We start from the raw sequence: 121,366 nt of genomic DNA, 5'->3' as shown, positions 1-121,366 counted from the left end.
ATCTAAGGCTCTTAAGAGTTTTGCTTTACAGCATCTAATTCTTCCTCTTGTGACTTTATCTGGTTCTTCTTAAGTGCTGGAGATGATCAAAGATAGAGTGCAAATTTCGCAAATTTCTGGTAACTACTAATAGAGCTAAAGTCCTCTGGTTAAAGTGGACCAAAGAATTTATTGCCATTCCAAATCCCCAAATCCAGTTCTTGTCCTTCAGACATATACTGAAAAAAAGCCAATGAGTTTGAAGACAACATCTATCAGAAGGTTGCAGATGATCCACTGTATTATGTACAATTTATGCATGCAGGTTCTCTTGAAGGGCATCTAGCAAAAACCCAAGTCTCTCCAGTCAGGCTTCTCCTTGTCACTGCTGCCTCAGCAAGTTTATGCATTGAAAAGGATAGATGTTTGTCGTGTGCTCACAAAAATGTTCACAGTGCCTGACATTAGTCTGGGGACAAGTGCAGCATTTACCAGTGTCTTAGTCTTAGTTCTTCAAAATAATGTCTTCAAGGATCAGTGCCGCAGATACCCTCTGATTTGGTTTTAATGATCAGACAGCACTGTTGGGTTAACTCAACCACTGTAACCTAGAAGGGACAAACAGGATATTAATTTGGCATTAAATAAATATGCACACAAATATTTGAACAAAAGCATACAGTGAATCTTAAATGTTCAATTTTATCACATTCCTTGATTTTTCCTCAGAACTCGAGTTACACCAGTTTCCCTGACTGCATAGGCTCTCAGGCGCAGACGTGTCCAAACTGAAAGCTGAATGAATGATCAGCCGATGTTTTCCACACAGTATCAGACTCTGACAACTAAAAATGAAATTAAGTCAGAAAACTAACTCAAAAAACACTCAGAAATAAAAATAAACAATTAAATACTAAACACAGAAAATGGTTTACTTTATGAATGTTACGCCATTAAGGATTACATTCTATATCATCTATATTTTTTCAGCCATCTGTTCTTTTATGGTTGATTATTGGAAGGCATTTAAAAGGTTTGTGCCAGGTCTGGATACAAACCAGAGCAACTCTGACATGTTTCTCACAAGACAATCACTCTATATAGATGACACAGTAACCAACCACCTCAGACTGGTCTGATAAAAATGGTCTAAATATCATTCAAAAGACCCTGAAAAAAACTGCAGAAATAAACACAAGTCACAGAGAAAATTCCAAACAAACTGCATCTTTATTACATTAGAATGGAACACAATACTTTAGTTGTCATTATGGAAAGATTTCAGAGATATGGGACACTTGATAACCGTGTCCCGTGGGCTTGGGTGTTGGTTAGTGGGGTGTTAGAGATATGGTATCTGGGGTTTGTCTCCAACTTTACACAGCCTCCTGTTACATATAGGCAAATTGTGTAATATATTCTGAGAGCCAAGATATCCTTATGGAATCATGGCAGGACAGCACTAAATCAGATTAGTACTTTAGTTCTTTCTGCCGTCTCTGAAGCCAGCTGTTTCCTCTTCTGTATATTACAGGCTGGAGGAATTCTCTGGATACCAGTTAGGAAGGAGAGAAATGATTGTCCATTTCACAGGCAAAGGAGTGGGGACAGGCAGAGGAATTTCACTCCTGCTCCCTTCTTCATCTCACTGGCTACATTTCCACAGACGTTGAAGGTTTGGAGCATGTTTTTTTATATATAATGATATGATTCTATCACTTCTGTTGCACTGGGCCTTTAAAGGTACAACACTGCATATTTAAATAAAAAATCTAAATTTATGTCAGTGACACAAGTTTAAAGACTAAATTATCTGAGTCTACAGTCCAGACTTTTAAATATTCGAGGCCCTGCATTTTCTTTTTGTGCTGACTGACAGACTGAGTATTAACTGTCAGCATCGTGTTAAGAACTACACATTGTATTTAAATGAGGTTTAACTGATTAGAATCTTTCAATTTTATTGGAGCTTTAGTCACAAAGGAAAAAGATGAGAGATAGTGAGAACTGGGATAGGAGTTCTTGAAAATGATTGAAATTGTTTTTGACACAGATTGACACTCTTTGGTTTTGTTCAGATAACAGTAACATCCTCTGCGTATCATGGTGCTTCTCCCATGTCTCTCAGAAGGGCAGATCTGGGACTGGGATTTGAAGGAGTGAAGTGACTGAGATCTGGGCCAGACCAGATCAGTTAGAGATAGCTTTGGTACTGAATTTCTGGACAGACCTGATCAGTTAGAGCTGGCTTTGGTACTGAAGTTCTGGCCAGACCTGATTATTAGAGATGGCTTTGGTACTGAATTTCTGTCCAGACCTGATTAGTTAGAGATGGCTTTGGTACTGAATTTCTGGACAGACCTGATTAGTTAGAGATGGCTTTGGTACTGATTTTCTGGACAGACCTGATTAGTTATAGATGGCTTTGGTACTGAATTTCTGGCTAGACCAGATCAGTTAGAGATGGCTTTGGTACTGAATTTCTGGACAGACCTCATCAGTTAGAGCTGGCTTTGGTGCTGAATTTCTGGCCAGACCTGATTAGTTAGAGATGGCTTTGGTACTGAATTTCTGGACAGACCTGATCAGTTAGAGCTGGCTTTGGTATTGAATTTCTGGACAGACCTGATTAGTTAGAGATGGCTTTGGTACTGAATTTCTGTCCAGACCTGATTAGTTAGAGATGGCTTTGGTACTGAATTTCTGGTCAGACCTGATTAGTTAGAGATGGCTTTGGTACTGAATTTCTGGCCAGACCTGATTAGTTAGAGCTCGCTTTGGTACTGAATTTCTGTCCAGACCTGATCAGTTAGAGCTGGCTTTGGTACTGAATTTCTGTTAGCTGTGAAAGTGATAGAATCACTTTCAGGGCTCAGTAGTGAGATGTGACAAAACAGAATGATGTGTTCACTCACTGTTTTTGATTTGTTTTATGAAACTATAGCTGTCACTGATCCAAAATCTGTGGAATTGCAGCTGCTTTGATCACTGGTTGACCAGCATGCATTGCCTTACTGTAGCCAGACAACTTCTTGCTTGTGGAGACACTACAAATAGATATTTGTGGAAAGCTCTGGAAGCCGGTGCATGGAGAACAGAAGTGCTCTGTGTATGTCTTGAAAAGAGAGATAAACAGGAGGTAATGATGTGCCCAAAAAAGGGACTTTTAAGAACTGAAATGAAGTGAAAGAAGACATCACACGTACACCTCCCTGCTACGCTGCAACTTGTTTGGGAATTCCTCACAGTCGAATTATTCAGAAGGCTTTGAGATAAGCATCAGCAGACGGACCACAGAGGGGGAAGGAATACAATGTGAGCTATCAGACAAGGAAAGAAGGAACTCCTCAGCAGGCCTGTCTTCATCCAGCTTTGCATTAAGAGTTGTTTAGATTTATAGGCTGTTTCTGGGTAGGGAGCTGGGTCTGTCTGAGCTAGAATCAGATGTTCAAGCTCCTGATCGTGGGAGTCCTGACTGCAACATTGAAAAACAACTGCATCACAACGGATCGAAGGGGAAAAAGGTGCAAAAAGTTAAAAAGTTAATTGATTTAACATTTCACTACTTGAAATAAAACAATGCAAAGTCTCTGCTACACCAGTATGCGAGAAGCAAACTACATTCAGTTATCAAAATGCAGAAAAGGACTAGTGCCTGAGAGAATAAATTTTGTAAGGATAGATTTTGAAGAACTCGCTCTTTCTCTCCCTGTCTCTGTCTCTTTCTGTATGTGTGTGTGTTTGTGTGTGTGTTTTGTGGCACAGCTGCTAGCTATCTCACTGAGGGAAGTGAATGTGTGATGATTACAGACAGACTCTTATCAGAGGCTGGGGGCATGTTCCTTTGTTCCCTGCCCAAGCCATCTCTGCCACCCACCGCTGTACTCTGTCTCTCTGGGCACTGTCAGATCGGCTCAGTCTCAACCTCACACAGCCTGGACAGCAGCCAAGGGTTAGCCTCCACTCGCCTGGAACTGCTGCAGCGTTTCGTATTTCAATAAAAAGATGAAAAACTTTCCTTTCATATCGTAAAACTGCACAAGGTAACAGCTGCAGGAACCTCAAGTGCAGCCAGAATGCTGCAGTGAACAAAACAGACAGAGATCCAAAAAACTGGTTATTGATATATTCCTTTTTTTTAACACTCTGAATATATGTAATTATGTAGGACAGAAAAGAGCCACGGTTTGCTTTTGCACCATATGATCCATAAAAAAAAACAAAAAAAAGAAGTAGAATTAAGAAATATGCCGGAAACATATGGTAGTGTATAGATCTGAAATCATACATTTTTACCACATGTCCTGACAGAATATGGAACATTAATAACATAGCAATAAATTTTTTACTACAAACAGACTTAAACTGTTGCAGTCCCTTAAAACTGTATTATCAGCAGAACATGCCCCTCACTGTGCATTAAAAGAGAGAAGAATGGCACAATGTCACGGTCTCAGTTCATCTCAATTCAATTAAATTTCAATTCAAATTTACTGTATTTGTATGGTGCTTTTTTAAAAAAAAATTGTCTAAAAGCAGCTTTATAGCGATCAGTGCCTATCTCACTGTCTCACAGTCTCAATTCATCTCACTGTCTCAGTTCATCTCAATGTCTAACAGTCTCAATTCATCTCAGTGTCTCACTGTCTCAGTTCATCTCAGTGTCTCACTGTCTCAGTTCATCTCAGTGTCTCACTGTCTCAGTTCATCTCAGTGTCTCACTGTCTCAGTTCAACTCAGTGTCTCACAGTCTCAATTCATCTCACTGTCTCACAGTCTCAATTCATCTCACTGTCTCACAGTCTCAGTTCATCTCAATGTCTCACAGTCTTAATTCATCTCACTGTCTCACAATCTCAATTCATCTCAGTGTCTCACTGTCTCGGTTCATCTCACTATCTCACTGTCTCAATTCATCTCAGTGTCTCACTGACTCACATCATCCCACTGTCTCACAGTCTCAATTCATCTCACTGTCTCACTGTCTCAGTTCATCTCAATGTCTCACAGTCTCAATTCATCTCAGTGTCTCACAGTCTCAATTCATCTCAGTGTCTCACTGTCTCAGTTCATCTCACTATCTCACTGTCTCAGTTCATCTCACTGTCTCACTGACTCACATCATCCCACTGTCTCACTGTCTCAGTTCATCTCACTGTCTCACTGTCTCAGTTCATCTGTGGGCAATGCTGTTGTCTTCATTCCTGAGGAGGAGAGTGAGGTTGATTCACAGTGCTCCGAGGGCCTGCAGCCCGGCAGTGCGCAGACAAACGCTTATCGCAGAGTTTATCCCAGAAGAGTTATGAGAGGACACAATATGAGCAATAAGTGCTTTTATTTTAACTTGTGAATGTTGTCCTCTTGGATATTTTCTGTTTAAGTATAAATTGTTACTGCTATGATTCTGAACTTGTGTAACTGTGTTTGAGCTTGTAAAATTCAAACATTTTCTGCTACAAACACTTAAGGAAAGCAAACAGTACCACACATGACCGTGGCAGCATAGCTGGTTGTGTAGTGTGGTCATTTCTGTTTTTGTATTCTGTTCCAGTTAAAAACATTTCCATAACATGAGGCTGGTGCCACCACGGCTCTGCAGATACTGCTCTTTGAGGTTCGTTAGAATTTAACCATTTGATTCGGGCATAACATTTTCATTTCATTCCATCTTACCACAACATTTCTTCCCAAAAGGTTTACTGATGGCAGCAGACAGGTTTGCCTACAGCTGCATAAAATTACAATTCAGAGATTTAATAGTAACATGGTTACATTCCTAATGATTTATGTACAGACTGTCATGGGGTGGAAAGGAGACTCAAGCCAGGTCACCATTTCAACCCCAGAAAGGCCACTTTATTCTACAAACACACATGCCAGAGGTGTGTGGGACAACATGACAGGTGCTATGTGCAGGGATGGCCTGGTGAGGAATCCCAGTCATGGGTTGGTCACCAGCTCCAGAAGAGGTGATGTAACCAACTTCAGATCACTCAGCCTGAGAGCCCTACCCTGGGATCCTCTTCAGCTGGCAAGTATATCTCCTCTGGTCCACTCAGCTGACATTGGTCACCTCCTGCAGGAGCTCAGGAACCAGGAGGAGATTTGCACCTTCAGCTGGCCTCTGCACTCTCCCTTTGGCTGGTCCATTCTCTGCCCCACAAGTCTGATTCATTCTCTGCTCCACTCATCTGGTTCACTCGTCTGGTTCACTCATCTGGTTCACTCGTCTGGTTCACTCATCTGGTTCACTCGTCTGGTTCACTCGTCTGGTTCACTCATCTGGTTCACTCGTCTGCTCCACTTGGCTGGTTCACTCGTCTGGTTCACTCATCTGCTCCACTTGGCTGGTTCACTTGGCTGGTTCACTCGCCTGGTACACTCGGCTGGTCCACTCGTCTGGTACACTCGGCTGGTCCACTCGTCTGGTCCACTTGGCTGGTCCGCTTGGCTGGTCCACTCGTCTGGTCCACTTGGCTGGTCCACTTGGCTGGTTCACTTGTCTGGTCCACTTGGCTGGTCCGCTTGGCTGGTCCACTCGTCTGGTCCACTTGGCTGGTCTGCTTGGCTGGTACACTCATCTGGTACACTCGGCTGGTCCACTCGTCTGGTCCACTTGGCTGGTTCACTTGTCTGGTCCACTCGTCTGGTCCACTTGGCTGGTACACTCGGCTGGTCCACTCGTCTGGTCCACTTGGCTGGTCCACTTGGCTGGTCCACTCGGCTGGTCCACTCGTCTGGTCCACTTGGCTGGTCCACTTGGCTGGTACACTCGGCTGGTGGCAGTTGCTTCCGGCGGTGGCTCACCAGGGTCTGTGAAGCAGGGAAGGGATGTTCCCCCAGAGCTTCCTACAGCACTCTCTCTCTCGCTTCCTTTCCCCCAGGCTCCTGCTCTTATCCTGCTGCTAATGGGTTTTCCATAAGCTGTAGGTGCGCTCGTCACCAAACGACCAGCTGTGCCTCCATATAGGTTTTCCACGTTAGGCTTTGTCCCTCATGTGTCCTTGGGGTTGTCAGCTCTGTACTGTGTTGATCGTCTGAAGGAACTGATATCACTGCATTAAGTTTACTGTTTTATCTGTGTATGTTGGCAGTTTGTAATGAAATACAGACACATTAAGTTAACTGTTTTGTCTGTGTATGTTGGCAGTTTGTAATGAAATACAGACACATTAAGTTTACTGTTTTGTCTGTGTATGTTGGCAGTTTGTAATGAAATACACATTAAGTTTACTGTTTTGTCTGTGTATGTTGGCAGTTTGTAATGAAATACAGACACATTAAGTTTACTGTTGTGTTTGTTGGCAGTTTGTAATGAAATACAGACACATTAAGTTTACTGTTTTGTCTGCATATAGACCTGTTTCATCCAAGCACTTTAACTGCATGTTACAAAATATGCAAAATGTGACATTTCTGGAAAGACATTGAAAAGACATTTAGAGAGTGTATCTGGTGGTGTTTTATCTAGGTGTGATGGGATTGGGCAGAAAAAGGAGGGAGAAAAATGCTGAGAGGTAGAGAAATGATACACTATGTTTGTGTATATGTGCGTGTGTGTGTGTGTGTGTGTGTGTGTGTGTGTGTGTGTGTGAGAGAGAGAGAGAGGGAAAGAGAGAGAGAGAGAGAAAGCCACAGACAGATGAGTGTAGAGTTAAACTGGATCCTGTAGGGGGCAGTGTGAATACACTCGATGAGATCTGTCTGGTTTTCCTCTGGAGCAGCAATACCCACAGGTCTGCTCTTAACTTTCCAGTCCTGGTCATCCACATACTCATGTTCCTGTCTTTATATCTGTGTGTGGGAAGATGGGCAACATGAGGTGCCATGCATACTCTGCAGCTCTGAGTTAAATCATTGTTTAAAATGAGAAAAGGAAGAAGAGTATTTGGGTGATCCTTCACTGTATCTGGTGAACACTCCTGTATCCTTGTAGTCCTTAATGCAAGGGCTTTTGAGGTGATGTTAGTGGGAGAATCCTCCTCTTCAGCAGAACAGGAAAGTGAGAACCAGTGAATTGAGATGCGATTTGTGCCACTGTGGACATGGGATTCTGTCCACACTAAACTTCAGTCTGAGAACAACACCACACTGAGTTGTTGTCCTGTCTCCTCTGATGACCCAGTGCACTGGCTTCACCTCTACATGTATGCACGGATGTGTGTGCGTGTGTGTGTGTGTACTTGTTTTTGCTAACTTTGGAGAGCATTTTACTGAAAGTATACTATTCTGTTGGGAATGCATTGTCAAACTGGGATGAACAAACAAACAAATAAAACCTTGAGTGATCGAGTGTGTGTGTGTGTGTGTGTGTTTGTGTGTGTGTGAGTGAGTGATTCAGTGAATGTGTGTGCACGTGGCTTTATGTGAGTGATTGAGTGAGTGTGGGTGTATACAAGTGAGTGTGTGAATATGTGTGTGCGTATGAGTGAGTGAGTGTATGTGTGCATGTGCGAGTATGTTCGTGTGTGTGGGTGTGAGTGAGTGAGCCTGTATACATGTGTGAGGTGATATGTGGGACCAATCTAATCAGAGACGAGAGACACGGCTGAATTTTATCCCTGACTGTGGTCTCTGTGTTTAGCCACTTCACTTTGATATTGCCCTTTTGCACCTTACCCTCACTGTTCCCCACAGGGCTAAGTTTAGGAGATCTGAAGTCCCCTCCTCCACTCTCTCTCTCTCTCTCCCTAACACTCATCTCCTCCTATCCCCTCCCTCTCTCCTTCTTCCTCACGCATTTACCCTCTCCCCCTCTCTCTCCCTCTACATGAGCTGTACTAGAGCACTCAACTAACAGTCACAGCTCAGAGTATATAAACGCAGCGTTCGCTAGATCAGTGAACTCACACAGAAATTAGAGAGAGACAGAGAGACAGAGAGAGGAAAGACAGTAAAAGAAAACACAGAGGGATTTTTTACCCTACAAGCTCAGATGTGGAGTTTGTCAAGCCGGAGTGTGGATGTGTCAGAGCTGTGCTGAGTGTTACAGAGGGAGACGTTTTAAAGGGAATACACTGATACATCCAGCTCCAGTGATGCCCTAAGGAACAGGACATCATTGATGTGGTTGTCTGCACAAAACTGAAAGGAACAGTTCTTTTTTGACCCAGCTGAAATTTTAAACAGTTTTATAATGTCAGGAAGAGGATTCATGACCCAGTTAAGGAGCCTTTGGCTGGTGTGGCTTTGGCAAGGTGAGTGAAAAGATTTCTGTTTCTGCCTTTCAGTCATCCCCTGAGTCAGCCTGGGGCAGCAGGCGTCAGGTTTGAGCAGGTCAGCAGAGTGTCAACAGAGAGAAATCACATGACACTCAAAGCCCTATCACTACCCGCTCAGAACAGGGCTTTTAACCACTACAAAGTGTGCTCACTCCGCATTTCAAATCGAAGTTGCATTTTCACACCGCATTTCAAACCGAAGTCGCATCTTCACTCTGCATTTCAAACCAAAATCGCATCTGTTGAACAGGAGGGTTTTTTTTCTTGATATTGAAGATTAATATTAAATCCATTGAACCACTAAATATACTTTTTTATTTTGTGTATACTTTCTATAACAAGCTTGCTTTGCCGTTAGATTCTTCATGGAAACTGTTGACACGAGTAATGCATAAATGTATCGTAATCTGTTACTTTGTACTAACCAGTTTGGCACCAGCTGTGTGAGATTTCCTCGTCACTCTGCAAAAGCACTAAACTGCATTTATGTAGAGCAGAATCCAAACCAACCCCAGAGGTCTTAGTTCTCATCCCAAACTGGTCTACGGAGGGTTAGATTTGACCCCAAACTGACCCCATCATTGTTAACCTTCATTCCAAATTGTAAGACTGTTTAAGAGAACTCACTGATCGGAGCATTTGGTTGGAAATGGTGTGGGACTAGATTTTGTTGGAATGGTGTGGGACTAGATTTTGTTGGAAATGGTGTGGGATTGCCAGAATGACTGGACGAATCATGCAGAGATATGAACCCTATCAGTAAAGTGAGAAATAAGGTGTTTTTGGATGTGACATGGGAATGAAGTGTGTATGTCCATTATCTTCTGTTTTATTCTAACAGTGAGTGTTTCCAGAGTCTCTATCCAGCCAAGCAGATGCCATCTTTGGACAGGTTCAGCTCTGACTGGAGCTCATTAGAGAGCTCAGACCTGTGAGAGACCTTGAGTTGGATGATGAAACATAATGACGACCAATGGCTTAGGGAAAAGAGTGGTTTAAAGGGAGGACCCTCTGTTTTACACTCTCTGTGTGACTTCGGCAGTGAGATAAAAACAACTTCTAATATTTGTTAGAATATAAAACTTAGTAAGCACGTGTCAGCGTCCCAAGACAACACGCATGGCAATCTTCAGTAAGAGCTATTCCAGTTCACCCAGAGATTCAACAGCTGCCTTTAAGAACATTTAGAGTTGTTTTCTTAGTGTGCCCATATATTTTAATTGCTCTGTTTTTCAGTGAAGGGGGAGCATAGTTTTCAGGCTTTTGAATTGGCCAGAGGGCTTTGAGATAACCATTGTTGAGTGCAGAGGCTTGGTGCTGGAACTAATGTCATTACAAAGACAATGACCCAAACAACTGAGTCACATCATTAGTGACCCCCCAGTGAAGGGAGACTGTTAGACTGTGTCCTGTGGAGAGAGTCTCCACAGGCCACAGAACAGCACTCTGTACCTCAGCATGGACTTCAGCACAAAAAGGACAGGATGGAGATCCAGCATGGATAGGAACTGCCCATGAATTAGTAGAAGTGTGTGTGTGTGTGTGTGCATGCGTGTGTGTGTATGTGTGTGTGCGTGCATTTCTGTATGTTTTTCTGTCTTAAAAAGGACTTACCTTATTGATATTTAAGACATATCACAAGAGTCTCATTCTTATAAACCTTGTATAAAATCAACAAATATCTAATCTGTACAAATTTGAACTGTTGTTTACCAGAAATCTCAATTATCCTTGATGCATAGATGTAATGCAATAAATCAGTCTGTTTGTCAGTCTCTCATTCTCCCTGCATTCGCCTGACTCTCCTCAAACACCCCCAAACTAACATTCATGAGACAGATTTTGGAGTCGGGAAAGGCTTGGGCCACGAGTCCAAAATGTTGTGCAGCCAAAACTATCAACACTCTGTGAACTTAGAGAAAAAGACAAATTTCGTTGAACTGACTATTAAAAAAGTCTTGGAAACAAGATTAGTAGTGACGAATGTGCAAAGGTTGCCAATAGTGTAGCCTTCTGAATGACCGCAGGAGACATCTCTTCACTGCTCTCCCAGTGCATACTGCATGTCACAGTTGAAACTCAAACCCTGAGGGGTCTGGTGTGGAGCTCCAGGTTTCTCTGAGCCTGCTAAAGCCACTCTTTCAGACTCATTCCAGCATCGTTCATTTTTTCTTTTGCCTGCTACTTCAAGCAGTGTCAGAAAGCGTGCCAGACCAGTACCGTGTGATCTCTGGCCGCCTGGCACTGGGATCTGAAAGGTAGCCTTGGAGTAGTTTAGTCGTGCTTGAGTGCCAATGGCTGTGATTCTGCGTCCTATGAAAAGCATGTTTGGTTTGGCAAACTTCTGTTTTTCGTGATGTGTGAGTATCTCCTGTGATCATTTGTTGAGCTTTATGTTGTTCTCAGCTTTGTCTCCCCCAAACACACGAGTGTGATGTGCCTGACTGAGGATCTCATACTATATAATACTTCTAATACTAGTGGTGTGCAGTTTGGGAACGAATTGCTCTTTTTGAACGACGGCCCAGCGAGAAATTAACAAATCACTAACTGAGACGACTCATTACTCCTGAGTCATACAAAAGATTAGTTCAACATGAACAAATCATTCACAAACGACACATCACTAGTTTGAACTTGGACAGCTCGAGTCGGAATGTACGAGTTCGAACTCAGACAGCTCAAGTTCGAAAACCTGAGTTTGAAAGATCGACGGTTCGATGGTTCATGCAGTAGACGAGTCTACCTGAAGACACTCAAAGACTTAACTCATGTTCTGGGTCATATTGTCGATTTAGTGGATACACCATTCCAGTATCCCATAAGGCCTAGCTAGCAGATCTTTAGACACAATGAAGTAGGAGGCCAAAAAACATGCAGGCTCGCTTTGGTGTGAGAAAATAGAAACTTTTGTGTAGCTAATAAATGTGACGTATTGGTTTATGTTACCTGATCAGAAATTTGATATTAGAAATGTTTTTTATATAAAAAGAGTTTTAAGGACATTCATGTAATTATGTTTTTCGAACTGTTCGAAAGAATCGGGTTACTAAAATGAATTGAACTGCCCACCACTGACTAATACCCACAAAGTCTGTCTCTCAAAGTGTTACAGGGCAGACTGTCTCAGATAATGGGTGCCAACTGAAGAAGGGTCTTTGAAATGGAGAGATGGATTTGGTGGGAAGACTTGACTCACAGGTTCGAAAGATTAGCTGAAATCCTGAGGAGGTGTCCAGCTTCATGAATAATGCTCTCAGTCACTGAATTTGCTTTTCTGCTGAGAGGAAGTAGCTTGCACGCTAAACCAGTCCATATACCTCTATGTATGTCTGTATCTGACCGTTTACCCCCGTGGTGGTCACCAAACGTACACACCATTCTACAGGACTGTTCATTTATGTATCACCTTCTCACTTTCCACCTGAGCCAGCTCCCCTCTGTCTTTGTCACTGAGGTGCACTGGACTATGACCTGGTCTGTACAGGGAGTAAGGTGTTACTCTGCCCTTTTGACTCTAAATGCTGTAAGGCTTGTCTGTCAGTGCCAGCCCTGAGAACACTCCTGGCTAAGTGACAGAGAGATTTATGTCTCAAAACTGCAAACTGGGCCTGAGCCTCAGTGTCTGGGCAGCCCAGGAATCCTTTTGACACTTTGGGTGAGGGTCTAAACCTCTGGAGCCAAACTGCATCCTTTTGCTGTCAGCACCATCCTTAAAGTATCAAGTAGGTCTTACTTTTACTGTTGTCATGGTCACCAGTCATTTTTGCACGTGGAGCTAAAGTAATGTTCATTAGAATGTCAGTGTTGCAGGTGTGTCAGTTCCTACATTCCATGAGAAACAGAAACAGTCCCATCAGTGCCCCCGTGTCAGATCTACATGGCCAGTAGATGTCTGGTTTAACCAGTTTGTCTCCTGCCTGGGCTGGACTGCTTGGGCAGGTTGGTTTTTTAAGACTGTGGGCCAGATTTGTTGACATGCAAGACCCTCCCATGAAGGGTGGACCAGATGGGATATGGGTATGTTACTGACTCCTTTTTTTATCAGCTTACATAACTCTGCAATGATGGCTTCCCACAAGTGTAATTGGACATCATTAGTGTAACTTTGAATAACAAAGAGAAGTACAGTTGAGTAATTAAATGTTATTAAATTTAAAAGTGACAGCTGTCTTATAATCCCAATGCATTATCACATGCGTACAGAAAGTGTGGTCATCCCATCACTCTCATCTAATACATGTGCTTTTCACATATGTGTTGCTTTGGGAAAATTATTACTGTTGAAGGAGAAATGTGCAACCATTAACTATGATGTCTAAAACAACTCTCAGTTTCCACAGTTTCCACTGAGTCTGTGTCAGTCTCTCAATCCAAACAGTTCATCATGGTTTCACGTTCACACTCACTTCATATACTGCCCCAGCTTTCTTTTAAACTTAAAACTATCGGAAAAAGAGAGATACCCGTCTGCAAGACCAGACCCTCCTGATTTCTGAAGTCAGTTCACTGGCCTCGCTACTAACCTGTGTATAAACTCCTGCAAAAAAATCTGTGAATTTGCATTTCAGTCTGCAGGAAGAGTCCAGCCTGCCTGTGAACAGGCCAGTGGACAGCAGAAATGAAACCACGGGCTGCAGTATGATGTGAAGGTCTACTTCTGATCTGAGGAGGAATAAAGGAGGGGTGGAGCTGGCTGTAAGCTTCTAGGGGTGGTTGGTCTTTAAAAATAGCATTTCAGGTTACTATGCCAATGCAGTTTGAAACAGCTAAGACACACGCATGCATGCACGCAGGCACGCACACACACACATGCACAAACACACACTCTATGTAGAGTTGCAGAAACCACCAGCTACATAAGGAAGCTCGGCTTTCTCTCCCTTCTGTCCAACTGCACTCCATCAGCCTGGACAAGAAAAGTAAAAAAAAAGACAGAGAGAGAGAGAGAGAGAGAGAGAGAGAGAGAGAGAAACGAAGGGAAGAATCTGAAATCCATCCAAAGTAAATGAGGCATAAACAGCTTTTTCATCGAGGGAGCAGTAATCAAGAGGGAGGTGGGAGGGGGGTAGGCTCAGCACAAAGGCAGTTTAACAGCATGAGGGGAGTGTCCACTGAGGTTTCAGTGATCTTTGTCCCACTGCACCGCAGCAGTGAGTGGAGACATGGCTCAAACCCCGTCCTGACTCTCAGCATGTCTGATATCAGACATGGCCTATACAAAACTGTGACATGGATCATTAATGATCATCTGGGTAACTTTTTGCTACTTTGGGGGCATTAAACCCATAATTTTCACAATAGTGTTGTCTTTGAGATCTCACAATTCGCTCTTTATAACGGGAAACTTTTGCAAACTCATGCTGGGACTAGAAACACCAAGGCCTTCCAGGCCTCATCATTCATGATTGGGAATCCAGTTGTTTTACACCATTTACCCAAAATCCCCAGCAGATAGACTGCGCAGCAGATAGACTGCGAATTTTGGTTGGTCAGAGATGTAACATGAGAGAACTGCCAAAAACTTTGATCACAAAAATAAACAAACAAACACGAGTCTGGCCGGACACGAGTCTTCACTAACACGCTGCCACCTATAAATCACTGCCTGCAGTGTGGGTGCAGATGGCCAGAGATGAAATATTGCAGGCAGTCAGATTACTTTGGCTCCTCAATAGAGAGTCACACTGCAAAGCCAAGAGAGACCACACATGTTCTTCTGAAGAGTATGGCACTCTTCTCCCTTGTCAAACACCTTGGAGTGCAGAACTTCAACACAGTTCCCCAATTCATCTCCAGAGCTTCCACAGGGCGGGTTTTCATACTCTTCTCAATCTACACTGTAAAATCAAATATCTGTTAAATCCTTGATGAAAAATGAATCTCTTCAATAAGAGAATCCTCTTAACGCCAGGGAACATTGAGAGGAAGATTGGGAAACATTGCTAACACTGCTCTGTTGATTGGTTTGTGATCATCTTATGATTCTTTGTCTTTCCTGTGGCCAGAATAGATCAAACTAGACCTCTGTTAAACTTTCGGAAAAAGGAAAACACAAACTAAATATCTGCCTTTTTTCTCTGCTGAGTTACACCTTTCATTGGTGATTTCAGTTAGTATTCTTATAGCTAGAGTTTCCTGCAGCATTGGAAGGAGTGACACATTTACACAGAGTTAAAATAATTTATTTATTCTGGCACAGATGAAACTGAAAATTGGCCTGCATGTTTCCCCAGCATGTACATACACACACACACACACACACAGGCACACACACAGATCCAGCAGGCTCTAACGCGTGTAGGAGCAGCTTCTATGCAGTTTAATTATCCTTACATGGAAGTCAGATCTGTTACAGACCATCCTCATTTCACAACCCTCAAACTGAAAATTTTCAGCTCTGAAATCTCCCTTTCTCACAAACTTTTTCCCCTTCCCATCCTCTCTCAGCAAATGAATATATTTTTTGCTTGTACTTATGTGACCAGGTGGCAGAAGAGCAGTCAAAGAGGTGCTGATTTCTCTGCACAACAATGATACAATGATAAAACAAACTAAGCCAGCAATGTGAAAATTGTGAAACTAAACCTTTAAAAAGTGGAGATTAAATATGTTTATTTCATCATGAACTGTGTTAATGAGGCTTGCCAAGTATCAAAACTTAAGTTTTAGCTCCAACACTTTTATGGAACAAACAACAGACATTGGCACATGAAAAACTCAACAAACAAGTGCCAGACAAAAATGCAAGGCAAGTGAAGGCAGGCTAGGGAGGCACCCCCACCCCTCCATTTTAATAGAACAATTGGAGATATTACATCATACCACTGCTTCAGCAAAAATCGTCAATCCTGATCGTCAGCACCCCCAACACACAAAAAAGTGATAATTCATAAAACATGCCAGAACAAGGGTCATGAAGGTAAGGGTCATTCACAAAACATGCTCCAACTTTACATAAACACACTAGATTCAGCTTAACAGCATCCTTAATGTAAAGAGGTGTTTATAATGAGGAGGGAAAAGCCTGTGAGGTAGCTGAGAGGCAGCAGAATCTGGAAACGCTCTGCATTTTGGCTAACTGGACTCTTCAAACTAAGGATCTTGACAGACCATCAGTCTCTACCATTAATCAGTGTTGGCTAAACCACTCTGAAGAAAGGTTTAAAATATTGTTTTTATTCTCCTGAAACAGAGCTGTGCTGAGGACTTGACTAGCTGCACTGCACTGATCCTACTGCTTATTGACAAGTAGTGATCTTATTGGATAAAACAGAACATAAAAAGAATTAAGGTGGCTTATCCTATCATAGCTGCAAAGTCGTGATACAAAAGTGAGACTGTCTGTGAAAGCTTGATTTCCCTTCTTTATAGATGCATTAGTTAGCTAGACTCAGCTGCATGCTAAAAAACTATTAAACTTCTGCAAACACCTGAAGGATTAGAATTTGAACTTCCTGCAAAACTGCAAATGGCTGCAAATGGAATTCAGTTAGGGCTGCATACCAGTCTCAAGGGATCCAAGTTTTTAAATTTATCCTCTAGGAGGTGTTGTGTTTCAAAATGGCGCATAAATGGTGCCACAGGGCAGAAACTAATGCATTTGTGCTTGAAAGTAGTGTGCACTACTGAAATTTGAAATTTGAAAGTTTCACACACTGCTCCATAGGTGGCGCTGATGTAGGTGGGGGCTTGTGTGTATTGTAAGAAGGGAGTGTCTAGGTGCCATATTAGTTGTAGATACATAACTGTGGGTGATGTGACTGATACATTAAAGTTTGAAATTTGTGGGGTATTGTCCATGCAAAGTGTCCATGCGGTGGGGACACATGTGCTTCATTGTAAATGGGTTAAACTGTAAGCCAATGACCTCATCAGCAGAGGTACTGTTTAGATTAAACAAATGGTTAAGGAAAAGCAGAAACCAGTCATGATAACACTGGCATCAGGTGGTGTCATCAAAAAAAAGCAAAGGTTTCTCTGTGGAGTAGTCTATGTCCAGATGCAAGGTGTCTCTGTGGAGTAGTCTATGTCCAGATGCAAACATATCGATCTAGATACAGTGGTAACCGAGGTATCAGAGTTTTCAGTTAGCGTGTTCACCGCTGATATTTGTTTATTTGTGGCAGCTGCACAAGATCACACATAGAGACATCCTTTTCAGTAAACATGTGAACGCATCTTAGCATTGTTTCAATCAAACAATCAGTTTAGGAGAGCATGTTTTGGTTTTAAAAGAAATAGAGGGAAGTGAACTCATCAAAGTACTGTGTAGTTTATTGGATTTGAGTTCAAGTACATCTGCGTTGTCAAACTTTTCCAGGATCTGAACTGATGGTGGCACTGAAGGGTTGCTGAACTGGGGCACTGTGTGAGACACTGAGACTAAATGAGTCAAACAGTTGTCATAAAAACTGGCCAAGTGGCTGCCACAGACTAATATAACAATAATGATAATAATAATAATAATAATAATAATAATAATAATAATAATAATAATAATAATAACAATAATAATAATAACGTAGAACAGTGATTTTCAAAAAATAGAGCGAAGTGAATTTATCACTGAATGCATTACTCTTCTCCTTTGAGTTGGCTGTTGTTCTTCTAGGTCTCAGAGTACCTACTGGTCCAAGCAGCACTGCTTTCAAAGACTGTTGTCCTGTGTGAAGTTATTAGTAGTAGTACTAGTAGTAGTAGTGGTAGTATTGTTATTGTTGTTGTACAGTCGATATCCCCTGAATCCATAATTATTACGTGAAAAATGTCATCATTTGGAGCCATTTTTATTTCCTTCTCTCCCTTAGGAAAACATTTAAAAAACTGTGTGCATATGCTTACTATGAGTTCCCCACCTCTTGGCCCATAAAACGGCAAATTAAAGTTGCAGCTGTTGGCTGATTCAAGCCAAAACTGACAGACTTCTCTTTCTGCTGTACGAGGCCAGATCTTGGTTCAGATCTATGTACGACTGCACTAGACCACATCACATCTCATCTCGAACCACTTCCACGTCAGACAGGATCCTGTTTTTCAGCTACAAAGGCGCATTACGTGAAAGTGCTCCTCTTAGGATTCTGGTGGGCTACAGAGGAGTTAAGTGTCTAAAGATGTTTTTAGTGAACAGTTTAAAGTAGAGCACACATCGTTTGACATGAAGACTGCCTCACCCACTGGAGAGCTGGTTACCTTGCTCTGACATCTGACAGGAACCAAAACGGTAAAAACATCTCTGAACTTTCTCTGAACCTCCGTCACTGATGGGCACCAGAGACATAGCGTGTTAGGAGATAAAGAAATGGTGTTCTATAGATCATCCAGGAATGTGAGATTACTCTCTCTGTTCAGTGTCAAACTGTGAAATCTCCTGTGAGATGTTGTGTTCTGTCCTGTGATTGTTTTTATTTTTTAATGTGCAGGGATTGCAGTAAAGTCTCAAAAGCAGCTTTGGTGATACTGGAGAGCTGAAGTCATGATGGACTTTGGTGTTACTGGAGAGCTGAAGTCATGATGGACTTTGGTGTTACTGGAGAGCTGAAGTCATAATGGAGTTTGGTATTACTGGAGAGCTGAAGTCATAATGGACTTTGGTGTTACTGGAGAGCTGAAGTCATAATGGACTTTGTGAAAAGGGTCCTGTTTGAATCAGGCTACTTGGTTCATTATGCTCTTTTTCATGGTGTCATGCTGTTTCATACTATCATGAGCTCGGGAGTTTGGCAGTGGAAAGACTGTTCTTTTCTTGCCCTGTTTTCAGCAATGAAAGACTGGTGCCAGAACTACTTGTCCCCATCATCTCTGTGTGCTCCTCCATCATCTCTATCTGTTTATAGGCTTTCAAACACTTCCCCATGTACCTGGATAAATATCCAGCCCCCAAATCCCAGTTTTGTATGTTGTGAAGCTTAAGTGCTACCAGAGGTGGCAACATTCTTCTTTGATCGATGACTTCACTCGGAACAGACCTCTCCATCAGTTTTCTCCATCAGTTTTTCTGTCAGTGTTCTCCGTCAGCACATCTGTCTGATTCCTCATTAGCCCCACACACTGATAAACTAAAGTACACTTTTGAGCATAGGACATGAACTTCCTGTTACTGTAGTCTCCATTGCACATAGTAGGACCCGTTTTCCCAGTTAACCTCCTCCAGTTCAACTCCACTGTTAGAGCCACAGAAGCTCCAGAGCTATTCTTCATGAATTACAGTGGAAATATAGTTACACTGAAATGTGTAATATGTTAAACTGCAGTTAGAATAAACCAGCTGGACAATTATTTAAATTATTTAAATTATTTAAACACTATTTAATTATTATTGTTATTGTTACTGTAGTTGTGATTAATTTTTCTACCAAAAGTCAAAGCTGAGATAAGAGGAGCTATAGCAGTACAGAGTTAGCTGTGACATCGTTGTTTGTTATTTGTTAGAATCCAGGTGATTTCTTGTTTTTCTTCTTGCACCAATGCTTAAATTAAGCAAATTAATATTAAATATTTATATATCAATTGTTATCCCATTGGAAACCCATGGAAACCCATCAGGTCAGTTAAACTGACCACCTTAAATGAAGCTATTACTCAAATCACTTGTTATATATGCTCACTCACTCTCTATAACTCCTAAATGTTTGACTTCATCACGTGTTGACTTTTTTTCCATCATGATTCAGTTGCTGGAGCCTATCCCAGTGTTCACAGGGCAAAAGGCAGGGAAACACCCTGGACAGGTCGCCAGTCCATCGCAGGGCAGACACACAGACAAACACACTAGGGGCAGTTTAGTGTCTCCGGTTCACCTAACCTGCTTTTCTTTGGACTGTGTGAGGAAACGGGGAGAACATGCAAACTCCACACAAACCCTGGCCGCCCGGCCAGGAATTGAACCCGAGACCTTCTTGCTGTGAGGCGACAGCGCTACCCACTGCCACCCCCTGTTATATATGCTAGAACTCCTAAATGTTTGACTTCATCATGGTTGACTTTTTTTCATCATGATTCAATTTAGAATAGAATAGAAAGTGAACCAAATTCAATTTAAACAACAGCTGTATTTTTGCTCCATAATCGAATGGTTTTTGACTGAGGAAACTTTAGTGTAACTAATGCTAACACATTTTATAATATACAAGTGTGTCTGAATCCATTTTTTTAATGAAATGGTTCAGCCAAGCCTTGACTGTGCAGAATTATAAACATTAAGGAGTTGTCTCCCTGCACCATGGTGCCCACATTAACGTGAATCTGATTTTTATCTGCTCTCCAGCTGTGTTTGTATCCGGAAGTAAGCTATGGGAGGTACCCACTGCACCCTTCACCCCGCCATCCAGTCAGAGTGCCAGGCTCATGTGGGAACCTCAGTGCCACTCTCAGCTGAGCTTCCTCCGGCACAGGGCCAGGGTCACAGCTGCCATCCCCCCAAACCTGGACGGCACCTGGGTCTCCACCAGGTATGTGATAGGTTTGGATCAAACATTCTCCACAAGTCCTTTTCCTTTAGCAAAAGTACCATCTACATTACACAAGCAAGAGTCCTCTCGTGTTAAGAGTATCGACACTATTTTATACAAATGTGAGAAATGACTTTTTTACAGATGAAGCTGTGTCATGGTTGCTTACACTAACATTTACATTTATTCATTTAGCAGATGCTTTTATCCAAGTGACTTCCAAGGCAGGCAGAATACAAACCAAGGCAGGCAGAATACAAACCAAGGCAGGCAGAATACAAACCAAGAAAATAACCATTAAGGAGCTGATTGTTGCCCTCACTGATTTCAGTGTCAGGTAGGATGCACATGTAAGAAAGTTAAAGGAAAACAAGAGAGTGGACAAGAAGTGGGTCAAAAAGCTCCTGTGGTCTAAAGTATCACAGTTGAGTGCTTGGTGGTACCAGCTGAAGAGAAGAAATCTATATCATAAAAATGTGACAGTGCACACAGCAACAGATTACAGACTGATCCTGGATCAGGCCAAGAGAAACAACATATCACAGATAAAATAGTCATTATAGTTTCTGTTCTGACAAACTGATCTAAGTATTTAGGCCAGTGAAAAGGCTATTCAACTTCGGGGCTTTCTTAAACTGGGGTCAGTGGTCTGCAAACCAAACTGGATAAGGTCACATGGAAAGGAAGCATTTTAGAGTATTGGGACATGGGCAGTTACTTGAATATTTCACTTATATTTGCTTAAAAGAGTGCCTATGATGTGTCACTCACAGTACCTCAGGCATCACCTCCTCACACACACACACACACACACACACACACAGATTGTTTTCATAAAAATGTTGAAGCGTTTGATTCAGCGCTCTTCCTTTGGCCCACAGATGTGAGGTTCGCCCTGGTCCTGAGTTCCTCATGCGTTCCTACACCTTCCTCTCCAGTCCCACACGCCTCTTCAAGGCTCTCCAGCACTACTACGCCGACAGTGGATGCCAGGTGCCCACGTACTCTCTGGTGATCCGGGGAAAGCTACGCCTTCGGCAGGCATCCTGGATTACGCGCGGGGCCACAGAGGCCGAGCATCACCTACACAAGGTGGGCATCGTGGTCCACAGCATGGGGGCAGCGCGTCATCTGTCGACTGACTTACCCTCGTCGTGCCTCGGCCTGCCTGTGCGTTACCTTGTTCCTCACCAGCTTTACGAGCTATTCAATGCAAAGACAGACAGAGACTGCCTGGCTGCACTGGGCTTCTCTATGATGGAGCTTGATCTCCTGAGGGTGGAGACGCAGCACCATCCTGATGGAGGGCAGGTCCAGGAACTTTTTCTGGGTGATGTTCACACAGACTGGAGCCAGAGGACCCATTACAGACCTACAGAATATCAGGAACCTCTGCAAAACTCTATGGTGAGAAAACAGTCTATGTTTTGTCCAGGGTGTAGACCACACACTCATGTATTTATCAAAAAATTATTATGTGTGAGCAGAGCTGTTAACATACATCCACACATACACATGTACAGTCTAACATATATATATATATATATATATATGTGTGTGTGTGTGTGTGTGTGTGTGTGTGTGTGTGTGTGTGTGTGTATGTATACATACATATACACAGAGAGAGAGAAAGTGAGTTCGTCAGTTTTGATACAGATGGGATCCAGAAAAGTCTCTTCACATGTGACATAGCACCACCACCATAAAAAAGATTCAAACACCAGGACGTAGACATTGAGATTGTCAGTGGTGGCTGTACCTTTGCTGTGGTTCACACACGGTGTCACTGCACTGGGCTGATGACACACAACGACTTATGGTTTGTTAGAGTGCCACATGAGTGCATTTGAAGATAGATCGCTGAGTTTGGCGTGCTGTCTGAAAGCCAGATTTTGCTCAGATTTTTTATAGAAGATTTTTTATATTCATCTTTCTTTTTTGGTAAACAATGGATTAGCAAAGTAAGAATTTCATTGTATAATTTCATACAGTGTAACTGCCTGTTTTGCTGTGTATATGACAATAAAACTCTTGAACCTTGAATCTTGAATCATATGAGTTAAGCGTTTTACTGAAATTGGTTGGGAAAGGCACCACATGTGACAATGATATAAACAAATGCTGTTTTAAGGAGTTTGATTGTTTAAAAAGCCTGTGTGTGATTTAGGACCTGGTGTGGAAAGTGTTGTGGAAGAGCATTTTGTAAAATAATAATATAATACAATAATATGATACAGTCCAGCCTGTGTCTGTGTTTGTGTGGTTCTGACACACTGAGGGCAGAGCTGTCACCAGTCATAAAAAGAGTTCAGTGAAAAAGATCTCTAGAGAGCATAGTAACTTGCATGGTTTAATGGGAACAATAGGCAGAAATATTTAAGTAATCCTACATGGATTATTAATTTGGATACAGTAGTAGTACACTGTCTGATAAGTGGATCAAAGAGCACAGATTTAGATACTAATGAAGTAATACACACTGTGCATATACACTGTGCAAGATTTCCCAGTACTGTTACCACATATACCCTAATCACTTACTCTCTCTCTTTTTCACTCTCTCTCTTTCTCTCTCTCTCTTTTTCTGTCTCTCAGTACCATATCCATCCCTGCCCTGTTTGTGCCCGAGTGTACCGTGCCACAGAGCTGCGTCCCCCCTCCCTGCCCCCCTCCCCTGTTCTGCCCCTGGTTCTGGATGGACGCTGGGTGAGCCAGCGGTGTGAGGCCAGACCCGCTGTTCTCTTCCTCACGCGGGAGTTTGTCTTCTCTGAGGAACAGCATGTGTGGGAGGGCATGTACCGGCACTACTCAGACCCTGTCTGTCTTCAGCCCACATTCACCATCCACGCCTCAGGTCACTATGTCCAGAGCGGGCCCTCGTCCAGGCTGCGTGGGGCCACAGAGCTTGTCTTTAAGGTGATGCGTGCCAGCGTGACCGTCCACAACAGGCCGACGGCCCGTCTGCTCAATTCCTCACGGGAACAGAGCTGTGGACAGAGTGGAGGTTGGGAGGTGGGTGTGGAGCAGGATGTGACGTGGACGGGTGGATGTAGCATGTTGGGGATCAGGCTGCCACACAAAGAGTATGAACTGTTTAAGATGGAGCAGGACCATAAGCAGCGCCCCCTGCTGTTCATCGGGGAGAGGCCCACAGACGGTTCTAGTCCAGACAGACCCCAGAAGAGACCCACGTCCTATCAGGCTCCTTTAGTGCAGTGCAGTTTGGAGACTCCACGACTGAGTCAACACAGCGCCCCCTCAGCCCACCCAGCCAGCGGCAGTGCAGGATCACTCCACCCAGTCTGCGCACTGCTACTGCTCTCTGTACTAAACATCATATGTTAGTAGAGCCTGGCCTAAAACAGATCATAGTACCATAACAGGACAGAGACTAGCAAACATTTATAGACACCAGTGCACATATCTGACCATAGAATGGAGAGAAATGTATATATTCCGGTGGGAGCAATGAAACATAGCGCTATATCTAATATCTATAGTTCTGGAAAAAAAAATAAAAAACGCAAAACATGAAATATTATATTTTTACAAGACAGTGGAGTTTTCATAAATATCTAAAACTTTTCCTTTGTGTATTTTATATTTCCTTGCATTTTGTGCCTCCTATGTGAACAGATGTTATATGGAACTCAGTTCAATGAGGGGATGTTTTGTTTTAGATTACAGATTGTGTTTTCTTTTTGTTTCAGATTACCGATTGCATTGTAGAGTTTTTTTCAAAAAATAAAAAAAGGTAAATGCTGTGTGTATAAAACCAGGATAATGAAGAATAGTGTGATACAATAGAGCACTGCCTGTAGACATTCCAGGAACTTTAACAAAACATCACTAAACACAAAATGAAAAACGGACACATCTGGAAAAAAGCTGACAGGGAAAGAAAGAGAGAGAGAGAAAGAGAGAGAGAGAGAGAGAGAGAGAGAGAGAGAGTGTACTGTGAAGAAAGAGAGAGTATATATAGACTAGCTCTCTAACAGAGCATAAAGGAATTGAGGAAAAAACACCTCAAATCCTGACCTCACATAACCTGACTGTCGATACAGACAGGCTGTACCCAACACCACTACAGAAACTGGGCCTTTCAGAAACTGGGCTTTTCAGAAATTGGGATTCCAAAGATGGCTCTGTATGTTTACAAGTTAGCCACTGATTAAAGCAGGACAGACAAATGCATCTCAAGTAACTGTAATAATTTGAACATGGACAGAGTGTATAAACATATTTATTTCTGCTATCCAAGAGCGTTTGATATGACAGAAAATGTCTTGTAATTCCAATTTTCTTACCTATATTTACCCTGTGTTAACAGCCAGGTTTTATGAGGAAACGCTGAAATAAATCATTCAAATCAACATGTTGACAAACAAACAAAAGAGTTGAAGAAATGCTGAAAATGTTTGATATCAAAAACAAGAAACAGACTGCTCACTAGAAATCTGTTTACAAGTATTATTCACATTGTCAGGGAGTTTTTAATAACAGTCTCTATCAGACACCCCTCTGCTGAACAGCTATGCAGAGCATCTGATCATAGCTGGAGATGATGTGTGTGTTACATGTCAGTTTTGTCTCTGTGTGATGTGAATATCTGAGTTATACACACATGCATAGTGAAACCCCACACACATTCTGCTCAGAGACTCCAAGAGTATATTTAATCATTATATTTTTGTCTGGCTTTTCTAAAAATGTATTTTTTTCCCACAGAGAAGAGTTAGGATAGTATGTTACCTGACTTTCACAAGAAAATGATTTAAAATCAAGTACAACAAAACTGTGTGTTCCTCTGCATTCAGCTCTTGACTGGATATAGAGTCATAGACTAGATATAGAGTCACCATGACCAAGGCAAGAACTCTAGAGCTGCAGTTTTTTTTTTTTCTTTTGCCTGGCACCATTTGAAGATAATTCTGTAACAAAACAAACATTCCATGGTCGTATTTATTAGTTATCACAGCAAGAGTTATGATTAGATTTCATTTGATTGATCTGTATTTGTTTTAAGGACTCTGTAGGAATCTGAAAGGCAAGGCTGTGGGGTTTTTTTCTGATGGTAGCTGGCAAAGGAGAAAGAGGAGAGAGTCAGAGTTAAAGAAACAAGTGTGTTACTTTCAAAAGCTGCCATACTCTTTCTCTTACCTCTTATTGAAGTGGAGATAGTCGCTGTCAAATTGAGTGAAGTAAGCTTGCAATATAACCAAAAATAAATAAATAAATAAATAAAATCACAGCATGTATTTAATCATGTGCATACTAACTGAGTTTGTCAATAAGCACAAAGCTCTTCCCCAGAAAATGGATATTTCTTCAATATGTCTACAAGAGCAAACAGATCCCAGTATGTTGAGGATGACGGCTTTGGACCAATAGGACTGATGCTTTTCGGTGTGTTTTTTCACTGTCTGTTTGTTCTTTCAGTGGATACAATACAGTTGTGAATTCTGTGCAGTTGAATCAGAATTGTGAATGTCTTTAATGGCCAGTTATAGAGCATATTAATGAATGCATTTAATAAAAACAGATATGATGTTTATTAGTTGCTTCAGTTTGCATCATAATACTCATTACCATTCCATAATAATCAATGACCACCACAACAATGACATATTGAGTCCTTAAAATGCAGTACAAACTCTTCACTTGACATTCTGTCTCAGTCATTTTTTTTGTTTAATTTAGTATATATTCTCCTGCCTCATCTTTACTTTTGATGCTCCATGTTGGTAAAGAAGAATACAAACAGCTCCTTCTCAGGGAGAAAAGAGTGTTGGAAATTAAATGAAAAGGTGTGGTAGTCCGAGGTCACAATAACGGGAGACAGTTGACAGGGTGAGAGAATCTCAATGATGATGTGCCTGTGAGCAGGAGGTGTAGACTCAGAGCTGTCCCAGTAACACCAGCGGAAAGAACAACTGTTACTGAGGCTTTTCAATGGTGCCTTTGATTCAATTCAACCACGCCTGACCTCAGCCCATAAAATGATAAATGAAAAAGACAGAAAGTAAGAAATAGAGAGATAGACGAGGGAAAATGAGGCTACATGGGACGACAGATTCTGGAAATTAAACAGTGCTTGGAATAAAAATGTGAGTTTTCCTTTCAGGCCTTACAGACACGCTTTCTTCTTCAGTTGTAATTCTCCCTAAAAGCCCAGAGAGGACAACGGAAAAATAGAATCAAACAATGTAGAAAAATTTTCCTTTCAAAAAAAATCCCCAAATATCTAAAGCCCAAATATCTTTGTGTGCTTGTCATGTGACCTCCCAGGTACCGAGGCAGATCAGGTTTGCAGTGTGTAAAAACACATGCTGAAGATAATCAAGGGTAAGGTTCTAAAGGAAAGAATTGGTTTAAAACATTAGACATTAAATAATTAACACATTTTTGGATTTATTTAATGGGCCACAATCGACTGCAAATATTGCTCTGAAGTTATGGCTTACATACACATTGTTACTATGTAAGGTCATATTCAGTGATCATGAAACATGAACCCATGTATGCATATGAAAACCGTTACAATGTGTTGATGTCCTTTGGGCTGAGAAGGTGGCAGACCTGCACATCGTTTAGGTCATACCAAAAGACCACATTGTCTGTTTCCATGTGATTACAGTGAAATGTAACGCAGGTGTAACTGCAAGATGTAACACAGAGATGCAGTTTAAAAGCCTTTAAAAAGCTTTGTCTAACATATGAATGCAAAGGAAAAGTAACTGCAAGGGCTCACTTGCCAAGGCAATCTGTGCTACATCTCAGTGGCCATTTCTGAAAGTTTTACGAATGATGCATGGTTTTCCCTCACTTCAGTCACTTTACAGAGTGATCTGGCATATTGTTAGAAGAGTTTACTTTAGTGTGCAATCCTTTTTCCGTTCTCTTCTTTTAAGATTTCCACTAGCTTCTCCCACTCACTCCCATTTAAGCTTAAAAAAAACTCCCATTACTTTTTTTTTTTTGCATTCAATACATGAGATTCAGCCTCCCAATAAAAAATAACCATCATTCCAGGCTCTGCTGCCCTGGAAAAGGCATAGCTATTGAAAATGATGTTATATAGCTCCCTAAAACATTAGAAAGAGAAGAAAAAAAGATGTTTTAACCACAAAACCACAGAATGAGTTCCTGACTAGAGCGTCAGAGTGGGGGTCTTTTATTGCCTTGCTTTAATGCCCAGCTGGAAAAGTGGGGAAAACTCCCTGAAAACTTCATGCTGAATGAGCTCACTCAGAGAATGCAGCTCAAAGAGGAGAGGGAGACAGCTCTCATTCATTAGAGGGTCTTTCTCACTCTCTGCAAAGACTGCATTAGAAGCTTTGGCCTAAAGAATCTCTAAAGGAGAGTCCAATTAGAAAATGAAGGACATTATGTCGTTTTTAGCTGGAAGCCAAGTTATTCCGGGAAAGACAGTGCAACTTTATTCTGGCAGATTGTTGTGGTCAAGATACAACAGCTTCTGAAGGTTTTCTGTCGCCAGGATTGGGTCACTTACTGTTGGCCAATTACGAGAACACATCTTTCACGTCAATATTTTCTTTCAAACTCTGATGCTACAACGCTGTTTACTTGGCAAGAAAAAAACCCCACACAAAATCACAGCAGATGAAAATGCAGTTGTACAGCAATGCAGGCTTATGCCGGCCAACATGTATCTCCCATAACACAGTTTCACAGAACCAAACATCCCTTTTCTCACATACACGTCAACAAGTCCCAGATGCAATATATGAACAGTGTCCAGCTAAAAAGGTTTATGGAATACTGGAACGGTGTCCAGCAGAGAAGGTCTACGGAATACTGAAACAGTGTCCAGCAGATCCTCTCCTCATCTGTTTGGCCAAACTGGAACAGAAACTCCATTGTGCTGTTCTGCAAGATCAGCATGGTGTCCTTCTACTTCTTTTTGACTCTTTGGATTCTCTGTGAAACAAAGGCCAGTCATGCCCATTCCCTGCTGTTCTGGTCCATCCTCTCTGCCTGGAACAGCCCCTCAGTTACTGCTTATAATCTCCTCCTCCTCTGACTGATGCTTTTGGACAGTGGATACCAGTCTGATAGTCTCTTCCCTGTGGCTGTTGCTTTTGGGCAGTGGATACTAGGATGCAACGACATAGTTCACGGTTTGATTTGATTCACAATGCTATGTTTCTGGTTCGATTCTTCCATGATATTTTTAAGAAAATCAATTGAACTGACATTGGAATGAAAACAACAGATTTATTTTTGATGCATTCATAATGCTGAACTGTTGTCCTTTTGTACCATCAAACCAAAAGTGATGACAGCTTAACCCAGCAGGAATTCTTTGAAAGTTACACAAACATAAATAGTCTTCAAACATAAAATAATATTAAATTGAATGGGTATTACATTAATACGAAATTATGAAAACTGCAACTCAACACACAACACTCAAATTTAGACAACTTTAATAAGCTAAATACTGTCACAAACCCACTCAATATTGGCATGCCCCGTTATTATAATGCAGTTCTGAACAGCCCTGGACGTCCACTCATCTGTTGTCATCGCCACACTCCGCACTTTTCAAAATTTCTGTCACTCTGGTTTTTGCTTCTTTGTACAAGGCTGGTATTACAGAATGACCGAGGTGTGAGCATGACGGGATGTTATATTTGGGGGTTCTAGTAGGGATATACAGAGTTATAAGGGACTGAAGGTATGATGGGGCAGAGCTTCTTGTGGCCTGGTGGGCCAGCACCAGTGTCTTGAACTGGATGCGGGCAGCGCCCGGAAGCCAGTGGAGCGCAGTAAACAGTGGAGTGACATGAGAGTGCTTCGGGAGGTTGAATACCGGGCGTGCAGCAGCGTTCTGCACGAGCTGGAGCGGCCTGATAGCGCAGGTCAGCAAGCCAGCCAGTAGAACGTTGCAGTAGTCCAGGCGGGAGATGGCAAGCGCTTGGACCAGGAGCTGGGTCGCCTGTTGTGTGAGGAATGGGCGGATTCTCCTGATATTGTATAGGGAGAATCTGCAGGATCGAGTGACTGCCGCGATGTGACCGGAGTAGGTCAGCTGGTTGTCAAGGGTTATGCCAAGGTTTTTGGCTGCTGTGGTGGGGAACACCACAGATCCCTCGATGGTGATTGCAGTGTTGATCGTCGGGGAAGAGAGTGGTAAGAGAGACCATGGGCGGAGATAACTTGGTCGAGTGATCTGGTGTAGAGAGAGAAGAGGAGTGGACCAAGTACAGAACCTTGTGGGATTCCTGTGTGGAAAGGGCGGGGGGAGGAGACCGATTCCCTCCAAGAGACCTGGTAGGAATGGTCAGACAGATAGGACTTGAACCATGCGAGTGCAGAACCTGCGAAGCCCAGCCCAGCAAGGGATGAGAGGAGAATCTGGTGGTTGACCGTGTCAAATGCTGCGGAGAGGTCTAGGAGTATGAGGACAGAGCTGAGAGACTTCGCTGGCCAAGTGGAGCTCCTCCGAGACAGCAAGTAGGGCCGTCTCGGTGGAGTGGCCGGCTTTGAATCCAGATTGATTCTGATCCAGGAGATTGTACTGCAGAAGATATGGAGAGAGTTGGTTATATACTGCACGTTCCAGGGTTTGGAGAGAAACGGTAGGAGAGAGACTGGACGGTAGCTACTGACATCAGTTGGGTCTAGAGTGGGCTTCTTGAGCAGCGGCTTGACCCGTGCCCTCTTCAGCGCAGAAGGAACCGTGCCACACTTCTGATTTAAAGGAGGATGGCGTATCCTCAATTTCATTCTCAGCTCCAGCCACACTCATTACTTTTTATGTTGACGCTCCTAGTCTGTTACTGAAACCTCTTCTTTTTGTCTATGACATACACGGAAAATGTGAGGCCTCGATAGGAATGTCGGAAGCATGACGTATGCACTGGTAACACAAATAATGATACACATGACTACCTTCATTTTATTTACTACCGCTGATGAATTTATACTATGCGTACAGTTACATTTTTGCACCGCAATGTATCCTGCTACGATGAATCGTTACACCCCAAGTGGATACCAGTCCGATAGGCCCTGTTTACACCTTGCATTAAGATCCGATTTTGGTGATCCGATCACAAGTGGACAGCTCTAAGTACGTCCGTTTACACCTGGCTTTAGAATCCGTGTTTCGAATGACCACTTGAGATCGGATCTCACTTCCCCGCGCTATATGCAAATAAACAGGTAAATCATTTCCAGCACGTTACTCCTTTCATTGAATTTCACTTTTGCTTTTTTTAATTAGATATAGTGCTTTTAACATGTGAGATGTCAGACAAATATAGTGATCACTGATCGCTGTTTTGGGACATTAATGCACGTTAAGCTGTTTCCTTATAATGGGAGTCAGTGGAGAGGAAAACGCTTAATGTGAGACGACCATACTCCTACGATTTCGCTTGTGATTTTTTGACAGGACAAGGCGTTTCTAACAAGGGATGTCCAAGAGAAATTTGGAGATCATTTATCGCAGTTTTGGATCATTAAGCCACGTTAAGCTTTTTCGCGTTAAACGTTGTTGTTTTTAATCGGCGGGAGGCATCAATGCACCTCCCGCGCCTAGTCTGTCGGAAATTAAAAGAGGAAGAAATCAAAACTATATCCATTTTGCCAGTTGTTGTTCTTGTTAGAGATAATCTCGTTCCTGCAGCTGATGCTTTTGGACACCAGTCTGCTGAGGCTGAGTGGTATGAAAGTGTGGTTTTGATTCTCCAGATGTTGTTAGGGATATTTAAAATTTCTCTGGCTTTATTGATTCTTGCTTCCACATCCTTCAACAGTCTCCCCCTCCAAATACCAACTGATCATCAGGATTGTGGTCTGGACAGAGTTTGATCTTGATGCATGATGTGTGTAACACAGCAGAGTCTGTGAAATCCAGGTCCTCTGGTAGCACTATGAGAGAGCACTATATGTCTGTTTGTTTCATGGTCCAAACAATGCAGAGTATGAGGAAGAACTGTCACAGCAAACAGTCTTATCACACACCCATTAGTCCCTGGTATTTCTCTGATGGACCTGTTGGCATTGCATTCCCTGCTAAATGTGTTGTTTACGATGTTGATGAACGTGAGTGGGATCCATAGGTCTTCAAGGCACATGGGCTGATTTTGGTAGTCAAATCTTTTTCCTATGCTATGAAACTGACAGAGACAGCTAGGTTCTACTCAAACTGATTGTTCAATGATTAGTCTCAGAGCAGCAATTAGGTTCTAAGATCAGGCTGAGTTTCTCTCAGCTGCTCATCCACATACTTCTCTATCCTTTCCAGGTGTGGAGAGCAGAATTATTCCATTATTTCACTCTTACACCATCAGTCAGAAAATTTTCGTCGTTCCCCCATATGTTGTGTAAAAGCTCAGAAATTAGGCTGGAACTGCTGAGGTCAGCTCCATGTGTCTCGGCTGCTCGCCTGTCCCGTCCTTCTGCCTCAGCGTCTCTCTGCTTCATCTCTGCAGTCGCTCCTTTAGAGGGGGATGGGTGCAGTTTACTTCAAGGGTGTTCTCTGCTGCCTGTGGGAGTGGAGGTGTATTTGGGATCTTCTTGAAGTGCTCTGTCCCTCTTTGAGTTTTGCTGTGAGTTTTCTGTCTGCTTTGATTGGGTCCTTTCATGTTGTTTAGCCTTTCTCCTGTTTTAATTTGTGCCAGCTCCCCAGTGTATTGTTTTTTTTTATATCTCTCTTTCTGCTTTTCCTTTCCTCTCTACATGGTTGTTGGCAATTGTTTTGGGATACTGTCTTTTCCATCTGTGTTTTGTATGTGTTCTATGCTTCTTTAAGGTAACTTTGGTTTTCCCCAGAAACCCTAGACATATTGAAGGAGAAAGTTACTTGTTGGTTTTCTTCAGGCCCATTATTTCATAGCATGTGTCTAACCATGTGAATGTTAGGTCATTTGTTTGTCCTCTGGATACGTCTTGGGGTTAATTATGTCTTGCTCTTGTGGAGTCCAGTACCTATTGTGATGTTTGCAGTCGTCTTAAAATATTCTATATTAATGATATTAAAATAATCATTCATGTCACCTAGACAGTGATTCCCCATTACCAGTACAGGGCCACTGCTGCCATTAACAGCTTTGGCATTCATGAGAACTGTGATCTTCTCGTTTTTCCTTTAACTGGGGCATCACAGCTCTCTCGTGTGTCACTAACTGGGGCAGAGCGTATGAAGCCAGCTCCCGTCTTCTCTCGTGTGTCACTGACTGGGGCAGAGCGTATGAAGCCAGCTCCAGTCTTCTCTCATGTCTACATGGTTCTCACATCCCACGCCCCTACACCAATGGATCTTCCCATCGACAAACCGTGTGGATGGGATTTAAGAGGCATCTCTGAGCGTTGTGTGAGAACAGATTCCATGGCTGTTATGATCAACCTGCTGCCCTGAGGCCAACAATCACAAGAGCCTCACACAAAACATACAATGGAAATTCCGTGTGTGATTACGAGAAATTACAATACATTCATTCAACTGGAAAACTTGATTTAACACTAAAAAATGGAGAGAGATTTACAACCTCTCAAGCCAAAATGTTTCTCATACTGAACAAAAAGTCAGATCAGACCAGATGTGTTTGCCTGGACCCAAACAAAATGTTCACGTCTGTATAATCTATCTCTGATTGGACTTCCAGACATATACATCTGCATTCTTTGTAAACTAGACACACTTGCATTCATTTGATTTGGAACAGGATGCAATGTTCAGCTCTATGCTCAGCTAAAAAAAACAAAACAAACAAAACATTGACTGAAGAGGAAATCAAACTAGTCTGCTTTTGTTGGTCTGTGTCATCACTGCTGTATCCAATGTCCTCCAATCACAATATTTGGACAACACCTGATTCTTCTTTGGCCTATAGATTCTAATGTTACACTGTCTGTCTTGTGGCTTCAAATCTCTTTTAAGTATTTACATTCACAACACGAAGACATAAGAAACAACAGTACAACAGGCACAGGATCTGGGGCTTTATTGACTTAAATTGAATAAGATGCTACATAGTCCAACAAGTTTGGATTTTCTTTTCTACATCATAATTAACTACTTGACTAGGAATATTTATATTTTTATCTCACTTTAGATAGACTAACTTATTTACATACAAAATTGCTGTCCAACGGCTTGTGACCTGGTCAGATCCAAGGGCAAGTGATGCTTTTGTGTTTTCCTTCTTTCTTTTTTTTAAAAATATGATCCAGTCAATTGGCTACTCTCCCCAAATCCCCTCCCTCTTCACAGCAGGCAACACCCCATCCCTGCACTGGTACAGTTACGGGAACTTCATGTACACAAGTCTGGCAAGTGTTTGCAATGGAAAGAGATAACATGAGAGAAAAGTTTGGGGTTTTTTTTTTTGAAGAAGAAGAAATGAGAAAAAGACAAACCCAAATCCACCAAAACACAAAATCATATCACTTCACTAGATGGTCCCTTGTAGAAAAGCAAAAAAAAAACAAAAACAAAAACAAAACAAACAAACAACGAACCCCAAGTTTAATATTTTGTTCATGTGTTCACGGTCCATGACTGTGAGCTACATGGTTACATGGGAGGGTGTTTAGGAAACAATTCATTAGGAAACATTCTTTAAATGTTCTGTAGTGCATTAAGTTATGACAGTGCAGTGCAAAAATGGCAATGATCATAAATTAATTAAAAACAAATAAACAAACAAACAATAAATATATACATATACACCCATGTATGTATGTGTGTGTGTGTATATATATATATATACACACACACACACACACACACACACACACACACACACACATATATATACATACATATATATATATATATATGAGAGCAGTGGTATAGGAGTGAAGGGGACAGTCTCTCTCCCTCTGTGTGTGGGTGTGAATAAGGAAGAGTGTGTGTACCACAAGTACCACAGGAGGCAGTTTACAGGCACACATTCACCATGTACAGCAGAAAAATATGACACTGCCATGCCTGAAAACAAAACCAAACCAAACCAAACCAAACCTAGAAACCATCATGGCTGACGCTGATCCTGCACACAGTGAACTCGAGAAAATGAACTGAAATTAAATCAATACATATTGGTTAATGACTCCACCACCCCGCTGGCAGAGTAGTTACATCTGAAAAGGAACAATTTACTAATGCAGATCATATGCTAATTGGTCTCTGTTAAATTACAAATTGAAGTTAAACATGAGACCATTGTAGCGCTCAGGAGCCTCAGCTATGATATCAGTTCCAACACCTATAATCCAAGAGACAAACAAAAGCATAAATCATACTAAAAACTCACGAAGTGCGTGAGGTCAAACAGAGCGACCCCATAGCTTAAGGGAGGAGAGATGGAAGAGCAGAGGAAAATGACTAAAGCTGTTTCATGAGACAGTTTTCTTTTTTTTTTTTCTTCCTCTCCATGAAGCCATGCATCAGTAAGTCTCTGAACTAGATGAATTGATGTTCTAAGATGTGAAAAACAGTTTCTCAGTGTAATGTGCATGTATGTATCTGTGTAGGATTTAAGAATCAACATACTTACTTCTGCAGCTGACTGTTGCAACTGCAGTGTCAAATTTTACAATTACTGAGTGTGTAGTTCACACAGGTAGTGAGTAGTTCACAGCTGGTTATTACACACACAATTATGGAGTGGAGTGGAGAGTTACATACCTATAAAGATACGACTGCACTGCTCTGGACCGAGCAGTTACTGTGTATGTACAGTTTTCTGGGACTCCATAAATTCAATGGGTAAGAGAAAGCAAACGCAGCTGAAAGTGATGTCAGACAATCCAGTCAGAACAAAGCTGTACCTGGGAAAAGTCAGCTGCAGCGACAATAGCCCTGTACGTCAGAAACTGCCCCTCTGTAGAAACCAGGGAATACTCCACCTGCCCTTAAGATCTCCCTCACACCGGCTATGACATGGAACAAGAGCCAGGACCAGAATGAAGCACATTACAAGGCAAGAACTGTGACTGTCTGTTTTTTTCCTCTCAGTATGTTTTGTCAACTCTCGCCATCTTTTCTCCCTTTGCTTTTGTACAATTTAATGATTCAATGAGCCGAGTTATGTAGCATTCCAATCTTGAAAAAAAATCCAAATAGATCACTTTTCTGTTTGTTCATTTGTTTGTTTGTTTGTTTGTTTGTGTATTTTATCCATACGTCATGCTGCAGCTGCTTTTCTGTTAACTTTACAAGACCAGTTTTCCAATTACCACACCTACAACAAAGAACAACACAATCAGAGCCACTGCCCGGGCGCTGAAGCCTTCCTCCTTCACCGTCACACCTGAGGAAGAGGATGAATGCTGCGACGACACTGCTGTGCTCTTCCTCATCCGAAGACCATCGTCTTCCTGTGACAGAGCGAGATGAAGAGATAGAGAGAGAGAGAGAGAGAGAGAGAGAGAGAGAGAGAGAATCAGCATATCATTAAAGCATTTCAGTGTGCACAGGTATCAACATATGTACAAATGCCTTCAGATGTGATGCTTCAAACGCAGTGTCACAAACATACACACACAGTACACATGCGCGCACACACCCTAATCTGTTTGTTTTCTTCCCGTAGTCGCTGTACTTCCATCTGCAGTCTTTTACACTCCTCCATAATCCTCTTCACCTCTCCATCATCCAGACTGGACACTACAGACTTCATGGACAATGTGGATGACTCCGACTTCAGCAGACTGGAGGAGACCATCTTGTTGCTGTCCATGTCGTGCTGCTGGAGGAAAAGGACTGGATTACAGCCTCAGACATCAGACAACTGCAATAAACTTATGATACAAACTTATAATACAAACAAGAACATGAGGGATCCCATCTCATCCTCAGGGTTTCCCTAGGAAGTCAGCACAGGGTAGACAGCTGGTGAGCTCTGACACACACAGACACAGACACATAGACACAGATACACAGACACACACACACACACACACACACACACACACACACACACACACACACAGAGACAGACACACAGGCAGACACACACAGACAGACACACACAGACTACAAACTCAATCATAACAGCAGAAAAGCCATATGAACCAGTGGAGTCCATCATCTCTGGATTTGTTTTTTTCCCCACGCCTTTGTTACATGGCCGAAATTACAGACAGACAGTGTGTGTGAGAGAGACAGAGACTGGAGTAAAATCACTCACCATTTTCTCATTCTCAATTGGCATCTCAAAGACACACCTCAGCTTTGAGTCCATCAGCTCCTCAGGCTTGGCCTCCTTCCACTATGTGAGAGGACGTGACCGAAAGAGGGAGGAAAACGGTGTGGACAGACAGATAAATGGGAAGGATAGAGGTTGACAGAGAGAAACGAGAGATAAGACTCAGCAGCTGTGTCTGTAGAGCAATTTTTCTCTCTCTCTATAGCTGTCATTTAAAAATTCAAGAAACAAAGCATTAATATGAAACACATGAGGTAAGACACAGTATTGGAAACCGATCTGTATTCTGTTTTCTCTCTGCCCCCTCATGTTTCTCAAGCCGTTTGTCATCATTGCCTAACAAAAATACATGCTCTTTCAGGCCATTCATATACCTGAAGACAGCGCCCCCACACCCCAACACACCCCCAACACACATCCACACCCACAAACCTCTCCTTGCACAGCATCATCCATGTGATCAGTGCTACGATCAACACAACCACATTTCACAGCAATAACAGAAATGTACACAATTACAGGTAGTTCTTAAAAGAGATGTCTTAAAGAGAAAGTCTGGATGAGACGGGATGAAACCTGGTGCACTGTAGGGTCTGTGTGAACAGTGACAGAGGACTCACCACGCTCTCCGTGTCAGTCATGTCAGGTGGAGCCACCAAGGACTGTACCATGAATTTGTGTTTGCTCTTCTCATTCGGGTCATAGTCAAAGGGCTGCAGCATCACTGTGAACGCAGAGAGACACTATCACAGAGAGTTATACACATTTTCACTTGAAAAACCTCACTCACAACCACTTAGACACTCACAGAGAAGGTCAATGGCAGGCAGCATTTGTCAGAGAGTCATATGAAAACATTAAGAAACAAACCAAACACATAAGCAGGACATCCCATTTTCTTTATCTAAACTTGTTGTGCTAATGAGCTGCAAGAAGATCTTTTTTACCATTCATCTAGATCATCACTGGGTAATATTCTGAAAATGTACCTGTGCTGACATTACAGATCTCTTATCAACCAGATTTTCCACATGTCACTATTTTCAGTGACAGTACTCTTACTGTGTTCATAAAACCCTCTAAAACAAAGGGATGCTTTTGAGTAACATAGACTAAATTTGTTGAGACAGAGTTGTGGAGACAGATCACACACAGCGGTGAGTATGGGTCTGTGTGAGACTTTCAGACTTCCATCCAGAGCCACAGACAGGCATGAAGACACACTGCTGACAGGCAGAACCACAGACAAACATGAAGACACACTGCTGACAGTCAGAGCCACAGACAGGCATGAAGACACACTGCTGACAGTCAGAACCACAGACAGGCATGAAGACACACTGCTGAAAGTTAGAGCCACAGACAGGCATGAGGAAACACTGCTGACAGTCAGAGCCACAGACAGGCATGAAGACAAACTGCTTACAGTCAGAACCACAGACAGGCATGAAGACACACTGCTGACAGTCAGAGCCACAGACAGGCATGAAGACACACTGCTGACAGTCAGAGCCACAGACAGGCATGAAGACACACTGCTGACAGTCAGACACACTGCTGACGACACACTCACAGAATACATAAGAGCGTCATTACACACTCTATTAACATTCATTCACTGCTCACATAAACAACAGCTGTCACTTCACTGAGAATGAGTAAAGAGTGACATGCATTTTACGCTACGTGGGCTATAAAATATTTCCCATATTTTAATTATGGGAATCCACAGCATTATTGAGAGAACAGCTCATAGTGCAAAACACAAAGCTGTTCCATATATAAGTATTAAAACACAACCTATTCTATTCACCAGTATAACTAGGAGAACAACTCATAGCATAATAAAAAGCTATTCCACACCTCAGTACTACCATAAGAACAGCTCATAGTGTAAAAACACAAAGCTATTCCATTTTGAAGCAGACAAATGCCAAAACATGTCTTGCTATTCAGCATATCTAAGCATTCTAGTTATGGAGCAAATGCACAACATAGTGAACAGCCTAAAGAACACACACTGTGTCTGCTATGAACAGTTAATGCACAGCACAGTGAACAGCCTAAAGAACACACACTGTGTCTGCTATGATCAGTTAATGCACAGCACAGTGAACAGCCTAAAGAACTCACATTGTGTCAGCTACCATCAGTTAATGCACAGCACAGTGAACAGCCTAAAGAACTCACACTGTGTCAGCTATGATCAGTTAATGCACAGCATAGTGAACAGCCTAAAGAACACAAACTGTGTCAGCTATCATCAGTTAACGCACAGCACAGTGAACAGCCTAAAGAACTCACACTGTGTCTGCTATGATCAGTTAATGCACAGCACAGTGAACAGCCTGAAGAACACACACTGTGTCAGCTACCATCAGTTAATGCACAGCACAGTGAACAGCCTAAAGAACACACACTGTGTCAGCCATGATCAGTTAATGCACAGCACAGTGAACAGCCTAAAGAACACACACTGTGTCAGCTACCATCAGTTAATGCACAGCACAGTGAACAGCCTAAAGAACTCACACTGTATCAGCCATGATCAGTTAATGCACAGCATAGTGAACAGCCTAAAGAACACACACTGTGTCAGCTATCATCAGTTAACGCACAGCACAGTGAACAGCCTAAAGAACTCACACTGTGTCTGCTATGATCAGTTAATGCACAGCACAGTGAACAGCCTAAAGAACACACACTGTGTCAGCTACCATCAGTTAATGCACAGCACAGTGAACAGCCTAAAGAACACACACTGTGTCAGCCATGATCAGTTAATGCACAGCACAGTGAACAGCCTAAAGAACACACACTGTGTCAGCCATGATCAGTTAATGCACAGCACAGTGAACAGCCTAAAGAACTCACACTGTATCAGCCATGATCAGGTAATGCACAGCATAGTGAACAGCCTAAAGAACACACACTGTGTCAGCTATCATCAGTTAACGCACAGCACAGTGAACAGCCTAAAGAACTCACACTGTGTCTGCTATGATCAGTTAATGCACAGCACAGTGAACAGCCTAAAGAACACACACTGTGTCAGCTACCATCAGTTAACGCACAGCACAGTGAACAGCCTAAAGAACACACACTGTGTCAGCCATGATCAGTTAATGCACAGCACAGTGAACAGCCTAAAGAACACACACTGTGTCAGCCATGATCAGTTAATGCACAGCACAGTGAACAGCCTAAAGAACACACACTGTGTCAGCTACCATCAGTTAATGCACAGCACAGTGAACAGCCTAAAGAACACACACTGTGTCAGCCATGATCAGTTAATGCACAGCACAGTGAACAGCCTAAAGAACACACACTGTGTCAGCTACCATCAGTTAATGCACAGCACAGTGAACAGCCTAAAGAACACACACTGTGTCAGCTATCATCAGTTAATGCACAACATAGTGAACAGCCTAAAGAACACACACTGTGTCAGCTATGATCAGTTAATGCGCAATATAGTGAATAGCGCAAAGAATACACAATGTGTAAGCTATGTTCAGTTAATGCTACGTGCATCCTTTCTGTCTCATGGAAAAACGAGACTGTACGTTAGAGCTTAACTGTATGAAGCTGCTCATTTGGACAGGTTGTGACTGGATTGGTGCAATGACTGAATCTGTTCTTCGACTGATCAGACCCACAATAACAACGAACAGACCGCTATGAGAGAGAGCTAAGACAGCAGCCTGATTTATTTCCCTAATTTCACTTCACCAAGACAGCTCAGCATTGACCCCCACAGACTCCCTTTGCCTCATATCTTCAAAACTTTGTTTTTCATGGTAACGCTACATTTGGCCTCTAACAGAAACCAGGTGTTAGTTAAGAGGCCATAGTCCTCAGCCCTTGATCATATCCTACCACTGCACTGTTATCTGATGTCATTCCAAAGACCAGAAATGTAATTTATGGCCGTTCCTATGATTTCCATAGATCACTTTCTTATGTCTGGCCTGAGAGAGCTCTGGCTGTGAATGGGATTGAGTGGTGGGTGGGTGAGTGAATGTTTTTTTTCTCTCTCCTCATTTCATTACTTTTTTTTTAAAGCACCTTCAGATTCTAAGCTTATTTTTCATCAGTGCTGAACGTGTGCGTGATTCTGGAGAGCCGCTGCAAAGTTTCATTAAAAACAAATCACCTCTTAATTTCTAAACCAGCAAGCTTTGCTCTTTCATGTGGGTCTCACACAACCTCAGTCGCACGAGGGCGAATGCCAACTCCTACGTGAAGAAAACCTCACTCACATTTTACTGTGTGTCATTACAGCAGTCAAGTGGACTTCAGTTGTCGCAAACGTGAAACAGACGCTTCAGACAGGCGGAGAACATCCAGAGCAGTTAGTCCCAGTTTTCCCATACTGCCATCTACTGGGGTGTCAGCCGTGGAGTTAATCTCACACAACTTTAGGTACTGGCACAGAATCCAACAAATTCTTTTAAGCTTACAGAAATCCAGGGCCAAGCAAAAAGTTTCCAACTTATTTTGATCTATGTAAAGAATAAGGGAATAAGGCCTTGAGCTGTGAAATACTCTTCCTTTTCCCTCAGATTCACAAATCTGTTTCACATGGTGTGAGAGGATCACTGTGGTTGTGGCTAAAAATCATTGGTTTTACCTTTTCCTCCATGTGGACTAAATACTGAAAGTGGAAAAAATCTGACAGCAGAAGGATGTTATTTTGTGTCATATCTAATTAGGTCCCAGAAGACAGCAGCAAGCACCAGACTGAAGTATGGCTCCAAACTCCACACAGTCCTCTACAACCACCGGCACCTCAGTAAACTCAACACTCGACTGAATCTGCCAGGAAACATGTCTGTCTATAATTATCAAATGCAGGGATTAGCCAAAGACAGGATGGCCAACATGTATGAGAGCCGCTGCTTCAAATATCGCTTTAGAGGGCTGGTGGAAAAAAAGATGTAGATTTAGAGAATTCAAGGTTCATGATCCCAATTTCAATCCCACATCACTATTAGGGTGCTGAAAATCCCTAGACATCACCTTGCCAAAGAGCACAATTAAAGTGAAAAGAAAAAAGATCAGAACGACTGTCTTCAGAAACAGAGACTTCAGAAGAGCCTGCACTCAATAGGCCTACCTAGTTAACCTAGCGCTAAAAACAGAGCCCAAAACTGGATGTGTCCCAGAGGCAGTCCCAGGGCAAGGACACAGTTTAGAGTTTTACAATGACTTTTTTTTTAAGAGTTGAAGAGAACGTGCAAACTGTGAAACTGTGCCTAATTTACTGACAGCTCCACTTTATTCATTATAACTTCATTTTTGCCTCTTCTCTTCCATCGACAACTTTGAAAATCTTTTATCTGATCTCCTTTATTTTTCCCTCCTCATCTATGTCTACCCTGAAAAAGTCATCAGATCTCCATATTTGCTATCTCTCTTACATCTACAACCTGAGAAATCTTTGGGTGTAAACAGAGAATGCATATACTGTTTTGTATTACATTGGCAGAGCTGTGGGGCTAAGTGATGTCTGTTTGCTCCTTCTCACTGTGTCTGACTTTAATAATGAGAGGGAAGACTTTTTCCTCAGGAACTGTTTGGACTGGCATCAATCACAAGAGATATCCAATAAGAAAAGACTATTGTATAACACAGGATTTATTAGAGAAGATGATTCACAATGCTGCCTTCTCTCTGACTGTAAAAACCTCTCTTACAACATCCTCCGAATGAGGGAACGCCCAGGCCTTGCCTCCAACGCCAGGGCTGTTTGTAATTAAGGCAAGACAAACACAACGACCCTGACTCTGTGTGTGAGTGTGTGTGTCCACTAACTCTCCACTGAATGACAGTAATCCAGGGTGGGGTTCCCATATACTCGTACAGGCCAAAGAAACTCCTCAATGGTTGGATATGTGTGTGTGTATGTGTGTGTGGCGTGTGTATTCACTGCTATGCTCTTGAGACTGTGAGAACAAAGAGAGTATGGTTTCTGCATGTCTTTGAAACACTTTTTAAAACTATTAGACTGCATTTTCGTAGCTGTGGTAATGTATGGTACATACATGGTACATACATACATAATCCACTGACTAAGTGTAATAACGCAGGTTACATTAATTTCAAGAGCAGAGACCAGCATCTACATTCTGAGCAACAGAAAGTCTCTTTTCATAGGTAAATGTAATTTAGAGACGACTATTAAACAGTAAATTTACTACATGTCACCGTTTGCAGTGATTATTTCTCTGGCATACAGAGCTCACACCACCTTCATAGCTTCAGTTGTTCTGCCTCATGTCCAGAGAGGGGATGGGACTGCTCTGAAAAATGTAAGTTTGGCATCTGTTGATTCTCTCAGCCTGTAAACTAATTCAGACAGAACTGAAACGAAAGCAAAAATGGAACATCTTGCCCACTGGCAAGATGTTCCAAGATCTTCTGATGTACTGCTTTAAAAAAAGGAATGAAATGCCGACACACTGGAGCTTGTCTCCAGAGTCTCATGCTCTGGGGCAAGGAGTCCCATTATGTTATTAGTTTTGTTTGCACGTGAATGACTCACTTTGCCTATTCTTACTCCCGCAGAGCAGGATAAAAATCAAACCTGCTTGTGCAACAGCTGATCAGGCAATAACGCTGGGTACCGTCAAAAACTGGTCTAATGAATTTGCCCACAGTACATTACCTGTACGCTGACCCTTTAACAGACCACTGCTCTGTGCTGTGTTTATTAATCAGACAGTAAAACTAAAAATGTACTGGCTGCACTGAAAGTTTAAAAGCGTAAAAAGAAAATTAAAAGAATAAGGCAAAAGGACTAGCTGTCATGGGAGCTTCTGTGATAACCAGAGTGGATTAGTGTTTGTGTCTGTTAGAATGAGACATTTCAAAAGCAAAATACAACACAAAGACAGTGATTTTAGAGGGTTATTATAATACATATTGAAGTTACTACATTATTCCTTAAAAATTATTTTAAAGACTGTATAATGTAATAAATGCAGATAATATCATACTTTATTACAATGTCTGGGAAATGTATTACAGTTGTATATGTATATCAGTTCAATACTTTTATGACATGTGTTACACCATTATTTGCAACAGTGTATGAGACATATGGAGCAGAGGGTGATTCTGTACATGCCCATTAATGGGTCTATCTGCTGTATCACTGTACACTATGACAAACTTCAGTTACACATATCACCAATACACATCCTTTCTGTCTAGGCTCCTCTACTGACACTGGTTTGATCAAATACGTTTATAATCATCTGATCTGAAAAAGGTTTGGGGGGGGGGGGGGTTGAATTTGAATTCAGACACACACCATCACTGACAACACTGTTACACACACAAACAGTCTCCATGACACTGACAGCAGAGTTTGGCAGGTATGAAGGACCATAAACATAAGTTCAGTGATATGAAACCTATGAAAAGTGCCCTGCCTCTAACATTACTTAACAGTGAGGCTGTTTTCATGCGGACACAAATCTAATGTGACGATAAATGGACAGCTTATTTTGAAGGAGCAGTTTGTCTGAGGAAACTGACAGTTCTGCTCCCTTTCTGTGGAGCAGAAAACCCAGTCTTTTGAGTGAGACCCAGCCACACCCAAAGCCATCATTTTTTTTCATATTTTTTTGCCATATTTACACAGTAGTTTTGTGACACTTGGGAACTGTGATTATAAACAAATTTTATTCTGGTTATGATTGTGGTCTAACTGGTGACCTGGATGACTGGTTAATCGTTAAACACTCACTCCCGTCCAAAGGCGGGAATCCATACCTGACACGTTGATGGAGGTGCCAGCATCGATGACTCCACTGTTTGGACGGACGCAGTAGCGGCGCGGTGCAGTTGTCTTTACTTTGAAGCAAACGTTCCTGTCTGTGGGGTTTGAAAGCTTTAGGGTGGTGGTGACTACATCTGTAAATGGACCTGTAAAGACAGAGCGCTGATTTAGGCCAAATCACTTCCAACGTGCAAATCATTCTGAATCATGTTATCTTTCTGGATGAGACTGTTACTATGGTAAGTGAAGAGCACTTCATGGTGTATATGGGGGTTTTTCTGTGGGCACTATCAGACTGCATTCTGCTGCTCTACCTCTGTGTTATCACATCTAATTCAATTTATCCACTGACTACAGAGCCCTTGGCTTACTGACCTGGCTTTGCTAATGCTAGACATTAGCCAGAATGTGCAGTCTAGTGGATATCCTGTACAGCAACTGAGAAACACCAGCCTAAAAGCCTGCATATAAAATCTAATTACAAGGCACAAAAGTCAGAGTTTGTATGAGAAGATGTGTGTAGAGGGCTTTTTAATGACATATCTGAAACCCTAAAGGACAGATATCAAACTGAAGACACTTAGTGGCATGTCTGAAGAAGTGGTTTGTGCTAAAGCTTTAGCTTCTCAGCTAAATGACTCCACAGACATAGTGCTTTCAGAGGCAAGATCCCAAGCTCAGGACTGAACAAACCAACTCAATGCTCCAGGAAGTATAAGTAGGGTTTGACTCGTCACATTAAGAAGACTAACCAGAATAGAGTGAAAAATCAAACATTAATCCTAGTGTGTAAATATTAGTTTACCATCACTCTGCATTCTGTTAATGCACTTCCCAGACTCAGTTTTACAAGAGCAGGCAAGAAATGCAGCGTATGAGGAAAACCACCTGCTAACAGACAACAAAAAAACCCATAATGTGTGGAGTCCGAGTGTTGACGTATTAAATCACATTTACAGCTTGTTACAGAATCAGTGTATGAAGAGCCATGAAAAATACTGCTCTAAGTCCCTATAAATCTGCACGCAGTCCATGCATGAATCCTCAAACGGGAGGCTTGGATAACACTGTTATAACCGCAGTGCTGTTCACAGACCTTCAGCAGTGTCTAGACATAGCAACCATTAATGTCTAAACAGAGACCAGGGGGTCATTTCCATAGGTCTGGGTCTGATTTATGCTTAACTGGTAAGAAAAACAGAGCTATTATACACCTGACTATTGACCAGGGATAAACTTAATTATTCTCTATGTTCATGAAAGGCGAATTAGCCATGCTAACTAGTGTGTGAAACAGAAACAGCCATCTAAATGGAGATAAGCTAATCAAAGAGACAGAAATAGGAAATCCGAAGGCAGTGTGACATCAGTGTGACAGACTGCAAGAGATACTGACACTGGAATCACAGAAAAACAGGGTGACAGCAACAACATCTGCTTCACAGACCGCTGTGGTTCCTCAGTCTGTCAGTCAGCACAACAGAGGTTTAGACATCAGTTAGACTGTTCCCAACACTCCAGTGATTTAATGCTTTTTTCACATACAGTAATCTTGAAGAGAATCAAACCCTGTGCTGTTTGAAGTGTGCCAAGAGATTAAAAAAAAAAACAGAACTTAGTTTCCACACTGTTCCTCCATTTGAAAATGGAGAATTTTGGTCCACTTTCACTGGTCTAATTCATCTAACATCCTGCACTGGAAGCTGAAGCATCAGGTGTAATTGAGTACCACTAAAGCCGTGAGGACCGAAGTGCTAATGTGTCAGCATTAGCACTTTGCCTTCAAACAGGCGTACACCTGGCTGACTCTATAAAACCAATTAAAACATTAAGTCATTTGGTTATATGAAATCCACTGCCCTCTTCACAGAGAACTCCCACAGTGAAACCTTAATATAAATGGTGAGCAGTACTAGGACAGAACCACAAGTTTCCCTAAGGGCTTTTCTTCCACTCAGATGTATGGAGCAGTCGCTGACCCAATCAGGGCAGAATTAATGAGAAAACATGTTTCTGACTGCAGCACATCTCCCACAACCAGTGCCATTAGCTCTATACTATCAAGAGTGCTACATTCAACAGCAAGGCCACTGAGAGAGCACAAGCATTTGTTTCAGTGCTTAGCTCTCTTTCATCTCACTAACTGTCTCCATTAGTTACACTGTGGTATCTCCACAGCACTGTGGAGATATGATGCACATCTCAGTTCCTTTTCAGTTATCTAACAAAGCACAGGAAACACAAGGGCTTCTGACTAGCAAGAGCATGTGGAGTCAAAGGGCTGGGTTCTATGAACAATGACCATGTACGTCACATATGGCTTAAATTTAGAAAAACATTCAGTTTGTCTTCCTGGACTTATTCAACTATACCACTTCCTAACCACTTTCATCTGAACCTTGGTACCATTAGGAGGAACTTTGGAGATGCTTCCGGTAACAAGTGCACTGGTTAAAGAAGGTCCTGGGAGACTTCTGTGAAGTCAAAACATTGGCGTTGAATTTACACGTGTGAAATGAGTATTTCACACGTGTAAATTTGTGAAAGACTTTCATTTACTAAAGACACAACACACTCCACACCAAAGCAAATGAGCTTCGTTAAATCTATGTGAGAGATACTTTCAACCCTGCACTGCTATGTTTACACAACTGTATTATTGGTAATGTCATAATAAAGCTTGACTGCTTTATCTGCAAGAGATGACAACATGAGTTAATATGATCTCCTCCAGCGTTTTCACCAGAAACCCTTTACGTCATTTCAGTTCACAGATCAAGGCTCTGGCTTTTATTTATTTTCGGCATTTAAGTATGTGGAACAGAGGAGCACACAGCTTTGCATATGGACTCTGGCCAATCAGGGGCAAAGCTGCTCTACACAGTTTTTCATATTTGAACAGCTTAGCTTCATTACTGCAGTTGCTTGGAATGCATCTGAATCACATCACTATGAAGCTGCCTCTAATTTCTCTGTAATCACACAGAATTGCTCCTGTAGTTGTCCTTGCAGAGTGAGAACAGTTGTGAAGTTGTAGAGCGTCTGACTAGCTGAAGAGGTAATATTTTCTAAACATGCTTATTGCGCAATGCAATGGTCATATGTACACAAGAAAACACAGCTTTTGTCTTCACAATGGGAAAAACAAAATGATATGATGAGTGAGCAGAGGAACTAGCCCTTCCCATTGATAGACATGTCTGGAAGCTATTTTGGACCTGTTTCTGAGGGAGGTGTGCCTCTGTAAAGGCGTATGAGTCGTAAAATATCCATGTGCAAAACGAGGGCAGCTCTCATATGGGAAAAACAGCTTTTACTTCTCTGCTCCGAGGGAGAGGAGTGTTTCTGAGCAGAAGGAAAGATAAAGAAGCATTGTGACTTAAATGCAGAAGACCTGCGAGCTCTTCAGAAGCATCCTCTTACTACACACTCCCAGATTCCATTTTATGGCCCATAAGGTCTCGGAGCCCCAGTTTTCCCTGTGTGTTAGCGCCAAGGCATTCACTTACATCCCGAGCTTCACCGGATCTCTCCGGAATAGAACACTCTTCAACTTCCTAAAAACCACTTGGGACACTTTCCAACTGACAAAACGGCACTGGCCAATACACTACATTCCCTTTCAAAACATAGGATGAGTCACCTGATCGTCACAACATCTCAGTAACCTCTTGCCCAATAATCAGATACACAGCTCAGGCACTCAAGCCACTCCCAGTCTACAGGTGGTCCTTTCCTGCCCTTAAACTCCTCTATGAAGTGAACACTGGGACTCAAGCTATTTCTACATAAGAGCTGTTCAACTTGTTCTTGAGTTTTTTTTTTATCTCTCACGGTTTGCATACAGAGGCCAAGCTGATGCATTCACCTTCACTGCTTCCAGGACAGTCCATGGACAAAGACTGCAAAATGACTCATGAAATATGACGATCAGTATAGCTCTTTGGTCTAACTTTGGCTGACTAAAAAACAGACAACATTGTTTCAATATTTTCCAACTTTGAAACCTAAACATTGTGTTGGCACAGTCACTCACAAACGTTTAGGTTTCAACGACAAACATCATGACCCTCTATGAACATTAGCCTTATTATTCTAGTATTTCTGACAGCACAGTGATACAGACTGAGGAAACACTTATAGTTATGTGGTTAGCTAACCTGGTCAGCTAACTATTTTCACACTCCTGTATACAGCAGCTGTTGTTTGCTAGCCATTTGTTTCTGTTTGACTGCAGTCTAATGCCCCCTAGAGGACGACGGCGCACACCCTTTAAAATCCAGAGAGACATATAACTTGCCGTTACATGTGTATATAATCAAATGTATTAATAAACATTTCAACATATTTGAACTGAAAAAGAACTGATCGACTAAAATTCAAATGAATGCCACTGCTGACAGGAGTATTACCTATGTTCAAATTATTGTCACTGATACAACTACATCTAGACACATCTAATAACACCATTCCCGTCCAGAATGAGCCAGACCATCTGTGTTATGGTACGTTTCCACCGCTTCGCTCTCATTCAGGTTGTATGGGGGTGAAATTTGTTCTGGTTAGGCGAAATAGGAGCGAATTTGCAGAGTCACACAAAACTGAGATGGCAAATTCTCAACTTGCAAATGAGATGCAAATGCAAATGAGAACCACGCAGTTCAGCATGTCATATATTTGGTACATGACGTTCTCTAGACAGGCGGGAGTAACAAAAAGTCTGACCAAGATGGTGGAGGCTAAAGGCTACATGTAGCGTGAAAACATGTATATGATTATAAGATGTATGGCAACCATTTGTGTCTAAATCAACATGGGTTGTTGTTTACATGTTACATGACTTTAGTCGGGGCCGGAGTGGTAGGAAAAACTCTTTCAACGGGTCTGGTCGGGGTAAATAGACCACTGTAGACCTCATTTGAGCACTTGAACTTTTGAGCTAAGTGACCAGCTTGCTGTTTTCGCAACCATGCCCCCAGAGCAAAATTTCACAGGGTGAAATTTACAAGGTGGTTCACTGTGTGGAAACTTAGCGTGAACCACATTGACAAACCACAGTCTGAGGAATCAAACTGAACAACTACAATACAGGAGCAATGAGCTGCATGGTTAGAATAGGCTTGCAATCCATCAGCAAGATTAATAATTAATGTTAAAGCTGACCTTCACTCGCACATTCCATTCATGCTGAAATTACCAGTAGCCCCAGGCTACTGAATTGTTGTTTCTGCTCTTCTTATAGATCTACGTTTCAGGTTCAAACCAGCCTTTGGCTGTAAAAGGTTTCTTGTCATGGAGAGCCACTAGCAGAGAAACCATAACCAAAAGGTTACAAAAAGGGCCTAGAATATAAGATCTCCTGAGTGAAAAGTCATTACACTGATAATTGTAAAACATATCCATAATTCTCTCATTATGCATTTCCAGAAATAGACAGTTGATAGGAGCTGTTTGATAAACTAGGGGCAAGTTGGTAATATACTCCAATTACCCATGGAATATATGTTTCCATATTACAGCTGCTATAAAAAGGTATCACATTCACATATCAGGTCAAGAGTAACATCACATCTCCTTCTATTTTTCAAAAAGTGATTGCAAAATGAAAATGGAATGACCAAAGGTACATGGACCAGAAACAAACCAAAATCGAAAACAAAAAACCCCACACATCTGTATGAGAGAGGCAGAGATTGAGTATGAGTAGAGTAGTGGGTGAGAGGAATGCAGAGCTCCATTAAAATGTAATAACAATACCTACCAAAATATGGCACTGATGACTAGTATAGGGTCAGGTATCAGTGTTTGTATCAGGTCTGACTGTCTGTTTGTTTTCACCTGAGGTAGACAGGTGAGACTGTAATCACCTGTAATCATTTTTGCCCTGAGTTCTCTGATTTGTTTTCTCTATAGCCTCTGATTTTATCATAGTAGTGGTTCATCCTGACTGTAAACAAGACAAACTTGGATGGGTTGGTGCAACATCTGGACCGTGTTGAACTGGACTCTAAAGTTCTCCAAACTATTGCATATTTACACAAAATTTCTGTCATCAACAACAAATTAACAAGACTCTGAGTATACATTACAGCACTTTAGAAAATATGCTTTTCTGACTCAGACTCTGACAGAAAAAAAAACTCACACCATCTTCTGGCAGGGAAAAGGCCCCAATTACACAGGGAGACACAACACAGAATTTGCTGTCAAATATTTACTATGGAGGATAGCAGAACAAAGATGCAGCAGAACAGAGGAGCTTCCAAAACCCTCCCCTTCACACATTTGAACACCTGTGTCATCTTCAGTAGCATGTGCTCCTACAATGGACATCTTTTCAAAACTGAAGGAAAACTTCAGTGAGAACCACCATACAACAATCAGAAACATCTCAAGTGATTCTTTTAGGGAGTGGGCACTAACAATGAATCCAACACCTCAGATTCTCTGAAGTCAGAATACCGCTCCAACCAATGAGATCGCAGCTTGCTGCTAGAGCTGAATTTGACAGAAAGAATATTCACAATGTTCCACTTGTCTTTGCAACATGATAATGTCATAACTCAGACATTTGGGTATCACTGATGATAATGAAGTTTCCAACATAGCAGGTCCTTAATGCTTAATTACGATGTGGCAACTCACGATTAAGAGATTTCCCCCATAGAATAGCTATGTGTTGTGTGTGTGCGTGTGTGGAATGAATACTGAAAAGGGTAAATCTAAGTTCTAACACGTCCCCCTGTTTATGTTAAATCTTTGCATATGTGTGAATCTCTTTTTTAAAAGAGAAAATGAAAAAGAATCACTGCAGAAAAAAGCGAAAGGATTGCTCATTAGTAAAATTCGGTGGACTGTGGCATTACCTTCTAAAGTCCGGAAAATGCAGGAATTTTAGAACGATCCCCTAATTCAAAGATTTAAAAAAAAAATCGTCCGTAAAAACGGTAATGGAGTTTTGCTTAGCAAATGACAACTTTTATATGGCCCAGAGGCAGGCGCCACGTTTAGTGATATGTAACCTGAAAATTGTTGGACATTTGAAAAAATGCGTGTCAAATGACAAGAATCATATGGGGAGGGGTTAATAATACTACTATTAGTAATAATAACAACGACAACAACAACAACAATAATAATAATAATTCCAAGATCTTCAAAATGGCTTTTAAACCTATCAAAATGAGTCGTTGTATGAACTGGCCAGGAACTTGCTGTTAGTAAGAAGCTTGCAGGGATACCATGACACTCGAGGCTGGCTTGCCAAAATGTGTTAAATTGTACTGCATTGAATTATTGAATTTACACAGTAAAATATCACGACGGTTACTGGTTCAACTGCAGCACCAAACATGTGATGCAAGGTGACAGAGACACCGGCCCACAGGATTAAAAGCAAACGCTAGCTAGACAGTTTCTAAGTCTAGAAACGGCTATTGCTAAGGTATCTGGTTAAGTAGTGACCGAGCGCTGGGGCAATTCAACTATGCTAGCTAGCGAGCCGCTTCCCACTCTTTCTTTAGCACTGAAGGGCATTCGATGTCATCTGAAGCTTGAAAGCTAAATAAGCTACCCTCGTTTCGTCCCCGTATTATTATGTCAACTGAGGCCTATCGTGAACTACATCCAACTGCTACCCCCTCCCCTTTCAAAACATATCCTCCCCTCCTTCTTCTCGTTCCTTGGTACATTAGGCTCCTGAATCATAAGAAGGCCCTCCCCTCTCGGTCTCTTACCTCGGAATCTCAGCTCGTGCTGTGGCTCAAGGAGCAGAACCTGTTCTTGCCTGGCCATGTCCCAAAGATTAGAAGGCCTTTATATTTATAACGAACGTTCTCCGTGCACGGGCGCTCTTAGAATAATGTGAGCAAGGCTTTAACAGTATCTGAAAATTATAACTGGTAGCTGTTATTCAGATCCCACGGTTACTGCAAATAGCTGGAGTGCTACTCGAGCTACTAGCGGCTGTAGTGATGCAGCAGGAAGGGGTTGAGAGAGAGGCTCGTCGTGACGTCACGACCCCTGCAGTAGCCACTCACCAAAGACTGATGATGCGAGGAGAAATACGGGGCGGGGGGTCTGCTCGCAGGACACCAGAGCCGCGGTCGCCAGACATGCCACCGGAATTACCTGTTATCAAGAATTTCTCTCTGACATGGTATGAAAGCATTATACATGCAAACATATACACACACGGCAACGGCATTCCTAGAAAGCTCAGTTGAATAAAAATTTTATTTTTTTATTAACAAACCCTTAAAAAGTCCATCCACTTTTTATTATATACAGTTTTATGGTGCTATTTTTTTTACAGGGTTGATGTGGTTATAGAAAGTTATAATTAGCATTGAACTTCTTTTGGTATTCCACCGAGTGATTTTCTGTGTTCAATGCTGTTTTGATGAAATCAGAATGACAGACTCAAACTCTGTACGACACGGAGATGTGTATCAGGGAAGTGAATAGGTCATGTTCAGTTGATTGTATACACACTATATCACCACAGTGGAACTATTTCTGTTACATTTTCTCAAGGGTGTGGTTTGCTAGTTAGAGAGATAACATGGCTGTTGTGTAATAATGCAGTTGGAGATAGGTCTACGTATAAATCCTGTAACCTTCTGTAATGATGAGAAATAGACAAATCAGGTTTAACTTATGAAGTTATCCACAGTCTAAATGACAATACATCAGTGTCTCTTCACATACAGCACTTAAGGTAATGGGCTATAACCTCAGCCAAATCTAGCCCGACTGCATTAAGAGGAAAACAAATACACAAATATCAACAGCACTGATCTTGGTTCGGTCTGCTCACTGATGAAGGTTTTTTTCCTTTTCTTTCAGCAGCACCAAGCAGGTGGTGTCAGCCTCTACTCTAATCTCAACAACAGTCCCATACTCAATCACAATTAATTTCTGACTTAACCTGCGTGATTATTTCATGAAATATAGAAAAATCCTGTCAATAAAATCCCTTTAACTGCAATACACTGACTGTGATACACACATTTCTGTTTTCATATGTGGCACACCAAAAATTAAGCCACTGTCTATTTTTCAGTTTTGAAACAAAAAAAAGGAAAAACAAATTATGCATACATGGACCAAAGAAGAATAATTATCGGCATTGAATACAACAATAGATGACCATTCATAAACAAGAAGTTTTTCAATAGCTATTTTTTTAATTATTGAACAGCTCAGTGTTTCCCTTTTGCACATTCAAAAATAAACTGTAAACAAGTGATTTTCAAGCATTTTGTTTACAATCACAAAAAAGAAATATCAAAGCTGAATATGGTCATAATGGTTGGATAGGTTAAATTATTACATTTTGTACATAATGCAATACAATGCAAATAACTGTAAAATATAGCGTTTCATCTACAGTACTAAATATGACTTCATTCACAGACTTAACCTGCAGTATCTATGTACGTGGAGAGAACACATCTGTGATGTGAATGTGGTCAGACTTTCTTAGGGCCAGCCTAAGAGAGCTTCTTTTCTTTCTTTTTTTTCCCCTCTCAACAAAATTCATGCAAGACTGGCAACCTTTAACGTAACATAAATCCAACAACATATTGTGATATTGTTGCTCTCACAATATAATCTGCTAAACAAACACATGTGATGACTGCTGTGTGACACAAACACCGATTCAGCACAGTAAAATGATGACGTGCGACACTCTTGTCTGAGTGCTAGAAAAAAACATGACCTGTTCTACCTGTTTTTAAGACTAAGCAATTTAACAAGAGCAATAATTACGGCCACAAACAATCAGAATCATTGTAGAATCATAGTTATTTTTAAAAGAAAACTTTTGCATATTCAAGCAAAACGTTTATCACGGCAACCGCAAGGCTGTAAATGCATAAATCAAAATGGATAGACAATTCCCAAAGTGTCATTTCAGTACCAGACGTTTTCATATTTCCCTTTTAAACAGTTCATGCTCCTGTTCTCTAATGAGAAATCATTTAAAAATAAAAACAAACAAAACAACAACTGAGGACTGCTAAAAAATGCAAAAGGATATAAACAATAAAACACTGTTGATCTCTCATTGAGATTCATAAAGTTTCGATTACATCTGGTTATGACTCAAAAAAAATATTGCACTGAGTCAGCCATCATGAATTCCTGAAAGAATTTTTTAAATGGTGAACACTCAAATGAAAAATCCATACAATCTCCTCTCCCTCATCTAAACTGGATTGTTTATGACAGAGTCCATTAGGATCAGGTGGATAAAGTACACATTAAATAGTGTATTAAATGTCATACAACATTCATATATCAGTGTGGATGAGACAGGAGACATCCTTTTATTTCAGTATCAATAACCATTGTCTAACCTGGCATGATCCTTGCCTCTGCCCTAAATGACACAGACCAAAAACAGACAGACTGTCACAAAGAGCACACACTGCATGGACTGGTTTAAAGTAAGTGACATGCTGTGTATTACATTTAGACCAGACATTCTGAGGAAATGAGACACAATTAATGTCTTAATGGACTAGCATGGTGCCCATTTACACAGAATCACATGCACTGTCTGACACATGAGGGCACATGATCTGGGTCTGAAACCTCAGGATTACTGTTAACTCAGGACTACGGTCTCAGATTACAATTCTGATGGCATAGCAAATGCCAAAGCTCATATCGCTCATATGAGGGAGAAAGAGCTCAGAGGGTGGAGCAGTCACTGAGGGAACTGAAACTAAAGTTGTTATCTTTAGTGACAGCTAGAGACTAAAGACTGCCAGTAAACGTTACTCTTTCAGGGGAAAGACAGGTGAAAACCAGTCTAAAAAATTATAACCAATCTAAAAGACTATGGGTGGCACAGTAGCACAGTGGGTAGCGCTGTCACCTCACAGCAAGAAGATCTTGTGTTCGATTCCCGGCGGGGGTGGCCACCTCACAGCAAGAAGATCTTGGGTTCGATTCCCGGCGGGGGTGGCTAGGAGTTTGCATGTCCCCCGTGTTTCTGCCGGGAGCTCCAGTTTCTTCCCACAGTCCAAAGACATGTAAATCAGGTGAAGATATTAAATTACCCCTAGGTGTAGTTGTGTGTCTGCCCTGCAATGGACTGGTGACCTGTCCAGGGTGTTTCGCCCAGCTGGGACTGGCTCCAGCACTCCGCAACCCTAATTAAGCTAAGCAGCTTGGAAAATGAATGAATGAATAAAAAAAGACTATAAACTAAACTCTTTGGTTTATTCACTGACTGTGAGATATGCGAAATCAGAACACATTTGATGGTTAGTGAGCCAAACAGGTAAGAATATTTGTAAGAATTTGGAAAAGGGCATTTAGAGAGACTGAAGTGAAGCCAGTTTTGCCAGTACATTTCCAAGGGAACACACCACATGAATCTCTGTTCTCTGAGAAGACATGGCAAACCTGCCACGGATGCTGTCATTTTACACTGCAAGTATGCACCATTGCAAAATTAGATTTCATTTTTTACTAAAGTACCAGAAACAGAACATAGCATCTGCGAGGTGAACCACTGGTGAAAGAAGTAATATTAGTCCGAGGTTTGGGCTGACCAGCATTGTCATTATCTGAACGATAAAAGATGGAGAGTGAAACAGGCTGTGTCCTGTACGATCACTTTCTCCCTTCATTTATTACACTAGCGCACTAGACACAGCGGAACACAGAACTGCACCCGCGCGCACATACACACACACATACACAAACACACACACACACACACACACACACACACACACACACACACACACAGTGAGAACTTCATGTCTGAATAGTGACAAAGAGAGGCCAAATCCTTTAGTCTTTTTCATCTCAGTGAAAACTAAATGGATGTTTTTTTCTTTTTCCTCTGAGGTTAAGGGTTCTCTTAGAAAACTTGTTTTAACTGCTTTTCACTACAGCCACAGAGTGAGGACCTGGATGGAGGTAAAGACAGAATAATAACAGCCCAGTGGACATATCAGACCAATAACTGGAGTAACAAAGTGGACAAATCTGGTGATAAACCAGCCAGTATATTTCTGAAGCGGCATGTCCATTGTGACATGAAAAACTTTTCTGTTACTTTTCTTTTCCAAAACAAAGTTTCAGTTTCAGTCTGTGGTCCTTTCTGAGACATGATGACTTTCCAGATAATTCTTTTCATCCTGAGCCACACACTAAACCAAAGTTGTATGTGCAAGCCAACACTTAGTCTCAAACAGGCTGAAAACATGTTTATGAGACAATTAAAGCATATTTTACATGTCACAAAAGATCGTCTGATCCAGGAGGAATCATAAAAAAAGAAACATCAAGGAAGGGGAGGTGACTTTATGCAAAAATAATGCTAAAGCACAATAATGCTAAAGCAGCTTAAATACGGAGTTTGAGAAGCTCTCAGACACAACTCAGGTTTTAAAGGGGCTTCTGGTAGAGCACTGAAACACTGGAAACATAATATGCTTACAGAATTCCAGCAACTGGTCTGGTCTCCGGGCCAGTAAAGCAGAGATGTGGAAAACATGGGAACAGTTGGAAAAGTTATATCGAACAATCCTTAACTGCCAAACCTGTCAGTGCTCTCACAGCCTGGGCCCATTTTAAGTCCATCTAGAGGAGCAGAGCATTTACCAGCGTGCACACACACTGCAGATAAATGTAACTCTAAGGACCTCAGACCTAAGAAGGTCCAGATTCACTGTCAGAGGGCCAGACTAGGCTCTGGTTTCAATTAGAAACTGACCACTTCTCAGGCTCCTCCCCTGTGGTCTGAAAACCTGTAGACGTACTCAAACAGGACTGTTTTGGCCAATCCTATCTGAAAATTCAGATGACACCTAGTTAATGTGTTTCTGGAAAATTTAAAGCTCAAAGCAAGTATGATTAAAGATGTGATGAAAACAGCCACACCAGTATTATGGTCCTCATCTCAGCAATAAAGTGACATATTTTAACTGTAATTGAACAAAACAAACCATAAAGAAAACATGCTTACGTGCTAAGGCAGCGAGAGAGATCATCAAGCAGTGTGAAAGCTTTCTTAATGTTTGGAGAACAAATATTTAAACAGATCAGTCGCGCTTTTCAGAGTTTTGATTCTGGATTATTTGACAAAGTCAACACGAACGTGGAGTCAGTTTCACCCAGGCAATGTGGCTCTGTTTCCGGCCAGGGCAGAAAGACAGGGCTGTCTTCATCCGACAGAAACATGGACAGAGAAAGTGCAACCAAAACAACAGTAACATAAAAGCTTTAGAGTCCACTGTTTGGCACGCTTCAGACACATTTGGAATCTCCAAATACTACGCCTTTGTGTGGGAAAACATCAAAAATTGAAAAGGGACATGTTGTGGCAGAGAACTCAAACACATGTCAATGTGCTAGTTCCTGGACTGGCAGTGGGATCTCTATAAGGTTAATCTGCATTTATGTTTCGTTTTTATCTTCTTCCTTCAAGATCTATAAAAGTTGTGTGTCAGGGAACAGGGGAAAAAGAGAGAGAGCTGTGACTTTGAAGTCTGGAGGCAGTTGTAACCGCTGCGGACTTGGACGTGATTAGGAACAATGTACAGTTGGGGAAGGAAACTTTCTTTTTTCAGATTTGGAAGAGTTACAGGGTGACAGGATGTGCAAGGCTGCACAACTGAAATACCAATGGGTTTTACCAGGGGCTCTGTCTGGGGAAAAGAAATCCACACTCAAACTGCAGACGCTGAGAGACAAGGCGTTTCTAACACAGTCGTGGTCCCCGCGTCCTCCCACAAGGCAGTTCTACATTACTGCAGCATTATGGGTGATGAGGTGGGCCGTGGAGGGAAGGTAAGAGGATACAGGTTGTGAGAGGAGAAAGATGATGGGGATTAATGTGGCAGGGCTGCGGTGTATCAGCAGCAGGGGCGTTCCCGGGCTGATTCAGACTGCTGTTGACGGAGTTTAAAACCTTTGATACCAGATCCTCCTCCTGAATCTAAAGAGGGAATTCTCTGACCTGCAGAGTAAAAGAAGTGATCAGAGTTAGAATTCACACAAACAAACCTTTCATCCTAAATCTCTAACAGTCTCTAACATCAGGAAACCAACAAACAAAACCTTTCATCCTAAATTTCTAACATCAGGAAACAAACAAGCAAACAAAATCTTTCACCCTAAATCTCTAACAGTCTCTAACGTCAGGAGACAGGAGCAGATCATGTGCTCCTGTCTGTGTGCGCCTGATTGGCATATTTAATGCACATGGACTGTATAACTGCATAACTGTCCTCTTTTTAATGTGGTATTGGCTGTGAAAAGGCAATTTCCTTAATGACAACTTAAAAAAACATAAAAAATATCTGGGCACTGACAAAATGAAGCCTGAATAACCCCAACATAATTACAACCTAAATAAACAACATTTAACAAAAAAACAGACTTCACTATAATGTCTATTCAAATCAAACCTTTTGTGTCAGAGGAAGACAGATGCACTGAAATTATGTGCGCCCACACACCTGTTGTAATTTCTGAGTTAATAAAGCAATTAAAATACTATATGTTTGGCCAGCAGTGTCAGACACAAGTCCCCCAGTAGTTTGGCTGTCATGGACAGATGAAGAAAGCTTCAGTTTGCTGGTGTTTCTCAGTGAATAGTGAGGACTGAGAGACAGAACATTACCTACAGTCAGCTGTGGTCAAAAGCACAAATACCTCGACTGCTGGACTGGCTTAAAATACAGGGTCAGACAGACAAGAAACCGTGAATCAGGTAACTGCAAATAAAAATCAAGGGCATAAGAACGTCATGGAGATGCATACGTGGCCAGGTGTATAAACCCCATACTCCAGCTAAACACAAACACTGGTGTATGGTGTGAAGCACAGAGTCAGTGGTGAACTGGGCAGTGGAGAGGTGAGATGAGTCATCCTTCACCCCGTTTTCTGTGAGCACAGGAGGGTACATGTGGCCAACGCCTCCATCCCTCTAAAAGAGTTCCAGTCACTTGTGGAATTTATGCCAGGGATCACAGAAACTGTTCTGCTACCTTGTCTGATAAAACCCTGTTAAAGCACTATATATTGACATTTCATTTATTTTGGCCAGTATCAGTATTTTGAAGGACAACCAAATACAAATTAATAAAAAATAAATCCCTCTACCATTCCCCTCCCTCCCAAAAACAACCTAGCAACTAAACTGGAAGATTATCTAAGAATATAAGGTCCTACACAATTCCTGAAATCCAAATCAGAATCTTAAGCTTATAAACCTCACACAAGCCCTTGATCCACATCAGGACCTGAATCATGACGGTATGTGTAGAACAAACAAGCTTTAACCTCTGGTGTTAACTCAACGTGTTAAGCATTTCCCTGCATTTTGTTTTGCCCTGGTTTGTCGTTTAACTGAAGACCTGGTTTTTCCAGGGACAGGCTACTTACTTATCTCTATAAAGATTTCATTTATGTTAATGGCATTCTTGGCACTCGTTTCCACGAATATGGCATGGATAGAGTCGGCATAGTCCTTGGCATCCTTCTCTGGCACCTCCCTGCACAGAAAAGGCACCAGAAAACAAGAGAGGAGGAAATAATGATCCACAGCAAAAAGGATGGATCAGCATGAAGACAAAGCTGTACAGAGGAGAATATTACAACATTAATCTAATGATACATTACTTTCCCAACATCCTTATGGACTGGTGGACCATTTCTGTACAGTTACATACTTTGTTCAAATGTGCGTTCTGTGAGAAAACATAGTGTCACCCCCCATCCCCCATTAAAATGGTATATCTCTTTCTGCCTGATCTATGTGTGTCTCTGTGTTTGTCACAGCCTGGCACTGAATACTACACTGGTCAGTTCTGTGACAATGGCTCTTCAGTGGTGGACTGGGCTACGATGACAGAGGCTCCACTGAGGCTGTACTGTGAGTGGCCCTCACATCCTCATCACCTCACAGGACACACAGACACTCATCAAACTGCACCCCTACCACATCACATCAAATGGTGTGTGTGTGTGTATGTGTGTGTGGGCTGGGGGGTTGCACAGAGGCTGCTGATAGATCTGTTTTCTGATGAGGAGTGATTGTAAGAGCATGTAATCAAATAAAAAATTCTACCATTAACAGTTTCTCCTCTCATCCACACTCCTGAGCTGCATTACAATGGGATCTTGACGTAAATTAAATATGGATAGTATTGTATGAAAGTCAGCAGACTGTACTAGATTGCATTCTGCTTTGCGCTCTTATTTCAGTGGCTACAGAGATGTTTCCAGTTTTATTTGAAACTTGATGTGGTGAACTGCTGCTCACAGTCAGCGCTGCTGTGTGGCACCGTCACAACCTCTCACGTGTCAGCGTCCTGCTCAGCGCGGTTTTCAAAAGAAAACATTGAGTCTCTGACTAAGGCCTAAGCGCCAAACACAACAACTGACAAACCCGAGACACGTTATGACTCCAGTGGGAACAGTTACGCACTCCTCAATGGAATGATGAATCACATATCATTAAAAAGATATTTTCCCCCCGAACGCAGTTTTCGTTTGTAAGATGGGTCACCTGGCATCGGATAGGTCACACTTGTTGCCAGCAATGGCCACCACTATGTTGGGCGGCCCATGCTGGCGGAGCTCCTTCACCCAGTTCTTCAGAGTCTGGAAAGATTCCTGGAAGAGAAAGAGAGAGAGAGAGATGGATGGGATTGGAGAGTAAAGGTGACCTTATAAAACGTTATAAAACGATTTCTCGGCAATCGCCAGACTGCGTCTCTGGAACGCTCTGTTGGGTCTAAAGCAGGCCTGCAGAAGTCTGGCCTGACGGATGAAAAGTGATTCTCATACTTTGACAGAGTTAACATTTTAACTATGGTCAGAAAGCCAAACCAACATAGCAAGAGAGAGCTGTGCTACAGCGCCTAAATCTATTTCACTCTTAAAACAATGATTTTACTTCACTCTCAAAAAAAAAAAAAAACTGTGCCTGAATGAGAACTACAATTTAAAAAAAATATTATTTTCAAATAATGAACATTTTAAGTGGACTACCCACTAGATCTAAAGAGAGAGAAAAATAAAACGTAAAGCCTTACATGAACAGATATGCTTTCTGCACAGTACAGTGTAGTGAAATGGAGAGCAGTGAGACAGGAGAATTAAAATTTCATTATTAGTGTAACACAATAAGCAAGCTATACACTGATTTCATCCAAAACTCAGATTACACTGTGACTGAAATTCCTAGCTTCCCAATCATATATTACACAAATCTGTTCTTTTTCTATCATAAATGTGTAGTGGCAGCACAGGCCTTGGAAAAGAATGAAGACTGAACGAAATTATGGCGGACAGCAGGAAAAAGTTCCGGTACCTCTTTTGTGATGTCATAGACAATGATGGCGGCCGCAGATCCTCTGTAATACATAGGTGCCAGAGCCCGGAACTGTGGAGTGGAGAACAGAACGCAGCAAACTCCTTTAGGATAGCCTCACTAACACAGCCAGTCTCAGTTCAACCCTCATGCTTATTTTACTTCCTCGCACTGTCAGAACTACTCAAAGACTCCAGCAGTGATGGAGCCCTGATGCTTTTGTGATTTATTTATATTCCAAAGTCATCTAATCATCATGTTACGAAACTCTGTGTGAATCACAGCGCAACCACCTCTAAACTCCACTCCAGAGTTATCTTGTGTATTCAGTTACATGAAAAGGGCAGTGAGGATGGTATGCATGTTTTTACACAGGCTAACCACTTTATATATATGTATGTATGCATGTATGAATGTGTATGTATGTGTGTGTGTGTCAGGAACAGTCAGTGGCCAGAAGATAGTGGTAAAGGAATGTACTAACTGCTCCACATGCAGGGAGATAGGCCCCTCCCTGTGGAACAGTCAACTCTGATGAATTCAAGATATAGAAAAATATGAATCACCAGGGTGGGTAACAAGTTCTGCATGAGCACTAATGTAAAACATTAACGTAAAATACATTCTTCTTGTCAAACATGGCAAGCAGACGCTTTTAGGATTTGGGAACACCTGCAGAACCTAAGTTATCAAAACCCGAACTGGATCAGATCCACTCACAAACAATACCTCAGCCACGACTGCACACCACTGGTTTGAGTTTTGGTGGTTTGAACACATTGCTCTTAACAGGGACGTTGGGGGACATCACACTATTTACTGAATATCTGACTGGAGTTTGATTTTTGAAGTTTCATAATATTTTCAAACTTGGTATGGTCATGTAACACACAACCTGCTGGTCACTCAGGGCATTCCATACACCAGTGCTGTGAAATGAAAACCAAATTTACAATAAATTTTTCAAAAATGTTGAATTACAGAAAGATTGTCTGGCTCATTACACCCATACAGGCTGAAGCAGAATTTTTTTTCCTTGGTTAACTTTTTAAACTGGGGTTGTTGAACAAACTGCTGTCATGTTGTGACAATTTTGCTCTGTAAATGTGAGATCTGTTCACCATATGGGTGAAGAGATACTTTAAAACTGACAAAGATGTGAAGTAGTGAGTGCACCCACACACTCTTGTTAAGGAGGAAGATGACGACTAATAAAACCAACGGACACTGCAACTCAGACTAAATCCCTAAATATTTCAGCTAAACAGGACGTTATTACACAAATTAAGATGAAAACAAAACCATGTAAGCCAAAAGTGACCTGATTTAACAAAACGCTACTTGACATGGTGTATTAAAATGATTACACAATATGGATTTACTTAAACAAATGGTTGTGTCTGATAAATATAACTCCAGAAACAGAACGACCCCCTAAGACAGAATGGTTCAAAGGATGGAGATTCACAACATTACAAACATGCCTCTGCTTTATTTTAACATTTAATATGACACTGGGACAAGCTAAGAGGGAAACCTTACAGAAAACCCAAGTGGCAGACACTAATGGAAAGCTCCATGGGCCTCGTGTTTGGGCCTGGGCTGGCAGACGGCAGGGAAGGCCTGACGGAGCCCTGGACTCCGCACCCACACCCACACATGTGGGAGTCATCAGGACAAAGATGAACGCAATGTGTCAAAAGCAGTTAGGCTTTCCATATTTATGGAAGAGAATATTTTGGTTTCAAAAACCATGAGAAATCTAAAAAATACAGCACAATAAGAAGCAGCTCCGTGGCTTCCCACCCCCTCTAGTTAATGAAGAAAAGTGTTTATGATTCCCTTCTCACTCTGGCCTTTTCTTTTAAAGAGTGAGAAACAGACACCGAGATAGAGCAGGAAAATGGGGGGGGGGGGATATACTCTGGCTTTTACATGTTCATGGCAGATTTTCTTTTTTATATAATATTTCCCATGGCTTAAGTCTTTTTTTTTAATGTCGCATTTAGCAAATGTCCGGTGCAATAAAACTCAAGATGAAACATGCAATGTTCAGTCCTTCTCTCAAAGCTGGATGGGCTTGTTAACGCACTCACATAATAAATGGTTATGCATGGGTGACGGCTTGCACTTACTGGTATAAATTACAACATCTCATAAAATTACTAACATCATAAATGTTGTAATATTAATCTTACTTAAGAATCCAAATTTAAGGTGCAAATTATTTTATGAGTGTACTATAGTTATGAAATGAAAATGTAAGTGTGTGTGTCTACAGTGCGTTTGACTACAGACATCCCATCAGCACTCTCTCTTTGAATCACATATCACAACAAGAGCACAGTTTTTGTGAATGCAGACACAAATGGTCACTCAGGATAAAGGCAAAACTTTCCTATTACTTTCCTACAGAATTAACAATTAGTATTATCAGTTCTAACAGAATTAACAGAGGTTACATGTCATTTTTTATTTGCTAAATCCCTGCCTTTGACCGTTTTGTCCCCATTTTTACATTATTTATTTATTGATTGATTTCACACACACACACAATATAAACAGAAAGGAAGGAAACACAAGAGTGACCTTGTAGAGTTCTAGCATTTTTCATCCTGTTTCAGTGGTTATTGCAGATGTATTAAAAAAAATAAATAGAAAAACCAACCATTCCTCTATGCCTTGATATCTTGCTTGTGTTTTGAGACTACAGCAGAAAGAAAGAAAAGAGAAAGAGAGAGAGAGACAGAGAGAGAGGGGGGGGATCCCAAGAATGCTTTTTTTTTTAGTTTTTAAATGTATTCTTGTGAAGGTCAGGTTAAAGGGACAATGAATTGTGAAATTCACTTGCTGCCTTAAAATATCTGAAGTGGCAAACATCGGTGAGAACTTTCAAGCACTGAGAAAATAATGATAAAAAAGATTTGATAACAATCTGCTCATCGGTGGGCCAGAAGAGAGAAAGACAATAGCACAACAGCAACAGCACTTTGTTTCCCCATCCTCCTCTCCCCAAGTTTGGAAGGTCCCTGTATTTTAAATCCAAACCCTGTGTCCTATCCAGAAGGATGAGGCAGAGTGCATGTATCCCCTGCAACAGAAAAAGTCAGCCAAATGCCTCTAGTACAGCTGTCAATGCCTCTACTCACATGCCAATGCCTCTGCTCAGATGCCAGTGCACAAGTGTCTCCATGGGAACATAGTGCATGCAGAGGACCCCTTGGATCCACCTGTAACAGTATCAATGCCTGACAGAAGCTACACCCCCAGTAAAGAGGTATAGCATAAAGCTGAGCCTCCCAGAATACAGGCAGTGGTGTCTGTCTGCTAGCATAGCTGATCCAGGCATAGTGTCTCTCACATACAGACCTGCTCATTAACCACTGTGCCAGTCTCCAGCCATGTCTTCTGTCATGTTTGCCCCCACCAACACCCCCCCCCCCAACCCCATTTAAACCTGATTTTCTTTCTTTTTTTTCCGAACCAAATCAGTCACCACACTTCAAGTGTGAAAAATGCTATGTCATCCCAGAATGGTCATGTCACCAATCTATTTTGGAGACACTTGGGCTCATGACAGAGCAGGTCACCTGGTGACACTGAGTGTGTTTCGTCTTCAATGCACTGACAGCTGTGTGAGATGACTGCGTGGATATTCTGAAATGACCAGGACACGAGGTTGGACTTACCCTCTCCTGTCCTGCTGTGTCCCAGATCAGAAATTTGTGGAGTTCATTTTGGTACTGCACAGTCTTTGTCATAAAAGATGCTCTGGAAGGCAAAAACACCAGTACAGTCATTTTAATGCTTAGTGTAAAGCCTGCTGCAGTGTTGCTACATGACTCAGAGGGCATCTATAGTGAGTGGCCAGGACCGCAATTCCGCATGGAGTGTAGTGCTACAATGAATCAATCTATAACCTATAAGAGTTCATAAAACATAAAATAAAACTTTAACCAAGTCAGAGTCAAGAGGCTAAATTAGCGTAAATCAGCTAAGAGTTAAATTGAATGACAGACTACATAATTTACAGCAAAGCTATCTTCAGAGGAGGCCAAATGAACATATTTTAACACAGAATAAATAGGAGAAATAGCCTTAAGTACAAAAATCACTGGAGAGCTGCTGGAATTGATCAATTCTGTCTGTTCACATGCAAAAACGAGGTTCTTACCCAATCGTTGGATTAATGTTAGGGTCAAAACTGTCCTCCACAAATCTCCATACAATACTTGACTTCCCCACTCCTGTATCCTAGGAGATATTGGACAAGCTGGGTCACTGTGAACTCCTTCAACCTAATTATAGTTTACTGGCTGAAAAAACTAAACTAAATAGCTTATGCCATGAGTGTGTGGAATCAGTAGTAATGAAAAGAGAAAGAGGAAGTGCAAATCAAAAGAAAAATCCAGGAGCTGTGGCCTTAAAAACTGCATACCCTTGAAATATCATGAAGTTGCTCTTCAATGTCACAAAAGGCATGTTTCAATCACTTTCATTTAACGCGCAGATGAACTAGGAGTTCCATAAAAGAGTGAGTGTTCATGTGGTTTTAAATTGAAACAGGCCTACAAAGCTGTTATTTGGAATTTAAAGTTGTTCGCAATCAATGTAACAGAGTACCGACCTCTTCTGCTGATACCGTCCGAACGAATAACATTGGTAGAAATTCTGTCTAATAAAATTGCATGGCGCGTCTAATGCCAGTTGTTTTTTCCCCAGAGTTCAAGGATGCTGTCAGTGAAAGGCGCTCGGGTACACTATCTAGTAGAATCAACCATAACACGACGGTATCCGTGTACGTGCGTATAGCTCATCGGTGTGCTAAAGACAGGACGGTTGATGAGTAACTCGCCAGGTTACGTTATTTCCCCTGTCAGTAAACATGATCATGGTGGTTATAGCACTCCTCTTATTTAACGTTTCCACGCCTTAGTCTGTGACGGTTTACCTGCCAGCCACTTTTTAAAACATATTTTCTGGTGAGTAGCAAGAGTGTATTTAGCTGCTAGAGAGCGGTAATTGCGGCCCGCTAGTATTGCAGCGGCAATCGTCAATTTGGCAGCTTGAGAGCGAACAGGCAATAACGGGACCTCTTGTTTACACTTGGCTGGTGTTTTGTTATCCCAGTTTATGATAACATTGCCTCCGGATATACTGGTGACGGAGAAATTTAACTGAATAGCACCTTGGTCGCCGGAGAAAATTAATTTAGTCTAGTCATGGGATCAAATGCTTTTAACCCTGGAGTACTTTACGCAGTAGATAAAGCTTATTGTGCAGATGTAAATATGAATATAACGCAAAAGTCTTATTTATTTTCACTCTGTAAAGTGCCCCATTAAACAAGTATCTCCTCCCTCAGTGGGGCAGAACTCTCTGTCTTTAAACAAGGGTCCAAGTGATACGATACCAGTGTTTACATATTTTGGCCATCTAGTTAGTCATAAACAAAGCTCCACTTTAGCTCAACAAACCCACCACTTTAACAACATCATGTGACTGCTTAAATGTAATGTAATAACTTTCATATTTGCACTCGGAGTGACAAATGTTACACCTTTCAATCTTTAACAGAAACGATTTTCAAATACCTGTTTGTTTGAAATTAAAATGCAACTATTCACAGGCAACTAAAAATGAATTAGTTACTGAGCGCAAAAATCTGTGCCAACACACTCCTCAAATGCTGCCGCCAGTTACTTCTAGGCCTATCAGTCAATCGTCACTGAACTTGAGATCGTCCAACAACTTGTGACTTCGAACCTTTATACTTTATGTACGTCTCATCTACCACTTTATCCACTTACTAACGATGACAGTTGCGAAACAAGAAAGTCTGGAGGTATTTGAGGCAATGTGTAAATATGTGCAACCATATAAATTATATATTCCACTGTGATGCAGTGTCATTTATTTAAGAGTGGTGTTGAATGAACATGCCAATTTGATCAGTGCAACTCTGTCAAATGAAATACGTTTTGAATTACTGAAAGTTAAATATCAACTGCAAGAGGCATATTTAAACTTTTGTGGGCCGACCGCCACTGCAAAAATCGATGTTATGGGCTGTACGATACTCTCTTGAGAAAAGCTTTACATATTTAGAGATTGACTGTAGTCAGAATAAACAGCCTATTAGAGTTTAAGCATGTTTTAACGTTTATGTCACAATATTATACCGAAATCAATACACAATAATTATCTTACCCCAAGCAGACAAACTTTCAACTCTCTCAGCGCCATATCGATCTCCAAACTGACACAGAGGTAATCAACATTCCCAAGACTTGCATATAGCTCTCTTCTGCAATTCTTATTTCTACTGACAATTAGCCTTTGAGCTACAGTACACTAATAAGCTACACCAATTTTGAACCGTGGATTGCCTGAATTCATGCAGAAGACATGACATTAAATTCTCAGACTGAATAATAAATTAATACGCAGTTAAATTTGTCCGTTTGACCAGCTGCACATGACGTGATGGTTTAATCAGAACCCGTAACTAGTCAAAGTATTTCGCAGTTTCGACGGCAAGAAATACACAGGCGCCATCTTAAACTATGGCTGGCATGTCACGTGATTTGTAATTGTCTTGTTGTTCCTTAAAAATGTCAGTTTACGTGCCAGTTTTCGCTGGCTTTATGTGTCATTGAGTTATTGTGTATTATAAAGTTAAGTTTACACCCGTGCGTTGTATGTGATATCCGTTAAAATAGTATCAGGAAGTAACTAATCTACTTCAAGGAAGTGGTTTGTAACATAGCCTACGACCAGACTGTCAACGCACCTTATAGCCGGACCGTGTAAATCAAAATGGAAGGTAATGTTAACGTGCTGTGTAACTTAAACCTGTTCACTTAGGGTTTAAGTCTGCATTGTTAAGTCTAGCGTGATGTGAAGACAGGTTATTCTGTGGCAAGATATTGCTGTTGATTTGTTTCTTACTGTAAGGCAAACCATGCTTTTAGCCGGGTTGTTTGTTTGAGGTCTGTAGCTATTGCTGGAGTTAGCATTAGCTCACAAACTGAGGTATCCTTGCTATCTCTGTCAGTTAGCCAAGCTATTGCTAGCTAACCCAGGTTTAGTTAATAAGCCGTGTTGAGAGAGGAAGATGTTCAATCGCTTTTTCAGTTTGGTGATTGATTAATCCAAATATGTGACTATACACACATATGCGTACTCAGAGGTGTTTGGGATTTTCTTTTGTTGTTCACTGTTTCATAAATGGACAATGTAAGCATAATTCGATGTTTTGCTCTGAGGAGATTGTAACCTAAACACAAATGATCTAGATTAGCCAGTTAGCATTTCTATGTCATTAAACTTTAGGATAGCTAGCGTTGACAGTGCAACCGGTCAAAATGCTTCATGTTTATTGGCGTTGTACAAATCCGTTCCAGAACATGGATTATGACATTTAATAGTTGAATATGAATAAAGCAGTAGTCTGATCTGTAGTTTCCTTACAGAGTTGTTGGATGGTTACCTGCGTAATCTTTTCTGTTTGAGGAGGTTGATGTGTCTACCTTTGCCACTTTCCGAGAATGTCTTTCGTGGTCTCTCTCTTAACTTTCCTTTTGCTATTTTTAACCACGTTGAGGAAATGTTGTTTTATTATTATTATTATTGTTGTTATTTAATTGTTACGCCATACTAATACATTGGGGTCATTCTTTATTAGAACTGACATTTCGATCTTCTAAGATTTGATCGTTAACCTCCCTCTTAAGAAGCTAGCAAGAGTAATTGAGATTGACAGACAGTTGAGTCGGTTGTTATAAATCAGTGTTGAACTTTTAGAATTGTATCGTGTTGTGAATCCATTGCTTGATATGCTGAGGCGTTGACGGTGCTTAAATGTGTTTCCGGATATTAGAAATACGTGCTGACAGCTTGTCATTACTAAATGAATGACGGAGTGCTAGTGTGACAGAGGAACAAATCTTGTATAGTGAGTCAGCACAGGACTAACGCTGGAAATATGCATAGAAACCCATCGTATTACATCTATGTTTAGTCTCACACACTAATGAATGGATGAAGTGGAGGAATGGCTCCTTTAAAATGTTCGACTCTCACTCAGCTGCACCAGTTGCCCAAGTGAATGATGTGATTTATTGATATCTAATGATGTCTGTATTTTTGTTATATAACCATTTAAAACGGGACCACTGTTTGTGACTTTGTAAATAGTGTTAATTCACTTCAGCAAGAATGTCTTGTTTTCACAGTTATTTAAAGTATTCCCTTGATCTCTGTCCTCGTAGGCTTGTCTTTATACTTCGAAGACAGTCATGACGATTTGGATGACAGTGAGTATTCATACCGATTACTGATAACACTTCCTTTGGCTTAGTGTAAGAAAAAATCCAGTCAGATCTGAAACAATTTGAGGTATGATGAACATGACTCAAGAAATGATAGAAATTTTTGTTTTTGGAACTTGCCAGGGTTCATATATAGTTATTTTAGGATTCACTCTAACAGACGTAAGGAAGCCTCAAAAGGGTTAGACCAACATCATAAACAGATTAATAATAGGAGATCATTCCCCACAGAGGAGATACTCAGCTCTGGTTAATACATTTCTCTTCGGCACATAAGCATGTTTCACGAAAGAACCATTTAGCGCCTAGGGTATGGTTTACTGTTTCATAATGATGAAATCGAAGTATGCTTCAGCCAAACAGGTGACCCTCTTCAGAATCCAGTCTGTTCAATGAGAGGTTGTCTTTTAGTGCACTCTCAAAACACCTTCTCATCATATTTTTATGCTTGGTTACTGTTCAGAATGCTCTGTGTTTTAGAGTTAACAGGCTCTGACTGACCCCTGGAAACAGGAATATGGTTACACTGATATTGCCTTGGGGGGGGGGGGGGGGGGGGGGGGGCGGAAGACAACTTATCTTTTCAGTCATAAAGTGTCTGCATGCACATGTATGCCTTTTCGATCCTGTTTTCTCTCACATATGCACTGAAACACTGAAGGTGTATCTCCATTTGCAGTTGGATTTGATGACTACGGCTCAGAGTGTGATGGGATTCGAATAACAGCGTTTCTGGATGCAGGACAGGACAACCTTACTCCGCTGGGCCGGCTTGAGAAATATGCCTTCAGTGAGAATGTCTTTAACAGGTACAACAGCCACACTGGATCTAAATTCACAAAAATAAAAAAGAGATTATATAAGAACGAGTCGTATGTCCTCTTACCTTTCTTTCCCAGGCTGCTTTGTATTTGTGCTAGTTGAAACATGCCTCATAGATTTCCCTAAGTGCTGTTTTAGGGAGAAAGATGAAACAAATGAAAGGCATGCTTTTGCTTGAGTTTCGGGCTGTTTTAAATTCAGAGAGAATTATGCGAGGCTGTGAAACACATTGTTAGTAATGACAATGTTTTGATTTTTTGTTTTGTTTTTTCAATCCTGAATGGAGGACAAAATCTTGCCAAATATGCTTTAGTGGTGTCTGCTGCCCATACACAAAGCATAGAAGAGACATGGATTGTATTAACTCCAGAGTGTGATTTTGGTGTAGGCAGATTGTATTAACTCCAGTGCCATTTCAGTGTGGGCAGATTCAGTTAACTCTAGTGTCGTTTCAGTGTAGGCAGACTGTATTAACTCCAGTGTCATTTTTGTTGTTGTTGTTGTGTAGGTAGATTGTATTAACTCCAGTGTTGTTCTTATTGTGTAGGAAGATTGTATTAACTGTGTTGTTGTTTTTGTGTACCAAGTTGCAATGTGTTAACTATCTTGTTACTGGGGGGTATTCCAGAAAGCGGGTTTAGTGAAAACTCAAGAGTTAGTTAACTCAGAGCATGTAGTAAACCTCCTAATAGAGGAGCCCTATGGCTTCATTTTCCTAGCATGGAATACCCCCCCAGTTGTTCTGTAGGCAGATTGTGTTAACTGTGTTGTTGTTGTTGTTGTGTGGGCAGATTGTGTTAACTGTGTTGTTGTTGTGTGGGCAGATTGTGTTAACTGTGTTGTTGTTGTTGTTGTTGTTGTGTGGGCAGATTGTGTTAACTGTGTTGTTGTTGTTTTTGTGGTTGTGTGGGCAGATTGTGTTAACTGTGTTGTTGCTGGTGGTTGTTGCTGTGTAGGCAGATTCTATTAACTGTGTTGTTGTTGTCGTGTAGTCAGATTTTGTCAACTATATTGTTGTTGTCGTGTAGTCAGATTGTGTTAACTGTGTTGTTGCTGTTGTGTAGGCAGATTGTGGCACGGGGGCTTCTAGACGTACTGCGTGAGTTCAGCGACAATGAGAATGACTTCATCAGCGTCATGGAGACCATCGGCAGGATGTCCGAGGATGGAGGTATGTGTCACCACTTTTAGCCTCTGCCTGTTCGTTTGATTGACCATTCACATAACATTGAGAGTACTATGGTTTTGTGTGTGTATGTGTGTGCACGCTCACACACCTGTATTTGTACCCCAGAGCCCACAGTGCGTGCAGAACTAATGGAACAGGTACCAAACATTGCCATGTTCCTACACGAGAGTCGCCCAAATTTTCCTGATGCTTTCTCTGGATACCTGCTGCCTATCGTCGTACGCTATCTCACTGACCCCAATAATCAGGTATGTCTTTGGCATCACTACTGTAGCCTTCATCATCTTGTATTCACACACACTTGTATGCACACATATGTTACATTCATACCACATGCTATAATTCAGCTGTCTATTCAGTGCCTGGATTCGTAAGAAATTTAAAAAGAAAAATTTGAGCTGGGTATTACATATTTAAATTTTCATTTGTGCCGTGTGATCAGGTATATGTTAGCGTAGTGTAATGTATTTAGCAGTGGTATTGACTGAGTAGTTGTTTTTTTCTTTGTTTTTTTTTTCCCCCCACAGGTGCGGAAGACCAGTCAGGCAGCCCTGCTGGTGCTGCTGGAACAGGAGCTGATCTGTAAGACAGACATAGAGGAGAAAGTTTGTCCAGTGCTGGTGGAGCTCACTGAACCCTGCAGTGATGATGACTACAAGATAGAAGCTGTAGCGGTGAGAGACTGCAGGCAAAACACTTGATCTAGGGTAGAGCCCGACCGATATAGGGTTTTTAAGACCGATACCGATTTCGATATCTGAGGATTTTAAAAATCCGATAATGATATGCTGGCCGCTATTATTATTATTTTTCTTTTTCCCCAAAACACATAACACGTACAAAGATTTTCCCTAACATTTGTTATGTGCAGTTATTTAAGAGTCCTTACAAAGATAACATGACGTAATGCAGTTTAAAATAAACTTGTTTTATTGTCATAAATAGCACTTTGAACAAACATACAACGAAATATATTAAAGTTTTGATAAATAATGCAGTAAACTGATATATTGACCTAGAGTAAACGCTGCTGTTGAATGCATCTTATACTACATGACCGTCTGCAACTAGGACTTGCAACTTTGGGATTTCGCACTACACGTTTGAAAGAGAAGCCGTTTGGCTACCACCAAACCATGTTGAGATGTCTCCTCTGGTTTAATTATTTCCAGTGCGCTGACTATAACTACAGACATGCGAGTCGCAGATATATTTAACATTGCTTCATTTAGGCCAAATAAGTTACACGCTATAGTTTAACTGCTCATTAACGATAGCGGTCTTCCACTGATAAGCTGCTGTAAGTGATTTTGCTAGAGAATTTTTAGAAGTGACGAGAGAGAAGCAATAGGACAGTTGTTTGTTTACTCGCTAGAACTGCCACACTGTTTCATAAATAAACCTACAGTCAAGTTTGTCAACCGCGCCTACACCACTCAACAACTGTAATGTTACAGTCCTGGCTTTCACATTACTACAGCAAAACCAGGCATGGCTGACATGTCGTCATAACATGGTTGAAGGATCCATCTGTAATATTCACATAGAATATACTGGTAAGACTTGTTTAACAGCAATATTATAAATATGAGATGGTAACAAATATCCCTATTGGATGCTGAAGTATGCTTCATTGTTATTGGTCCATAGCACCAGCAGATGTTTGTCAGCACAGTCTCAGGGCGTGTGAAGTATGCCTTCCTACAAGACAGTCATGTTTGAGTTGTAGCAAGTTGTTGTCTGGAATTAATCTAGGTACATATTTTACCAAACAAGACACCATCCTCCCTCTCTCAGTTTAATTTTTAATTGCAATTTGTCAGCCATTATAAACGCCGATACTGATTTATCCGCAATTAGCTCATATCGGTCGATAATATCGGCACGCCAATGCATCGGCCGGGCTCTAATCTAGGGCTTTATGGGAATCTTGTGCCGTATTTGAGTTTCTGTGTTCCTGGAAAAAGTCGTCACTGCGATTGCTTGTGAAAGAGGATCATTATTACACTCTGTGACAGCACAAACACATACATCGTTTCTTTTTATTGTCTCTGATGAATATAAAGTTTGTCCCTGGTTTTGATGTTAGTTTGCTGTGGGTGTGTCATGGTGAGTGAGAGTATGGGTGTGTGACAGTCTGCTGTTTATGGCTGCTCATTGAGAGTGAATGGATGTCTGACAGACCATGTGCTTTGCTCCCACGGCTGTAGATCATGTGTAAGTTGGTGAACATGCTGAGCAAAGACACCGTGGAAGACCTGCTCCTGCCTCGCTTCTGTGAACTATGCAGCGACGTTCGACTCTTTCAAGTCCGCAAGGTAACATGAACCCCCCCCCCCCCCCCCCCCCCCCCCACACACACACACACACACACACACACACACACACACACACACTGCCCCCCAAACTTCAGCCACCCTCTCACAATCTACAGTACAATCTGTTCATCCGCAGGATTCAGGACCAGTGTCTGTGGCAGGTCAGAGTGTCTGGTACAAACTAACTACCTAATTGTCTCATTCCCACAACATGCAGCATAACCAAATGAACAAACTCTCCTATTCCTGCAACAGGCAGCATAACTAACTAATTAACAAACTCTCCTATTCTCATGCGCAGCTGTGTTTAGTATGTTTATGGCAGTTATTCACATACTGCATGCCCATTTGTTAAAAGAATGACTCCCTATTTGGAGTTGTGTTTACCCCTACTCTCACAACAAGGTCATTTCACTGAGAGAATAAAGTCATGAGTGTTTTTCTCTGTTTGGAATGTTAATCTCATCTTGTAACTTGTGCAGTGTTAGCTAAGATACTGCAAAGCAGAGCAGGGTATTTTAGCTGCATGAAACTGCTGAAAATTTCATTCCAGTGAACTCAATAAACTGCTCTCCTTGTCTCTGACAACAGGTTTGCGCTGCAAATTTTGGAGAATTCTGCTCAATTGTAGGCCAAGAGGCAACAGAGAAATTGCTGGTGAGAACATATTCATAAATTAATGCAGATATGAATCAATAGAGAGTTCCCTGATTCAGTGACCTAGAAGACAGTGGTATTCACACCAGGCTAAGATTTGTAAGCAGTGTTCATTCTAAGCAATGTGAGCACTTGACATTCACATATTTCACAGTGCTATTTTAGATCATCAGCTTTCCACAAAAAACACTCTAAATCGAAGTTTCCAGGCTGAGTGTAGTTGACTTGAACACTTACAAGAACTCCTGGCAGGCAAAAGTTTTCAGTAAACATGGAACAATTTAAGGAAAAAGTATAAAAAAAAAAAAAGAGATCCCTTTAAGTTGTGCTGACAGGGTAAAGGCAACTGGTGAGGCTAATCCTGCTTATTTTTAGTTTGTGTCAGATTAATGAGCCATTAGTGAACAGGTGAGTAAAATGCTTCTGGTCCATTGTGTTTTTACCCTGTATGCCAGTTAGGGGTTCCATAAATTACATTTAAAAAGTTTGGAATATTGTTTATTCTGGCATAGTTGATCTTTGAGTTTGGGAAGCTTCCAGAATGAGAGTGAAAAGTTAAAGGTTAGTGGGTAGATAAGTGTGTTTGTGCGGTGTGTGTATGGTATGGAAAGTAGTGGTGCTTACTGTTTCCTGTTGATGTGACAGATGCCAAAGTTCTTCGCTCTGTGCTCAGACAGTCTGTGGGGCATTCGCAAAGCTTGTGCAGAGTGCTTCATGATTGTCTCCAACTGTACATCTCCTGAGGTGCGACGTACTAAACTGTCCCCCCTTTTCATCAGCCTCATAAGTGACCAGTCTCGCTGGGTAAGACCAGTCATTCTCACACACTTCTCTGTAGATTCCAAACCAGAAATGCTCTTCCAGTGAAGGATCTGGCCCTGCTTGGCAGCTAGAGGGGAAACATGGGGAAAGTGCTGGTCTCCATTTAAATGCATGTAATGGTTTTGTAGTGTTTGTGAAATGTTTTTTCTTGTTATCTCTCATTTCCCACAGTATTGGCTAATGTATAGTCTGAATTACCTGTGTAGATGTGCTCTGTACTCTTTTAACCTGTTGACAAATTCCATGCTTTCCTTTACATCTCATTCCTCTTTAATGGATCCCAGGTCCGTCAGGCGGCGTTCCAGTCTCTGGGCCGTTTCATCTCCACATTTGCCAATCCCTCCAGCACTGGCCTTCACTTCAGAGAGGACGGCATTTCCAGAGAGGTCTCCCAGTCACTCTCTGAGAGGTAGGTAACACTCTCTGCTATACACACACACACACACACACACACACACTGAGGATGTCATTCCACCGTCTGTGCGCTTCTGATAGATCCAGTCCAATAAAAACAAATTTCCTCGAGATGTTTTCAGATGTCTGGCTTTTCACCTGCATGATTCCCTGAAAAGCTTCTATGTTTGGGTATCCAAGCCGACCCTAAATTTACAGAATTTGTGGATGTTATGAATGGATTCCAGGCACATGTGCAAACCCTTTGTGTAATATATTGTCTCCATAGCAATGAGCTGCAGATGACTCCTGCAAGATGTGAGGCGTCTGATAATGCCAATGAGAAACAGATCCAGCCAGACACCAGCTCAACACCACCCTCAGAATCACAAACGGCACCACCATCATCATCATCATCATCATTATCAACGTCAGCGTCACCATCACCTGTGCCTGCAGCAGACAGGCGTCAGGACTCATCAGGTCCCGTGGCTGTAGTGTCGGCAGGCCCCGTGGTCTCAGCCCAACCCAGCAGTGCTCTGGTCCTGACGGAGAGCTCAGGCTGTGAGAACGTGGCCCAGGGGCCCAGTGAGGCAGAACCAGACTCCTTCACTTCATTTCTGTACTGGAGACCTCCACTGCCTGACATCACCCAGGACCTGCTCCAGCTCCTCCACAGTGACAGTGGCCCCGAGGAACAGGGTGTCCCCAGCTTGGATGTGGAGGGTCCTTCCACCAGCTCACAGATCCAGAAAGTACTGGACTGTCTCCAGCCCCACTTAGATGACCCTGACGTGCAAGGTGCGTATGTGTGTGTGTGTGGTTTTTTTTTTAAATCAGTACATTTTTAATTTATTACGTAAACAGTACTGTATTTACAGTGTGTCTCTTTTTAAATATGCCAGACTGGGCTTTAAATGCTGGGCTTTTTTGCAATAAACAAATATTGTTTTGATGTTTTTAATTTGTATTGAAGTACAGTTTAAGGTAAAGTTGAAGTATATTTGAAGTGTGTTTGGAATATTTAAAGTTTAATTTGAAGTAAAGTATAATTTTGAATGGAGCGTGTGTCTGTATATGCACCTGTGTATTTACAGATGGAAAATGTATGTGCACATGTGTTTAAGTCCTCTTTGTAAGTTTATGTGTGTGTGTGGTGTTGTAGCTCAGGTACAGGTGCTGTCTGCGGCCCTGAAGGCTGCTCAGCTAGAGAGCCAGAGTGAAGACATTGAGCAGGAGGAGATGACGACAGAGACCAGACACTCTGACCTGCCACAGACACTGGTCCTGAATCCTGCGGATGAACAGACGAACCCCGAAACACAGCTCCCAGAATACCAGGGTTCCCCTCCTACCTCACCACTTCTCATGGATCACTCTCAATCCAGTGGTTTGGTGAGAAGCTCTGCTGTCAGTTCATCCTGAAAACAAGCAGTTCAGCACAGTGTGGTCACTCATTAGTCTGTTTCAGTATTTCTGACAGACGCTCTAAAACGCTACAGTAACAATCAGCTCCTCAGTTGTGTCTTAGTGTGTTAAGTCTCAGCTATTTCCTCATACAACAACCTATCTCCACATTTTCACAGCCAAGCAAGCTGGGTTCAGGGACAGGGAATTAGGGACTGTTTGACTCACTGAAAACATAATAGATTTTCTCTCAGGAATCCTGAATATATTGAATGTGCTTTGTGATATTTTTGGAGGAGGTGAGGTGGTTTCCTGCAGTTGTTATCTGTTGGACAATAGAAAGAATTCACAGCCCCGCTTGTTTGTTTGACAGTGGTTGTTGTATCTGTTCTGTTGCCTTGGAAACAAACAGGTCACAAGAGAAAATTTGAACAGTTTTTCAGAAAACAAAGTTAAATGTGTGGTACTGTGTTATTTCGTTTTTTGTTTTTTTTGGTTGGAGGCAGCCTTAATCTTAGATATTGGTCTGAAATGACTTGTCATTCAGCAGAACTTGTGTTATGAGTCCAAGTGTACAGTTTACCAGATCAGTCAGCAGCAACAGCATAATGAAATGAGTGAGAATATGTCTGTTTGATGCTGTGATAGAGGTGGATTATAATGTCTCTGTGCATCTTTGGACAGGACCTGATTGAGAGTGTGGAGGAGGAGAAGGACTGTGAAGATGAGAAACGTAAAGTTCAGGTGAGTTGGTTATATTCCTGACTCTCTCCTCTCTAGCCCCACCCAGTGGTTGACTATATTACTAACATATATACTGATTCTCTCTCTCTCTCTCTCTCTCTCTCTCTCTGAAGCAGGATGTGATTCCCCAACCACTGTTGGATCAGTACCTGTCAATGACAGACCCAGCTCGGGCCCAGACAGTAGACACTGAGATAGCCAAACACTGTGCCTTTAGTCTGCCGGGTGTGGCCCTGACACTCGGCCGACAGAACTGGCACTGCCTGAAAGACACCTACGAAACTCTGGCCACCGATGTGCAGGTCACTTTCGCTCTCCACTCGCTTGATTTTACACAACCACCCCAAACTTGACATTCATCACACCTATACAGAGACAATCAGTTACAGGTTAAAGTACAGCTACAGTAATGTTAGAATAATGTTACAGTACAACTACGGTAATGTTATAGTAGTGTTATGGTAATGTTAAAGTAATGTTACAGTTCTGTCACAGTAAAGTTAAAGTAATGTTACAAGAATTCTACAGTAATGTTAGAATAATGTTATAGTAGTGTTGCGGTAATGTTAGAGTAATGCAGCACTGCTGTTGTCAAAACAGTGGAAAGTGCGTCGCACCCTGGCCTTCTCCATCCATGAGCTGGCAGTGATTCTGGGTGACCAGCTAACAGCGGCAGATCTTGTGCCTATCTTCAATGGTTTCCTCAAAGACCTGGACGAAGTTCGGATAGGTGTCCTCAAACACCTCTATGACTTCCTTAAGGTGAGCGCCTTGAACAAAGTGTCTGTCGTCTGTCACCCTCTCCTCAAACAGTGCATTTAAACCTCTTCTCTAATGACACGGTAGCCTATTGACACTGGGTTAACTCCTCGTTGGTTGTGATTTGTGACCCTGTTTTTGTTTCAGTCTTCAGTCAGTTCCGTAGAAGTCAGTGTGTGATCATTAAAGATACTGAAATGTCTTGTGCAGCTTCTTCATGCAGAGAAGCGGAGGGAATACCTGTACCAGCTTCAGGAGTTCATGGTCACGGACAACAGCAGGAACTGGAGGTTCCGCTATGAACTGGCTGAGTAAGTATCTAGTTGGACCTGTTTGCAGGCATTTTAAAAGCTGTAGTCTGATTATTGTAGCGAAGCTGGCTGGTGTGACAGCCACCCATGCTGAGTTTGTCTGGTTTGCTGTGCTCCAGACAGCTGATCCTGATCATCGAGCTCTACAGTCACAGTGACGTGTACGACTACCTCAGACAGATTGCCCTCAACCTCTGCTCTGACAAGGTGTCAGAAGTCCGGTGGATCTCCTACAAACTGGTGCGTGATATTTTGTTTCACTACATATCCCACAGGTCTTCTATGACCACAGGGTTCAGAAATGTTGTATTCAAGGCAAAGAGGTGACACTGGTTGATTCTGAAGGCATCTTAAATTGATAGTCCATTCACATAAACTGTTTTGATTTCCATTCATCTGCAGTTCTGTAAAGCAATACGGATAGTTTTGTATATAGTGTATACTGTATGTATGTTAGGTTTAGCTTCTGTGTGTGACCAACAGTCTCAGTGTTAACCCAAAAGACACAGAAAAACACTCATGGTGGTTGTGTCCAGTCTGAGCTATGATATTAGCTCACATTTACAATTTACAATTTATCATTTGGCAGACGCTTTTAGCCAAAGCGACTTACAATCAGTGCATCAGTCGGATTCCTAATACCTCATAAGCAGGCATCACAATAAGACTGAGCATCAGTATACCCCTTCGTATTGCGCCCCTGGAATACTTTGACAAACATAGATACAAGACAGGACACATGTCCCTGGGCTGTCTTGAAAAGTGTATTTTGATGTTGTTGTTGATGTTGTTGTTGGTGTGTAGGTGGTGGAGATTTTGCAGAAGCTGTATGCTTGTGGGGCACATGACCTGGGTCTAAACTTCATTAACGAGCTCATTATCCGGTTCTGCCATTGCCCTAAGTGGGTGGGACGTCAGGCCTTTGCATTCATCTGTCAGGCAAGTATTTCAAACCCCTCTCACAGACTGATAATACAGTTTAATTTACCACCGCATTATCAGCACATAATTTCACTTTAGGAAAACAGCTGAAATTTTATTTATTTTGTGTCTTAAGTGTCAAAGTAACGTGTGACTTCTTGTGTGGGATTGTGGGATGAGTGTAGTGTTTTTGTTTTTTTTTCTCAGGCCATTGTTGAGGAAGATAGCATGCCAATGGCCCAGTTTGCCCAGCATCTCCTCCCCAGTTTGTTGAGTCTGTCCTCTGACCCGGTGCCAAACGTCCGCGTCCTGGTCGCCAAGGCGCTCCGCCAGAGCATCGTGGAAAAACGTAAGAGTTCCCAGCTTGGCTTTTACTCTGCATGGAATTTATCTTTCCATTTCCTCGTTACTTATCTTCACATTCGCTTGTAACTCGTGGTCAGTGCTGAGCAAGGTTCATTAATGTGACTTTTTTTTTGTGATCAGCATACTTCAAAGATCCTGGCAGCGCGTACTCGGATGAGTTGGAGGAGGCAATAATGGAGCTGCAGACAGATAAAGATCGAGATGTGCGTTTCTTTGCCAGTCAGGACCCCAACAAAAACGTCATGAACACAGTGGCTCTAATCTGACTGGGCCTGCTCCCCACGACAAGCAGCAGAAAGGACGCTGGTCCCTGAAACACACGTTTTGTTTTTTTTTAACGCTCAAATGGAATCTGCTGACCATCTGTCACACACTTTTAATATGACAGAAAGTCACACTCACACACTGCACAAATGTCAAAACCTTTTTCAAATTTACACACTCACGCATCGTGTGCATACACACACACACATACACTCAGAGGACCATTCAGATGGAGCTTTGTGGCATAGAATCTGGGCTCCACTGAGGCAACTGTATGCAACATTTTTGGGTGAACAAACAAAGACAACCCCCCCCCCCCCCCCCCCCCCCCCCCAACAAGAACAAAAAAATCTTCCTTTCAACTCTACAGGAGTTTAAGACTTTTCTAATCACTCAAGTGATAAGCTGACTCTCCAAAGCTAACATGAACATTGTTGTTTTTCTCTCTCTGTGTTTTCCTTCTCTCATTCATTTCTCAAGTGGAAGACTGCAGACAGGTGTGTTTTTCTGATAAGTGTGATACTAACTCAGGGGGAATTTTTGTCCTCAGAAACCACTACAACTTGGGAACCTTACCGATCATCCCTGTTTTTAACTGTCTTACTCAGTTACTGTTTCTACAGGCCCAATCAGTCGCTCGTGTTGGAACGATTTGTTGTACATTTTTGGAAATTAATGTTGTCTTCTTACATGCGGGTGCATTTTGGAGAGGATGGCCCGTTGCTGCAGATGGGTGGAGATCGTTAATATACCTCTGTGCATTGAGAAACATGGCCAGTGTAATTTGGGAGGGGTTGGCATAGCAATGGCATTATTCTTCTTTTTTTTTTTTTAATCTGTTCACAGTTTTTCTGTGTTTGTGTTGTTGGGTTGTGCTTTTTTGTGTTGTTTGTGAATGCTGGTGGATACAAAGGGCTGATGACCAGAAGAGGGCGCTGTAAGACTTCAAATCCTGGTTACAGTGGATAAGGAAGTACCCTTAATCCTGAAAAGGCAGTTACACCTGTCAATCAGTAATAGTAGAAGATACCAGTCTTAAGCACACCACTCACCCTTTTTTGAGTTGTCTCCTCTAAGCTTGTCCCATTCAGGTTGACTAGAACTAAGTGTTCTTACTGTATGTGCACAGGTGAAGAAATTGGATAGATTTTTGTCCCAGGGTACGGTTGGCATTCTGAGCATTTACCATTGGAATACAATGGCCAGAACATTGTATAGAATTAGCCAGCAGTGGTACATGTGCTCAGAACCAGATACTGTGTATATTGTTGCAAACAAATGGAATAAGTCTGCACATTGAACAGGATTTAGGTTATAGAACTCAATGCCAGTGTTTGGATTTTTTTTTTTTTTGCATTTTCTGTGGATCTAATTGGGAGCAGTCACTTTTTTTCTCTTGTCTGTATTTATCTATGTCCCATTTCTCTGTGGGTTTTACAGCACACCATGTTGACCATGGCCCATAACTTTGATATTCCTCTTTGATACTTGTGGCAGTGTAGTGGGAGATCTTAAACTCTTGGCCCAAGCACTTCACGGTCAACAAACCACCTCATCAGGCTTCGTCTCCAGCTTCTGGTTTTCTAATGTGGTACAGCTGTTATTATATGCGTTTGACGAAAGCGATTTTCCCTTGTCAATTATGTATTATGTATCTTGTTTTTGTTTTTTTAATTACATCCCAACTTTTCAAGTTGCAATGGTTGTAATTTTCAGTGTCTTCTAAAAACGTTTTAAAATGTTTTATGTATTATTTTTAGTATTCTCTCTAATTAAAATGATAATATAAATTGAAGCACATTACGGAGATGTGAATTATGTTGAACACTTGTTCTGTTGTCTGGAGAAGTCATGGAAAATGGTTTTCATGGGAGAATTGCGTCATTTCCAACACCCGAATTTGTGTGAGGTCAGGTGCATGAGTAATTTGTTTCACGCCAGCAACATGTTGGTACATAAAATGTAATAGCAGCGAACAGCCTTGAGGTGATGTATTGAGGAGCGCCCCTTTACGCGGTATGCTAATCGTCGACGTCAAGAGAAAGCGTGCAGCAAACCCATATCTATTGCAATTCGGAAAAAGTTTTGCCGTCTTTCAAACATTTTAGGAAATGTTTTCAAGCAGCGTTTTAAAGTCGATCAGTTATAGAGTCATCATACCACACGGTACACCGTTAATGTACTAATTTTATCATTATATTTGGTTAAAACGTTTACGATACCGTGTTGCCACTAAGAAGAAACTTTTTGACAACAGATATTGCCTGTGTGTAAATGCTAGATTTTTAAATTCCATATGGTTTAATGGATATGTAGCTGAAGTCATGGTATTGTTTTCAACGAGAGTTTACAAGGAGACAAGCCTCAGGACGAAATTCTATCGAAAAATGTTTGTTTTGCTGCACTCCGAGCCAGCAAGCAGCTAGCAAAAGACAGAGATGCAAAAATAATCCCATAAGATCGTATGTCTTCAAAAAAAAAGTTCGAAAGAGCCTTTCTTCTGTAAAAACTAACGACAGATTAAAGGCAAGGATCGAGCGATCTAAACTCACTTGACTGTTGCGAAGAAACCGTAGCTGAAAACAGACTGATTTCCATGGTAACTATACAGCGGTCAGCCCATTCTAAGCAAGCGTGCGAGGTAGTTCTGAATGGAATGATCATTACTCTTTGTAAAACTTGACCGTGCACGTTCAAATCAACATGTCTAAAAGGGTGTCACTTAAACCAACAGCAACACCTTATTCTTCTCTGGGTCTGAAATTCTCTAATCGCAAAAACGAAACGAATGAAGTGACATTTAAACTCATCGTGAGGTTACGCGACACGGCAGAAATGTTTACTTTGACCAAATGCCACAAGAACATGACGATGAAGGAGCTGAAGACAGCACTGGAGCTGGTAGCAGGAATTCCCACGGACTTCCAGAGATTATTTTACTTTGACCAGTGTAGGTGTTTGCCGCAAAATGTTTACTACCGACTTTTGTAATTAATGTTCATAAAAATCAGTGACCCACCCGTTGTATTATGCGTAAACGGCACGACTGTTCTAAAACTATTTGTCGACAGCCTACATTTTATAGACTATGGATGTCTTTACTTATTCTTCTGTCCCTGACTAAGGTGATTTAAGGGAAGACTCCACGGTCAGCTATAATGACATAATTCCCGGATCCACACTCACTTTAGCAATCTGGCCATACAACGGTTGGCCCGAGCTGGTGAGGGCAGCCGCGGACGGCGATGTGACAAAAGTGAGTCTGAAATTCCCACGTAGGTCTACATATCATTTTCTGAAATGACACATAAAAGTAATCACCTACTATTTGTAAATCTGTTAAAAACTTTTGAGTTCAGTCAGGTTATGAGTCCAACCTCACCCATAAGCATTGTGAAATGCCAGTCTAGATGTCATACCCAGCTTTATCCCAGTTCCAACATCTAACAAGTACTATCTATCTAATTCTGTCTTATGTGCCCTCCTCTTCCAGCTAAGGAGGGCTGTTTTTAAGCCAGCTCCGCACCCCTCGTATGAGAAAGGGCCAGCTCCCTGGCGGTCTCATCGACTCTTCTCAGCTCTGTACATCAGTGCCCACCGGGGGCACATTCCTGCTGTTCGCTTCCTCATACACAATGGTACGATGCCCAACATAATACCTCTCTCCTGCAGAATATTACAAACCTTGAGTATAGAGAAATAGACTTATTTCTTTGCTCCCCTTCTTTCTTTGTCTCTCTTTCTCTCTCTGTCTGTTTCTCTTTCTCTCTCTGTACATATATACTCTCTCTCTCTCTCTCTCCATATATATATATATATATATATATATATATATATATATATATATATATATATATATTTATTTATATATAAAATCTTTCTGGGTAGGTGCTAACTCCAAAGGTCAGACCCCTGAGGGCCATGGGCCCCTCCATGCGGCGGCAGCCCTGGACCAGGTCCAGTGCCTGCAGGAGCTGTACTCCAGTGGTGCCCCCCTGAACCTACAAGCCTCCACAAAATGCACTGCCTTGTCAGTGAGTGTGCTCATGGGACATAAGAGGGGAACCCAGCTGCTCTCCATGCTCCACTGGCAGGAGCGGGCGTCTGGGGTCCACCTCAAAGCGCATATAGACTTGTCCGAGCTCTTTGCACACCAGCACTTTGACTCTAGGCTGCCAACGTGGCACAGGGGCACCCAGGCCCAGATGTACATGGCTGAGCTGGGTGGCAGAGGGTGCACAGGCAGACACATGAACACATCAGTCAGGATGCCCAAAAACAAGCAGACCAGCGGAAGCCTCTCAGGACAGGGAGATTTGTGGAGCTCCAAGAATCATGGGCGTTAAATGCTCCCACCAACAAATTTGCTTATGGTCTGTTTTTGCATCCCTGAAAACCATGCTTGGACATGTGGAGAGCTGTCAGCTTGTGCTAGTATCCGTTTCATACTAGAATCACACTGCAAGAAATCAGCGGGAGATATCAGAGGAGGTCTTGTATATTTGTTTATTCACCCAGTGTATTGCTTGTTTGTATGTGTATGGTCTCTGTGAAAATAAATGTCTCATTTTTTCTCTCTCTTAAACTCTGGGTCCCATTTGTCAATAAATCTCAACATTGGTACAAAGCACAAAAACAAGTTTTGATCATTTAAGTGCAGAACAGCATAATTTGCTTAGAAATTCCTGAAAAATCAAGAGCAGTGAATCTTACTGTAAAAGGTGTTAAAACACACACACACACACACAAGAGGTGTGTGGTAGTTTAGATAAGCCCTAATGAAATGACCTAATGGAAAACCTTGTCTGAAATGACATAAAGTGATGTTAAAGGACATTTAAATAAACACATGCATGTCTTCATTGACCTTCACTAAACGTTTCACTGCTCAGATTACATTAGGTCTGAGTTCTGTACCAGTGAGAATCAGTAGATTATCACATGTCAAAACATCTGTCCATACAGGAGCTATGACATGACATGTTGATTTGTGTTGACATATGTGACACAGAAGTGATATCAAACTTGTTGTTAGGCTTCATTAAGGCATTCTGAGGAAGGTAGGTGTGGTTATGTAGGGAATTGCTGGTTCTGACTCTACAACTCCTAAATGTGGACATTCATCTCTGGAGAAATACAGTGAAAAGTGTAGTCATCTAGATGATCTGTTTCATGTTACAGATATGAATTGTGAGGCAGTATTCCGAACAAAACTAGTTTTCACCTTAAAGTGCCATGACAATCCCAAAATATTTCTACTTTTTTCATTGTTGTTCTTCTGAAACCTTGAGAAAATGATCTTATTACCGGCTTCATTTTTTCATTTTAAAATTGATCTCTTTCCTGCTAAAAGCATAGCTTATTTTGTTTAGAACAAATTTATTCATTTTTCGCTGTGATGAAAAAATTGCATTACAGACTGGGCTGTGATACACCCTGCTGATGAAACTTGTACGAGTCAGTTCATGCTTTCAGTGACAAAGCATCTGCTATCACTCCAGTGGGAGTGTCAGTCTTACTCCATAACTAGAAAGACATGTTTGGTGGAGAAAAGGGGAGGGGAGAGCATTTAAAAACCCCTGAGCTCCTGACAAACCCACAAGGTTTTCAGCCAGTGATTACTCACAACCATGTTTAGCACCACGACTGAAAGACACGAGCCACGGATACCATCCTATGCTGACATCAGTAAGTCATCTATAACTTAAAGATTTTGTCTGAAACAGCTGTCTTTTTGCAGGGAAGGGGCTATAAGATTTTTATTCTATTTTTGGCTATTGGGAACAGATACTTTTTGTTATAATAATAATAATAATAACAATAATAATACAAGTTTATTTTGAGCCCAGTATCACTATTTATAGTCTCAAAGGGCTTTACAGGTCCCTAAGCAAAGTCAAATCAAAATTATATTATCCATAAATTAGAGAAAATAGATAAGCCTTTAGTTTGGTTTTAAAGTTATGAAGAGGTTTGAAGTTATGAAGTTTGCCTCCCTAATTTCTGTAGTTAGACTATTCCAGAGGAAGGGAGGGCCTAAGCCTCCCACACACAGAACAGTGTCCTCAGGTTCCTCCAACAGCCTTAATGTTATCATGAGGGAGAGCCTGAAAAACTTCAACTTTTTATTCAAAATGCTTTCTTTGGGATTCTGAGAGATGTTAAGAAAATTTATGGCTTTTTTCTCTTGTCCTTGTCTTCACCCTGAATCTCTCTTCTTTAACAGACCTTACCATGGTCCAGCTCCACTGTGTAAAGAATAACACAGCACATCACACCAATGACATAGCAGTGGACCGTCTGATTGTCAGGCGTGGACAGCCCTTCCACCTGACCTTCCACATGGGGAGACCCTTTGTCTCAGGACATGACTTTCTGGAGCTCACGGTGGAAACAGGTATGAGTCACTGCAGAGTTACAGAGCTAATGCAGTGCTCTGTGATGTGTGACATCAAAAAAGAAGAAGAAAATGCACTAACCAAATAATGTCTGATACTGTGACTCATTTAATATGTTCTAAAGACCAAACCTCTCCTCCTTCTTTATCCACTCACACTGAAATCAATGCTCACTTAAGCCTCCCACACACAGGGCAGCGTCCTCAGGTTCCTCCAACAGCCTTAATGTTATATGTGTTAGATTGCCCTCTTAATAAGTACCAATTCGCCTTTTACATATATTTTATATAAGAGTGAGACTGGGGCTCTGTCCTCCCACATGCTGCTGCGTGTGTGATCAGTCAGAGCAAGTGCAACCTGACACTGACATGGGTGAAACTTCGGCTGAGGCATGTGTAGGAGTGGTGCATAGTTGGTGAATATGATAATCTTTATTTCTTCATCAAATAAAAACACACCTCTTTCAACAGATGTGAGACAGTTGTAGACCTTGAAGAAAGCTAGGTTTTTTTTCATTGGAAGATCTGTGCATTGAAGATGGGCAGGGGAACATACTTGTACTTCTGCCGATCACAGTCCTAGAGAGTCAAAGCCCTGCTGCTCTTTGTTTTCACCTCTTAATTAGACACCGTTCTACAGAATAGGCTGCCATGTACACCCTCCAGCCAATCAGAGACCACATGTATATGGCTGCCAAGGAAAACAGGACTTTGGCCCTCCAAGACTGTATTTGGACACTCCTGCTCTAAGAAGACAGCCAAAAAAACCTGAGGGATAACACAGTTTTGTTTTTCTTACTTAAGTAAGATCTAGTCCTCCAAGTAATACATCTAGTCCATTAAAAACTGTAAGACAGTTTGTTATAGTACAGCTTTGCTGACTGCGCTGAACTTAGCAGTCTGACCTGAGTGGGTCTGAACTCAGTGATAACTACCAGGAAATACTCAGACCCATACACACAGAATGATACCTTCACAGTGAAAACTGTAAATTGGGTTTTAGTTTAATTACTTACTGTTTGGTGTCATCAAAACTTAACAATAATTTTCTTTCCAGTTTACCTGTCAATGTTGTGAATTCATGTGGGGCTAAATGCATGTGAATTATTATCTTCCATCTCTGTCAGTATAATTATGACTATGTGTATATGCTTATTTATGTCACATGTGACGGTATGTGACTATACGTGACTATATGTTTAAATCTCACAGGGCCCGACCCCTCAGAGGCTTTGGGCACTAAGACAGTGTTTAGGTGTGAGAAACACAGTGGAGTGAGGGATAAGAAGTCCTGGAGAATGGAGGTCTCCGAGACAGATGCCACCACAGTCACCATGTCCATTGTCTGCTCTGCTGACGCCAGCATCGGCCTGTATACCCTGTCTGTGAAGACAGTCTCTCTTGAGAGTGAGACAGCACGCCTGGGCAACCTGCTGGTGCTCTTCAACCCCTGGTGTGAAGGTGATGCACTTTGTCATCTTCATCTCCTAAATGGTGACTCCTGAACTGATAGTCACATGTATTTAGTCCTGAGGGCCCACAAATTGTTTAGTGACCGCTGACACTCTAACAACTGCTTTTTTTTTTTTCCTTTAGCATTGAACTGAAAACAAGTAATCCTACTGAAGTTATATTTGTTAGCCAATTGTCTGTCTCTTGCTGTGACAATGCGTGCAGAGGACTGGGTGTTTTTACCAGACGAGGAGGAGCGGCAGGAGTATGTGATGAGAGAGCAGGGCATTCTCTACAAAGGAACAGGAAATTACATCACTCCAATGGCCTGGGACTTTGGGCAGGTAGCCTTCTATACAGACCCAATCAATCCTAGACATGTCACAAATATAGAGGACCTATTACTTTATATTACTTATGTTCACAAACAAACAAATAAGAAAGTGGGACTTTTTATTGTACTGTTATTAGTTGTACTGCTCACCAGCACTGGCTGAGTCCTATTCAGAACTCCTATTCTACAATGTTAAAAATAAAAGAAAATAGGCTAACACAAACCAAAATATTTTGTATCCACGACTGTAACACAAAATATATTATGTGTTAACACTCGATTAATCTGTATCCTAAATTTGAAAAGTGATTGATTTAAATGTGGATATATGATGTTTTTTGCTCCAGTTTGAAGATGACGTTATAGACATTTGCCTTACACTCCTGGACATGAACCCAAAGTGCTTAAAAAACGCGAGCGAAGACTTCTCCGCACGCTGCAACCCCATCTACGTCAGCCGGGTGGTCAGCGCTATGGTGGGTATTAGCGTTCTCCTCCCGGCAAGTGACTCACATAACAATGTCCAGATTAAAGTAACCATCCATTCAGTCAGATATCGTGTAAAGTAATAATTTCTGATGGTATTGGTAACTGTTGAAAAAGTGACCGAAAGTTTTCCGTTGTCAGTCAAGATAAGTATGATGGCATGCCGCAACACTTGTGTAATTCCTCTTTTATCCGTCGTCTAGATTAATTCTAACGATGACCATGGCGTGCTGATGGGGCGATGGTCTGAGCCGTATTTTGGCGGTGTGAGTCCCGCACATTGGAACGGCAGTGTGCAGATCCTGAGAAAGTGGATGAAATATGACTGTCACCCGGTCAAATACGGCCAGTGCTGGGTGTTTGCCGCTGTAATGTGCACGGGTTTGTGTTCCTGGTGCTCATAGCCTCGCCACTCTCAACTTCCGCATTTAGTTAGACCATAAGAGAATGAACCTGTTTACAATGGCAATCTTCCCCTAAACAGACACATTAAATTACAGCATTATTATAACATACTCTGCACTTTTTTCATAGAAAGGTTCTATAGTATGTTAGCGAAGAATTTTTTTCCTACCCAGTCTGAATGTACTTTCTGTAAGTGGCTCTTGACATTTGTCAAGCGAAGAAAGTTGTAAATGCAAGTCATTGCATTTTGTTTTGTTATGGCACTCACTGTTAGGGAACAGACAAATTAGTACATACAGATTAACTGAGGACATAACAAAGTAAAGCTGTTCAGTCAGAAGGACATTCTCTCAAATGACTCTTCTTATCCTTGTAGTTCTGAGGTGTTTGGGAATCCCCTGCCGTGTGGTCTCAAACTACGAGTCAGCCCACGACACAGACAAAAGTCTCACTGTCGACGAGTACTTCTCTGACTATGGCGTCAGACCAAAGCAGACTCAGGATAGTGTATGGTGAGTGTCACGAGTGTCACAAGTGTCACTTTGTCATTTGGAACAGTATACAGTCATTTGGCTAATTTACCAAAATTGTAAATTTCACCAGAGACTGATCCATTTACTTTTGAAGAGTACTGGTCCATCATGAACAGTTATATTTAAATTTCTTATTCATCCCTGTGGTCTCAGAAAGGTGAACCCAGAAAGGATTCTTAAAAATATTAGATGACAGTGACATCTTAAGTTCTGTGACAATGTGACTTCTACAGGGCCTTGGGCTCTCCTGAAAATACAGCTATAGAGCAGCTTGTCTTTAAAGTGTAATTCAGTGGTAAATGATGTATTAGATTTCTTATGAGAAAAGGGCTCTGTCAGGTTATGTAATGCAATGACAGTGTCACATATTGCTGAGTTGCTCTCTGTATTTTATGGCTCATTGGCTTAATTAAGCCCCATAGCAAAACAAGGAATCAACCCGCCCCCCATCCTTCATGCAGTTATGACATTCTGTTTGTATGAGTTACGTCAAAAGACAGAAGAGTGTGAACCAAGTTTTTTTTTTCCTCACAAAGGAACTACCATGTCTGGGTGGAAGCATGGATGAAACGTCCAGACCTCTCTAGCACTTCCATTTATGATGGCTGGCAGGTCCTTGACCCAACTCCGCAGGAAAAGAGCTCAGGTATTGCTTTCTTCACTACTTACCTCAAACCTCCACACACAGCAAACATAGTGGTACAGTAGTTATTTTGTTTGAGTGCTTTTTGTGATACAGTGGCTGATAAAGTACTGTAAACGCTCCATGGAAAAAAACATGAACAAAGAGATTGAAGTAACTGAATTGCAAATTCTAAGGGAGGTACAGTGGTGAATTACATTAAGCTGAATTGTAGTGCCCATTACGTGTAAACTACAAAACACATCTGACAATGGCATTTCTGTTAGATGGCAGTCTGTGTGACAGTTTGCTGATGATCAGATCCTTCAGGAGAGAAACAGTTTTTCTCTGTCAGGCTGGTTAGTTTTAAATGAGCTGACTGTTTGAGGGACTATGAGACACAGCTGTATCTTCGAATCAGAACCAAGCCGGGGCCAAAGGTCTCTGTGAGCAGGGAGCTGTCCAGGGTCCTTGGTCTCTGACGGCTTTCTGCCAACTCAGCTCAGTTTGTGGTCTTGGCAGATGTTCTCCCTGCCAGTGGTGAAAGACTTCAGGTCCTGGGTCTGTTCTTACATTCTTATGTTTTTCTATTTCCCAGGGGTGTATTGCTGTGGTCCAGCTCCAGTGAAAGCTGTTCTGGAAGGCCACACTGATGTTAAGTATGATGTACCGTTTGTGTATGCGGAGGTGAACGCAGACCGTATCACCTGGCTGGTGATGGCCAATGGTTCAAAGAAATGCATCCTCTCTGACACCACCTCGGTCGGTCAGAACATTAGCACCAAAGCTGTCGGCAAGGACGCAAGAGTGGACATTACGGCCAACTACAAACAGAATGAAGGTGGGTTTGATGGTTCAGCTCTTTATAATAGCAATTATAATGTTGAGATGAGCCAAAACCCACAGGATGAGAGGCTGGGTCTGGTATGTATTTAAAGCATCTGATTAATCAGGGCTGTGCCTGTATTCTGATATGTCCATTTTCCCATTTCTTTTTACCAAAAATAAACAGAGGAAATAAAGAAGTGGCATTTTTTGGTTAAGCTAAAGCGACATATACGTCCATATATTTCATCCTTAATTATACCAACCCATCTCAGACTTTTTTTTCCGGTGAATTTCTAATATGCAGGTTCAGGGAAGGAGAGAGAGATTTACAAAGAGGCTGTGAAGAGAAACCTGAACAATAACAAAGATTCAGACTCCACCCTGAAGCCCCCTAACATGTCGATGAAAATCGAGGAGGTCGGTAAACCAATAAGTGGAATGGACATTGCCCTTACTGTGACTCTGCACAGTGACCATCCCACTGCTCAGAACCTGTCTGTCCACATCAACGCCCAGGCCATGAGGTACACTGGCATCCCTGCCGCTGACATCTGCTCTCTCTTCAAAGAGATCCAGCTTCAGCCCAATGAAGGTAATGCACTGGTCAGTAGATACTACTGAAACACAGATCTATTCCCAAACGTTGTCTACAAAATGAGTTTTCTTCCACTGGGGAACAGTGTGTCACTCGCCTGGTCATGCTGAACCCAACAAACAACAAGTTCTTTGACAATATTGCTCACTGAAGAGTTGTCTACCCGCGTGTGTTTGGTGATACATCTGGAAAAATTCCCTATAGATTTCTGCATAGTGGTTTTGGAGAACAGAATCTGTCGACTTTGTCAGGTTCCTGGTTAGGCTGTGTAGTCACAGAGATGTGGTCCATCTGTGGGATTCACTGCCCCCTCCACCTGTGCCACACTCACCCAGTGTGACCAGCAGCCTCAGGGAACTCTCAGACAGCCGTGGCCATTAAAGCTTCCTTTCCTGGGATATTATATTGTTTGACTGGGGCGGTGAACATGGGGGAGTGGTCGAAGCTGTAGAGACTGGCCTCCAATGGTGGGACTTATCACTCACTGCAGTGACTCCAGTCATCTGAATCAGTTCACTGGAAAGATTCATTCACCAATTCATTCAACGACTCGTTCAGTACTGAAATTCATTTACTAATTCATTCAATGGCTCGTTCAGAAATGAAGTCTGAATGACTGAATGTGTTTTGTTTAGTTTATACCTGTACAGAGATTAAATGAGAGAATTTATATTCTTTATGATGGACATGTCATGTTAATTTATGTTTTTCTGCCTGTCTAACAGATCAGAGTATCCCAATCACCATTCCCTACTCCAGTTATGGTCCAAAGATGCTGACAAACAACAGCATCAAAGTGACTGTCATTGCCACAGACAAAGAGGACCCTAAAGAGACATTCCTTGCCCAGAAGGACATTGTGCCACAGAGCCCCACACTCAAAATAACTGTGCGTTTGTCAAATATCAAAGCTCCACAAGTCTCTTATGAATCCTCATTCATTCACAGTGATGTTGACATTATACTGATAACTGTTGGTGTTGCTAGTGTTGGACCTGAGTGTCTTGGGCATGGTTCTGATGGTTCTGGAAGCTGAAGTAAACCCTAGCTCACAGTGGCAGAACATTAATAGCATGGTATTACACAGGGTCTGAATCAGTGCAGCTTTAAGATGATTTTAAAATCATTCAGCAGTGAGGCCAACGGACAGTCTGTTTTAATTGAATTGTACTGATCATATGCTGTTGCTTTATTTGTATAATGGTTTTGCTGAGCGATAAAGCATTTAAATCTCTGTGTGTGTGTTCCCTGTATCCCAGACCAGTGGGATCCCTATGCAGTACAGTCAGATGAGTGTGGAGGTGGCTTTGGAGAACCCCTTACCTGTGGCCCTGAAGGACTGCACCCTGTCTGTCACCGGCAGCGGCCTTCTCCGACACACTCGAGAGTTCCGGTTAGAATTTCTTTTTTCTTTGTCAGTGGGCGTAAGAAAAGTGTGGATCGCTGTGGATAGTTAGCTATGCAGAAAAAAGCACTGAAGTGCCAGAGAATGTTATTATTCCAAATAGTTCTCATGGTCTCACGGGCAGTTTCTGGATTTTTTTTTATTGGTGGGGTGGGAGCCTAGGTGGGACCCTTACTAAAAACACTGTTCAGATTGATCCTGATCTGTTCATTTCAACAAGGCCATGGCTCCCAGTTAGTGTGACAAAAACAGCTTTAGCTCAGCTCGTTGGTTAGTTAGGTACTTAGCTAGTTAGCCATGAAAACTCTGACCTCCGACCTGCTGTCTATTCTTTGTTTATTCTGGAGAAAATAAACACACTTGTTTACTATGACAGAATAGTCCCACTTGGCAATATATTTTATATTTTGTGTTTATATTTTGTTGTACAGGTTCCCTGAGGTGGGAGCAGGCCAGACGACAAGGACAGTGATCAGCTTTTGGCCTTACAGACCAGGCCCTAAGACACTGGTGGCTAACTTTGACTGCCAAACATTCAGAGACATCAAAGCAAGCTGCAACGTGGACATCAGAGCTTCCATCAGCTACTGCGGGATTTTGTATTAGATTGCACTGAAGTAATGGAAGACATTACACTGACTGAAATACACACACACACATACTGAAACAGGTATTATTTTGGTGCTGTAACTCCTCTGTACAAGGGTGATCTTATAATAAAAGTATTGTAATCTCAGAAAAAAATGTTTTTTTCTCAGTTTAACACTTTACACACAATGTTTTTTATGCTTTGTTTTATGCCTCAAAAAAATCTGTGAAATGTCTAAATGATTATATAACTAAATTGAAGTATTAATCATCTTTGTTTCTGACTGTATTACATGGTTTACCTTCGTTTTACACAAACATAGGGGAATTGAAGGTATGCTGTGTGGGAAAACTGATTTCTGCTTCACTTCAAATAAATTATCTCACTAAGTTCACTCAATCTGTGATGATTTAGTTGAAATGTTAAATATGAAGTCGCAATGAAAACTGATTTTTTTTTTTTATCTGTTTTGGCCTCTGGTAAAATAAACACTGATTGTTTCTGTGTGTATTTAGTTGAACTTGAATTAATCTTAGATGATATCTTAGATAAAATGCCACAGAACTGTACACAGACACTCCAGAAAATATTCTGACCATGAAGAATGCATAAAGAATGTATAAAGAATGTGTGATATGTGGTTTCTGAGATGTTTTGGCTAGTCTACTTGGTTTACCCCAGACTGGAGCAAAACCAGACTTAAATCTTGTTGAAGGCAGAACAGCACACTGGGAAAACTGCTGTGAACACCACTCTGGACTTGACCACCAGCAAACAGGTCAGAATTCACCCTGTTTGTCCCTCAGCACCATGATATGTCCACTTCCATCATGTCAATTCACCAGGGAGTAGTCACTGAAACAAAATAGCCTCACACATTTATGCTCCCTCTGGACATTTTAAAGCCACGCATTCTGATCTCAGTTTGCGCACCCCTCTGTTTGCCTCACAGATGGTTTGGACACTGTAACGATAAACTGCAGACTGCACAGATTAACCAGATTAACTCAGACAGTTTTGTGTGTCTCAGATCTCAGATTCTGACCTGTGGATTTGGGCCTGGGTCTGATCTACCTCTGTGACACTGCACACTCCCATGGGAAATACAGAGAATACGGAAATACAAAGAGATGCTGTCACTTCCCAGCTGCATGTATTCTAATTACACTAGTGTCCACAGAGACTCTACTTCTTCTATTGGTGCAGAACTCACTCACTCACTCACTAACTCGTTATCTAAGCCGCTTAAACTTATTAAGGTCGTGGGGGGTGCTGGAGCCTATTCCAGCGCTCACAGAGCAAAAGGTGTGGAAACACCCTGGACAGGTCGCCAGTCCATCACAGGGCAGACACACAGACAAACACACACACACACATTCACATCTAGGGGCATTTTAGTGTCTCCAGTTTGCCTAACCCGCATGTCTTTGGACTGTGGGAGGAGACCGGAGCTCCCGGAGGAAACCCTGACAAACACGGGGAGAGCATACAAACTCCACACAGAAAGGACCCTGGCCACACGGCTGGGAATCAAACCCGAGGCGACTGTGAGGTGACAGCCCTACCCCCGGTGCAGAACAGAAAATTAATTATTATGTAATAAGATTAAACAGCACAATGTGTTTGTGTTTGAGGTGTCAAAAGAGCCTTACCCTTCAGTTCACTCCATGAAAAAAGTCAGATTTTGACATTCAAATGTTCAATGATGTGAAAGTTGTCCGTGTTTCAGTTAACACAGGGATCTTAATTATGAATTTATGAACAGAAAATGGAGGCAGGTGTGGGCTCAAATATTTATTTATTTAAGTACATATCCTCACAAAAAGCCTTTTGTATGAGAAAATGTATCTTTCCCTCTACTGAAAGAAAGTTCATTTTTCTCTGTCTTGTACTCTTTTCACTCACACCCTTCACACTGACACTCAGAGAGGGATGTTGACTGACTGTTATATGAATGGTATGACGTGCGTGAATGGTTTTAGTGTGTATGATGGCAGTAAGAAAAATAAAAAGCACATCAAGACACTGGAAATGAGAAAAAAGTTAAAACTGCAGAGAAAAACGTCAAACCAGTCATTGTGACAAAAAACAAAACGCTGTGTTACAGATTTTATATTAGTATTCCCATAGTTTTATGAGGCCTGCATTTTTGAAAATTACATGTTTGCAATTTCGCAAATGTTTGGCTTGCAGTAACTCACTTTGTACTGTCAGTCAGGGAGCTGTCAAGGAGGGTGTGAGAAGCTTGAGAGGAATGGCAGAATGCGCGCACACACACACACACACACACACACACAATTACACAACACCTCTGTGAGGTCACTGCAGTTCACTTCACAGTGGAGGTTCTTGTCTTTCTCATGAGGGGCTCTAAATCAGAGATTTGATCTTTTCCAGGTTGTGATCGAGAGCACCCTCTAGAAACTGTACCCAGTTCAGGTCTGCTTCCAAGCACACATGACAACCCCTGAAAACAATACAGACAAAAAAACTCATACTGGTCCCCTCCAGGCATCTACACACACACACACACACATATATATACACACATATACACACACAAGCACACACGCACACACACAACGCAACAGAACCTTCTGGATCTTCAAGAGCACTGATTAGTCATAACTGCTGCCGCCACAGGGGCTTGTATGGGCAGATAGTTCCTCGACAGTTAATATTCACTCTTTCAGCGGGAACGTAACACTCCCTTCTTGACAGGCAGAGCATAAAAACAGGGAGTCACTCTCACCTGATGACTCCCAGGATCCTTTTCATCTCCAACGTAAGCCTACACGCCTAGGATGACAACAGAAAAAAAAATCACTGAGTGGTTTCCAGGTTCAGACATGCTCGATGAGGACTTAGCAGAAAAAAACACTGCATAAAGACTAAAAAAAAATCTGTGGTCTAAAATAATAATAATTTGTCTCACTTCTGTAAAGTCATATATCGAGAGAAGTCCTGTGATTCATTCAAGAGCTCGAAACCCTTGCTGAAGTTTGTTATGTTTCTATTTACATTTGATTAACTCGCTTTAACTGTGTGTAAATGTATATAACACATCTGTCAGGGGCGGCTAGTACCCCAACTACAATGACAGCAATTGACTTAACATTTCATTAAACATCAATTCACTTTTCAAAGAAAAAGAGATTAACATGTTAAATTTTTATTATAGTGGTATTTTAAAATTGACATTATTAATGCCACTTTACAGAAGACATGATCTAAATCCACATACGACAATCCAATTTGGCAGTTACTGATTGAACTATTCACTTCCTTGACTAAGTTACCCACCTTGGTAAATATGACCAAAGAACTGTATAACGTGAAAAAAATACAACTACAATTTTCAGCCCACAGATGCTTTGATTAAAAGGTATAATTTTTGTTTCTCTAGAAAAACACGTTCATGTTATGATTTGTAAAATTCGCTGGCATGCTACTTCTGGCAGCTCATTTCAGTCTTTCATGGCTTGACAGGTTAACACACATTTAGCAGCTTGATCTTCACAGTGACCCAATGTAGGAGGGAAGAGAGCTTTAAGAAGTCATATCTTTTTCACCACACTGAAATCAATGGCCACAACTAAACATTTCTAAGTAAACTAAAGATAGCTCTCTCAGATCGTCGACGAGAGAGTTTAGAAACACACAATATTCATACTCAGCTTTGGAATTATTCGTGTTGGTCTTTGAAAGCTATAAAACACTGTGGGGGGGTCTAAACACATAAAAAGTTTCATGTCTACAGCAATTGGATTCCTGGTGTTAGAATTCAGAAGGCTTACATTCTGCTCCACTGTACTGTAGTCTACAGGTGGGTAGAGTGTGAGAGCCAGATCATCAACACTGCAGAAGGACACAAACACAATTACTTTAAATCAGCCCATTGTTTCACATTAACAATCATTTGTCCATAGCTATCAAAACTCCTGGTTAAAATAATCATACCATTTACTGCCAACTTACCTGAACCCAAACAGCGTGAAAAATCTTTGGTGAATGTTACAGCTGGATGCTCTCAGACAATGTTAGGAATTACATCTTAGTGTGAAGGTAATAACAGACTCAAATGAACTGTGCTTTTGACTTTCACTCAGTGAATCTGTAGAATAATACTGGCTCCAATCCAGAGACTTACATATCCACATATTAATCCATACATCAACCGCTGGGTGAGCACAGAACTGCAAATAAACCTCTCTATTTAAAATAACTGTATCATTTATTTTTTGTACTGCCTATAGATGTTGTCTGAGGTCATGTCTGCTTGTGACACACACACACACACACGTACACGTACACGTACACGTGCAAAGAAAGGAGAAAGGAGAAAGTTCCGTGATGTTCATGATATGACACCTGAAGCTTGTAGATAGCAGAGGTGTGGCAGAGATACAATAATGATAAAAATGTCACTATTGGTGTCAGCCAAGGTGTGAGGAGGGTGTGACTCTGTTCATGGGCAGTTCATCAGACATTGATCAGATTCCTGGGTTATCAACACCACATTATCAGGCTTATCATTACACTCAACATATCAAATCAAAAGCCACGAGCTACCCTGCATTGGCCTTGAACTGGGTCACTGGCACACAACAACACACAAGATAGCACGCGCACAGGCTGATGAGGAGGGGGGGAGGCAGAGTGAAAAAGCTTGTATCTAATTAACATTACTGACTAACAAACATTTTGTGGCCTGTAGCTTGTGATGCCATGGCCCAGAACAGAGAAAAATGACTGACACAGAGGAGAGAGCATTTATGCCTCCTGTCAGAATGGTTTGGAATTACATCTGACTGGGAATGGTTAGGAATTATGTCTGACTAGGAATGGTTTGAAGTATGCGTATTCCAGTTATGAAAAACTTCAGAGCTTAAAAGAAGAATAAATCAATACTATATCTTCATGGCAAACCATTTTTCCAAAATTCAACATGAAAATATTTAAGGTTTGATCTCAAGGCTTTATATCCTACATCATAACAAAACAAAAAACAAAAAACAACAGTGTGTCATGGTTAAAAAAAGTTGTTGAAGTGTCCAGTTTTTAACCAGACTTCGCTCGTATACTCTCTCTCATGTGTCGGGTCCAGTCTGCCGGGTTCACAGAAATACCACTCGTCTGTGAACCACTGCACAGGCGCGACTGCGCAGACAACACAACGCAGATGACACCACACCGGAAACACCACTCATGTCTATGCAAGTCATGCTGGACATGTGGAGTACGGTAATTCACCATTGCAGAGTACTGGAGTATGCTGCACTAATAAAGATGAGTTTCAGGCTACCTTAAAAAAGAACTGAGACAAAGTACATTTTTCATGAAAACTGAAAAGTCTACAATCCATTAGATTTTTACAAAGACTTCACATTCAATGTGAAAATTACGATCACCTAGCCCACAGAATAAGGCCAAAGTCAGAAGAGAAGTTTGATTGGTTTGCGACAGCCAAGTGACTTCAAACTTACATTTTTTGTACAGAATGTCTAAACATCTGTAAATCTTAAGCTAAAAAAGGAAACCTGCGTAAGTGCTATGAGCATGAATTAAAGTTCATTAGGATTCAAAAATTGGTGGTACTGCTAGAGAGACAGCTATACTGACAACAGAATCTGTCAGTGGAATGAAACAGTTTGCCATGCAGAGGAAGAGGAAGAAGAGGAAGAAGAAAGGGAAAAACTGGCGGGCTTGGTCTCTCAATGATAAACATGTAAACAGAGAACACACAAAAGGCATGGGACTGAAATATGAGAGAGGCAAACATTTGTAAAAATTTACTGATAAACTTCTCTGACCTTGGGCTTATTTCGTGTGCAGCATCAGCAAGGTCATCCAGCTGAGCAATGTTTTCCTCTGTGTCTAAATTCCCATTGGTCCGCACGGCTGCCGAGAGTTTCCTTAGACAGGCAGCGGATGCTTTCATCAGGCCACGGCAGTAACCAATGAGCTGCCGGTCTAACTCAGACCAGTGCGTGTCCTGGTTTCCACGGGCGTCCAAGTCCTCCACATCCAGGATATCGCCAAACGGATCCTGGCTCTCGGCAAGAGCCTGCAAGACACAGAGGTCGGTACATCAAAACTTACTTATCAGAGCCTATAGATCACAGCCTGTGGAAACAGTGGTGCAATACACACTTATTTTTTTCTCTGTCAAGTGCTAAGTGTGGTACTTGTGAATGATGATGTTGTACGTGTTTGTCAGTCTGTCTCACCTGCTCAAGTCTACAAATCTATTAAAAATAATAAGTCTATTCATTCTCTTAATCACTGCTAAGGTTAAACAACACACCAATGCTAACAAGAAATTAAATAACATTTAACAAATGTATTATAAACACGTATGGCCCATGCTGTTATACCACAGGGAAACAGCCATCACCAACACCACAGCATCTCACACAACCGATACAGGGCGACAGTCTTCAATCAGACTCACCCTTTAGCCTCTCTTTTCTCTCACACACCGTCAGTTATTACACATCAACATCCAGAGGCCATGAACAGAAAACAAGCACAGACAATCACAAAAGAAGCACAAAATTTTGTCTCCAGATAAGGGCTAAAGTGAAGGAAGGACTGGATGGATGTGAAGCGTGCTGAGGGCAGGTGCTTCCATGAGGTGCAGATACGTAACTAAGTTCCCACTGTGTGTAAAACGATGAGGAGAACCTATGACCTGTTACATTTACCATGCAGCTAAAGGAGGGAGACCTCACTCACTTAACCAGAAGGCGAAACATTTCTAAACAGACAGGAGTCACCTAGGCTGACAGTGCCTCCACCCAGAGGGCATGGCTGATTTAAAGAGTATGAAAAGAATGTCAGTCAAATGCCAGTAACTACATCTCAACCCAACTGTTCACCTGTGGGAAAATCTGAGGACAGCAATTTTCTCCACCATCAGTAACGGTATGACATGACGGTATGGAGGAGAGCTCCTGACTCTTGTGTTAGTACAGTGTGAGACACTGAAGCTGTTTCTGGATGCTTGTGTTGGACCAGTGTCCTATCAACTGCCTTTATGTTGTTGCTCCCTTTATTTTGGCAGTTATCTGTACATACATATTATGTAAATTCACCTGTTCAATCTCCTCTATGGCATCCTTCACCATTCCAGAGCAGGAAGCCAACACTCCCAGCACCGCAGCCTTGTTATCTGTGAAAAAAACAAACAAACACCAAATCACACACTGGGTCAGTGACAGGAAGAGACTGAGCATGGCTCAATCTGTTGCCAAAGTATACACAACACTTGAGTGCAAGTTAAGGAACAGGCTTAACAAAAACATTTCAGAGGCCTTGAACATACAAAGCCAGTTCTTATGAAAGAAATCAAACCTGACTCTGTGTACTGGCATTCACACCGTGCAAATAGATAAGAGAAGTCTTGAGAAAAGGAAAAGCTGATTAAAGAGAATAAGACAGGATCTACTAATCAGTTCCTTCACAAGTCTATGTCAAATGTGTGGTATACTGCAAGTTTCTTTATTGCTTCACAAATAAATAAATCAAGAAAAATACATACCTTAAGCCTATGTAAGCATTTTTCAATGAAACTCAAACTAAGCAACATTCTCAATGAAGTTCATAGTCAAAAAACAAACAGAAAGAATGAGGGAGAAAGTGCATGTGAGGATGGAAGGCGTCAGGTGAGGCATCAGTGATTCAATCTACAGATTGAATCAGGGTTGCATTATCAGGGTTGCATTATCACTCTGAACATTTCAGTGTGTCTCTTTATAAACCACACATGCCCATCAAAGTTCAGGCATCATGCATTTGATAGAAATCATCTCGCACACATGCAGTACTTCCGGCTCAGCTTCCAATGCAAGAACATTCCATGGTCTAATTTCCAACAAGCTCCACAGGTTATGTGTTTTCTGATTCAAAACAAGTTGTTTTCATCTGTGACTACAAGTAACAGGAGTGGGTTATGGGGAGAGGGATGGACACTGACAGTACAGTTGAATGTGAAAATGAATGTGCGGCGAACAAACTTCATGCTGAAACCCCAGCATACCTCTGGGTAGATGGCTGAACTGGTCACAGGATGCCCACACTCCTCCAGTGGAGGTCAGCTGCTCCTGGGACAAACTGGGGGAAGGAGAGATAGACACATATTCTAAGAAGAATTTGTTCCAACCCCCTTAACTAAGTATTCAAAGGGTGCTCAAGATTCAGCCCGTACCGAGGCACTTCTTACCCCTTAGAAGACCACAGAACACAGGCTTCACTGTTTCTAGTTGTTGCAAATTGCAGTTGTGTAATTGGGCCTTAAGTTAACCATTCACGTTTGAGAAAAAAAACGTGGCAAATGTAACAGGGATCCTAACTCTTCCATTTGACACTTTCCCCTTTCAGTGCTCAGTTCAAGTGTCCCACCACTGGGTTTTAAGACCACACACTTCCTTTAAGGAAGTTATGGAACCTTCCCACAATGCACTTTCCCAGTTCATTACAATTCTCAAGTGGTAGGATAACAGAACAGTATATTTGACAAGTTAGGCCCTGTTTACACCTTGCATTAAGATCCGATTTTGGTGATCCAATCACAAGCGGACAGCTCTAAGTACGTCCATTTACACATGGCTTTAGAATCTGTGTCTCAAGTGACCACTTGAAATCAGATCTAACTTCCCTGCACTATATGCAAATAAGCACGTAAATCACGTGAAACTTTATTGTTTTGAATCGACAGGAGGCATCAATGCACTTCCCGTGCCTAGTCTGTCGGAAATTAAAAGAAGAAGAATAAGAAGAAATTAAAAAAATATCCACTTTGCCTGTTGTCATACAGGCCATGTGTACGTCAGACAGGCCATGTGTATGTCAGACAGGCCATGTGCACGTCAGACAGGCCATGTGCACGTCAGACAGGCCACGTGTACGTCAGACAGGGCATGTGTAGGACAGATGGGGAGTGTGTAAGTTCACTACATCTCAGTCCCATGGGATAAGGTGTGGATTTTATTGGATGTGGTGTGAAGGGTGTTACTTCTGCGAATTTTGATTGGATGTGATATGACCAGTGTTACCTCTGTGAATTTTGATTGGATGTGGTGTGAAGGGTGTTACCTCTGTAAGGGAGAAGTAAGTAGGATCTCTACCAGCTGAACAACACCTTCCAGCACGTCTGCTGTGCCATCTCTCACCAGTTTACGCAAAGTAATGCCTGCAAAACACAAGGGACATATAACAACTATTTACAAAATACTGCTTCTGAATGATGGCATTTATTTATTAATACACAGTATACAATAAAAAAATGAATTCGTAAAATGTTTCATAGGGCTCACCTTGGCTCTTGGGCAACCAATAATATATTGTGGACAATGTCAATACAGCCTTCTGAATGGATTCTGCTAGCTTTTCACAATCCTTCAAATGGAAGAGAAAACTTTATTATTTTAATACTCCCAGCACTGAGCATATGGACTCACACACATGTTTGGCCCAATTCTGGTGACAATGTGACTCTGACTCTATGCCAGCACACCTTCCCTGTATGCCACAACTTAACATGACAGAACCCTAAAATGTCTAAATGGACTGAGGTGACTGTCATGCCGGAGCTGAGTGGGTCAGATTAACTGGGACCTCACATCATGTGAAGGAAGAGGTGGTTTGGAGAAGGCCAGGCTGAGTTTGGTAGCTTCCTGTGAGGTGACCTTCACTGCTTGATCTGTTAGAATGAGAAGATAAGAGTGACCTATGGCACACGTGTCACACTAAAGTGAGGAAATATTAGACTTCTTGTTCAATGAGATGAAAAATTAAAATAGTCTACTCAGTGTGTCCCAGAAAGTAGACAAGTCAAAGTCCCCTGCAGATGCATTTGATTCACCATCTGTGGAAACACACATATTCAACAAATCAGTCTATTAATTTTGCGGGTTTTGTCGCTTGAGATGTATTGCTGTACTCTGGCGACATGCAGTGATCAAACACAAGTATAACTGTTCAGAGGTGGTGTCTGTGTTCTCCATCTAAATGGATTCAACTTCTAAATTAAACCTTTAAAGCCTCTTACATGCATTTCGTGCAAAGCTATACAATATAATGTGTTGTTCTACTATCTGCAGAAACAACGTCATGTTTCTTATGCTCTTATCTGCTGTAACTAATCAAGCAGAATACTAAGCTACATCACATCGCCAATAATAACAGTTAATTATTCAGCTGTCATTACCCTAAGCACAACTCCGGACCATTTAATGAGCCATTTAAAATCTTGTTATCTGTTACATACACTCTAACATGGAATGCACTCATCCCTGAGAATAGAAACCAAATTAAACCTCAGTTTAGTGTAATGCAAAGCTAACCAGTGCAATTCCCTGTTAACACTGTCAAGTTAGCTTCACGCAGTTATCCATTTACACGGATATTCAAAAATTTGCTGTTAATACTGTGTTCGGCTGAGCATACTTGGACAATTACTGAACAAAAATTACACACAAGCAATTCAGAAAACAACATTAGCCAACACAGTAGCGCTATCCTTCTGTGCGGGCCTATGGATTGTCAGCTGTTCTTCCTGGTAACCGCACTATGCCGTCGCGGACAAACTCTTACCTTTCACTCGGTCTCGGATACACTTGACCGAGTTACAGAGATTCCGTAACGGGACCAAAACATCTGAATTGGAATTGTCAACACTCATTTCACCTTTCAGTCACATGGAATCACACCCTCAAAATCATCACCCGGAACTGAAACACTCCGACCTGTGTATTTCAGATCTCGGCGGAACGTAATGAAGGTGACACGTGGTTTTCAGACTCCACCTAGGAGTAAACAGTAGTATCTCATCATTGAAGTAGTAAAGTCCGTTACAGCCATTTATTTGCGCAAAGGTTTATGTAAACTGTTTCTTGGAGAAATTTGTATTCAGAGTTTACTTATATGTTACATAGTTGACATCAGCTTACACGCCAAAGAGGTGAACGCGTACATTTTATACGATCCATAGAGATTTTACTATATTAAACACGAGATGGCGCCCGAGAATATAGAATGTTTTCTGTGACACGTTTATGTGTAGTAGTTCAGATGGATGACCTTTCACGTTTCTCACAATATATGACTCCTGTCTATCTTGTATTCTGTAAGGAAGAGGCCTATTTAACCTCCTTCTCCTAAAAACTGTCAGTCACAAATGGCAGTTTATCTAGACTTATGACCATATTTTTCTTTCTACACTTCATGCTCATACATGCTGCCCGCAGACAATATGAACATTATGAATAAGGTAATTACAGCATAAGGGCAAAAGGGGAATAAAACTATGTATTCATGATGTAAATCTCTCTCTCTCTCTCTCTCTTTCTCTCTCTCTCTCTCTCTCTCTCTTTCTCTCTCTCTCTCTTTCTCTCTCTCTCTCTCTCTCTCTTTCTCTCTCTCTCTCTCGCTCTCTCTCTCACTCTCTCTCTCTCTCTCTCTCTTCTCACTCTCTCTCTCTCTCTCTTTCTCTCTCTCTCTCTTTCTCTCACTCTCACTCTCTCTCTCTCTCTCTCTCTCTTTCTCTCGCTCTCTCTCTCTTTCTCTCTCTCTCTCTCTCTCTCTCACTCTCTCTCTCTCTCTCTCTCTCTCTTCTCACTCTCTCTCTCTCTCTCTCTCGCTCTCTCTCTCTTTCTCTCTCTCTCTCTCGCTCTCTCTCTCTTTCTCTCTCTCTCTCTCTCTCTCTCTCTCTCACTCTCTCTCTCTCTTCTCACTCTCTCTCTCTCTTTCTCTCTCTCTCTCTCTCTCTTTCTCTGCCCCCCCCTCTCTTTAATGTTATGGTGTAATGCTGTAAGATGTGTCACTAGCCAATTATTAAGCATGATCAATATTACACAATTCATTGGCTTTAACCATTGAAGATGATGTAAGGCCAGGAAGTTGATTTAAAATATTGGTATGTTCCATAATCATATATTATCATGTTGACACATATACTTATAACGTAGAGAAGCCAAACAGTGTGTTTTCTGTGTAATTTTAATCAGCTCACTTCAGTATCTATCTATCTATCTATCTATCTATCTATCTATCTATCTATCTATCTATCTATCTATCTATCTATCTATCTATCTATCTATCTATCTTTGTGTGTGTGTGTGTGTGTGTGTGTGTGTGTGTGCGTGCGCTCATTATATACACCAATAACTATTGTAAGATATGCTGAAAGTTGCTGTCATTATTGTACCATATTAGCTTTGTTTCCCACACATCTGCTGATGTAACTAATTCTCACATTTCCTCTTTCCACCAAATTCTTTTTCTGCTAACAGAGGGTATGATTATAAACTCACAATATGAATCAGGGCTCTAAAGAACAAACACAGTGAGATGTGTAAGGTCCCCGGGAAATGGTTTAGGAAGCACTGACTGGGACGTGTTGAATTGTGGGTCTATGTCCCGCTGTGTGCATACAGCCTTTATCTCTTTGTCTCCTCCTCCAAGTAAGTTTTTCTCCTCCCCTTGCATTTGTTTTTCTGCAACGTGCAGCATGTGGTAAGACTCCTGTTCCTCACAGCTACACAAATAATGCTGTAAATGAATTACAGTGTGAAAAAACAAAAACACAAAAACAGCCTCTCTGGTACGTGACAATAACAGATGGGAGACAATACGTTTTGCCAGAGAATAGAGAGCTTATCAGTACAATGTTTAATGTCTCTGTCAGGCATAACTGAGAAGATTCATAAACAATTGATTGGTTATCTGTTCTATGATTTCACTGCTGTCCACTGTCCACTGTACAGTATGTTCAGCAGAAAATGTTCTACCAGACAGTGAGAAATGGCAATGCACAGCAGAAAAAAATGTTAACAAGGTTTTAAACACAGTTTAACAAACTGTATTGCCTTATATACCAAATGGGAACATTTCACGAATCATCTTTACATTTTTCTCCTGGAGGCTGGTGCAGTGCTGAGTTGACTGCCAAACACAATCTAAGTGTTCATAAATCTAAAATCTGCAATCAGGCTAATTTTTCTTCACAACATTTTTTGCAGGACATTAAGCTACCCAAGACATAAATTAATGGTCAACTGACCGTCAGTGTCAGCCATCCACTGACTGTCACTGATAAAATGCACTACACAGGTAAACTGTATGAACTGTGAGCAGGATCAGGATGCAAAGTGTCTGTCTAGGCACAGATTGTATGTGTTTGTCCATTTGTCTCACCACTGCTTGGAGTACAGACTTTTTTTCACACCATGTGATTAAAGAGACCATTTTATCAAGACATGCTCATATTAACTCATCCTCTAAACCTGCCAACTAGGTCATATACCAGTCTAAAACATAGACTGTCTAACTTGATCAGATACCAGTGTAAAGCAGAGGTTGTCTGGTGGTATCACTGACATAACTGACATAATTTATAATCAAATGTATATTTGGTATCCGAAAGAATATATGGAGAAAGCTGAAATGATAAACTTGAGATGCTATGTGCCTGGGCGCTCACTCTGTATAATCAGAATAATCTTTGACAGATTGCTCAAAAGGTTTTTTTCACTGCACAATCAACAACTGACAGTCAGAAATTGAAAAGCAGTCATTGAAAGTGCAGACTGGAACACTACATGAGAAAATTTAAAGTGCTCTGCAGCCACATTTCATGGTTTATTCCTACATAACTTCAGGTACTTCTGGCTTCTTGATGTTACAGTAAAAAGCCAACAATAAAATAGATCATGTAGACATTTTATTCAAAGTTATCTGGTTCTTTTTGCATGGCTCAGCATGCCTTGGACCAGTATAAATGAAACCAGAATGTACTGCACAACCTGGAGAAGACATAAAACAACACAGAAATGACATCCGCTGTTCTCTGGTCTTCACAAACAAATTCAAACCCATCACCGTTTTGTGTGGTTACTTATCAGCTATTGTTGAGCAACACAGTCATGTAACCTATCCTGTTGTCTTATTATCTATTTTTATGAACTCTCTGTAGCTTGTGAATGTGCACGCATACTGTTCTTAGATAACGTGACATGCCTCTTCTGTGTGCCCACTTCTGCCTCTGTAAGACCATCAGCTATATCCTGTTTTCTTGTTTTCACCTCTTTTGGCATCCATTTGTCTTTATTATAAAAATTGTACATTCAGTTACACTGGTTAATGTGTATTACACATCCAAGCTCTGAATACAAACTTCATCACTCTCTCCAAACACATTCATGTCCCACATATACCTGAAATTAAACATGATGTTTTATCTCTCGGTAAAGCTCAGCTTGCCTTCTTCTAAATTATCTGCAGAAAGAGGCAATTCAATTTTAAAATATTACAGTTTTTACGTTGTAAAAAATAAAATGTTTAGGGGGGAAAAAACACGATCTACAAAATCTGCATGCAGCACACTGGGCTGCATTAACTGATCATCCCGATATAATTCTAATTTAAATCATTCCATTTCTTTATGAGTTTACTATAAAGATGGGCTTTTGCAGATTATACTGATCGTCATTTAAGGTTTATTCATCAACAACCAGATACACGAGATATAGTGTAGATAGAACCATCATATTCTGTTTTAACTGCGCGTTGTTACTATAAAGATGTTTTCGAGCATATGCACGTGCCTATGCTCGCTTCGATTTGACTCTACACATGCTGGACAAAAATGCTGAAAGGGGACTTAACCTGCTATATCTCTTTTCCCAATCAGTTCGCTTTTATCTGACATGTCTTCAGGATACAGGAATATGGATCTCGAAATTCCTGTTTGCCCTGAACGACCTGACGCTAGTATTCCAGAATCAGCCGGAATATTTAGTTACAATGAAATAGTCAGCAGAAATGTGCCTTGACCCCGCCACACGCGTGTAAGGCGAGCCTCCAGCAGATTGACCAATCGCGGCCGCCACTTTGTGAACAACACGTCATCTGGTCGTGCGTCGAGTAAAACTGTTGCCTCATATGTTATGTAGGTCAAAGTTTAACCCTTGATCGTGGGCTTGCGGCTTTGTGCGTCCAGTGAGTTCACTTCTATCAAGTATTTTGCCTCTTCAAAGAACAAAATGCTCGGTAGAATGATTAACAGAGCCAATTACGTCTTTTCCAAGGCTTAATGATTGACGGGCATCTTTTTACGTCTTATGTCGACGTTTATGCAAATATTCAAGTCGAGCCCACTTTGTCAGCCTTGCCCCCCCCCCCCCCCCCCCACTCCCCCGCTCAAGATTTGACACGGTATAAAAAGACACTCTTTACCTACAGCAAGACCAAAGATTCAAGAAACCAACTTACTCCTAAACCAACTACCTCTACCTTGAAATCAAGTGGATGCAGACGCTGTCCTTTTAAGGGTAAAGGTGGGTTATTTTAAGATTCAGGGATTACAGAAAGCAAAAATGTGCCATTCAGATTTTCTCTCTGTTTTCTGTGTGGAGCAGTGACTTCTTCATAACATTAGTGATTGACGGGTAGCAAAGTATGATTTGAGTGCCTGTGTGTGTGAGAGAGAGAGAGAAAGAGACAGAGTCGAATTGTTAAACTGATAGATTTTTAGAAACAAATGTCAAATGTCATAGCATATCATCAACAGGACTCCAATCTTGCACTAACCTATTCCTTCACTTCTCTTAACCTCTGACTCACAGAGAACAGAACCATGCCTCCCCAGTTACAGTCCCAGAACCAGGCTGGTCTCCGCGTGCTGCAGGGAGACCTGGGCGCCCTTAGCCCCGCCCTCCGCGAGTTCATTGAGAGCAGCGCTAACCTGTGTCAGCCAGACACGCTGCACATCTGCGATGGCTCTGATGAGGAGAACAACGCCATACTGGCCCATCTGCAGGAGTTAGGCATGATCAAGAAGTTGACCAAATATGAAAACTGGTATGACTAATTTTTAACAGACAGATAGGAGAAGATGTACCGAGAAAAATTGAGAGTGGAGATTGATAGCAATTCAGTTAGCCTGAAATAAATCTGGGTACAGTCATATATGTATGCTGTTCCTATAGAAACATAATCAATGGCATCATATACACAAATCCAGTAAGTGTAAGAGTTTGTAAGAGTTTGTAAGATTGTTTCAGTGTACTGACTGTCGGACTCTTCTTCACAGCTGGTTGGCACGCACAGACCCGCGGGACGTGGCCCGTGTGGAGAGTAAGACTGTGATAGTGACACAGGAACAGCGCGACACTGTTCCCAGCCCTCGTGGTGGAGGGGTGAGCCAGTTGGGACGCTGGATGTCCCAGGAGGAGTTTGACAAAGCTGTGAACCAGCGCTTCCCTGGCTGCATGAAAGGTCAAATATCACACTATCCTGGATTAATCTTAATTATAGTGGATTATTTATACTGTTCTGAATCTTAATCTAATCAGCTAAGAATTATTGTTATTCTGAGCAATAAAACATGAGACTTGGGAGTTTCTGATAAACTTTTTTCCCAGTTGAGCTTTGAATCGGTTCAATACTCAAGCAGATTTCATGCATTAAAAACATCCACTGACTGGACTTGGGTGGAACCATGTTTTGTTTTGCAGGTCGCACCATGTATGTGATTCCATTCAGCATGGGTCCAGTAGGCTCTCCTCTGTCTAAGATCGGTGTAGAGTTGACTGACTCTCCGTACGTGGTGGCCAGCATGAGAGTGATGACCCGCATGGGCAAGGCCGTTCTGAACGCCCTGGGCAGCGGAGAGTTTGTCCGATGCCTTCACTCTGTTGGATGCCCTCTCCCTCTTAAGAGTAAGTCACACAGCAACAGCAATGTCCACAAACTAGACACAGATCCAGTTACTCTACCACAGACTAGCATATGACTGATATATCACATACTATCTTCTCTAAAAAATGAAAATGAATTCTTTCCCTCTTACTCTCTCTCTCTCTCTGTCGTTTCAGAGCCCCTGGTTAATAACTGGCCATGTAATCCTGACCTGACGCTCATAGCTCATATTCCGGAGCGCAGGCAGATTGTGTCCTTTGGCAGTGGCTATGGTGGAAACTCTCTGTTGGGAAAGAAGTGCTTTGCTCTCCGTATAGCCTCTCGCATTGCTAAGGAGGAGGGCTGGCTGGCTGAGCACATGCTGGTGAGGACAGAGTTTCACACAGTATCACAGAGTTGTGAAAAAAGTAATGAAGAAACATGTTTAACTGGACAGTTCAGCCCAGAGAGAGGATGGCACACCTGAAGGAAACCTAATGCTGAAAGAAACAGACTATTTCAAACATACCTTTTAAAAAAGGAGACACTACTGCAAAGAGACAGTTGACATGGTGTTGTTCTATAAACCATGGCAAGTGTCTGGGTTTACAAGCCTTTTGATGAGTCAGTGTAACTCTTTAAAAGTGAATTTATTGGCCTCTCTGTCTGTGCTCAGATCCTGGGCGTCACAAACCCTGCAGGCCAGAAGAAGTACATGGCCGCTGCATTCCCCAGCGCCTGTGGCAAGACCAACCTGGCCATGCTGTGTCCCACGCTGCCTGGCTGGAAGGTGGAGTGTGTTGGCGACGATATTGCCTGGATGAAGTTTGATGAAGAAGGTTAGTAACATGTCTCTCATGCTGAAAAGCAGAGCTCTGATTTGAATATGTCTTGGATTTGTCTATAGAGGAGAACAGTCTTAGTCTTGCTTGATTCACTGGTGCATCTTACTTCTTTATTCACAGAATAACCACTAGTAACCACCGAGTGATCAGAATTGCCCATGCCAAGTTTACAAAAAAAAAGTTACTGATGAGAAATATTTGCACCAGTACAGAGTTTACAGTACAGAGAAAACAGCTCTGTTCAACAAACTGAATGTAACATATTTTTAAATGTGTTCTTTAGGTAATCTGAGAGCCATAAATCCAGAAAATGGCTTTTTTGGTGTAGCTCCAGGGACATCTGCTAAGACCAACCCCAACGCCATGGAAACCATCTGCAGAAACACGATTTTTACCAACGTGGCCGAGTCAAGTGATGGTGGAGTGTACTGGGAGGGTATGGACGTTAAACTGCCTGAAGGTGTTACTTTGACCTCCTGGAAGAACAAGCCATGGACACCTGAGGATGGTTAGTCTTAAAGCATGTCTTCTCTTCTCTTCTCTTCTCTTCTCTTCTCTTCTCTTCTCTTCTCTTCTCTTCTCCTCTCTTCTCTTCTCTTCTCTCCATTTTGTCAATTAAATGTGCACTTACATGGAAAAATTAATGGGCTGAATTCATTGAATTTCTCTCAACCCCAGGTGAGCCCAGCGCCCATCCAAACTCTCGCTTCTGTACCCCAGCCAAACAGTGCCCCATCATCGACCCGCTGTGGGAGTCACCCAAGGGTGTTCCTATTGAGGCTATCATTTTTGGAGGAAGGAGACCTCAAGGTAAACGTAATTATTATGATTCAGGGTAAGGTTTATGACCAGCTAGTTATTGGTGTGCAATTTATTTATTAATAACTTATTCTGAGAATGTAAGCTGTATATGGTTTAATGGAACATTAGGAGAGCAGAATGTGTTTGTATTGGGTCCATTTTTGGGGGTACCAAATATACACACACATACACACACTGTGTACTGTGCTGGTTGTAACTAGTCCCTCTCTCATCCTGTCCAGGGGTGCCTCTGATTTATGAGTCTTTCAGCTGGGAACACGGCGTCTTCGTTGGCGCTGCCATGAGATCTGAGGCTACGGCTGCAGCTGAGCACAAAGGTAAAACTCAGCTCTTGTTCTCTTTGTATTTCAACAAAATTAACAGACCAACAAAATGACAAAACACTTTAAAAACATCATTAAAAAGATTGCTAACTTACATTCTTTCTCCGTCACCACCAGACAAGGTGATCATGCATGACCCGTTTGCCATGAGGCCGTTTTTCGGCTATAACTTTGGCCACTATCTGGCTCACTGGCTCAGCATGGAGCAGAGGCCCAGTGCCAGACTGCCCAAGATTTTTCACGTCAACTGGTTCCGCAAGAGCCAGTCTGGTGGCTTCCTGTGGCCTGGCTATGGAGAGAACATCCGTGTTCTTGACTGGATTTTCCGCAGGCTGAACGGGGAGGCGGGTGCCATGCCATCAGCCGTGGGCTACCTGCCCGCCCTGGGCTCCCTCAACCTGTCAGGTCTGGAGGGCGAAGTGGACCTGGACCAGCTGTTCTCCATTGACAGGGATTTCTGGGAGAAAGAGGTGGAGGATGTGCGTGCATATTTCCACCGTGAAGTGAATGATGATCTGCCCAATGAGATGGAGAGGCAGCTGGAACTGCTGGCTCACAGAGTGAGACAGCTGTGAGAGACAGACAGGGAGAGACACAGATAGAGGGAGAAAATCAGGCATTATACTGTAGCTCGTAGAATGGTTTATGTTGGAAACAAATGTTTTAACTGTTGACTTTATTGTATTACTTAGATTTTTTCACTTACTCTGTAGATGCCAGGATAGTACGCAATAATATTTTATGCAATTTGTTTGAGGTATTTTAGTTTTTAATGAGTGTGACAGAGAATTGAAAATGAATATAGAAATAGAAGAAACCATTACTGAAGTGTGGAACCAGTTCTGGCATTTCTATTATCTGATGTGTGAAAGTGCTTTTAACCTTGGCAAAAGCCTAAGCATTTTGATGTTATGTAACAGTTTAAGTTATTTACGCACAATTTTCCCAACTCCATATTGTCAGTATGGTAGTTCAGGTTGTTAAGTTAAAGAGAAACACTATAGTTTTTTTTCCAATATTCTCCACTTATGTCACCACATGGATGATGTAAGATGTGTTTTTGATGTATTAATTTATTTTTGTATTTCTTTGACTCTTGTTCATGATATGTCTTCAATTTGAGAAGAGATCAATAAATATAATTTAAATATGTGACTTCTGCTGTGAGCTTCTTTTATCAATACCTGTGAGGGAGTGATTCGGATTTCTTCTCATTTTGAAGAAATACTGGTCATTTATTTTATTAATTCTTTTTTGAAACTCTTGGACAAAACTGATATACCAAACCCATGTAAACTCATGGCAGATGTTTAATACTTTAATTAATTTTAATACTTTTTTGATATGTTTTGAACATAACTGATACACCAAACTCATGTCTTTATGGCACCATCTTGCAGTAACAGTAAGTATTACTGTATCATTACTATTAAAGTAACACTTAATTCATCATTTTTACAGTAGTAATTCCTCTCTCCTTCTCTGTTAGCACAGTCACAACATCAATCGTAATTCCTCTCTCCTCTCTCCTGAGTGTAACCATGACCAGTAAAGTCATGTAAAAAATTAAGGTCAGTGGTCAAATCCCCATTTTTTCTGTCTTATTTATGTAAAAACATAAAAAAACTGTGTGAGTAAGGGCTGTTATGATATAACTGAACATTCCCAAAGTCCAAGTGTGAGCCAATAGGCTCTGGCTACAGACACACATTGTATTGAAATGAAACTGACCACAGATTGGGGCAGCAGGGTGGTGCAGTCGGTAGCGCTGTCACCTCACAGCAAGAAGGTCCTAGGTTGAATTCCCAGCCAGATGGCCAGGGTCCTTTCTGTGTGGAGTTTGCATATTCTCCCTGTGTCTTTGTGGGTTTCCTCCCACAGTTAAAAGAATGTAAGTAAGGCGAATTGGATATAGGTGTGAAGGTGTTTGTCTCTCTGTCTGCCCTACAATGGACTGGCAACCTGTCCAGGGTGTTTCCCCGCCTTTTGCCCAATGAATGCTGGGATAGGCTCTAGCACTCCCTGCAACGCTAATTAGGATAAGCCGCTTAGAAAATGAATGAATGACCCCAGATTACACCACTATCCTCTTTATCTTCTCTGTTTCTTTGTAGAGCTCGTATCAGAGCTGTTCAGACGCGTAGTCGTTAGTCTGACTGAAAAGGGAAGGAATGTTACTTGGGATATGCCAAATCAACGTGCTTTAGAACATCAGTAAAATGTTCCTCTAACGACAGCTTTGATAAAGACTGACATGCAGCATGTTGGCTGTGTCTGATCTGTCTGACTTCCTTTGAGCACTTCTGTAGACTCACATTGTCTGTTACTGGCTATCTCATTGTCACAGTGCTGTGATGTTTGTTACTGTCTGTGTCACTGTCACAGTGCTGTGATGTCTGTTACCGACTGTCTCACTATCACAGTGCTCAGATGATGCTTTATACTGACACAGTGCTGGGATGTCTGTAACTGTCTCACTGTCACAGTGCTGCAACGTCTGTTACAGTCTCACTTTCACAGTGCTGAGATGTCTGGTACTGACTGTCTCATTGTCACAGTGCTGCGATGTCTGTTACTGTCTCACTGTCACAGTGTTGTGATGTCTCTTACTGACTGTCTCACTGTCACAATGCTCAGATGTCTCTTACTGACTGTCTCACTGTCACAGTGCTCAGATGATGGTTTATACTGATACAGCGCTGTGATGTCTGTTACTGTCTCACTGTCACAGTGCTGCGATGTCTGTCACTGACTGTCTCACTGTCACAGTGCTCAGATGATGGTTTATACTGATACAGCGCTGTGATGTCTGTTACTGTCTCACTGTCACAGTGCTGTGATGTCTGTTACTGTCTCACTGTCACAGTGCTGCGATGTCTGTCACTGACTGTCTCACTGTCACAGTGCTGCGATGTCTGTTACTGACTGTCTCACTGTCACAATGCTGTGATGTCTGTTACTGTCTCACTGTCACAGTGCTGTGATGTCTGTTACTGTCTCACTGTCACAGTGCTGTGATGTCTGCTACTGACTGTCTCACTGTCACAGCGCTGTGATGTCTGTTACTGTCTCACTGTCACAGTGCTGTGATGTCTGCTACTGACTGTCTCACTGTCACAGTGCTGTGATGATGGTTTATACTGACTGAAGACAGAGGTCGAGTGCTGATACATAACAGACCAAACTGGGCAAAGGAAGAATTTTCTCCAGCTGATAGTCACAGAGAAAGTTTGACAAACACATAACTGGGTAATTGCTACAAAACAATGAAACATTTCAGGGATGATCTCACAGTATCTATAGCCCCCAACCCAATCTCAACCAAAACTTCAGCAGTGAGAAGTCGAACACCTTCCGGTGCATTCCATGAAGGACTGAAACTGTCCTTATGACTTAAAAATATTTGCCTATAGTTTGGGTTTGGTATTTCCATTATAACTCTATTTCAACATGGATTATTTTCACAAAACCTTTTGGTGTTAGAAGGCTGTACTGGGTTAAAATAAAACCTACACATTAAAACTTAAAAAATATGAACCTCTGATACTCTCAAAATTAGGATCCCTCCCTTCGAAATCCCAAAAAGACAGTCACGTTTATTAATGTGCCCTGAATATCAGTTTTGATCTTTTCTCTATCTTCCACAATGAGCTGAATGACCAGTGACATGACAGAGCACCGGGCAAGATTCCAGAGAGTGTATTTGCATGAGGGAGTGATAGTGGGGAGATAGCGTAAGTGGACATTACTCAACAGCTAAAACACGTCCAGTCTTATCAGCCAGGAGTCCAGTGAAACCGTGGGTAAATGGGGCAGGCACCAAATCCATTTGACCAATCACCTTTCACAAACGTCAACACTCTCAGTCTCATGGCACAAGTTCATCTGGCCCAAATTACATCAGCTGGTAACCTACAAAAACTTCAGTGTTGAGCTGGCATTGATTAGTTACACCATCACAAACTCAAATGCACTTACAAACAAATATATGAATATGGATATGAATACAGACCATGGGCAGTGTGGACCTGATAAGATTGATTAGATGAACAGAGATGGTAATCTTATATTGATTTTTTTAAAGGAAACCCTCTGAGTCAGCGTTAAAACTGGATAAGAACACAAAGACAAAAACATGTTTTTCACATCCCTTATCAGGCTCCTGGTTATGCATTCAGACATTTTGACGTAACCTTTCCCTGAAACCAGCTGTCCTCAGCCATGGGTTTGTCATTAACAAACCTTATTTTTGCTGCTGTGAAAGAGCAAGAGCTTTTCAGGTTTTCAGACAGTCAGTGACAGAGTGGTAAGTTTAAACTTAACACCCCAGTGACACCACACACTGCACAAGGGACCTCTTCCCTCTCTATTACATAACAGAATCGTTTCAAAGACTTTTCACAGATACTGCTTATCGTCCCTATTAAACAGTCCTTAAAGACATGGAGTTTATGGTTCTTTGCCATCCTTTAACTGTGTTGGGAAATCGCCCCAGAGATGGCTCGGTCCATTAAAGGTGTCTTCTGACAGTGAAGTAGTTTGGTTTGGGCCTGTATTGTAAGAGCCCTGTCTACTTCTTTCCAATGACCAAATTACAGTCCATATAGCCACAAACATTACAAGTTTTATGCCATGCTCTGCTGGAATATATGCACTTGTGAAAACTTAGGATGCTTAGGAAAATGCACTGTAGCTGTGCTATGCTATTCAATCATAAACTCAGTCTCCATTCAAATCTCCACATTAATTAACATTAATAAACACAATATCATTTCAGTTCTTTAACATAAGCAGTGGTGTGGATATCAAGATGCTCACAACTCACAACATAAGATCATTTATATCTTATCATTCACATAATTTAAGGGAGAGAGTCATTTAAACACAAGATCATTTGTGCCCATAATTTCGTAGAAATTTTACACTGTACAGGTTTTTCAGATTTGCTCCCCCTACACAGATTCTGTGGACAGTAGAAATTCCATCAGACTAACTGAACTCGAAGCCACCAAATATGTACAGTCCGTACAGCTCAGTCACGTGATACCAGCACCATGACGTTTGCATAAACCTCATCACAACGTTCTTAACGCATTGCCATTGCCTGTGTCACAGCAGAATGTCAACCAACCAAATGAGATTTAAAGTGAAAGGGAGTAAAGTGTTACGTGTGTGTTTATGGCTTTAATTAATTACAATGCCACGAATGTCAGTTGTGTGACTGCAAATTTCATTCTCACCTCTCGTTTTTACATTCCACAACCTATGCGAAGTGGTCATATGATACCTATGGCCTTGCGTAAAGGCCCGTTTAGATTTTACCTAAGTTAGCGCTCTTATTTCAAACAAGAAAGTGACTAAAACACATTACTTGTGTAATGAAACACCTTACAATACATTTTAACCAAGGTCTGCCTTTGTGAAAACAAACACCTTCACCAACTAAAGGTCATTACACAGTCTTTCAGAGCATAACTGAGTGACAAACACAAAGCACTGAGTTACATGGCTACATTTAACCACTATAAATTCAAAGTCAAATTTATAATGAAGTATTTAACACAGCTTCTTTCGTTATACCTGCAAAGTGTCGCTCCTGTAGCAGATTATCCATCGTTAGGTGGACGTAAGCTATTTGAGGACAGTATGGGAAGAATGATCCCTACTCTATTCAGAGACAGACATGTGCACAAACATGCAGTTTATGAAACTTGATTGGTCAAACCTTTGAGTCAAACTTTTTGGGATTAATACATTTCGAGCTGGAATCTAAACAAATTATTAGAAACCAACAGGAACGGAAATAACCAATTTATTGGTTAAAATGCTTTGATAATGCACAACAGAACGTTGAAGGAAAAAGCAAAAAGCGCTCTGCACTCCTAATTTGCATGGTTCAGCTAAACTCTACAGTTACGAAAATCCCAAAAAGCAGATCATCAGATTCCACTAGTTCTAGGCTAGGTGCAATGCAATGGGAAGTCATGCAGTATTAGAGCATACGTCTGGTTGAATGCTTGTCTACCTAAATTCTTGTCTGCATGAACTCTTGGCTAGGTATATTATACATACTATGTACTATCCCTTTACGTAAGATTTAACAGTGACAGTTTGTCAATTGAAAGACCACACATTCTAATGAAGAATTAAGAATATTTTTGTTCAGTTTAGGACACGTGTCTGTTAATAGAGCGAAAACACGGGGCATCTCTCCATGTAATAGATTTCAAAATGTATCGCCTAATATCTGGTGGCTGTGCATAGGCCCATTCAACAGCAGTCCATAACACAATATAACGCTCTCTCTGACTTCAGTATTAAGACAAGTGCTTTCATTTTAAATGTACGCCTAATTGATTATACGAGATTTAATTACACAACATTGTCTTTCGTTCAAAATTTATGTCAGAATAGCCTATATAACACCTTGTGTGGTTAAGTGGCCTCATTCTCCTAGCAAAACAAGGCCATATGGTTCTTCTATTTGGAGGTTCACTACTTGTTCTGAGTTAACTAACTCAAGAGTTTTAACTAAATCCGCTTTCTGGAATACCCCCCAGATTTAAGACAAACGTCAGATAAAGTGACCTCCAGTGGCCGTTTGGTGAAACGACAAACCAACTGGATTGAGTTAGAGACGCAGGTATGATTTAAACTGTAGGTTCCACGGACACAGCAATAACTTGAAGGAAGCACACGACTTATTCCGGTTTAAACTCGTTTAAAACTCGAAATCCCCTGAGATTTCTGTGATCTGTTGTTTGTGTCAGTTGTCTGGACATAGGCAAAAGTACGGTGTACTTCGGGACAATTATGCCTGATTCAGCATTTGTTTTTTAGCTTCATCTAGCGGTGAAATGAGTTCCTGTCTGCAAACCCAGCAGGATCATTTACGGCACCCTCATGCCCTCTCCGATAAGCCAGCGTCTGAAATGTTCCGTTGTCATTTTATTTTTTTTGAGTGTTTCAGAAATTATATTTCATCATAATTATATTTTATGCTGTTTTCTTATTTCCTATCATTCTTACGTTTCCTTTAGGGCATTGTGTTTTCCCGAACCGTTTACACTGTGTTTCTTGTTGTTTGTGTCAGTAAGTAGCAGTTTATGTGTTATGAATAACGGCTTAAACTATTCGAGGTGAAAATATATTGAAATACCGTACATGTGTGTTGAGAGTGGATTCTGCTGACATAATTCAGCATAATTTGAGAAAAGTTGAAAGTTTAAAGCTGAAGTTGGAACACGTTCTCCTTTCGGTTTCATCGAGGAATGTGCTAAGAGAATAAAAGGGACTTGTGAGAACCACTTTGCTGGTTATACTGCTTCTAGATATAGCTGCTTAACTCTAAATGATTTTATGATAAAACATTTGCGCTTTGTTCACATTGCAGTGTATAAGCATACTGATAATGACAATCTCTGTCAAACTGCGTTAGAGTACACATGAGACATCGCAGCAGTCAGAAAACTTTCATCTGATTTTGACTAACTTTATCATGGCAGCTGTCAATTACAGAACCAAAAGTACACACAAACCCCGCGGAATCCAAAACGTAATGACAAAAACACCAGAGTGTTAAACTTTTATAAAACGTTTTATTTATTTCATTAAGGGGCTATTTGAAATGTATCAGATTTATAGTATGTTTTGTTATAGACAGTGTTTCCAGCTCTTTATCAAACAGAGATACACATTCAGGTAACACTTTGTGATGTAGTACAAATGATAAAATAACCAAACAGGTTATGACCTCTCAGGATAG

The 121,366-nt window shown here is 41.5% G+C and overlaps 7 protein-coding genes across 11 annotated transcripts; 4 read left to right on the top strand and 3 right to left on the bottom strand.

Moving 5' to 3' along the window:
* The first annotated feature begins 16,116 nt into the window (after positions 1 to 16,116).
* On the top strand, positions 16,117 to 23,995 carry apcdd1l (adenomatosis polyposis coli down-regulated 1-like). Its single transcript, XM_030779109.1, has 5 exons — positions 16,117 to 16,122; positions 19,037 to 19,094; positions 20,467 to 20,650; positions 21,532 to 22,057; positions 23,246 to 23,995. The coding sequence occupies exons 1-5, from the start codon at positions 16,117 to 16,119 to the stop codon at positions 23,993 to 23,995; spliced, it is 1,524 nt and encodes a 507-aa protein (XP_030634969.1).
* An 11,770-nt stretch (positions 23,996 to 35,765) lies between these two features.
* vapb (VAMP (vesicle-associated membrane protein)-associated protein B and C) lies at positions 35,766 to 52,572 on the bottom strand. 2 transcript variants are annotated; one of them, XM_030780111.1, is made up of 6 exons: positions 52,366 to 52,572; positions 44,623 to 44,775; positions 37,458 to 37,561; positions 36,820 to 36,900; positions 36,196 to 36,378; positions 35,766 to 36,007 (listed from the first exon to the last, which is right to left on the bottom strand). In XM_030780111.1, exons 1-6 carry the CDS (start codon positions 52,421 to 52,423, stop codon positions 35,843 to 35,845), a joined length of 744 nt encoding a protein of 247 aa, XP_030635971.1. In that variant the 5' UTR covers positions 52,424 to 52,572; the 3' UTR covers positions 35,766 to 35,842. The 2 variants fall into 2 exon arrangements, with proteins under 2 accessions (XP_030635971.1, XP_030635972.1); XM_030780112.1 differs by having other exon boundaries at positions 36,196 to 36,375.
* A 3,815-nt stretch (positions 52,573 to 56,387) lies between these two features.
* rab22a (RAB22A, member RAS oncogene family) lies at positions 56,388 to 68,455 on the bottom strand. The gene is made up of 7 exons (XM_030780128.1): positions 68,190 to 68,455; positions 66,154 to 66,233; positions 65,669 to 65,750; positions 61,980 to 62,051; positions 61,173 to 61,279; positions 60,047 to 60,156; positions 56,388 to 58,616 (listed from the first exon to the last, which is right to left on the bottom strand). Exons 1-7 carry the CDS (start codon positions 68,223 to 68,225, stop codon positions 58,513 to 58,515), a joined length of 591 nt encoding a protein of 196 aa, XP_030635988.1. The 5' UTR covers positions 68,226 to 68,455; the 3' UTR covers positions 56,388 to 58,512.
* A 316-nt stretch (positions 68,456 to 68,771) lies between these two features.
* On the top strand, positions 68,772 to 81,588 carry ppp4r1l (protein phosphatase 4, regulatory subunit 1-like). 2 transcript variants are annotated; one of them, XM_030779894.1, is made up of 20 exons: positions 68,772 to 68,805; positions 70,253 to 70,297; positions 70,992 to 71,121; positions 72,199 to 72,305; positions 72,429 to 72,571; positions 72,851 to 72,997; positions 74,534 to 74,641; positions 75,233 to 75,298; positions 75,944 to 76,102; positions 76,405 to 76,529; positions 76,803 to 77,314; positions 77,679 to 77,908; positions 78,605 to 78,664; positions 78,781 to 78,966; positions 79,265 to 79,426; positions 79,634 to 79,734; positions 79,854 to 79,974; positions 80,539 to 80,673; positions 80,863 to 81,004; positions 81,142 to 81,588. In XM_030779894.1, the coding sequence occupies exons 1-20, from the start codon at positions 68,799 to 68,801 to the stop codon at positions 81,285 to 81,287; spliced, it is 2,832 nt and encodes a 943-aa protein (XP_030635754.1). In that variant the 5' UTR covers positions 68,772 to 68,798; the 3' UTR covers positions 81,288 to 81,588. The 2 variants fall into 2 exon arrangements, with proteins under 2 accessions (XP_030635754.1, XP_030635753.1); XM_030779893.1 differs by having other exon boundaries at positions 78,778 to 78,966.
* A 5,329-nt stretch (positions 81,589 to 86,917) lies between these two features.
* Positions 86,918 to 94,948, top strand: tgm8 (transglutaminase 8). The gene is made up of 13 exons (XM_030779108.1): positions 86,918 to 86,973; positions 87,512 to 87,682; positions 88,895 to 89,176; positions 89,297 to 89,478; positions 89,816 to 89,944; positions 90,158 to 90,335; positions 90,736 to 90,871; positions 91,429 to 91,538; positions 92,113 to 92,355; positions 92,647 to 92,934; positions 93,663 to 93,826; positions 94,197 to 94,330; positions 94,774 to 94,948. The coding sequence occupies exons 2-13, from the start codon at positions 87,520 to 87,522 to the stop codon at positions 94,946 to 94,948; spliced, it is 2,184 nt and encodes a 727-aa protein (XP_030634968.1). The 5' UTR covers positions 86,918 to 86,973; positions 87,512 to 87,519.
* A 1,790-nt stretch (positions 94,949 to 96,738) lies between these two features.
* Positions 96,739 to 105,659, bottom strand: ccndbp1 (cyclin D-type binding-protein 1). 2 transcript variants are annotated; one of them, XM_030779984.1, is made up of 11 exons: positions 105,528 to 105,659; positions 104,740 to 104,799; positions 104,555 to 104,661; positions 104,249 to 104,330; positions 104,028 to 104,124; positions 102,973 to 103,046; positions 102,029 to 102,105; positions 100,745 to 100,998; positions 98,729 to 98,789; positions 97,684 to 97,730; positions 96,739 to 97,398 (listed from the first exon to the last, which is right to left on the bottom strand). In XM_030779984.1, the coding sequence occupies exons 1-11, from the start codon at positions 105,613 to 105,615 to the stop codon at positions 97,302 to 97,304; spliced, it is 1,044 nt and encodes a 347-aa protein (XP_030635844.1). In that variant the 5' UTR covers positions 105,616 to 105,659; the 3' UTR covers positions 96,739 to 97,301. The 2 variants fall into 2 exon arrangements, with proteins under 2 accessions (XP_030635844.1, XP_030635845.1); XM_030779985.1 differs by having other exon boundaries at positions 104,555 to 104,634.
* A 4,517-nt stretch (positions 105,660 to 110,176) lies between these two features.
* Positions 110,177 to 114,753, top strand: pck1 (phosphoenolpyruvate carboxykinase 1 (soluble)). 2 transcript variants are annotated; one of them, XM_030780728.1, is made up of 10 exons: positions 110,177 to 110,269; positions 110,558 to 110,792; positions 111,025 to 111,209; positions 111,449 to 111,652; positions 111,809 to 111,996; positions 112,288 to 112,450; positions 112,740 to 112,964; positions 113,135 to 113,266; positions 113,500 to 113,595; positions 113,719 to 114,753. In XM_030780728.1, exons 2-10 carry the CDS (start codon positions 110,569 to 110,571, stop codon positions 114,174 to 114,176), a joined length of 1,875 nt encoding a protein of 624 aa, XP_030636588.1. In that variant the 5' UTR covers positions 110,177 to 110,269; positions 110,558 to 110,568; the 3' UTR covers positions 114,177 to 114,753. The 2 variants fall into 2 exon arrangements, with proteins under 2 accessions (XP_030636588.1, XP_030636589.1); XM_030780729.1 differs by having other exon boundaries at positions 110,188 to 110,263.
* Positions 114,754 to 121,366: the final 6,613 nt, after the last annotated feature.

The sequence above is a fragment of the Chanos chanos genome, chromosome 7 (assembly GCF_902362185.1).
Source record: "Chanos chanos chromosome 7, fChaCha1.1, whole genome shotgun sequence".
NCBI classification, from domain to species: domain Eukaryota; kingdom Metazoa; phylum Chordata; class Actinopteri; order Gonorynchiformes; family Chanidae; genus Chanos; species Chanos chanos.
This window is presented reverse-complemented; position numbering and strand designations above follow the sequence as displayed.

Excerpts from the sequence above, each read along its gene's own strand:
- vapb (XM_030780111.1), bottom strand. The coding sequence starts at position 52,423 with ATGGCCAGGCAAGAACAGGTTCTGCTCCTTGAGCCACAGCACGAGCTG. Across the intron at positions 44,776-52,365 it reads GCACGAGCTGAGATTCCGAG|GTCCATTTACAGATGTAGTC; the intron begins GTAAGAGACCGA and ends CTGTCTTTACAG. Across the intron at positions 36,379-36,819 it reads CAATTGAGAATGAGAAAATG|CAGCACGACATGGACAGCAA; the intron begins GTGAGTGATTTT and ends CTTTTCCTCCAG.
- ppp4r1l (XM_030779893.1), top strand. Across the intron at positions 72,306-72,428 it reads CAGGATGTCCGAGGATGGAG|AGCCCACAGTGCGTGCAGAA; the intron begins GTATGTGTCACC and ends TTTGTACCCCAG. Across the intron at positions 80,674-80,862 it reads CCTTTGCATTCATCTGTCAG|GCCATTGTTGAGGAAGATAG; the intron begins GCAAGTATTTCA and ends TTTTTTTCTCAG.
- pck1 (XM_030780728.1), top strand. The coding sequence starts at position 110,569 with ATGCCTCCCCAGTTACAGTCCCAGAACCAGGCTGGTCTCCGCGTGCTG. Across the intron at positions 110,793-111,024 it reads TTGACCAAATATGAAAACTG|CTGGTTGGCACGCACAGACC; the intron begins GTATGACTAATT and ends TCTTCTTCACAG. Across the intron at positions 112,451-112,739 it reads GATGAAGTTTGATGAAGAAG|GTAATCTGAGAGCCATAAAT; the intron begins GTTAGTAACATG and ends TGTGTTCTTTAG.
- ccndbp1 (XM_030779984.1), bottom strand. The coding sequence starts at position 105,615 with ATGAGTGTTGACAATTCCAATTCAGATGTTTTGGTCCCGTTACGGAAT. Across the intron at positions 104,331-104,554 it reads CACCTCTTCCTTCACATGAT|GATTGTGAAAAGCTAGCAGA; the intron begins GTGAGGTCCCAG and ends TTCCATTTGAAG. Across the intron at positions 98,790-100,744 it reads GCACACGAAATAAGCCCAAG|TGTTGATGATCTGGCTCTCA; the intron begins GTCAGAGAAGTT and ends GTCCTTCTGCAG.
- apcdd1l (XM_030779109.1), top strand. Across the intron at positions 19,095-20,466 it reads AGCCCCCAAATCCCAGTTTT|CTGTGTTTGTATCCGGAAGT; the intron begins GTATGTTGTGAA and ends TCTGCTCTCCAG. Across the intron at positions 20,651-21,531 it reads GGCACCTGGGTCTCCACCAG|ATGTGAGGTTCGCCCTGGTC; the intron begins GTATGTGATAGG and ends TTTGGCCCACAG.
- tgm8 (XM_030779108.1), top strand. The coding sequence starts at position 87,520 with ATGGTCCAGCTCCACTGTGTAAAGAATAACACAGCACATCACACCAAT. Across the intron at positions 89,479-89,815 it reads TGGCCTGGGACTTTGGGCAG|TTTGAAGATGACGTTATAGA; the intron begins GTAGCCTTCTAT and ends TTTTTGCTCCAG. Across the intron at positions 91,539-92,112 it reads TCCGCAGGAAAAGAGCTCAG|GGGTGTATTGCTGTGGTCCA; the intron begins GTATTGCTTTCT and ends TCTATTTCCCAG.
- rab22a (XM_030780128.1), bottom strand. The coding sequence starts at position 68,225 with ATGGCGCTGAGAGAGTTGAAAGTTTGTCTGCTTGGG. Across the intron at positions 66,234-68,189 it reads TGAAAGTTTGTCTGCTTGGG|GATACAGGAGTGGGGAAGTC; the intron begins GTAAGATAATTA and ends AATATCTCCTAG. Across the intron at positions 60,157-61,172 it reads TGTGACCTATCCGATGCCAG|GGAGGTGCCAGAGAAGGATG; the intron begins GTGACCCATCTT and ends TTTTCTGTGCAG.